At 35.2% G+C, this 106,990-nt stretch overlaps 7 protein-coding genes across 8 annotated transcripts; 5 read left to right on the top strand and 2 right to left on the bottom strand.

The window, feature by feature from the left end:
- Positions 1-20,342: 20,342 nt before the first annotated feature.
- LOC138321636 (protein CIP2A-like) lies at positions 20,343-28,551 on the top strand. The gene is made up of 5 exons (XM_069265439.1): positions 20,343-21,660; positions 22,544-22,561; positions 23,726-25,589; positions 26,080-26,247; positions 27,539-28,551. The coding sequence occupies exons 1-3, from the start codon at positions 20,703-20,705 to the stop codon at positions 23,995-23,997; spliced, it is 1,248 nt and encodes a 415-aa protein (XP_069121540.1). The 5' UTR covers positions 20,343-20,702; the 3' UTR covers positions 23,998-25,589; positions 26,080-26,247; positions 27,539-28,551.
- LOC138322294 (heme transporter hrg1-A-like) lies at positions 25,451-26,330 on the top strand. Its single transcript, XM_069266331.1, has 2 exons — positions 25,451-25,589; positions 26,080-26,330. Exons 1-2 carry the CDS (start codon positions 25,451-25,453, stop codon positions 26,328-26,330), a joined length of 390 nt encoding a protein of 129 aa, XP_069122432.1.
- A 9,095-nt stretch (positions 28,552-37,646) lies between the features above and the next one.
- LOC138322292 (uncharacterized) lies at positions 37,647-39,885 on the bottom strand. Its single transcript, XM_069266330.1, has 4 exons — positions 39,860-39,885; positions 39,037-39,090; positions 38,319-38,394; positions 37,647-38,197 (listed from the first exon to the last, which is right to left on the bottom strand). The coding sequence occupies exons 1-4, from the start codon at positions 39,883-39,885 to the stop codon at positions 37,829-37,831; spliced, it is 525 nt and encodes a 174-aa protein (XP_069122431.1). The 3' UTR covers positions 37,647-37,828.
- An 8,243-nt stretch (positions 39,886-48,128) lies between these two features.
- Positions 48,129-51,462, bottom strand: LOC138321635 (heme transporter hrg1-A-like). Its single transcript, XM_069265438.1, has 3 exons — positions 51,260-51,462; positions 49,858-50,034; positions 48,129-49,266 (listed from the first exon to the last, which is right to left on the bottom strand). Exons 1-3 carry the CDS (start codon positions 51,411-51,413, stop codon positions 49,115-49,117), a joined length of 483 nt encoding a protein of 160 aa, XP_069121539.1. The 5' UTR covers positions 51,414-51,462; the 3' UTR covers positions 48,129-49,114.
- A 2,158-nt stretch (positions 51,463-53,620) lies between these two features.
- LOC138321634 (kelch-like protein 18) lies at positions 53,621-65,226 on the top strand. The gene is made up of 11 exons (XM_069265437.1): positions 53,621-53,751; positions 56,172-56,302; positions 57,784-57,924; positions 59,644-59,842; positions 60,248-60,414; positions 60,835-60,971; positions 61,581-61,688; positions 62,106-62,220; positions 62,686-62,790; positions 63,074-63,185; positions 63,776-65,226. Exons 1-11 carry the CDS (start codon positions 53,644-53,646, stop codon positions 64,169-64,171), a joined length of 1,719 nt encoding a protein of 572 aa, XP_069121538.1. The 5' UTR covers positions 53,621-53,643; the 3' UTR covers positions 64,172-65,226.
- An 8,513-nt stretch (positions 65,227-73,739) lies between these two features.
- LOC138321633 (outer dynein arm-docking complex subunit 4-like) lies at positions 73,740-94,248 on the top strand. Of its 2 annotated transcripts, XM_069265436.1 has the most exons (13): positions 73,740-73,832; positions 73,968-74,104; positions 77,375-78,171; positions 84,304-84,435; positions 87,944-88,094; positions 88,230-88,285; positions 88,636-88,924; positions 89,342-90,028; positions 90,459-90,666; positions 91,086-91,172; positions 91,620-91,816; positions 92,138-92,206; positions 92,665-94,248. In XM_069265436.1, the coding sequence occupies exons 3-13, from the start codon at positions 77,719-77,721 to the stop codon at positions 93,075-93,077; spliced, it is 2,742 nt and encodes a 913-aa protein (XP_069121537.1). In that variant the 5' UTR covers positions 73,740-73,832; positions 73,968-74,104; positions 77,375-77,718; the 3' UTR covers positions 93,078-94,248. The 2 variants fall into 2 exon arrangements, with proteins under 2 accessions (XP_069121537.1, XP_069121536.1); XM_069265435.1 differs by lacking the exon at positions 73,740-73,832 and having other exon boundaries at positions 73,883-74,104.
- Positions 94,249-96,506: 2,258 nt separating this feature from the next.
- LOC138322512 (uncharacterized) lies at positions 96,507-105,259 on the top strand. The gene is made up of 3 exons (XM_069266534.1): positions 96,507-96,662; positions 103,158-103,282; positions 103,683-105,259. The coding sequence occupies exons 2-3, from the start codon at positions 103,162-103,164 to the stop codon at positions 104,513-104,515; spliced, it is 954 nt and encodes a 317-aa protein (XP_069122635.1). The 5' UTR covers positions 96,507-96,662; positions 103,158-103,161; the 3' UTR covers positions 104,516-105,259.
- Positions 105,260-106,990: the final 1,731 nt, after the last annotated feature.

The raw sequence follows: 106,990 nt of genomic DNA, 5'->3' as shown, positions 1-106,990 counted from the left end.
AAGTGCGTGTTTATTCCATTGAGAATAAATTGTTATTTTGGTCACAATTTTGGGCATGGCACCAGTTACCTGACTGGTATTGATATATATATTATCAGTTTGCTATCACGAACGGCCAAACCGTTTTAACTTCAAACTTAATAATCCAATCCTCAAAAGATTTTAAAGCAAATGAAATCCAATTCTCTACAGTAAAATGAAAGTCCATCATGGGCACGATGTAAAGTGTTTTTGATATAAATGTCATTGCGGAATTCATCACCCGGATCCGGTTTATCTGTGCTGTTATTATCATACCGTTATTCGTTTCCGCCCTTCTGTAACAGGACCGAGACCACAATTCCATTTGCTATATGTTTCAAAGTAACATTAAAATTTATGATAAATAAGTTTCGTTGACAAGTTTTCATCTAACCTAGTCAAGGTCAACATCTAAGGAGCAAACTCTGAAAGGTTCAACCCAGTATAATCGGCATTTTCTCAAGATATCTGTCACCAAGTGTCACCATGTGCCAACAATATACATAGGGGTCAGAGGTTGGGATTAAAACAGGACTTTTTACACAGGATCATGGAATAATAAACTCAGAAGAAAATTCAATGTTTAAGAATAAAACAGTTAAATTGACATCTACACTACACATCAATATAATTTTTTTTGTAAGCACCAAGTTCACAGTGTTGCATGTTTTCATAAAATACATACATTTCTAGAGGGAACCTCATTCGTGGTTACTGAAACCTGAAGTACATGCACATGAAGGTAATTGTGGTCATAGTCCCCAGTAGAGGGCTACATTATGGTTTTGATTATAGCTGATTATATTGGAGGCTGGAGGAGAGTGTTTTATTTGAAACCCACATGAACCCGATATGACCGCCATTTTATTTACTTGTAAGTATCTAGGCCTTGATGTTATTGAAGATTGGGGCTTTTCTTATACTTTGACATAATAAAACTATGTGTTCCTTTGCACTTTGGTCGGACACAAAGGGCTGCGTCCTTATTATATTAAAAATCACTTGTCCTTTTTTCAAAGCTACATGTACTGTAAAACTTAAGAATATTATAAACGAAACATATAAAACTAACGTTATTTTATTATGATGCTATAAGAACCTCGAGATCTGCCTTACTAATCGTAGCTCTAATTTTTGTACAGAAGATGGGTGTATTTTTATCTTTTGTTGATTATAACCGTTCCCACACAGCGGTTGTCTTTTTCATAATCATCTGTATCATAAAATGAAAATGACTAATTACTAGTTTTATGTATTTTTCATGAAGATGAAATTCTCTTGTAGTGAAATGTCATTATAACATCCGACATAAATGAAATCATCTTATTAGTATCAACCGTCGAGGGAAGCTGAAAATAATTACCAAAAACAACAATTGATTTACCGAAAACAACAATTGATTCCTATTTCAATGTTTACCCTAAGATGACTCGAAAATAACCTCATTAACAGAAACATTTAGAGGAACGTCAAATGGTAGATTTTGTCAATAAATTTCTAACATTGATATAAACACGCATCTTCTGTAAGACATTTTATCACATAATCCACCTGATATCCAGTGATTTCGCAATATTTTAGCATATATCACTAATGCAATATGACCCGGTTAGAGCGAGTTTCAATTGGTAATGTCGAGCAAGAAGTCTATTGTGGAGTTGAATTGGTAGAAACAGTGAAGTGACGCCAGAAAATAATGACGTGACTTCAGGATTTGAAGACGGTAGGATAAAATGGCTGTCTGAGTTTTTGTAGCACATTTTGACCGCAAAAATCTCCAAAATGTATCTTTTTGTAGTTACATAAAAATATATATATATAATTTCGCATGACATTGCATATGAAGCTCGTCCCAAAGGTTTAACTTTTATTCGCCAAAGGTTGTAAAATATAAAAAAAATAAAATGAAAAAAAAAAAAAATAAAAAATAGAATAAAACAAAACCTACAAGTTGTTTCACAAAATCTCATATCAATGGACACCCATTTACGATTCTACATTTTTATGGACTTCCGACAAGGATGAAATTTGAATATTTGCCAAAAGTAAGTATGAATCCTTGGATAATAATTTCAGACATATACCCAGGGAGCCATGATATCGGTACCAACATATGTCGTTATTATGGAACAGTGGTAGAGAGCCCTCCTCGTAATAAAAGGGGCGTTACGTTTTAATCGTCAATGCCTTTATAGTCGTATTCCACAGGTAGTCACGTACGTTATTGTACAATGCCATTCTGGATATTTCTTGGCTTGAAAAGTGCTAACACCTCCCAAGGTAATTGCAAGTATTAGAAGTTGTACTCGTGCTAACATTATAACCTGATAATTATCATAATGGTACTATCAAAAGACACTTATATTGTGTCTCGATATATATATAAAATGATAAGTAACGCTGAACCAAAACAAAAATAGATTCTTGGACTTTTTGGATATTACAAATAGGGGTTTGGGGACTGCTAGTTTGAGTTTACAACAGTGTCAAAACATTAAAGAGTATGGTATAAAAAAACCAAAAAAACTAAAAACAAAAAGTAGACAAAAAATAATGATTTCTTTCAAGTCTATTCACGGAGTAGGTGTTGTAATGTTTTTACAATTTAATTATGTGGAATTACATATGGGATGGCTGCTACCATGTAAAGAAATTTAATATAGAAAATATTTAGCCTTACAGTAGTAAATTTTAACCTTCCAGTCGTATGGGTTCCTTATGTCACGAGAGCGTTTCAACAGCTACAGGTCCAAATATTCGCATCCACCGGCTTTATCGATGTTTTTGTGGGCAAGAACAGTCCATCTGTCCCTTGGGGACGGGTAATATTGCCGTCTTTACTTGTCTTGTGTGGGTCATGATATTTGTCTTGTCATCCACCAGCCTCCAAAAATAGCTTTATAGTTAACATTTAACTTGACAGTATTCGTTGCTAAAAAGTAATATTTCACCGCATCCTAGATACCCCAGGAGTTACTATCACTGACGTTATATCCACCCCTGCCCTGGTTTTATCTCATGGTAAACCTGAAGGCAGTTCAGGAGGATAAAACTGTCCAATCATAGACCTGCAATGACTTACGTTGACGATTACAGAAAGAGAGCGACGCCAAACTTCAAAGCTACACAGTCAACCACAGTGTTATTATATTCCATTGATGTACACCAAAAGACAAAAATACTTGAGTTATCCGTTGCCTTCAATTTTGCTATGGCATATTTCAGGGGTGGATATTAGTGATAGTAACTCCTGGAGTATCGAGGATGGTTTCTCCATAATGTCGATGTCTCTCAAACATTGTCATCAAAAAGTTTCAGCATTTCTCATCACCTCTATTAAACACATTGCAACTACAAATAAGACTTCCATTTCTGTTGATTTAGCGACATCCATAATTATCGATGTGGATTATCTGTATCAAATTGCCGAGATAAACTGTTATTCTTCTCTGATTAGTGCTGGTATAATCTATAGTCATCTTAATACAGGTCATTTTGATGTTGATCACATTTTCGTGTAACACCATGCGATATTTATAGATATATATCGAACAAAGTTGTATTTAATATGCCCTTCTCTTTCCGAAGTACTAGGATTAAGCACTAGGAGGTGACACATAGGCGTGGTCTACGGATTATAGAGTTGGACATATGATTATATAAGACATGAAATTTGGCCAACACCCAATCGATTTGTAACCTCTATTTTTACCCATTGTCTTTTGCAGCAAATGACATGCAACAGTAACGAGGAGAATAGCTCGAGATGAGATTTATCTAGACGATAGCATTAAGAGGGATTGTGACGTCATAGGTGCAACATACAGGGGCGTAGGAAACGGGGGGGTGGGGGGGGGCATGGGGGAAATTGCCCCCCCCCCTCCCTGTTCCCTAGGACGGGTGGGGGGAACATGTCTTTTTGCTCCATTTTGCTTATTTGAAAGAAAAAAGGTCCTCCTGAACATTTTTTTTATTTCATGATAAGAAAAATTTTCATTTGCGCGGCGCGTTTCCTTAAACGTTCAATCGAGTAATGTTCAAACCTTCATTAACGAAAATTCAATACACACGAACTAGACTGAAAATGTGCATCAAGGGATTATACTTTTTCAAAAAATGCTTCTTGGAAGATTATTTTGTTTATATGTCTTAGCAAGATAATCAATTCATTATTATTTTGAGTTACACAACAATGTGCCGATGGTGTGGATCCGGTATGTTCAGATCGAGCTAGGTTGCATAATGGTATGTCGACACTCACAATTATTATTTCTAAATGCAGGTAACTTTCAATCGAAAATTACCGTGTTAAGGACGCGTTAAAATCATCCAATTACGTTGTAAAACTCATCATTCAAAATCGTAATACTTCTTCTCGGGGGAGACCTCAGGACCCCCAAAACAACAAAATTTCGCGGCTTTGGTGCTCGCAAATTCAACAAAATGCATCGTAAAACTCATCTAAGCCATTCTAAAGCGTAATTTTTTTCACGTGGGAGACCTCAGGACCCCCAAAACAACAAAATTTCGCGGCTTTGGTGCTCGCAAATTCAACAAAATGCATCGTAAAACTCATCTAAACCATTCTAAAGCGTAATTTTTTTCACGTGGGAGACCCCCCGGACCCAACAAACACCAAAATCTCGCGCCTTCGGCGCTCGCAAATTCAACAAAATGCATCGTAAAATTCATCTAAGCCATTATAAATCGCGCCTTCGGCGCTCGCAAATTCAACAAAATGCATCGTAAAATTCATCTAAGCCATTATAAATCGTATTTTTTTGCCGTGGGAGACCCTCGGACCCCACAAACACCAAAATCTCGCGCCTTCGGTGCTCGCAAATTCAACAAAATACATCGTAAAACTCATCTCAGTTATTCTAAATCGTAATGTTTTTCTAGGTGATACCCCGGACCCCCCAAACTCGCACGCTAATTTACGTATTCATTAATTTCCTGTTGGAGACGCCACTGTCTATAGATGTGTGTAAGGATTAAACGTAATGATATATGAAAAAAAGTATATAAAGTATCTCCTGTGGGTGCGGAGCGCGCGAGGGGGGCGTTACGATATATTGAGGACCTTTGATGTTTTGGTACATAGTAAAACCACGTGATATTGCCACCTTTAGTTTTCTGATATTTTGGCGATATATCGATATTTTCGGTATTCCGTCTTCGTAAATTACAAAGTTAGCTCCCCTTGGGGATATGTATCTATTGTAAAGTCATTATTTTGTGAGCGAAAATAACTTTTTAGTGAAAACACATTTTAGGCATGTATACAAATGACACCACAATTAATACCATCCCACAAGGGCAGACAACTCTGTAATATCCATATACAGGATATCGGTTTACAGTTGAAATCCAAAATGTTTTCCTATTTTCGTAAAGCTGATCTACGCTTGACAACTAAAAAAAATTGAACATGTACTCTTTTATTCATTGATAATTCATTAATTGCACTCTATTTTCAGTTCGTGTATATTGAAAATTGTTGGTTTTTTTTTTTTTTTTTTTTTAAATCTTGCTGTACCCGTCATAATGTTACTGCTGATTGAATTAGCTGCTGAATTTCGAAACATTTTTGTTGTGTTCAACTCTGTCGTGAATTTATCATGCTCGTATAGACCCAGTAGAATCAAATCAAAATGAAGTGTCTTTTTTTTCTTCCAAGTCGATGTAAAACAATAGTTATCGAATAAAAAATATAAATCTTAGATAAAAAAAAAAATATACTTATTTCAAAACGATATGCTGCATTATTTGATATGCTGCTATTATACGTAAAATGGTACAATGACACCTCCCTGAGGAAAGGGCTATTTGCATCAACACTATACTTAAAAAGAGATTGAACAGTGTTTTGATTGCGTTAAACGCAATGGGATACAGACATATTCAATGCAGCGCGTCATGTAGAATATGTCTGTATCCCATTGCGTTAAAACCACCTTTAACGCAATCAAAAGACTGTTCAATATTCATATTTCCATTAAATAAGTCTACTTTAATGTCAAATTTAAAACGGTGATGGTGGCTAAGTTGGGTAACTACTGTAGTCAGGATGACCGAAGATATAGTTCCGATTGTTGAATGTTATAGCTGCAGTTTGATCTAAAATATAGCAATGACACCTTTAAATTATTTTTGAATTATGGTTTTTTTTTCTTTCAATTTGATAATATATCGATAATGTTCATTTCGTATAAAAGTTGAGATAACCGAGGCGGAACGACTACCGGTATGTATTGTTGTCAGGGTTGTGATGCGGCCCGAAGTGGAGCGAGCCGATGTATTTGATTTTCAATCGAGGAAAGTAACTGTAATATAGCCTATTGATGGTATGGCCGTTGAGCTGCTGAATGTTTGTCATGTATGTGTCGGTCTTCGAACGCGATATAGACTAAATTCTTTAGAATCATGACTTTGATTTTATTATACGGAGGATAGACAAGTAATTACGTGGTGTGTGTAGGCCTATCTTGAATGCAAAGACGGGGTAAAGCTGATGACACTGTTGCGGATAGGGTACTACCTGTAATGTTTTTCTTCTTCTGGAAACCTGTACATGACCTGTTAACCTATTGTTCCCTTAGACGATCCCAGAATTGTTCTGTGACAATCAGACGTTCTCTTTATTTAGGTGATGTAAGTGACCGTACACACATACTGACGTAACTACTGTATGGAATTTCCCTCGAATATTCCCGAGGAAAGCCCCTCGGTTGTAGCCCCGATCACCGATTCATTTTCTTAATTATTACCGTTGCAATGCTTGAACACATCTTTTGTTTTGATGCCACATACTTAATTGGATCTAATATAAACTATTCATTGTTATTTTGAAATCCGTCGAGACTCAACTTATGACGCAAAATCTTATCGAAGCGTGACCAGAAGCAGTCCGAACCTGCACTGCGTTTGTATTAATACGCCATTGCGATTACGCTAATCTGAACGCAACTCCCCTCCCATTGACTATATAGAGGCATATGTAAATATATAGAGGGGAAATAGTTTTGTTTTATCGTTTATCATGTTTGGGACAGGAATTTGATACATGGCCGGCAATCTGTATCCATAATAAATACTACTAAACGTTATAGTAGACTCGATAAGCAAACAAACAAACAAAAAGGCAATAAATATATAAATAAAAAAGAATTGGAAAAAAAAGAATAAAAAAAAATAATAATAATAAACCTTAAAACACCCACAGTACCAAAAAACTGTAGAATGTTGTTCCCCTAACATCATTTATCACGGGAGAAATACTGATGTAATGGTCGATATTTAGACAGATGATTGATGTCACAACCTCATTGCCATTTCTATGCAATAGAAGTATTAAGAAATATTTTACATCATTATATTTAATGTATGGCTATGCATACGTTTGCAATAGGTTTGAAATCATCTCATATCAAAACGCGTAGTAAGCTGATAAATGTTATAGGAGCCATAATATATCCGTAAGTGAAGATGTAATGTTTGTCATTTGAAACCATACCCTTGATATTAAACAATGATACGATTATTGCATTTCATAATTGGCATTTATTGACATCATCATTGGCATTAAATTTTGATAAATACTTATTCATATTGCCTACACATATATTTGAGTTTTTGTTAGCATAGACGAAGCAGAGTTATGAAAATCCTTTTTATTATATAACATAATGCTGTTCAGCTGATCGTTGACGACCTGGTAGTCGCGTCCCACTTTGTAACAAAATAAAAAATGGTATTGAATATTTCTGTGGAATGTTAAATTGAAATAAAATGAAATCAAAGTTTTAGTTTGATAATTACCAAGTCTTACAAAAAAGTCATTTTTATGACATAAAGTAAAGTTGCTATAAATTATAACTTTGTTACTAATTTTAACAGCGCTTATGTAACAGGTATACTTTATAAAAAAGCAACAATAACAACAAAATAATGGTTTTAACATATACATACCTTTGCTGCGAGTGTTTATAGTTCTAAATGAATGAAAACATGGACTATTGTTTTAAAATCGCAATGGATGAACATTTTGGCATAATATTTTATTCACTAATCTATCAAAATACTTAGGGTTAATGAATTAAACTCTAAACGTCATTAAAATATACAGACAAAGACATATTATGCCTGATATACGTTAGTTACAACATTAAAACTATGCACAGTAGAATTCTTGTTTAATTATGTCATATGTATGTTCAGATGGAAGCATACGTGCAGAAATCACTTTACAATTATATATACATACAGTGTACATATAGCACTGTAAAGATGTAAAATGAAATTGTAGATAATCATTTTGCTTCATAGTCTGACCGTATACACTCATTTCACTGCACTATGGATATAGATATAACGATATTTGGCAGTACTGCATACAAAACTTTTCAGTTCTTATTTGTATTTGTAAAATTGTAATTATCAAAATGATGGTAACTTTTTGAGGCTAATAAAACATTAAAAGCTCTTTTTGGTTCGTGAGTATGAAAAAACGGCACATATAACTATTACCATGTTATACTGCACTTATTATACTCTACACTTACACACCTCTAATGAGTGTCAAGGGTATTACCTGTGGTGTAACAACGCATTTGAATTAACAGTGCCATTTCCATCATCCGCTGGTATTGTATTTCAAGCATTAAAATTGCCGTCAAATAATTACCTGTTTATTATGAAATAGGATTACTCATCAATATCAATCCATATTGTTTTCTGATCACGATTTATATAGACTTATATTCACGCACGTCATCCAATGATAACCGGATGGACTAATACATTTAAAGCCATAAGATAAATGATTAAATCAATTGCCGTTTAATCATAAATGTCCCACTACCACACAACTGAGTTCTGATAGATCCAGTTTAACATTTGTTCCTCTAATTGATGGATATCTTTTATCTTAACCCGGACAGATATTTCCGTGTTCTCCCGTACTTGACAGGGTTATCCCACTGTTGCTAAGGAAAAGATTAATAGAATCTTACATGGGTCTGTGAAGTGGACAGGGATATCTCAACCCTCGTGAAAGATTTTTGCCGGTCAACCCGAGGCTTGCCAAGGGTTGACGGCCAAAGTCTTTCACGAAGGTTGAGATATCCCTGTCCACTTCACAGACTCATGTTTGATTCTTTTTCTCCCATACAGAGCAGAAAAATGATGAAATTCCACTTGGTTTCCAGCTTTTTCATCGCGCCATTATCGCAGAAACGTCGTTATGCGTCAAAATTGATGACGTCATCTACAATGTGCGCCGTATGTATTGATGACATCACGTCATTGTCTAGCGCGTGTGAGCTGTCTTACACCCCCCTGTGTAAGATAGAGATATCTTTTCCATAGCAACCACGGGATATCCCTGTGAAGTATGGGAGAAAACTTTTACCGGGGTAGGGAAAAGACAGCTCACACGCGCTAGGCAATGACTTGAGTCATCATTACATGCCGTGTCTATTGTCTATTGTCGACGACGTCATTTATTTTGACGCATTGCGACGTTCCTATGATGGCGGTGCTTTGGAAATGTCTCTATATAACTGTATTTTCATCATGTTTCGTTTAAGTTAGGGAGAAAAAGAATCAAACTTGGGTCTATCAAGTGGACAGTGATATCTCAAACCTCGTGAAAGTTTTTAGTCGTCAACCTACGGCAAGCCTGGGTTGACTGGCCAAAATCTTTCACTCGGGTTGAGATATCCATGTCTTCCTGATGTACTCATGTAAGATTCTTTTTTTAATTCAGCTAGGGAAAAGACAACTCACACACGCTAGACAATGACGTGACGTCATCATTACATGCGGTGCATATCGTCGGCGACGTCATTAATTTTGACGCACTGCAACCTTCCTTTGATTGCAGCGCATTGGAAATGTTTCTAAAATGTATTTTCATAATATTTCGTGAAAGTATGGAAGAAAAATATTCAAACATGAGTCTATCAAGTGAACAGAGATTTCTCAACCCTCATGAAAGATATTGGCCGCTAACCCTCGGCAAGCCTCGGGTTGACAAGCCAAAATCTTTCACTCGGGTTGAGATATCCCTGTCTACTTGACAGACCCATGTAAGGTTCTCTTAATCAACTACTGACTTGTCATCGATTTATTCTCTGTCAACCCTTAGGGCGTACATGTAATAGATTGCACGTACTAACTTGTTGAACCTGCAGTTCCGGTATTACGTATAGTCATTGTTTAGTAAGGCATAACCGTGGTGCATTGACGATGGCGCATCAATATTGGCGTGCAGTGGACGGAACGTTTCTCATGTCGCAGTGAAAATGTTTCTTTTATGGCTGTCTGATCCTTTTTCTTTGTATATAGGAGAGAGAAAAAAATCCTTACTTATGAGGATGTAACAACGGAATTACAACCCTCATGAGAATTCATGAGTGTCCTACACTCGGCAAGTCTCGGGTAGAACGTTCATGAATTACCCCTTGGGTTGCGATTTTCTTTGTCGCATTCTTTAGGTAGGGAAATATTTTACTAACTACTAGTGCGTGTAATGTATCTTTACCCAAGGCAACACAGCCTGCACGCACAGAACTATCGTCACGATAACAAGATATTGACGCAACGACAATATTAAAAAAGACGCTATACAAATAGCATTATGATGCGCCACGTCAATGTTGCCCCGTATTGGTATTCATGCTATGTCAACTATATATACGTCAGCAAGTGATCAGGTTTATAGAAATATAACCATTCATTACCATTCTGTCACTTGATAGCGAGACAAACCTCAATGGGATGAAATACTGTATTTTCCATAGAGAAGATTAATTATATGTATTTCACCCGCAAACGAACTTTTTTCAGCAAAACTCAATCGCTTTGAGTATTGCAAAAAATATGATCACTTTGTGTACTGAGAACAAATCTGGTCTGATGATGTATTCGAACTAAAATCTCATTAGTGTTCTAAATATACCTCGATGACGTGATTAATAAAACTCTATATTTACCTGATTCAGCTCTCAGATTATCAGAGTTTGACAACCCCGATTTAACAATATCATTTACGAATGTCTATCTAAACTAGAGAAATCTGTTTTCTTCTTACTAACAATTAAAAAAAGACAAAATGAATATATATGTTGTGCAGTACATGAGGATAGAAATAAAGTGATCAAGATTAACTTCATTCATTTTGTATGAGGTGATAAATTAATTGTTATTACTAACCACGCAGTTTCATGATAGTTTATACACTTTAGTATTTTATTTTATGAAAAGAAGTTATGAAAAAAAAATTGATACATCCAAAATGTTTATATAACGTCTGCCAAAATAATGTATGGGCAAACCCACGGAGTAATATTTCCATTCTACTTTCAGTTTCCCGTTAAATCTATGTTAAACCAGATGGGCAATATCTGCCTATGAACTCCAATCTGGTCAAACGTATGAATATCTAACGTTTCCGCCGCGTCACTGACAATGTATTCAATGTATACTTATGCCTATACATAACGGTCAAATTATTTCAAAAGTGGTTTTAAAGTTGTGTAGTCTATGAAATCTAATAGTATTATCGTGTTGACAAGATCACTTGTATTAAAAAAACGTCATCGCATAATTTTCATTTATTCGCTTGTTTCAAACCGTTTTGTGTTGAACTATATTCAGAAGTTGATGCTATTGCTGTTCCGTCTATTGAACTTGGTGACGTCAACACTAGCGCTAGCGGGAAATTTAAAGGATATACGTGTGTGGTTTTGAATTCGAATGATCGTAATGGAAATATAAGTAATAAACTGTTACCAGATTGGACATACAGTTGATATGAAGCCTATCCGTCCGAAAGATAAATATTCATGGCGCCCTAACGCGCGCCATTCTATTTATCTTCCTTCCGGATGGGCTTCATATCAACTGTATGTCCAATCTGGTAACAGTTTATTGCTTAAATGTAGGCGGGTTTTGCTATAAGATTATCTAATGATATAATGGTATCAATATATATCTACCAGTGTATATGTATTGTTACCTGACCCTCTAAATAGTTTTCACATTAAATAACATGAAAATCATAACACATGCACAGATCCTAAGAATATGTTGACCAGTCATTGACTGCTGGCTAGCAAAGCATATTTCACACGCTTAATCGTTGTTGTCATAAGCACTAGCCGGACAGAAATAGGTTTTTTTTTATTTGTCTTTCTCAACAGAAGATGCGACGAGTTTAAGACTACGTCAGAATTATTTGATTAATTCAAAGAGCGCTGAATTAAGTAATGAAGTATCCACAAGTATTGAAAGAATATTGTTAAGGCTACAGCTTTATTTCCAATCTGTTTTCCTCAAAGTCGGTAAACAGCTCCTTGAGTTGGTTCCAACAACCCGAGAAATAGTATACAGTTGTTTATTGCCTTTTCAGTCAACAGTCAAAACTCTTTCCCGAGGTGCTGGAACCAACCCGAAAAACAGTTTATAGGGTTGGTCCAAATACCGAGGGAAAGAGGTTTGACTGTTTACTGAATTGAATCGCAATTTTAAACTTATCACAACTTCTGGCGAGAAAGACTTTCGGTGAACGAATCCGGCGCGCCGGTGTTTATGACGTCAACAGTTCATTATGACGTCAACAATATAAAGCGCATGCAAACGCTCCGCGCCGGTCAACAGTCAAACTATTGACCAGTCAATCGCTGAAATTACTTTATTTACTTTTATATAGAGAGCCAGGTAACAATTAAAACTGTTGACTGATTAAACATGGAATAACTGTATACTGTCCTGTAACACATTGTGATTATAGTGCTTTAACCGTACTTTTAACCTAACACCTAGTTCTATGTGGCTTTGCATTTCTAAGGGTTTGTTATAAAATGCGATTAACCTTTAATTTAATTTTTTTTTAAATTTCTGCTTTTGTGGGAGTTAATACACACCAACGTAATGCAGTGGTATCCGGTAACACTGATAAATCTACAAGCTGCATAATTAAAGCGATGATCATCAAAATATTCGATGTTCAATAGAACGATATTCAATAGAACATCGAAATCGAAACTTTTAGAGATATCATCCTGATAACGCAAGGATGACATTGATTTAATTAAATGCTGGCTAATTATTGACAGTGTTGAGTTAAATTTTATTTACCACCCGAAAACGTGTTTAACGAAAAATTCCATTGATAATAAAATTATGTCAGACAATGATTGCATGACGAAACTTGATGACTCCTGGAGAAATATGTTGTCATCTTGTTACTTAACTTATTTTGAGAAAGCACAAATACAAGTTGTGCGGCAAATTCGAAAAGAATCGTAAACACACACACTTATTTCTGTATGGAAGATGATGTTAGCGTTTGCGACAAAGCGAATCGTTCACAGTGTCATTTGCATCAGCTATTTATATTGAATCTATAGCGCTAAAACTATCGCCAGTTATTATACGTTTATTATGAAATGCGATTAACCTTGAATATAAATGTATTTTACTGTGGCAGCGGAAAGATAACTCAAAAGCGTTGGACAATGACATGACGCCATCGATACATGCGGAGAGTATTGTCGACGTCATTATTGTTGGCGCATTGCGACGGCAATGTGATGTCAACGCTATGGAACACGTTGCTAGTGGATTCTAGCATGCCCGTTACCACATTGTTTACACATAAAATACAGAGAGATATGATTTTATCAATAATACACAAATTACAAAGTAACCAGGTGTTATCCAAAACACACCATATAATCGGGGTTTTATCAGTGTTCAAAAAAGACACACCCTATATCGTGTGTTGAAGCGTAAACGTTAGTGAGTATCGTAGTTTTGCCGAGCGGATAGTCAAATTAAAACGGTAAGGACGACGGCGGGAAACATAATACGTCCCGCGTTATGATTTTCAATTTGAGATTGTTTTGAAGTGATAAACAGTTTAGCAAGGATTTCAAATCTATTTTAGACTTGTAATTCCGCTCCCACTACGATACTATACGTTACGCTTATTGACAAGAGAATAAACTACATTATTTTCGTTTATACAATAGTTCTCGTCTTCATTATTTCCAATACATTAGCGATAAAGGTGTTTTGCTGACAATCGTGCATTCATGTTCTGTTAACCATCCGAATATGTTCGCGTCCGATTAAATGTTGCACATTTTGCGGGAAAGTAGAAATTATGTGAAAATAAACCGCCGTGAAAGCATAACGCATAGACACAGTATAATGTAATAAGGTTGGGTTGGGGGTTGGGGGGGGGGTGTTGAGATTCCAAAACGACGTGGTTAAAGTACAATTTACCGTCGATTACTTCCATCATCCGGTAATTATGACGTCTTCATTTGACTTGAGTATGGTGACGTCCTAATTACTGGAAGGTGGGACTAATCATCGGTAAATTGTTCTTTACTCACGTCGTTTGGGATCTCAAAACTCCCGTGTAAGGCATGAAAACGCGAGATCGCCGTGATAATACGTTGGTTACATCGCATTAAACTTTTTATACAATTATTCGCAAAACATTTGAATTAGCGTTGCGCTTTCTGGCAAAAGTACGTGAAATTTGTATTTCATGGAAACAAAGAGGTTAACAGTAATTTTTTCTTGCCGTATTAACCTCTACTATTGTTGGAATACATGTCCATGTGGCCTTGATTCTTTCACCTGTACGTATTGCTTAATTAATGTAACAAAGACAAAATATCGTAATGTCAGTTATACAAGTAGATTTATTTTACACATGGATGTACTGATATGGAGATTTCGGGAAACATGATTACTAGATGAAATTCCATTACCTTACAGTAGCCGAATAAACGTTTTGTCCACGTTGATGTGTTTCACGTCTTTTCACTCATCTTACTGAAATTTTATTTCTATACCGACTGTTATAAACGCGACAAAATCATGAACAATGTGGCCATATCATGTATGTTTGTCCATGTAAGCAATGAGGATGGCACCCGTGTTCCTGGCATAGCATCTACCATCATCATTATCACACTGCATCGTCCAGCTGTAACTCATGTATTTACCTGTAATAAAAAATGGTAATTTATACAATTAATCGATTCAGGTATCAAAACGTATTATATTTCAACGATATCAATGTAATAGTGGATTGTTATGATAACTGTGTTATGTGATTTTTGTATCATAGATATTTGCAATAAAGCCTCGTGACGTCACGGCGTCAACAAAATTTCTATTTCCTCGGTAAAATTTTAACATTTTTTTCACAGACTTGACTAGTTTTTCTATAAAAGATGCAAACAACGGTTTTTTGGTTGAAAATATCACGTAATTTTATGAAAAATTGACTTTCAGCCGTGGATTTCTTCCAATTTATTTCAAAATGGCGGAGATATAATTGTTGTAAAATTGCGATAAAACGTCGAGGTATGAAAGAAAAATACTCTTTCATGAATGGATATGAAGTATAGGGATAATCTACCCTCAGGATCACAAAATGTTGCAAAACCCTCGGCAAGCCTCGGGTTTTACTACATTTTGTGACCCTCGGGTAGAATATCCCTATCCTTCATATCCACATATGAAAGAGTCTTATAATCTACCTACATTTGTACATGTATATATGATGGGTGTACTTCATTATCCTATCTTACCTTAATGTGAACAACAAACTTTTTAAGTACAATAACTTTTTGGATGTATGGCGGTCTACACCCTGATTCGATCGTGGCAGATCATGACCCGTCTTATATTTTATACCTACGTATGTATGACGGTCTACACCCTGATCTGATCGTTACAGATCATGGCCTATCTTATATTCTATACATACATATGTATGTCGGGTGTACATCCTGGTCATAATGTGACCGATTATGACCCGTATTTGATCTACATACGTATGGCGAGTGAATCATGCTATCTTTGATAACTGATAGCAGCATGTTTCTATGATACAACACTGTGTTCCTATATAGATAAATTATTTTTAATTTTAATACATGATGCAATACTGAGTGGATATTTCGTTCTGTCAGCTTCTACTCTGTTCACTGTGAATATAGTAAAATGTTTAATCTTTTACATTTCAAGATTTTCGCTTGATAAGTTTGCGCGATGAGATATGTACGGAGTTTTTATGCGATCGAAACAGGCAAAACTATACAAACTGCGCGTAATTCCGATTTTCACAGTACTCTAGTATTTTATCGATAATACTTTTTTCTGTCATTTTTAGCTTGAATAATATCGTGTTACTTTGCAGGTGCTTCTTGTTTGAATTTGCTCCTGGATCAGTATATTTTAGTATTAGTATTTTTTATAGTTCATAGTTTAGATAACTGAATTAATTCTATAACGATGTCGTTTTATTATTTGAATACTGCTATGTTACTACCGACGGTACAGAAAACAGCTTTATTTCATGGCTTGCTACTAAATTTCGCGATTTCCGCATCGAAATAAGTCCCGCATTTTTTTTGATGTGGAAATCGCAATATTCACTTTCGTGAAATAATGATTGGATTGATTTTTATTTTCGTCAGAAAAAAGGTAGATACCAATTTGCATTACCATACTTTATCTACAGTATTTATATAGTTTTCACTACTTGCCTGAACTAATACATCTATCAATATTTAAAAAAAAAATCATTGTAACATGTAACAGAATGACTTTTACATTTATCTTTTGTATAATACGGGCCACGCTCGTATGTTTCATCAAATGAGCCAGAACTATATTATTTACTACCGGCAAATTACGTATTATTTTCATAAAAAAAAGAGAAAGACTTCCTCAATGGTTGTGGTATCGTTGCATGCCATTACCTGTCTCTCAGATAATTAACATTAAAAGTGTTCATTTTTAATTCAAATCACCAATGAGTATGCTAAATTTTCCCCTACTATGCCAATATTCTATTTACAAAGACCTCGATGCTGCGTCAGTTTCTAACCTAGAATATGTATTTTTGTTTGTCATTTTAAGTTCCCTTGAATGCGTTATATCCGTAAATCGATGCTAATTTGGATGGAAATAACTTCAAACCAAAATTGATAAAGTCCTTAATTTAATTGTTCAAATTTTAATCAAAGGAATTCTGCATTTGCTTCTTCCATCTTTTATTGCCGCCTAACCTTATGGAATAAAGTTAAATTGTTAGTGTATAACTTCAAAATCATGACAAATACAACTTTCCATGCATTTTTCAAAATTATGGTTAATCGCAGTTTCGATATCATGTAATGTGTGTAACTTTCCTAACATATTTGATAATTTCATTTTATTTTTTATTTTCTTTCTTATTTGTGCCATTCTGTACAATGTTTCTTGAAAATGTACATCAAATAACTTGTATTATGTAATGAACTAACCTTTAAATCAAGTCAAAACAGACATTATATCAACAATATTGTTTCACAACATTAAATTGAAATTAAATTTTAGCGGTTTCTATATTGATGATCCAATAATATCACTCACTTGTTTTATTTCGCGAACCAAATTTTCGGGATTATTGCAATTTATCGCGAAAATAATCTGCTATCTGATATTACACGTTACAGTTATCTTATAATTTTTAAATTACTATAAAATAACGAATGATATAATTACATATTTTTAGTTTAAAGTTTTACCGTTCTTTAAGCTTTATTTAAAGAACCCTGCTCGACTTTTTATTGTTATGTTTATTTCATATTTGTTATAACATGCCGTATAATTTACGGATATGAAACATATATATGCTATTTTAAAACAAACTTAGCACATACCGGCCTCCCCACGCGCTGAAGTCCCTCTTCTCGCCCAGTTTACTATCAGCCATTTCGTTTGAGAACTGGTCTTCCTTACTAGGTAGATTTTTATCGTCAGAGATTTCAACTGTTTCAGAATTTGTGGAATCATTTTCCCTATGGAAATTCATAAAGTTATTCTCTTCATCTTGTGGAATGGAATGTCGTTTTACACCCAAAGCATGAAAAGCTCGTCGAAGTGCATCTGGAATATTTGTCGGTTGGTCACTTTCAGAACGCTTTCCTCCCCACGCGTGAAAAGCCCGCCTAAGCATTTCTGGGATATCTGTCTGGGGAATAGTTTTTGATCGTTTTCCACCCCAAGCATGAAAAGCAGCTCTCCGCAAAACTTCAGAAGCGTCTTCTTGTGAAGTTTTAGCGTTGCGTTTTCCCGCCCATGGATGAAAATTTGGTCGTTTCAATTCGATCTGCGGAGTCAATGTTTGTTGTCGTTGTCTTCTTATCCAGAATCGGATAATCTTATCGGACGGGTTATCACTATTCACTTTAGAACATATCATTCGACTCTCCACAGTTCTTTGAAATACCAGTACACATGTCGTGAAAATAACAACCGGAAACATTCGGGCTACTCTTAAACCCATTTCTAGCGTGGACTTCTGTCGTTGAAGGTTTTTCTTTATTAGTAAGATCCCTTATATAGTGTGACGAAAACAGTTGCTATGGGAACTTGCAGTATCAAAATAACCAACCACACGCGCTTATACCGAAAGTTAGTATTCGCATTAGTTGATCGGTCCCGTAAGGAAACAGGCGTTGTACAAAGACATTATAATTTCATGTATGTTTCTCTCAAAATTGTTTTGAAATTTGATTATCGCATTTCTTAGTGAATGCGAAATGTCTTTATTATTACTAGACGGAATAGGAAAACCTTATTTAAGCAATAGGGAATTCAGTACGAGGTGCCATCCCTAACACTGATAGGATTCATTGCTAACAGCGGGCACGATGATAAACATTTTAAACAACAATTTCTTCATTTAGACGCGGCACCTAATGGCCTAACTTAATAGATCAACACTCTTGGCGGGACAGCGGTAAAAGGTTGTGTGGAGGACGGCTGCTTGTCGTCTGCTCAAGTCCCGAGCCCAAGTCCACAGGAGGACGGTAATCAAAAGACAAATCATCCGTATATTCTACTTTACATATCTAAATACCATAAAAAATGGTTAGGTTTGGTATGACATTAAATTTAAGCTAATGTCCATTGAATAATTTAGTGAGAAACTCTACTATCTACGCAATGCTCCAATCGATTAAACTTTAAAATCCATCATTGTTATAAAAATTCTCTTTAACATTTTAATATATTTGTTTCAAAATCACATCATGCACAGATGTAGATGATGGATAATACACAAAGATAGATTGATTCTCAACAAAACAAAAATTGTTGAAGCTTTAGATTATCAAATATTGCTGAATTTTATTTGAAGATATCCAGTTGGGAGTTGTTCCGGATTTTTTTTAAAAATCAATAAGAGTTTCAAATACTACATTACAGGTAAATCTGTATATTAATTGCAAAATATGTCTTAGCCTTCATGTTAAGGTTTTTATGTTTGGGTAATAAAAATGATAAAACATTTTAATGTTATATATATATATATGCAAGAAATGTATTTAAACACTAATTATTAAAGTTTTAAAAACAATTTGATTTATAAATCACAATATTTGACCATTTAATCGATATTGATAATTTATATGAATCTGAGTCGATAAAAGAGGTGGAACGACTGGATCGACCGTTGGCAGCATAATGTAACCGAGTGAATGTGTTATTCGGTGTCTTTGGCAGTTTAATTCAAGTACTACAAAGAGTCACGACAAGAACATACTACAGCCTCCCAAAACATCCACGAAACACGCATTACATTACATATATGATAGACCGTCCTTTTATATGTTTGTTTGTTTGTTTGTTTTATTAATTAACGTCATATCAACAGGGTCATGTAAGGACGGCCTCCCATGTATGCGATGTGTTGCATATATGTGTGCGAGGTGCGTGTTTTGGAGACTGCGGTATATTCGTGTCGTGTCTTCTTGTATAGTGAAACTGATGCCATAACCACCTTGGCAGTTAAAAGAACGTTAAGTTCAATCAACCATTTAACCAACCGATCAACGATCAAGCTGTCTATAGTCAACAGTTAATAGCTACAAAATCAAAGGCTAAGGAAGCTTTGTCGTAGCTTTCCAATGCTGCGATATAGGCATCACAAGAGTGATATGAAAAAAGAAGCATTTCTACATGATATATTTTATTTCATCACATAATCCATATGCTACTCAGTCAATCGCCAAGGTAGCAGTTAATTTACTTTATACTACTATTGTAGCTTTACTACTAATGTAACAAAACGTAGAACACTTTTCATTCACTGTACTGGACAGGGAAACCATTCTGACGTCATAGTCTAAACAGTGACGTGATGTCGTGAGAATATAGCTTCTTGTAGTTTTGTCATAATCATATTATTTTAAGTTATGTTCAGTCCATACAGGATGTCATTAAACTTTCATGTTCTCGTACGTAGGTTCGCATATGAAACAAAATATAAAACGGAAAGATTTTTTCGAATCGTTTTATGAATATGTTAATTGCTAAATGCTCATCTGAGGTCCTATATACATAAGGAATTACCTAATTCTCTTACTTTGATTTATTCTAAAATATTCCAAAACAATCTCGGCATTTCATGTCTGAACTAACACAACATGTACATGTAGCGAGAATACATATGGCTAGGTGCCATACGGAAATCCTGTTTTGAAATGTTATCAATAAATAACCATCACCATATCTTATCTTCGTCGCTGTTCATTCCACACAAACGTTGTCACATGTAGATAAGATTGTACTATAAGGTCTGAAATAGTATAACAACGATGTTGATTTACGTTCTTGTTTTTGTTTCTTTATCGGGATGTAGAGCGTCCTCAAACAAGCGATTTCTTGTCGACAACCAGCAACCGAGTCCCCTTCCTGCTGCTGTCTATGACGACATCCACCGGCAGCTTGATGACCTTCGATCCCAAGATGCAACACAGGAACGGGAAATGGCGAAAATTAGCGGCCGTATCACTGATCTAAACACGCACCTCTCAAGGTCAGATGCACTTATTAACGATCTGATTACAAATCAAACGACTTGCCAACGTCTCCATGCATCAAATAATAATGGACAGACTTCATATGAACTACGAAATATCTCCCATCGAATTGATGTGATATCCCATCAAATAAACCATACTGATTTAGAAACGAAAAATCTTTCCTCTATAACCGGAATTACCTCTGCACAGGTATCCGGTATATATCATATGTTGGAAGAATTAGTATCATTGCCTGCTGCGCATGAACTTAAAGACGTTTTGCAGAATTCGAACTTGGAAACCATTTTCGGTAACATAACAGCTGCGCATGCTCAATCAAACACTTGTGAATGTAATATGTCAGCTGTAAACACATTGGATCAGAAATATCAATCTGCATTGCTTGACTTAAATAACATAAAATCCCAAGCCGTTGTTAGTAATAATAAATTATTACAACAGGAAGTAACGATTCAGTCCCTCCAACAAAAACTTGCCCAACAGGACCAGACATTAAACGCTAAAGATGTCACGATAAACGACATGAAACTACAAATCAACAAGTTATCCCAGGATCTTAGTAGACAGGAGGGTGTGATTCAAAATTTTACTTCTGCGAAAACCAGCATGTCAGTGGACGCGGCATCCTTAGACGACAAGATTAAGACCCAGTCAGCGACCATCCAGGATATGTCTAATACCATGATGCAACAGCAACACTTCATCACCAATCTTATTGGCTGGCTCAAAGGTAATCAAATCTGAAAAATATGGTTTATAACATTTACATTGAAATTCTTGTTGAGGGGTTTCTTTTCCTATTTCCATGCTAGTTGCAAAACTCAATATGTCCAATACCTGTACTTATATAACTGACATTTTGTCGGCTGAGCTTGATTTTCGCGTGTTCCGAAAATTAGTGGACACGATAAGTTTCAATCAGTAAAGGAAAAGTAGAACTGTTATGACTAGTAAATTGCAAAGTCAAATCGCCGAGAGAAATTATCGTAAAAATTCGAGGTGAGTTTACCGTATTTTAGAAATCCTTCTTCGACCTTGGGACGTTCGCATGAATATTGACAAAATGTGAAAAGTCAAATTACTCTGGGATGATGTTTAAAACTTTAATTTAATTATATCACCAAAGCTTGAATAATCTGTAAGTGTAAATCTACATCTTTGATTTGTTTTAAAGATATATGTCATTCAATTTTCATCACGATAAACAAAACAGTATAGAACATCAACATATATATACAGAATATGGATCATATCTTGTCATTAATAGTTGATGTATTTTTATAATAATATTCTAAAAAAATCATTGACCTTGCCTGTATAAAATTTTTGTATATGTCATTAGTGTGATATAACCTGGAGCGCTTTTCATTGGATGGACATTCATTATGGCTTCATGGATTGACGTAATGTTGGAATTTTGTAACAAATATAGGTTTGTTATGTGATAAGAAGTATTTTTTTATGAAATTCGTCCTGAAATGTTAATGTTTGCTTGCCATGACTTGTAAAATCTCAAATGTAAAGATATGGAATAAAATCTCATTTTAGATTCTATATTCTTTCACATGTATCTCTCAAGAATGAAAAGTGAGATTGATTTTATTTGTTTCCAGACACGGTAAAACTTCCTTGTAAGTATTTAATGTCTTGTTTTTATTCATGTTTGACTAATATGCGAAATTTTAGTTATTGGAATTAACGTAATCACTAACAGTTTCCCCTCGAGTATAAGTATGCCAATTTGCTAAACAATAATGTAAGGTGAACTCTTTAGTGTTTGAAAGTGAAAAAAGCACCAGGATTGCTTTTATTTCTTCCAGACTGTCTTATCTAACTATGTTTTAGCTACAAACGTTTTGCTCTCTCCTTGGCACTTTTGTTGTGCATGTATACATCTGATCTATTTTTATATGAAGTCAATATCGTTTGACTGGTTGAGATCATCATAAACTTTCATACTTGTTTCTTTGTACAATTAAACGTACTGATTAAATCGTTCGTGATCGATTTACTTCAATCTAAAGATAGTACTCAGATTGTCGCTTTGATGGTTTCTCATGTTAAAGGCAGAATGGTGACGGTATCGGAATTAGGTGGTTCTTATTTCAGATAAACAGTTACTAATATTCACAATCGTTATGTGGGCTGCATCTCCAGCAGGAAGTATCCAAATGACGAACAAATGTTTTGGTTACAATGACTTAATGACGCTTTAACAGGAAGTAGATGAAATCACACAAACATGCACGTATACAGTTCGACGATGTAAAATATAAGCATTACAGATGCTCCACCACTGACAAATGACACTTAAAAAAAAAAAAACAGGAGCAAACAAATTAGTATTTTGCACCAATTAAACACCAATAATTATTGTTCAATTGATTACCGTTTATGCTCTGTCGGCGGTGGAGCATCTTCAAATATTAGAAATTCATAAAAAGAAAATTAAAGATTTCATTATGTAATGAAACTACCAAAGTAAATTAATGACATTTGACTTTTTAGAGCATTTGTTTTATCTTTATCTTATATAGGTCTTTATGTACTGTATGTTAATATCACTACACCTATTTTGCACAGTGAATTGCTGTAGAAATAGGTCACATGACTCAATTAATATTATTATTTTTTGGCATTAAAATTTTAAGTTATTAACAGCATTTGCTACCTTAGATCGTGATTGAGAAAATAAATAACGCGAGGTAAATTTTTAAATCGTGATTGAAAAAATAAATAACTTGAGTTAAATTAAATGCATAATTTAAAGTAGCTTCTCATTTTCACTATTACAGGTACAACTGGCTCTGTGCACAACTTGTGTCCAATGGGATCACATGACATCTTCTTCCACAACCAGTTTCATGAAGCGCCATCTTTATCCGCTTCTGCCTCGATTTACCACATTCCAACCAGGGCTGTCGTGGGTCACGTAACACCGACATTAACGAACGTAACCCCTCGAGGATTCCGAATGACTGTGACATGCGAATCGGACAGTTCATATGCAATTGAAGCCACATGGAAGGCGTGTGTGATTCCTCTAGTCGAAGACAATGCAAATTAAATGAACCAATGGACGCCTCTTTTTCAGAAAATTTAATGATTTTGCTTGTAATTATTATAAAAAATCAAGCGTAGTCAGTCAATGAAAACAAAATGTCATCATGCGTTTGGCTTTGAATTATTTTACCCTATCTTTACAAGTCCGATCGATACGACAAACAAGTCTGATATATATTGATATCAACACATCAAATCAGATAGCCATATTCTCTTTGTAGGCCTTTTTTTGATATATAAGAAACATGATCGATTTTTTGGCCATAGTTATCTCTCGGCATTCGTTCTTTTATGATGTGAATGTGTGATATACGCTGTTATATGTTAATTTCTAGCATCTGGCTAGTGTTTGGAGGTCCACGGTCCAGACAATGGTGCCATTAACAACAGAAATCGTACATTGAATGTGAAATGGAGCCAAATATCAGTATAAGTTTTTCCTGTGATATCACTGTTTACAATATTCAATCATATTCTTGAAAAGTGTCACAAAATTAATTTGTTAGATGAAAAAATCCTTTCAGGTTATCAAACGATATTAGAAAAAAATATTTTAGACGAATCGAAAGAGGAATCCAGAAAAATAAAGTGATTGTCTTTTTAACAAAAAAGCTCTCCCTTAGAATTCTGGATATATATACAAATATCTCGAAAATTGCAATTGTTCTGGGTAATTCTTAGTGTTGTTATATCATCTAATATGTCATTTGGCACCATTCATTAGGGTTGATCTTAATAGTATGAGAATTTACTTTATTGAAGATTGTAATTTATCCACAGCTGAATACGATTTTATTATATGTCGTGACTTCACCCATAATTTTTTTGCATAATTATGTCTCTTGTAAAATAAAACCTGGAACGTTTTCATTGGCCGGAAACTCACTATGACACCATGACTTTACGCCAGTAAATAATGACCTGACGTTAGGAATTGATGACGTCGTAGCAAAATCGTGGCCTCCATTGGATTTTTACAACACCTTTTTATGTTTGGATTCTTCGGAATGTGATCAAAAGTATCTTTTTGTATTTATTTTCATGAGAATTTTTCTGAAACTAGTCTCAATGTTTTAATTTGTGCTCGCAAAGGGTAGCAAAAGTAAAACCAAAAAATTTATTAGACGCGTTTCATAAAATCTCATATCATATGAAAACTTTAAGATTCTAAATACATTCGATCTTATTTAAACTATTATACTTTATCCAGAATCAATAGATGACCTCACATCTGTGTTTTAATCATTATGAAATGGTATCACTAAGTACATGTACATGTATACCTTCTATGCATTCTTACGTAGTTTTATAACTCAAGTGACGGTCATGTGTAAACATTAGCGACCGGTCCTCCATTATCAGACAAAATAAACTCAGATATCTGTATACAGAAACACGCGTATACCACTTACTGGGGTACACACCAGTGACCTGTATCATAGCTTTAAACTGTCAGTATGGAGGACGTTCCAGCTGTATGGATGCGCCTTCGGATAGGGGTAGCTGCCGTGGGTGTAATCGTGGGTCTGTCTGTATTTACCGTGTTCGGTGTACACTATAATAATTGGAATGCAGCAGGCTGGGGTCTTATGTCAGGTACGGTATATTCATACTCACAATACGTTATGATTCCACTAAAACAATCCTTGTACATCAGTGACCTCGTCTCGAATGTTTCAAATATCAAAATATCAAACAAACAAACAAAAGCCACATGCTAGTCAGGTCTATACTGGCAGGTAGCGACAAAATGATTCCAATCACTTACTGATACTGTCAAAAAGTCCTTAAGCCCGCACGTGTGTGGTATCTCCTGTAGTAGCGGTTTCTAGTATGAAATGACAGTATGATATAAACATGTAAGTGATGCAAACCAAGTGCATTCGTTCTTAATCTTCCATTGTATTTACATCTGTTTTGTGCTAAGCCGATGAGCCTTCTGCATCTGGAACATACAAGAATAAAAGCGGACGCGTAAATACGTATATATTGTATGGGACATACACTTCCCATAAGATACAAGATTATAATAATGATATTAATGGTCGTAACACTTTATGTTTCATGTTCTATATGTTTTATGAAGGTGTCATCGCCCTCATAACTCTGACTGTGCACATCTACAGCACAAGGGGACTATCACAGAAAGATGAGAGAAAACTTAAAACATTGATGCTGATGGGCTGTTTTTTCCAACTGATGGGTGTTTGCGGGTTCACAGTTTACCTAACACTGGCTATCGTTTCAAATCAAGGTAATACTCCAACCATTCTAGCTAACGTCAGCGGTCTAGCCGAGGCAAGTTTAACCCGATTAGTGTATGATTATGATACGTGATGCTATGATAACAAATATCAGTTCCTGTTAGATTAACAATTATTATGTGGTGGATTATAGTATCATTACATGTCAAAAGTGTTTGCACCTAAACGACGCGATTTACTGTTTAGTATCCGGTAACGGGGTTATATAAGGGGGGAGGTTACACTACAGGTTCCGACATTCAAATGTTTGCCTGAATTGGTGAATTGAAGTAACAATGTTTTATTTAGATGTTAATAGCACCTAAAACTGCTAACTTAGAAAGTTTCTTTGGTACTGATTCAACAGCCGTCAGATTTACATAGAACATACTAGTTTACTTACTGGGCCTTCGCGAAACGTTATTTAAAACCAACCATTGGATTGAATAATTGCCACTTATATCAAAGAGTTTTCAATAAAGAATCGTATTTACCTTTAATGATTGACGACTGCGTGTTGTATGTTCCATTCATTATCAAATACAAAGCACTAAATCAAGAGCAATCTAATATCATTCTAAATTTTGCCGGAACATCTTTGTTTCTTATCAATTTACTACGAAATGACAATATATTTTTAATATAAGAAAAAAAGAATTTTCTTTATTTTGTAAATCATTGAAAAACTAGAAAAGAATAAACTATTGCACAACATAATAAGAAAAAAATTGAATTACATGGAATTATTGAAAACAACATTGTTTATTGAATGTGTCTTCTTAAAGTCTAAACAATGAATGTTTATGGGTCGAACATCGAGAAGTAACCATAACTTTTTTTAACTCCTACATTTACCAGTCACATAGAATATGTATGCGTTGACTGTAATCCAACATACTTTGGCGGCGACTTTATTTTGCGTTCCCGTATCTAACTACTTTTTTATTTTCGCCGCCATTTTTTTTTTTTTTTTTTTTTTTTTGTAAGGGAAATTCGTACAGTGCCCCGTTAGACCACCTATAATTAATTAGAATATTTTAAGCAAAAAAATGCTTTATGTTGTATTTCTTATTCCAATTTTAGTTAGAATTTGTGATTTATATTACCTTGGATATGAAATACTAATTTAAAATAATTTGTGGTCAATACCGATTAAAGAAAGAGACGGTGGGTTTTTTTCAAGTTTAAAATCAATCCTTTGTTTTCTCTGATACAGAGCTAGAAATAACTTTCTGGATTCAATTTAAATTATCGGTTTAATTTTTAATGTTACCTTAAATCTGTCCATTTCCTTCTTGCTAGGCCTGCAGATTTATGATGACGGGTATTATCTGACACTGGTGTGGTGCTTCATGACATGGAAGTGGGGTTTCTCACTCTTCTACTATTCTCGGACCTACAGACGCAGTCTAGGAATAACCACACTTATAAATCAGTAACTACTTTCTAACGATTATTCAGCCTTTGTATAACCTCCGGAGATAACGTTCATGCGGAAAGGTATCCATTGTAACGTCATTGTTTTGTGAGCGAAACTCATACAAGTCGTATGCATGACGATATATTTGAACATACATGACGTCATACTAAATACATTCACTCATATACAGATAACTATGTTATATGCATATACAGAATTTACCACAGATTCCAACACGATACGGATTTACAACAGGAGAAGTTAAAGACTGTATTGTATTTTATACTAGTAAATTGCATAAAAGATACTGAATTTTTAAGAAAAAAAAATTCTCAAGCTCTCGGAAACTATTCTTAATCTTTTCATATATCATGTATCATTTTTATGGGGTTGGCTGGGATTGGAGCATTTTATCATAAATTGACAAAAATATATCATAGTCAATTCAGGTAATTCGATTCAAAGATATTTTCCTTTGAACATTGATTGTATTTTGTTACTTCATTACACTTTAAAGTGAATAGTCGGGCAAAGAAAATCAGTCTAAATGTGTTCATTGGCCTTCCAAAAGTTCTCACGTGTTAATACGACGGTCAAGTTCTGCTTACGTTTCCCAGTTCTGACCATTGAAATAAAGAAAAGTTGAAAGCATTGAAAGCGAGGCTGCGTGGAAATGTAACCACGGACATAGTCAGCCGGGAGGACGTTTTAGGATTGCTATACTTTAAATTAATTTCTTCGTACGCAGACAGATTTTGACGAGAGATTTTATTTTTCTATTTCATAAGAAATTATACTGGATACATTCACACCATTTTTACCGTCTTTAGGCATCCTTGCCCGACTGTTCACTTTAAAATCTGTTTTCAAAGTGCAATAAAATATTTTTGTTTAAGTTTATGTTGATAATTTATTACTGTTATTGTTATTGAAAACACATAAGTTGCTATGAATTATCATGATGTTATATATATGGAATTAAAAAAAAAATATACGTGTAAACATTAAAAAGGAAGGAATAAAAAGCTGCCTGCTGCACCATGGGAAACTGGTTAATTTAAATTTGAAAACTGCAAAAATGAAACAAATAAAAGATCAGTTTGATTATCAGAGCTTTTCCGTTAATTGCCACCAGAATTTGACTAATGAAGTTTATCATCGTTTCTGAAACTATTTGGACCTACAATACTAAACATAAGATAATGGTGTATAATAGTACTAAAGAGAGTTGAATGGTCAAAATCAGGGTCAATTTTTTGACATGTCTTATCGCATAGAAGATAAAAGCTGAGTTATATTTTCTTGCATCTAGTCAAAGGTCATAATGCAGGTCGCAGTGACCTAATTATGCAATGCTACACATCATTTACAATAGTGAAGGTGGACCACTACATAAAGTACGGGTTTCCAGTGTCCTAAACTATTACAGTAGATAAAATACACACAAGACTTTCTAGGTTTTGGGTCTAAGGTCAAAATATCGGTCATATTAGCATACCTTTGGTTTATATGCAACTCATCGTCAACGGGAGATGGAATTTATGATATTATGTGCTTTATGATATAGGACATTGGCCTCTGACAAGGAGCGAATGGACGAACGCATTCTTCGCCTCCACCTCCCCTACCCTTAACCACTGATATTCATTTGGGGACCAGTAAACGTATAAGTTGTTCACAAGATATTCTTTCTTTAAGTACATATAGGTTTTTCTTTTTAAAAGACAAAGATGTAGTTAAATATACGTTGGGGGTGTTACTGCGACAATTTAAATTGAAACAATACTCTTAGGAGACATCATTTGACAAATCTACTAGAGATGTGTTCGCTCGCATATATTTCTGAGAAAATTAGCTTCAGAACACATTTTTAACTTCACAGAAATGTATTCTTGTTATTTATTTATAACAACTTTCACAACTCTTATCAAGCTTGTCGATGCTCTCTACTTAATAGCTCCCAATGCACTTTAAGGAATACCCCACCTTCGCATGATTCAGTATTTCTATGGTAATATGTTTCCTTTAAAGGACAAAATCATTATATTATTAGAGTTGTCGAAATTTTAATCGATTAAGTTTCGATAATGCAGAGTCGTTAGTTATGTGCCATACTCATTTTGCAATTCTTGCATGAAATCACTTTTTTTTTTTCATTTTTTTTTATTTACAAACGTGACAATTGATAACGGCAAATGATATTTTATAAGGACAGAGGAATGTTTTTAGATTAATTGTAATAACCCATCCTGTATCATTTTAAAACTTCATATTCCCACAACACGCGTTTCATTCGCAATGTATAACGGATTAGACATAGCGAAGGAAATTGGTGTCATGGGAATTAAAGTGTAATTGCTATAGCTGTGAAACTTTCCCATAAACTCCTGACGCGTCAACGGCATTGGCAAGTCAAGTCTTAAGGTCATTATCAATAAACAAGGAAAATTCTTACGACGACAAATGATTATCAAGGATTGGCAACTTTTTGATAATATCTATACCTTTCTTTACATCCTTTTGGAATATTCAATTATGAAATATTATTTTCTGTAAAGTGATTAAATATGTTCATGCATAGTCTTATCACATGTATCAACTTCGTCATTCCAAAGATTACATCACATTTTTGTGCTCTGATATTGGTTCTTTAAACAGTATACATTTACTTGTATATAATCTCCAATAGTGCCCTTAAGCATTTGACACACCCAATACAAAAAGTACCTGTGATTTTAAGGAATCATTTTTCAAATTTAATTCTTATAAATATATAAATACTACGCTCTCATCCTGCTCTACGTTCAATAACATTTGTAACTTTGTTTAAGGAAAACTGTTAATCAAGGTCAATTCCAAAGATGAGGGATGGTACAACTATTAGAGGAGGGATAAAATGGGGAGAGACAGAGAAAAATGAATATATATATATGTAGAACTAACAAGAGATCCCAAAGATTTTGACCCCATCATAAAATGATATTCTACAAATAAAGACGTAAAGTTAGCTCACGAATTACTTTAGTAGTGAAGTCTCAATCGATAACCTACTTGAATGGGTAGATATAATTGTAACAATGCGATGCAGACGGAGGAGATTTATCTCGAATCCTTGAATCAGTGTTGCTTGCACCATCTCAGTCATATTGTTTCGAGTATTATGTGCTATTGGACTTTAATAGCCAACTTGTCACCCCATAATATTAATACGATTGACTTTTAAGTATCACTGTTGGGCCCCTGGTGGACGAACCAGCTGTAAGATAAGTGTTTAATGTGTTGTGTGACTTTTCTAAAAAAAAACCTTTGTGATTTATGTAACCGTTAGTATCCTCACGTAAGCATGCAATAGTCGGGATTTGAAATAATGAAAAAGGATCATTCCCCAAACTATTCCCAAAATAGGTACAAATAATTTACCAATATGTGATATATTGTCAGCATCGACTAACATAAAAACATTATTTATTGATATCGATAATGTCAGCATCTCATAGAAACTTAGCTCAGGTGAGAATTTCTAGTTTTCATTGCTCATGAAGGACTTTTATAAGCGTTATTTGTACTCTTTAACTTAAAGTGTTAGAGAACACAATTTAGTGTCTATGTATGAGAGGGAATAGAGATTAGAGACTGTCACAGAACGGTCAATAGAAACTCTTCACAATATCACACTCTTTATTGCGTTAGGTGGCAGTACTGACCGCCACTTTAGGTGCTAAATTCCTCGCGCAGCTGGAGAACGCTGGTACAGTTAGAAAACCTTTCAACATTACTGAGTTAATGCCACCAAAAGGAAAAAAATCGTCAAAGAACCAATTCCGCTATGTATATTAAAAGACGGGAAAATGCAGTTGGATTACTCGACATCTTTTAATGTACTCACTCTCATTGATAGTTATTGCTAATCTATAATGTATGCATATATTTACAATAGACACATTATTACAACAGAATGTTATCGTTTTTCATCTCCATAAAACTGTGTTTACAATGACAGAAGGCCAGTGGCAATTAGACATTCCCACCAATCGGAAACAAACTTAACGCGAAGTATCTTAGGGATAATGGGAGAATCTGCCAACTCTTGACCCTACATCACTAAGCATGTTGTGGATAAGCGACGTGATAAGGTATCGTACACGGCAAATTTTAGACCCGCTTCAGGTAAAAAGCACATGTGCTTTAGGTAACGTTATTGTTAACCGATTTTTTGTGGTTTGGAATACTGTGGTTTGGTATACTGTACTGAATTATAAAGCACATAAAGTCCTGATATCGTAGTACTGTGTGTCATGGACGTATATTTAAGCCTTCTAAGTGTGGATTGTCAGTTTTGACGTGTAAGTTACTCTAGTGATATATACACACTATTAATTTTAATTAGCTGAAAAACTACACTACATTATTGATGTATTTCAAACTTCATTGTGTAAATAGTTTTTCGTGAATATGAAAAATGTTATTGTGGATATGGTTACCAAATCACCAAATATTTGAGGCAATCAAATGTTAATTAAAGCATTTTTCTTACTTGAAGTGAAACAGAAATTAGCCGTGTACGATACCATTTGATCATGTAGCTTCCTTAAATAGTTTTCAAAGAGACTGAGAAAAAAGGTCACATGTTAGTAAATCCAGCGTAGCTATCAAATGGAGATCATTCTCGCTGAAATTGGCGATTCATCATTTTTAAGATTACGTCACAGAAAATAATTTAGTTGTTCTGACAAACGCCAACATAAGTTAGTTTGTTGTTTGGTCAGAATAGCGTCCTATTTCAGCTAGGGTCTACTCAGTATGCACTCTGTAGTGATATCTCAGGAAAACGTATCACCAGAGACATGGAGCAGGCACATTCCACACGGCCACAATATACAGATAACGGGCTACCTAGTAGCCCCACTCCTTTTATGCTTAGCGTTAAGTAAGATCACAAACTACTACTTTTACAGACTATAGTGTCTCGGCAATGGGACAGAAAACAAAGATTTCATCACAGGGGCGAGCACGCAACTCATGGCCAAAGGTGAGCCGTTGGCGAGAGAGACAGGTGTGAAAATTGAATCACAAAATAATGACGTCACAATCGATACCCTCCCGCAAGAGAGATAACTCTGTAATATACAGAGCTGTATTAACGTGATATTGTTTACATATAACGATGAATAACTTTGGCATTATCTGTGGAGTCTCTTATTGATTGATAGTAATAACCTATCTAGGAAGATCTGTAAAAAGCAATTAAAATTCGGACATGGCGTGAACAGGACATAGATCTGTATCGCGAATGTTACTGTGACCAATATTTGTGCTGTGGACGACATTGTGTCCGGAATTAATTTGTTTTAATATTACTGCGACATATATTTCTTTGGCGGGCGTCACCGTGACATAGATTTGTATGGAGGATGTCGCTCTGACCTAAATTTGTGTTCTATAATTATGTCATTGTAACCTTGATTCGCATGGCGGGTGTTATTGTGACCTAGATTTGTAAGGCTGAGGAAATCAATGAGGCATAAAACAATTACTTTCACACTCCCACGTATTGAAATTAGTATCATTTTAAGTTCCAGGCAAATTTGTATTGTTAAACTTTGCTCTTGATTACCCAATTCTGAGTTCGTATTAATGTTATATTTACAGCGGTAATCGTTATGACCAATCGATGACTTAATTGGCTAAAAAGTCCGGTTAAATTGTCAAAAGAGAACGGAAAGGTTTCCTTATACATTAACACCACTTAAAGTGATATTTCATGCTAATTTCACTGTAATGATATGTCATTTAAACATTTGATATTTGAACATTGACATGTAACTTGATGATTTAGCTCCCAGAAAGCAATGTATGCCTATAAGAGAGTCGAAATCTAGGGATCAGATATTCCTTGTTTTGAATAAAGCGCCTTAAATCACCGCCATATTCATTGGGTTTTGTTGGATTCCAAATCGCATTACGTGACTGACGTTCGACACGATCTGCACGCGGTAAGCCAGGTAATAGGCGTTTATAACACGGTGGGGAATCACGTGGTCTGTAGTTGGTGTGTTACACGAATCAAAATGGCGGCTGCCAGAAGTTTTGCCAAAAAAGGAGGTAAAACATTGAAAATACCCTTTATATCGGCATTTTATAGTAACGAGCATATGCTATACATAATTCTAGACAAACCGATACCTTAGTTGTGTTGCAACGCTCTGTACTTTTCTGTAACATTCTGACCAAAGTTTTGAATCGGAACGATTTTGCTTGTAGTAGAATTGGTAGTATACACGAACATACATGCTTTTTGTACGTTTTCAGTGTTTAGACGGGGCCATTCGCTGTAAATGTGATATTATCTAAATGTTATAGTCTTCACTCAATTGCACATGTAACCTTTCTGGCAGAAAACGTCATGTTCATTGTTAATTCTTTGGTTTTGTAAAAGGATGAGTCAACACGTTCCGTTTTGGACTGATGAGTTTACACGAACTGCTACATATTTATGTCAGTTTGGCTAATCTGGCAAACATTGATAGTGTGTGTTCAAGTATGTAAGATTAACTTATACCATTTAAAAGTAAGAATAGTATACTTATTTAATTGATTCAACTTTAACACATAACATTGGAAGGTGAGAGGATATACCCGTTTGAAGTTCCGCAATTGACCGGAAGTGGACGTCGTTTGCAGCTTCAGTCAAAATGGCAAACATGTACGTTGCTTTTTTACGACAATTATGCCATACAAAACAACAAGACTGCTTAGATCATGTTGATCTCCAGTGACTGCAGTCCAAAAGAATTTAAACACTGACGTTGGTAAATATATTGATCAATTACTTTTACGAGTGTTGAATATAACAAATTAGTGATTAATTTCTTGATTGTCTTTGAAATACAAGGGATCCCTAGTGTAATTCCACATACATGTATATGTGTTTGACTATACAACTTCCGATTTTTTAGTGAGAGATTTTTAAGTCTTATTTCTGAAGGAAACAGTCATGACATTGGGTCTTTCCTTAATTCACAATCTTTATTTCTTTATGCAAAATGACGAGACTAGTTCCCTTTGTTATAACCGTTATTCTAATTAAAAAAAAAACTACACACGGTGCTCACAAGCGTTCCCATGCTCCAAATAAAGACGTTCCCTACAAGTTTCGCGAATGTGAAATACACTGTGTGCGGTGTAGCCCATATTCCCTTTTAAAAACCATTTTACAAATTCTGTATATTATCTGGCCTTTTAATACAGCATATCAACATATAATGATATGATACAAAGAATCACTACGGAACCAAATTGCTAATTAATGTTTGGAAGATCTTGTGATTGATAACTAGTATAATTTACGTATATTGTACTTGTTTATTTATACATTTGTATTTTTAATGTTAAGACTACTGTATTTAAAATACTCAATTAATACATATTGAAGCATGGGTTTCGTTCATTAGTTTTATCAATACTCTTCTGTACAGTCCTATTTTAATCCGGTAGTATTCTTGACTGACACACAGGAATCTTTTTGTATGGCAACACGTTAAACGTTCCTTCTTTCCGTCGTTCTGACAGGCGTTTTCTTCCAGTCTTGTTAAGTGATCTCTGAAAAATACCAAATGTGTATTATTGCTGTTGTACAAATTACTTGTTTGTTGTTTATAAACTTGTTTGATTTTTCCTTTGGATGAATAAAGTTATGGTAAGTATTATGTCAGCCTAAATTGGTTACGAGAAACCATCAATGTCTTTCTGTGAAAAAGTTGTAGGTTCATTCTATAACATATTCATCTATAAAACTGATTAACAAACAAATCTCAACATTACCAACACTTCAAAACATTAAACATGTGTGTTAGATACCATATATATCTATAGTGATCTTCTAGAAATGGACGGGCACAGTTTACAAAAAGTGTTATGACATTCCCCAATCTTCCCGTTTGTTTCCGTAACCAGATGATATGCATTCATGGCTTTGATGCAGTAGGTAGTGAATGTCCTGGATATTATAACAGTTGTCATAGATATTGAACGATATTCCATTGAACGATAGTATACCAGGAATAATCTACTGATTCTAACTTAAGTAGTTTAGCTAGATTATCAAACGGGGTGGTGAATCTATGCTCTGGCGAGATTCGGTCAGTGACAAAGCTGAACAAGTTTGGGCCCAGCTGAGTAAGGTGGGGTTCCACTGTTGATATGACTTCGTGATTAACGTTACGGGGTACTGCAGTACAGGGCGACGTACTGACGAGTACAAGGTAACGTGGTCATTTGGATACCAGGGGTTAAGCAAACAGGGCGACGTGTTGCTTGATCATTGTGTGAGACAAGGTTTGGCAAGGCACTCGGTGCCGCGGTGAAAGGGTGACTCTGTCATAGGTGTAGTAGTCACAGGTGTCTCAGTAAGGGTATCGTAGTACTGTGTACCTTGTACGCAGGAAACAGACTCGCAGTTACAGTTAGGTGGTATTACAGATAGTTAAGGAACATAGGTTGTTCATAGTGATTTAGTGTCCTATTTACCAGGTGTAAAGCAATCAGAATATAGTTGTTAACATATGATTATGAGTCAAGTAGACTAGACATTTATTTGTATATATTGTCGGCAGTATTTAGTTTGTTGTGTTTAACAGTGCCTGGGTCAAAGATAGAACTTGGTAACGGACCGTACTACAGTTGTAGTTGCAGTACAAAGTAGCAACAGGCATAGGTGGTCACGCGACCGTTACAATAGCTTGTTAACATGCATAATCCGTTAAATTTTAACCGCCCACATACTACATCATGCGGTTGATAAGTTAACCATGTAAACATCCTTTCGTAAAACCAAAGAATTAACAATAAACATGATGTTTTCTGCCAGAAAGTTTAGATGTGCAATTGAATGAAGACAATAATATATAGACAATATCACATTTACAGCGAATGACCCCGTCTAAACTCAGAAAACGTACGAAAAGTGTATGTTCGTGTATACTACCAATTCTACAACGAGCAAAATCGCTCCGATTCAAAACTTTGGTCAGAATGTTACAGAAAAGTACAGAGCGTTGCAACACAACTAAGGTATCGGTTTGTCTAGAATTATGTATAGCATATGCTCGTCACTATAAAATGCCGATACATAGAGTATTTTCAGTGACTTACCTGAATTTTCTGGCAAAACTGCTGGCGGCCGCCATTTTGATTCGTGTAACACACCAACTACAGACCATGTGATTCCCCACCGTGTATAAGCGCACATGTGTTTGTTAACGTTGTCCTTCTGGCCAATATGAGCAAATCATGCTGGTATATGTGCACAGAATGAGTATATGAAACATCCAATTCACACATTACCGTTAAATATTGTGTATATCAAATATTGTAATGTGCGAGCATTATTTTCTTTGCAGATCCAGTCTGCTGAGGTTAACCAGATGTTTTGTTTTTAATATGAAAAATTGTTGACACTCTCTTGGTTTCACAACTCTCGTGTTACTTCAAGATTATCACGATGATGTTCGAAAGAGTTCGGAATGATTCGGCATCATTCGAGCCTATTTTTCACGTGTAAACGTTAAAAAAGATTTTTTTTTTACTTTTATAGTTAAAAATACTTCTGGTGTTGCAACTTTATAAAAAGTGGTAAAATTAGAAAGTTTAAAACTCAGACAGACGGAGAAAAATTGTATAACAATTAAACAGCTTTCACTATGACAAAAAGAACGAAAGTTATAGACCATACAACTTTAAGTTTAACGCACAAAAACAGAATATTTTTGTTTCAGTTTGGCTTGGGGGTGGGTGCACATAAAGGCAATTCGTAAGGGACCCAGAAGTCGAGGTCCAAGAAGTCAATGAAAATTGGTAAAGAATCATGGTCATAATACTACTAAACTACAAGCCCCTGATTGGTTGAAATTTTACAGCGATGGGTCATTTGAGGACATCTGTAATAGATCCCATTTCAATCAATATTTGTTTTCTATTAAAGTAATACTCAAGATGAAGTTATCTCTCTTTATTTAAACTTAAGATGGCTTTATTTGTTTCGTGTGGACCTTGCACCACTATCTTTTGTAGAGAAAAATCATATATAGTCAATGCCTTATGTCTAATCCCATTCACATTGTCAATAAAATTGTTTGAAATTGAAAATCCAAGATATTTAATTTTTTTGTCATTGTTTAATGCATCCTTGATGTTTTCCTCGGACTAACATATTCGACGTCATAGTAATCAAAGGCAATCTTCCTCTTTATACCCCTATATATACTATAGGTTATAAAGATATAGCCACGACTTCTGTTGATGATCCGGTCATACTCCTCCTCTTCCAGCACTGGAAGCGTGTCAAGTAGATCGCTCAGATCAATGTCGCTAACAAACTGTTTGTTCAGAGGGTCCTTGTTAGGGGACATGTTGGCTTGACCGGACTGGTCAGTCTGTGTAGTGTCTTTAGTGGACAGTAAAGCTAACGCGTTGTTGCTGCCAGCCTTTAACAATAATGGTGTTGGTTTCTTGGAGGTGTCTCTTATTTTTAGAATACTGTCGTCCTGGAATGGAAATAAAGTCTTTGATTGATAAGTTCATATACAATATAAAAAAAAGCATTCAACACAGCAAAAGAACTATACAAACTGATAGCGTTCGTAGTTGGTAAAATCCAAAACTTACCATGAGGTCCAGACTGTAGTCAAAGTCATCCTCGTCCTGCTTTATTAGGGTGGATGGCTTCTTCTCATGATTCACACTTAACATATAGAATGAGAAACGTACAAAATGATAAACATGGATTTCAATTCGCTTATGTGAATATAAGTTAATAGTCTGTAGTCAATACATTGCAGTCACTATCTTGTAACGTAAACGACAACAATAAGAAAACCGAGTGAAGAATCAGAAGAAGCAGATGCTAATATATTGTATGTCAAACTGAATTCAAATGCCAAATTTGATGTTTTAGATGATTTTTCTTGCATTATTATATAATTGTATGTTATCAAAATAACCAAAAATGTAATTTTAATATATGTCTGCTACTAACTTCAGATCAGTTCTAATCTCGACTCCTCCCGAGAGCCCGAGAGCCCGAGATCTTACCCAAGAGGTTTGATACCTGGACCAGGGTCGGTTGTGTGGTTTGTACGAGTGCTATTTTGGATGACAAAACTTGCCTTTGAGGAAAAAAGGAATAGAGAAAAAAATAGGAAAATAAGACAGAGAGAAAATAGAAGAAAATTGAAAGGAAAAAAAGAGGGAAATAGGGTAAATGCATGATATATATAAAAGATAGAAAGAAAAGGAAGCAACGGCAAATGAAGTTAAAAATACAAATAGGAAGGAAATAGACGAAGAAATTTTAATGTGCGCAAAACAAATCATTTATAGATACCTGGGCACTTGTTTCGTTAGGAGGCGCAAGGATCTTTGAAAAAGATGGCTGTTTCTATAAAAATATATATATATATAATGTTATGAGCATAACTTTTATCTCAATCAGTAGAGTCCATAATCGCTTAAGGTCTTATTGGTATAGCTTACAATCAAAACTTGGGTTTTTTTTTTTTGCGAAGATAAACACTTTTTATGATTAAAAACATGTTAACAAATAGAATAAGAAGAACAAAAATAATTTTAAAATTACCGCTAAAGAAAACCCAACTTGTTGTGATTTATCGGTTTTGAATTCCTATGGACTTGAAAAATTTTAATAATAGAACTTGTCAACAGAGATACTAGTAATAAAAGGACTGTCAAGTTATTGATTAAATAATTACTTTCCGCTCCGAGGTCCTCGCAACTAACAGATCTACGGAACCCAATCGCCTGGCCAAACACACCGGCGCCTTGTTCCACAGCGCCCACACCCACGTCCAAAAAAAGGACATGTTCAAATGTCGAAATGATAGACAGTTCGTTATGCTGACATGATCAGTGTTGGAAGGAATGTGTCAATTTGATTATTTGACTTTTCCTCGGATCGCATTGTATAAAACCATAATTGAATATGAATTGTACACAAATTTTATTTATATAATCATCAACGAAGAACAATATAAACAGGAAATTCAAATTAAACCTTTAGATCAGAAAATACGTTGTTATAAGTAATAAGACATATCAAAGAAACACAATTTAACAAAGGATGACAGTTTGTTTATTATTACTCGTGTCTATCCGGTCCTCGAACTCACTATTTACGGCACCCAACATACCTGCGCCTTTTACCACTGCGCCACATCCACGTCCCCAAAAAAGGGCGTTTCATTGACGAAGTGATAGTCGGTTCGATATGTCTTCATGTTAGTGGATATAACGTAAGATAACATTTTCTAATAAAAAAATAAACAAAGAAACGGTCAAAGTGTACAATACAAGTAATACATAATATGACGATACACTTTGTCTGCTTTGCAAATGCCTTTGTGATGTTTCATGTCATTAAAATCGTTTAAACTGACATTGAACTTACCAATTTGCTTGTAGTTTTTCTCGCGTCTGTGTTTGGCCGCGACCAGTGGAAATTGGTCTCCAATCGGAAAGTCTCGGCATTTCCTGTTTCTGACACTTTCCATCTCATCTTTAAGTATAACCTTTCGCTGGTTACCTCTCTAGAAATAGATAATGTATAGACTTAGAACTTAAAAATAACGTGATATAGTGTTATTGAGGGATTTCTTAGAAGAATGGAAAGAGTACTTTGCTCACATCGAGACAACCCACGAGGTCGCACAAGAGTGGAGAAGCCTACAAAGGATAAGCGACCTATCGAACAGACTTCGGAAACGCCAACCGGAACAGGAATATGGATGCGAGTCAAACAAAACAGAAGAAGAGGGAGCAAATGTAGTTGCGGAACGACTTGCAAAAACGAGAGAGGGATTGAAGATCCGCCTTGAAAATATGGGCAGCGCTCCAAAGAGGACGAGCAATGGGAGGTGAAGTGTTGTTTGGAAAGGCAGCATGGAAACAGTTCGATGAGGACGCTGATTATGTTCTGGAATCAATGCTTGCCGAGAACATGGACAAGAAAGTGAGAGGAATGTCGGTTCGGGAAGTTATCAGAAAAGAGAGATCAGAGTCAGCACCCGGGCCCAATGTAGTACATTATTAGGTGCACCAGAACTGCCCCAGACAGTTGAGGAAAATTGTGCCTACTTTTTTAAGAAGGTTTTGAGGAAATGGCACGTTAGCAGAGAGCTGGAGAAGAGCATAGGGATGCTTCATGCCAAAAGAAAATAACTTCAGAGCTTTCATCCAGTTCAGAAATATATCTTTGCTGAATGTGGAAAGAAATGTTATGCTGGCCTCTTACCCCAATGCGAATGACAAAGTACATATAAGACAACCAAGGACATAGACATTTCAGTCCAGAGGAGAAGCATTCCTACACTAAGTATCTGGCTGTCTAGAGCCATAACAGTGTATTTATACCATCAGGGGTGCAAGGGAGAACAATGGCGATGTTGCAGTTCTCTGACTAGACCTAAGCCAGCGCCTACGGATCCATTACCACACCATTAAGTAGAACTAATCAAGGAGAGGTGTAATGGGATGTCAGAGGGTCAGAGTGCATCTCAAATTCTAGTTCGACAGTTTCCATATACGCTTCACTGTAGGAATAACACAGCATGAGAATGGAGACTGGTTGTTAAGGTTTAATGAAGATTAGCTTATCACGGACAAGAAGGAAGTGGGACGCCCAAAGGACCTACGGCGCGGGATACTGTTGGGACAGTGGCATCGAAGCGTCTTGGACTAGCAACCATCACAAGGCCAAGATGGAAAGTGGGAACGAGCGGACACACAGGAAAATGGCTCAGGCAGAGATTCAGATCGATAGATGAGGATGCATTATCAAGGTGCTAAGATTTGTCATTTTCATTAAGTCTGGAACTCATGCTTTAACGAGTGTGTAGAGGTAGGTGGGTTACTCGCAACAGCAGGAGAGTGGGACATGAAGGCAGAGAGATTCAGCAGAGGATGAATTTCTATTCAGAAGTGACATATCAGCAGCTGGTAGAGGAATGTCACCTACGGGGATGGAAGACATGGTGCCTACCTAAAGAGGTTGGATGTATGGGTTTTACCCGGTCAGTCAGTTCGGCGAGCCTTACGACTATTAGGAGTCATAGGAGCATATCGGAGAAATCTGATAAGGGCTATAATTAGGTAGAGGTTACTTCCAAACAGGTCAGGAGAAAGAGGGACAGAAAAGTGGATTGGTCACCTAGACATAGTGCTAACCAACAGGCGACGATAGAAAATAAAACATCTCACCGCCTGAGGTGAGAAAACAAGATGCCAGTAATTATGGCAACTACCCACAGCCACATCAAGCGGTCTTTGGTTGGGCCTGGTAAACCCAGCCAGCTAACCGATGACGTCATGGAATGCGCCGAAACGCTGGAGGAAGGAGAATCCACCTGGTGAGGGGACCGGCAAAAGTATCCGGAGACATCCAGCGTATTAAGGTATGTGGTATTTATAAGCAGATATTGTTGGGGAAAAAAGTCTTACCTCTACATACACAGCAAGGCGGTCACGTGGTGTATCCATGTTCATCGTGTTTAGTTTCGGCGGTTTGGACAGACTCTTCATAATTGAGAGTGACTTTTCGACTCGTGGCTATCATCTTCCTGCCAATTAAATAAAAAACCATCGTGTATATGCACGACTGTCTTTTTGTATGGATGTAGTCTAACGTGAAATTATTTTCAAACTAGATCAAACTAGAGTTTTCAAATTCACGACAAAAAATTACTTGCCATACAAATGTACTTCTCTATACACAATTACACATACAAACAGTCGGAACTGTTATTTGCTTTTTGCGCCATTTCACTTTGAAAAGTTCATTTCTCTTTATATACACAGTCACTTGTAAATAATTATCCTTTATAATATACGGTTATTTTAACAAGTTACATGGTAAACAATTTACCGTTATATACACTGCTACGATGTAAGTGATCTAGAAATATGGTTGTTATTTACACACACTGGAGCTACATGTAAACCCCATCCTACATACTTATAATTTAACGACCATACAGATAATCAAATTATTCTGTAGACCAGATTCTAATTCAAGCTCTTTGACATTATCGCACTACTTGCACATACAACTTATTGACCATACACCGTATAACAATTAAGAAGAAAGACCTTAATATCATAAATTAATTCAAACTAACCATTTCATTTGCTTCTGTTTTCACTAGTTTGGGTATGGACCAGTGAACTTCTGTGGAAGGGGTGTTGAAAGCTTTGATTTCTGGACATTGGGCCTCTTCTTTAACGGTGGTCTCTTGCCAGAAGCTATCGCCTGCCTAAATGGAGAAAAAAAATACGATAATTCAGCTTTGGTCCATTTAACTGTTGGTTAGAAATTCCATGTAAGTTTCAATTTCCCTAGAAAGTTGAAATTCTTATTGAGCGTTGTACTTACTGCCCTATCGTCTCGCATGGTCAAACGAATTGTTTCAGGTTGATTGTTATCTGGGCAGTTTGGTCCCAAATGTTTTTTCTTTATTCTGTGCTGAATCATCGTGAACCTATCAAAGAAAAAAAGTCAGTGAATAGACATGTCCCTAATATGAGGCAAACAAACAAACAAAATCAGTAGACACATACATGTATACGGTGGCGTATTAGGGCCAATACGTACATATGTTTGGTTTTTTTTATCCTGTACGTACAAGTACATAAATTAACCTACACAAACATTTCTTAAAAACTAACTTGACGAAACTATTCAGATTGTTACTGTCAATGCAACATGTACATTATATATCATGTATGTATTTATTGTATGATTATGAGTCCAGTGTAGAGGACCTCAATCATGTACTGGAAAATAAACTTAACTTAGATATATCTTGCTGTCCTAATTTATTATATTAAAACTGTATCACATGCGAATTTTCGCGAAAAATCTCGTCTTCTGGTACGCTACTGATACATTTCTATAAAAAAAGATATCTAAACTTTTAATGTTATTATACAAACATACAAGCGATGTCGAGAAAATGGTAAGTATAGACTGTTCTCTTTAAATTTCAGGATACATAATTCATCAGGGGAGGCCACCGCGCTCTCATTTTTTTTATTTCATTGAATTTTATTTAGTTATTGAATTTTTTAAATATCCAATATTATTGTAAGTTTATATCAGTATCATTTACAGTTTGATGAAGCTACATGTAAAAGAAACTAATAACAAATCCTAAATACCATGTTTGAAGTTCGAAAATTCTCCCCTGATTAAAAGCGCAAACATCGCCTGACACTGCTACTATTTTATTCGAGTATAAAAGAGGTTTCCTTTCGGGTTTATTAAAACATACAATTATTTTATCATGCTACTTACCTATAAATGTATCTAAGACTCAGTCCTAGGTTCAGCTTAGAAAAAAAATCGTGGCCATTGTCGATTTGTGCGTCTAGTTGACAATGGATGACATGTGATATCAGCAAACAACGTCACAATTGATATGACGTCACAATTATATACACGTGACATATACAATAGACGACGATGTCGACATCATGCGGATAAGAATTCTGCTTATATTTCGTAGAGATCATTTTGACCATTTGGAGACGGGTTTTTTCACAAACAACGGGTACGGAATGTATTTATCAACAAGAGGGCTCCAAAGGCATTAATGGTCATCTGACTACCTTTTGCAATACTCGTAGTCATATAGGAAATTAATTTGATATGGTGTTCTTGGTATATTTGGGATAAGCCTTGAGAATGTAACAACACTTTGTCATGATCATTCCAGACAAGTTTTCAACCAATCCCCACCGATAGAGCTTGAGAAGAAGTTCAAAATACATTTTCAAGATGGCGGCTGTGGCGGTCATTTTGGATTTTGAATCAACTCGAAAAAATAACACTTTGTCGGGAAAAATGTCATTATCAATTCATGCAACTTTCAGCTTAATCTCACTGGCAGAAAATTGAAAAGAAATTCAAAATGTGAAAAGATTACGCACGGCAGACGGTGCACGGTGGACGACTACCGGACGAAAAATGGTTCAGATAAACCTAAAAATAGCAAAATTTCTTTTTATTACGGAAAAATTAGATGTATTTGATAAATTATGAATCATATTGACTCAAAGAAATTAGGGCATATGCTCTATACATGACAACTATAGGAAGAAGTTAACCTTACATGGTTTTCATACGGCAGATAAATAATTTTTTAAAAAAAAACGGGAATATTCATACGAAGACGTGACGATTTTAACTACGGCGGATAAATAATCTTTTTTCTACATACGAAGATTTCGTTCGTGTATATACTAGAGAAAAGAAATAATTTAAGATGTCCACTTGTCCTTGTGAAAATGTACCATGGGTTTTTGTCTCGCTACCTAGGGCCAATATACTACTTGGAAAGATGTTTGGAACCATTTTGCAAACGTGGCCCCAATTTGTTTCGAGTGTGTGATTTGGATTTGGTTTGTTTGATTTTTAACGCCGTATGAATAGCCAGGGTTGACTTTCCTTGTATGCAACGAGTATATTTTGGGAGGCTGCGACACGTTCGTGTTGAGTCTATTTGCAATAGTCGAAACTTTTGTCAATTTTATAGTGTTATAACACTAACGAATACAGACAGACATAGACACCGGATAACACAACCCACTCTTTGTTGGCAAACCAATCGTCCCGCTTCCTTTATGCTAAGCGTTGTTAAGCATGAGTTGAAACTACCACTTCTGTTAACTATGACGTTTTTCGGTCAGTGAAAGAACCCAGAAAAGTGCGGCGGTGCCAAGGAAGACGTTAGGACGAAAAAAGTCAGATAGGGAGAAAAACATTATATATCTTAAATTACGATCCCACAATAGAGGCAACAGGTACACATTCTAACGCATTATTTGTACATGGCCACTGGAAGACTGGTGTGCATGTGTGTTCGTATTGCACCTCCTGGTAATAGTAGGGAAAATGTATACTATTTAATTATAGTTGTCGAAGACAATGTTGTACACATTTGATCTGGTCACAGTATACTGCATGGTCGTTTAACCTTTCGAACACTATACAGAAATGAATGTAAGTTGCAGAACGTCATCAGATTCACACTTTTGTTTTCGAATGACTACGTCATTAAAAAAAAATCAAAGACAAATACAATCTTACGAATTCTTTCTATAATCAAATACATCAGCAGAGTCTATGTGAATCGGGGCCCTGGTGTAATAATTCCGGAATAGTTATCAAAGGCAGACTCTAGTGTACGATGATCAAAATCGTTCTCTAGATACAAATGTATTTTCGACAGGTCTAAAAGCGAACTTTACTGAAAGGTGCGACCAGCAGTTCTAAGGAACATTTACAACACTTGGTGTGGCTTTTCTGTAGCTCTGATGTAATACCAGAAGACAATTTTCAATAATCAAAAAAGAAAGTGATTATTTTTATAAGCAGTTCGTATGAATCATATGAATTTTTACAACAGTGTCCAACGGTAGATGTTCTTGATGTTCTTACTGTACTTGTCTATTCATTTAAAAATTGATATAAAATACAAAACACAAACAGAAATGATACATGGCGTTGTTTGTACTGCTTAATCTGCAACCACTGCCTGCGTTAGAACCCATATTTGGTTAATAATTTAGAATCCATATTTGGTTAATAATTAAGAACCTATATTTGGTTAATATTTTAGAATCCATATTTGGTTAATAATTTAGAATCCATATTTGGTTAATAATTAAGAACCCATGTTTGGTTAATATTTTAGAATCCATATTTGGTTAATAATTTAGAATCCATATTTGGTTAATAATTAAGAACCCATATTTGGTTAATAATTTAGAATCCATATTTGGTAAATAATTAAAAACCTATATTTGGTTATGATAATTTAGAATCCATATTTGGTTAATAATTAAGAACCCATATATTTGGTTAATATTTTAGAATCCATATTTGGTTAATAATAAAGAACCACATATTTGGTTAATAAAATAGAACTCATATTTGGTTAATAATTCATATCTTATATTTCGAATAATATAGAAATCCATATTTGGTTAATAATTTTAAAGAACTCATATTTGGTTGATAATTTAGAACTCATATCTGGTTAATAATTATGAACCCATATTTGGTTAATAATTTAGAAGTCATATTTGGTTAATAATTTAGAATCTATATTTTGTTTATAAAACTACGACTAATCTGAAATTTGTTTTAATTATAAGTCAAAAACTGTATTAAATAGCATCTTTCGACGTTTCTTATTCATGACACATAATATTTCAAATGATATTCACGTCCGATTAATCGACGTCACACCCACAGGCGTTTGACTCTATAGATATGTTTCTCTCTGTGTAATATTGTGTGACACAGTATTTCATATATAGAGAAAACATATATTTATATAACCAAACACCTGTGGTCATACATGTACATATGCATATGAAGAGGAATAACTCTAATATAATTTTAAGTGTTTTATTGACTGAAACAATGGTATATGTCATTATGTGGACTAGGAAAAAGTATGATATCCAGATAACAGAGCAAAGGAAATCTAACAAGTCACATACAATGTATATAAAATCTACAAAACATCTTAATTATTTAACATATTTTTGATGAAACAACCATATAATTTGATATACAAAGCTATACCAATAATATAAAAAATATATACATGTAACATCCAAAATATTTGCTTAAATGTGTCGTGGTTATAGTATAAATACACACAAAAATAATTTAAATCTCTTAGGCACATTATCGATATGATGAAAATGAGTTCAATAACATCACCAACCCGTTTACTTCAATAATATTCCATCTTTTAACTCACACATCCCTAAAGACGCATTTGAAACTCGTCTCATTCAAAGACTGGAAGAGTTCAATATGAAATTTCAGGGGGGAATGAGTTAATCATATAATAAATAACAATGTTGTGTAGACTCATAAATTCATTTAACGTGTATAAAATGTAGATAAGTTTCAAGATAATGTCTTTTACATTAATGTACATGGTTTATTTAAAATAAACAGATTCACAAAATTAAATTCATCAAAAAATAGACAATGGGAACGCTAGAGCTTAATTTACAGAATGTTATACTATATACATGTACATGTAACTATAAATCTCGGACATTCAAAGTAAAACTGTCACATTTTGACGTTTACACATGATACACTGCCATCACTACAACTTGTTCAGTAATATATAATAATGTTCAGCGATGCATGAACAATAAATTAGCTGGGTGAATAATTATTGACATTGTAGCGTGATTAATGCACAAGCACGCTGCCGAAATGAAAAGCGATGATAACTTACATACGATCTGATCAGAGCACAGTATGTCCGCAGGATTATTTTCTTGTCAACTTTAACATGTAGAGAACACTCTATAGTTAACTGTGCAAAAATAACTTTCTGACAAATTGCTCAACAAGAAAATATAAAACTTAAAAAAAAATATTCTGAAAATGTTCAGTTTTGATCGATTTAATGATCCGTACAAAGCAGCTGAGATTCTAATCTACAATAGATATGACTTAATCATTTAGATTTGTATGTCAGGTGTCGCCATGATCTTTTCTAAAGTGGGTTTCGCTGTGACCTAGATTAGTATGATGTTATCACTGTGACCTATATTTGAATGGTGGGTGTCGCTGTGACCTAGATTTGTATGGTGGGTGTCGCTGTGAGCTAGATTTGTATGGTGGGTGTCGCTGTGACCTAGATTTGTATGGTGGGTGTCGCTGTGACCTAGATTTGTATGATGGTATCGCTGTAACATAGATTTGTATGGTGGATGTCACTTTGATCTAGATTTGTATGGTGGTAACGCTGTGACCTAGATTTGTATGATGGTATCGCTATAACATAGATTTGTATGGTGGATGTCAATTTGATCTAGATTTGTATGGTGGTATCGCTGTGACCTAGATTTGTATGGTGGGTGTCGCTGTGACCTAGTTTTATATCGTGGGTGTTGTTGTAAATTAGATTTGCATAGTGAGTGTTTTTGTGACCTAGATTTGTATGGTTGGTGACTCTATTGCCTACATGTATATTTGGAGGGTGACGTCGATGATGCAAAGAACGTTTAATCCCCCTAGCACATGATTAGTTTTATTTTCCATGATTGCATTGCGGGTCTAAATTTTCTTGATGCTCTGCTCTTGATTATTCGATTTGGAGTTTGAACTTGTGCTGTTTTCTTTATGATAACATCAGAAACAATCAAATGATTTGTTATTATTATTATACATGTCTATCCTTTAAATAAGGAATATATCAGTATATAACCTAAAGCTTTCCTCTGAAAAAATGATAAGTAACTTCTAAAGTAATATGACAGACATGAAAAAGGAAAATCTGCTCTATGTATCCATAGGAACATGATTGTATATGTATACATGAAGAAGAATATTGAAAATCATGTCTGATATGCTAGCATTTTTCGGACTTCGGCAAAATTGTGTAGACCTCGTAAAACTGGTTGCGATACCTTCTAGCAGACAAAAATAAGATGAAGCCCCACTTCCATGTCATGAAACACCATACCAGAGTAAGGTAATATCCTCTCCCGTAGATCTGTAAATCTATAAATACAAAATACATATTCACCTAAAATAATCGAAGTAAACTGTAAAATGATATCACATGTATATTATGCATACAATATAATTGGACCATATACGGATACATGTATATATACTGTTTAGCTACTATAAATCAGAATGGTCAATTGCTTTTCGATAGCGATCGATAGCTTACATTAATTACATGAACCTTTTTGGACCAGGTGGGTCGAATGCCGCTTGATAGTAAGAAATGTAGCAATGTTTAGCTAAAGTGAGCTAAAATCTGGTGAGCTATTCATTGTCATACACTTTGCAGTTTTGAGTTTAAACGTATTTTATTACAAAAAGAACATTACAGCAGGATTGTGCACAAGTTATCAAAACTTATAAAAGCCCTCTCCCAACAACAATGACATATAAATAAATACTTTTTGCATATTTATGATTTTATGAACTTGTATAAACCGTTATTAATGAAATTTCTAAATAACTTATTTTAGCTGATTTGTTATATTTTTTTATCCAATTTCAGACAAAATACTCTTGTCTCCTTACTACTTTGAGAAATCTCATGCCTAACGAAGAATGATTTTCTGAAAAGTTTCTCACCTTGTCCCTCTGTTATTGCTAAGGTAAGATAAACGACGAAGCTACAGACACCCGCTAACTGGACACAGCAGCCCAACAGCATCAGTCTACTGAGGGAACTACGGTCGATCTGACCTCCCGCGTTGACCTTTCTGCAGTACCAAATGTGTAATATCAGAGTCAGTCCCGCTACTAAACCTGTCAACAGGGGAAAAAAGACATCACGTTACTTCAATGTCCATATAATTTGTCACCTGAGAAAAAATGAAGAGAATATTTTGGCACTGAAGGTTGGTTTACAGTACCATAGTAATGCTATCTTTTCATCCATAACAAAACCCATTTATTTTCATCTAATTGTTGCCGAGTTGTTTGGGACATCAAAGGGATCTGTATTTACCGTTATTTTATCATGTGGTATAATAAAATAGCAATGAATAGCTATAGGGTCACTTATTGTGGACGGCCTCTCGTACATGAACTACATGCGTATAATAGGATGGGCCGTATGTTTCAAATCTCCAAACAGCATGAGAAGTATGTTACGCTCGAATTGCATCCTCGTTAGTCTAGGGGTTACTAGCTATCATTGTCATTAAAACGACAGTGATAGTAACCCTTGGAATATCCCTGCCCTAATTGTGGGAATGAACACAGGCAGTACATTTACATATAGAATATTTCATAGAGTTTTATTTTTAATTTTGTAATGTTTATCGATTGCTATAATACCCTAACTGTAACTGGCGCATTTTTCTTGTTCTAATGAATGAATGGATACCAATTACCAAGTGTATACGTATGCAATTACGACCCAGTTTCTGACCCCTAGGTCGTATGCAGGCCCGGTCTGTACTTATTTCGATTGCTAAATGTATGTAATAACTATAAACTGTCCAATTTTCTCACACGTATTAAACTAATAGATTCTGTATCAATTATGTTTAAAAAAGTAAAGTAATAAATCAAATGCAATATGAAAATCCCTGCTCGGAAGCATCAATTAACTTATATGACCCAGTTATTGACCCCTCATATCGTTTGATGCTACATTTGTGTAAACGTTGTTGCATGTAATGTATGGTCATTGTACTATAATTATGCATGTAACTGACGTCAGAACTACTTATGTACACACAGATTAAGGAGTTTACTAGTAAAAGACTGGTCAATGTGTATCCTCAAAAATCGTTTGAACTATGACCTAAGTGTCACTCAATTAGTAGCCTAAAATGCCTACTACAGTTGTACTTGCATTGTAAGTACATGTACACGTACATGTAAAACAAGACAGACATAGAACTTATTAGTTTTTAGATGTGACGGTCTATAAATTGAACTGTTGTCGACTTGTTCTAGCCATAGTATACATTGTACGTATACGTACATGTATATACTTTGTACGTGTATGTATGTCACTTACCGGAGGTAAGCCCCCATATGGCCGCGTCCCAGTTAGAATACTTAAAACCAAATACACACAGTATTGATACTCCAATGAATAAACCTACAGAAGCATAGACTACCCGGACCTTCGAGTGAAAGTCCGGAAAGAAACCACCTTCGGGGTTTGACATGGTATCTTCTAGTAAACAAAACCATAAGGTTTAATGCTTATATATGTACACTCCAGAGACTGTTTCATTTCATAAGATCGCGAGAGTATCCGAAGGTAAAAATGTGTATGACATATATATAGCGTCCACTTTCGCTTTGTCCAATCTCTGAAACGTTCGCAATTTTAATGGTAATGCTGTATTTAGATTTTGATTCAATTAAATTTGAATAACAATACACTCAGGTTTTTGTATTATATATTCATAACATAAAATAATTTATTCAAGTTAATCCATATCAGGGGCGTAGGAAGCGGGGGGCAAGGGGGCATACATGTCTTTTTGCCCCTCCCCCCATTTTCGCCGAGTGAGATGTTCTAAAAATGCATATTTGAAAGAAAAAAGGGTCCTCCTGCACATTTTTCGTACTTCATTGTTAAAAAAAATAACCGCTGCGCGGCGCGTTTCCTAAAACGTTCAAGCATATAATGATAAAACCTTTAGTAATGAAAATTCAATACACACGAACTAGCTAGACTGAACATGTCTATCAATGGATCATGCTATTTCAAAAAATGAAAAGATTAATTTGTTTATATGTCTTAGCAAGGCAGTTAATTCATTATTATTTTGAGTTACACAGCAGTGTGCCGATTGTGTGAATCCGGTATATTCAGATCGAGTAGGGAAGCATATAATAGTATGACTACATTCACAATTATCATTTCTAAATGCAAGTTACTTTAAATAAAAAATACCGTATTAAGAACGCTTTAAATTCATCAAAATGCATCAACCTTTTCAATTATGGTACTATGATAATGTAAGTAACTTTTGTTACTTAAAGAAATCCACGCGGTGATGTAAATTCATGTAATATGTACCATTTAAAGATGCTCCACCGCCGACAGAGCAAAAATGATACTCATCATTTGAACAATAATTGGTGTTTAATCGTGTATATTTATGTCGAATTAACACAAAATATATTATATAAAATAATTTCTTTTGCTTTTGGTGCATGCGCAATCAGTAATTCATTCCATATAGGATATAGTGCCAGGGAATTTTTTCGGGATGCAATTAATTATTTTTTATATTTTAAACTTTAAGTAAAATTAGAAGCTCAAACTTTTCAATGGTGGTAATGGTGTGAAGTAAGTAACTTTTGTAACTGAAGAAAAATACCAGATCGCCTGCTTCTGTTTTTGATAGTGAAAAAATACCATTTGTCAGCGGTGGAGCATCTTTAAAAATTAAAATACACAGAGAAAACTTTAATTTGTTACTTATCAAAGTTCGTGTAGAGAGAATAATTCATGGTTTGAAGCTTTTGAAACAATAGCATTTATTTCAAAAAAATTAGAATATGACGAATTTATATTTGGAAAAAAAATCTAAATTACTCATTGTCATTCATCGACCGTATTGTGGGCGCTTTGGGTACACAATTCCGTCTTTGCACGTATATATTACAGAGTTAGCTCCCGTGCGGGTAGGTATCGATTGTTACGTCATTATTTTGTGAGCGCAATTCCCGTTGTTTTCTCAGAAAAGTATGACTTTACGCTCTCAAAAACACGACGTCACAATCAATACCTACCCTCAAGTGCATAAAACTCTGTAATATGCAAATTTGGATGAGTGAGGCGTGCTAATGAGCATGAGTTGAGCTCAAATTACAAACAATACCCTTACACCTAAAGTCAACACTTCCGGTTTAGGGAGCAATCGTTAATCAAAATGGTGAATTTAAGTTACCTTTTAATTTACTAAATTACTTTTCTATTGAACTGTTTCAGCCCCAAGTATTGTTATCTAAATTTTATGAACCAGCCATAATTTTTTTTTCGGGGGGGGGGGGGGGGGGGGGGGGCTATAAATTTTACTGTATCATGCGAATAATAATTTCCCTCGTCTAGTAAAATGGCTACTACTTCCGATGAGTGAGGCGTGCTAATGAGCATGAGTTGAGCTCGAATTACAAACAATACCCTTACACCTAAAGTCAACACTTCCGGTTTAGGGAGCAATCGTTAATCAAAATGGTGAATTTAAGTTACCTTTTAATTTACTAAATTACTTTTCTATTGAACTGTTTCAGCCCCAAGTATTGTTATCTAAATTTTATGAACCAGCCATAATTTTTTTTTCGGGGGGGGGGGGGGGGGGGGGGGGTATAAATTTTACTGTATCATGCGAATAATAATTTCCCTCGTCTAGTAAAATGGCTACTACTTCCGGTATAAATATGTCGGAGGATGTTGTTGTTTTTCACAAAGACGACCTTCCCGGTTGTGCTTTTCCGGTATTTGAAGACATCAGACGACAGGGAAAGTTATGTGATGTTACGCTCAAGGTAATGTTTTATCCATCGATCAAGTCAAACATATGTTTCCTTTTACAACAGGTAAAATATTTGCTATGGAAGTGAGCAATGAGTACAGCTCAGAAAAAAATCGGTTGAACGTTACCAGGTTGGGCACATGTAAATTTATTGCTATTATAGCGATATATAGTTATAATAGCTATTTATAGCTATACAAAACTAGCGAAAAACAACATTTTTGGAGATAAAAAATGTTTGCGCTCAAAACCGACACCTGAAACTTGCAGGGAATGTGTATAAGTAGCTACTGTTGTAGCTGTTTTCCAGTCAGAAGGTGATATCTTTTCCGCTACAACAGTAGCTAGTGTATAAGGATAATTTGAACACTACATGTATGCTAATCCCTATTGAGATTCCTCCTCTAGACTCTTTTATATTCGGACGTCTGATAGATGTCTCTCGTCGGAATCCCTACTCGAGCCTTCTAAACTTTATTCTGGAAAATCAAGTCAGGTTGACCGACCTCTTGTAAGGGTCTATTACAGAAATAATCCAACTGCAGTGGTTCCCACACTGGCAAACATCGATAGTGGAGATATTTTTCTCTCCATACGCACATCTATTATTAAGTGACACATATTAAAAACAAAGAACCATCCCATATTGTAAACAATGTTATGTTCCATCGCTACTTTGAGCAGCCATTTTTAAAGTCCCTCTCTGTCATGTGAACGCTATAGTCTGTTTCAATTGAATTCATTACTAGGGCCGTTTTCGTTTATTCGGAACAACTAGTTCGACCGTTGTTTAAAGTCATTATTTCAAGTATAAAACCTGACGGACCTGCAGTTTTTTATACAGGCCTGCGAGGGCTTTGTCAAGGGTTGTTTGAAAACAATATAAAATCACCAGGTCCGTCTTTAATTAATAAACGAACAACTAGGTCCAACCAGTCAAACCGTATAATCGAAAACGGCCCTGTATAACCTTATTTCATTCAGTGTGATAGGCATTATCTGGAACGTACTATATAATGGTCATGTGACAGCGAGGGAGTTTCAAAATGGCTGCTCAAATTAGCGATAGAACAAGACATCGTTTGCAAAATGAGATGGTTCTTTGTTTTCAATACATGTCACTGCATAATAGATGTGCGTATGGAGAGAAAAATATCTCCACTATCGATGTGTGCCAGTGTGGGAACCACTGCAGTTGGATTATTTCTGTAATAGACCCTTACATGAGGTAGGTCAACCTGACTTGATTTTCCATAATAAAGTTTAGAAGGCTCGAGTAGGGATTCCGACGAGAGACATCTAGACGTCCGAATATAAAAGAGTCTAGAGCAGGAATCTCAATAGGGATTACATGTATGCAACAACTTTTCGTTCGAAACAATAGAGCAATAATTAACTTGATTAGCTTAATTATACCTCATCAAAACTGCTTTCATTATGTTTGAATGATCGTTATAAACAACCACTGCAAGTTTCAGGAGTCAGTTTTGAGCGAAAACATTTTTATCTTCAAAAATGTTGTTTTTCGCTAGTTTTGTATAGCTATAAATAGCTATTATAGCTATAGCTATATATCGCTATAATAGCAATAAATTTACATGTGCCCAACCTGGTTACTGTTAGCTGGTTAGGTACTTGCCTTATAGTTAGATTTTTGTGGCGTGAAATTTCTAATTAAATTAATTGAATGCTAGTGACTAATCTTATTTAATCTGACAGTCGTGTACAGATCTAACGTTAGACGTGTCATGCACATTATCTTTTACAATAATCAGCTGTTAATCAGGTTGATGCATATGTGTGACATTTACCCATTTTATTAAGTTACAGTACCGTATGAGTAATCAATAAGTTACCCTAATGAGGGATTATGTGAAAAGAAAACACATTATATATTTTAAAAATATTATCAAAAAAGAGCGTCATAATTTTTAGAATGCATTATACTGAAATAAGACTCTATATATATTTCTGTGCATGAACTATCAAATTCTGTTATCTCCGTTTGTTGTAAGATGACAATTTAGGTGTTCTTCATTGACTACAGTGTATAGCCATCAGGGAAATTCAGTGCAAATGTCAAAGTTGAATGAGTTACCTACATGTGTTCTATTTTTTAGCACACTAGTAAGCAATGGAGGTGATTTAGTTTGTGACTTTTTAATTACCAATAGAGACAATGAAGTTTGGCCATATTGATTACAGAGTGATACTGCTACAGCACCCTATAAGCTAGTAAGCAATGGAGGTGATTTAGTTTGTGACTTTTTAATTACCATTATTGAGACAATGAAGTTTCCCATATTGATTACAGAGTGATACCGCTACATTAAAGATATTATCAAAGGCTGAGCCTTTATGAATTTCATAATTATTGAATTTTAGTTTATTGCATTTATGAAATTAATATTGATGTGGTTTTTTTACAATTAGGTGGAGGACAGAAAATTTACAGCACACCGCATTGTTTTAGCAGCTACAATTCCATATTTCCATGCAATGTTTACACATGACATGGTGGAATCGAAACAGGATGAAATCTCTATGCAGGGAATTGATCCCAAGTAAGTGTTAAATTCATTCATTTGGTGGTTAGAGTAAGAAATTAGTTCCATAGTGTCTAGATTATTATTTTATAACCCGAGTCAAATATTCATTAAAGGGCGTTAAATTGGTCAGTTCTGTCAAGTTTTGGTCTGGGGGAAACCTAGACACTAATGGTACTATATAGCTATAGTGTATAGGGAGGCTGTGTACAGGAGCCTGAACTCTAGGCAACCTACATGTATATGTGTGTGTGTATTTTTATTAATTAGGGCCCAGTTGACCTACTTCTCAGAGGGATGGCATTGTAAATATTTAGTTTAGGGGAATTCATAGAATTACTTTCGGGGTCACTTGGAGTCTTTATTTAGCTTTGCTTAGAAAGTATATTTAGCTTCATTTTGGATGCTTTGAGTGTATAATTATATTTAATTATTATAGGGGAAATTCCTGAAGTCTTTACTTAGATTTCCTAATTTAGATGCTTGGCTGGGCGTATATTTAGTCTGAGAGTATTTCCTTAAATTTTTACATAGATTCCTTAATTTAGATGCTGGCAGATTCTATAATTGTATTTTGTAGATAAAAGTTATGTTTATGCATGCATGAGCTTATTAATGAATGGGTATAAAAAGGGCTGCAGCCCTGGGACCAGGGCTTTTCTTGACCAGATTTTACAGTAGTACTTACCCTGGGAGTGGGGCTAATTGAGTACTTTGGGAAAGTAGTGTTTCACTTGGAGCGGGACTTAGGCCTTTTCTTGACTGGATTTTACAGAAGTGTTTTGCTGGGAGCGAGCTCGAGACCACTTTTAATTTGTGTATACGTAGTAAGCTTAGATGCTGAGACTTAATTGGATAGTTGGATTTCGATTTGGGATCATGAAAGTAGTAATACTAAGGATTTTAGGTTTTATTTCGTATCAACTGTGTTTCGTCATACTGTACATATTATGAAGTGTTGTAAATAAATTACTTTAAGTGAATTTGTGGTTATTGGAAGTAAGAAAACAACAGTAGTGTGGCGGGATTGGATTGGGTGTTGTAAATAAATTACTTTAAGTGAATTTGTGGTTATTGGAAGTAAGAAAACAACAGTAGTGTGGCGGGATTGGATTGGGTCGATCATCGGTGACCAGGTAGCTCAGTCAGTAGAGCACTCGGCTAGTGTTCGGAGAGTCTCAGATTCGAATCATGGTCTGGCTGCTACATTTTCTACTCTCCTGTTACAGTAGTTAAGAACATTATATATGTATCCTGTGTATATTGCATAATATTATGCAGCCAGAATCAAAGCAGTTATATATAGTTACACATAGTCACATAATGTCTGTTATTCATGGTTATGCCATAAAAATGTTTTAACATCAATGATAAAACCACACATAAATGTACCTAATTGTATATGTTGGTCACCATTTGGTAAAATAGGATCTTCATGGTATATAATCTCAAGGTTATTGACATTGTCACATAAATGCATGGTATAATTTGTGTTGCAGTGCATTAGAATCACTGGTAAATTATGCATACAATGGAAAAGTAGAGATAGACTCCCACAACGTCCAGTCTCTTTTAGTCGCTGCAAGTTTTCTACACCTACAGGCTGTAAAGGAGGGCTGCTGTAGCTTCCTACAGAGAAGGTTAGTATCAGCTACAGGCTGTAAGGAGGGCTGCTGTAGCTTCCTACAGAGAAGGTTAGTATCAGCTACAGGCTGTAAGGAGGGCTGCTGTAGCTTCCTACAGAGAAGGTTAGTATCAGCTACAGGCTATAAACTGCAGGCTGTAAAGGAGGGCTGCTGTAGCTTCCTACAGAGAAGGTTAGTATCAGCTACAGGCTGTAAGGAGGACTGCTGTAGCTTCCTACAGAGAAGGTTAGTATCAACTACAGGCTGTAAGGAGGGCAGCTGTAGCTTCTTACAGAGAAGGTTAGTATCAGCTATAAGTATACATATATACATGTATACGACTGTAAAGGAGGACTGCTTTAGCTTCCTACTGAGAAGGTTAGTATCAGCTACAGGCTGTAAAGGAGGGCTGCTGTAGCTTCCTACAGAGAAGGTTAGTATCAGCTATATGTACAGCTGTATATACAGAGCTGCTGTATTCGACTGTAAAGGTTAGGACTGCTTTAGCTTCCTACTGAGAAGGTTAGTATCAGCTACAGGCTGTAAAGGAGGGCTGCTGTAACTTCCTACAGAGAAGGTTAGTATCAGCTACAGGCTGTAAGGAGGGCTGCTGTAACTTCCTAGAGAGAAGGTTAGTATCAGCTACAGGCTGTAAAGGAGGACTGCTTTAGCTTCCTACTGAGAAGGTTAGTATCAGCTACAGGCTGTAAAGGAGGGCTGCTGTAACTTCCTACAGAGAAGATTAGTATCAGCTACAGACTGTAAGGAGGGCTGCTGTAACTTCCTAGAGAGAAGGTTAGTATCATCTACAGGCTGTAAAGGAGGGCTGCTGTAGCTTCCTACTGAGAAGGTTAGTATCAGCTACAGGCTGTAAAGGAGGGCTGCTGTAGCTTCTGACAGAGAAGGTTAGTATCAGCTACAGGCTGTAAGGAGGGCTGCTGTAGCTTCCTACAGAGAAGGTTAGTATCAGCTACAGGCTGTAAAGGAGGGCTGCTGTAACTTCCCACAGAGAAGTTTAATATCAGCTACGTATGTACAGGCTGTAAAGGAGAGCTGCTGTAGCTTCTTACAGAGAAGGTTAGTATCAGCTACAGGCTGTAAGGAGGGCTGCTGTAGCTTCCTACAGGGAAGGTAAGTATCATCTACAGGCTGTAAAGGAGGGCTCCTGTAGCTTCCTACAGAGAAGGTTAGTATCAGCTACAGACTGTAAAGGAGGGCTGCTGTAACTTCCTACAGAGAAGTTTAGTGTATATTGTCTACCCCTACATGATTTAAAAGAGGGCTATAGATTCCTACAGAGAAGGTTGGTATCAGCTACACCTACAGGCTGTAAGGAGGGCTGCTGTAGCTTCCTATTGAGAAGGTTAGTATCAGCTACAGGCTGTAAGGAGGGCTGCTGTAACTTCCTACAGAGAAGGTTAGTATCAGCTACATGCATACATATATACATGTATACGACTGTAATGGAGGGCTGCTGAATCTTTCTTCAAAGAAGGTTAGTGTATATTTTCTACACCTACATGCTTTAAAAGAGGGCTTCTATAGATTCCTATAGAGAAGGTTGGTATCAGCTACACCTACAGGCTGTAAAGAACTATATTTGCACTTAAATATTGAGTCAAAATTAGTGTTCAGTATTATTGTTAAGTAATTCAATTTTAAGATTATATAATTGTAAGTTGTATTATAACAAACAAGCTGTGCCAAAATGATTTGTTTGTGTTGTGGTTGAAGATTACACCCTGAGAATGTGCTGGGTATCCGTTCGTTTGCTGACCAGTACATGTGTCCAGGTCTCGTGGCTGAGGCAGACAAACACATTCAAAAGAATTTTAAGGAAGTGGCCAACACTGAAGAGTTTCTAAGCCTTAACAAGAAGGAAATCATTGACATCATCAGCAGAGATGAACTCCATGTACAGTCGGAGGAAGAGGTTGGTTATATCTATTAATGGACTAAATTCAATTCCAAAATATTTACATTGTGAATACAATTTTTGAGTAAGAGTCTGCATCATTGATACTCCAGGGGTTTCTATTACAGCTGTTTTAAAGGTAGGTTTGTGGTTGAATGTATGTCTTTGAAGTCGCTCTCTCTGTAATCTTCAAAGGAAGTCTTTAGTGGCCTGTGATTGGTCAGATATTTTTCTCTTGAACTACGTCAGTTTTGCTTTGAGATAGTCCAGGAGTGGATATAACGTCAGTTATAGTAACCCCTGGAGTATCAAGGATGATGTGTGATATTGTGAGTGTAATTTTCAGGTGTTTGAGATTGATATATATCATGAGTGTAATGTTCAGGTTCTTGAGTTTATGACATTATGAGTGTGAATTTTCAGGTGTTTGAGGCTGTTATATCATGGGTGAAGAAGGAAGATAACAACATCGACCGTAAACTGATCTTACCCGAATTGATGATAAAGGTGCGACTGCCACTACTCACCCCTCAGTATCTGTCAGATCGAGTCGCCTCTGAGGATCTAATCAAAAACTGTCTTCTCTGCAGGTCAGTTTGATATTTTTCGTGTGATGTGTATAGAATCTTTTTTAATTATAAACATCTCAATGATACATTGTATAGTTCATTTGTATTGCAAGTGTTTGTTGAGGACATTAAATCTATCAACATGTGAGTGTGTGAATTCCTAGAATTAATTTGGCTTCTAGAAGAAAAAAAATTTAAAGCACTGTAGATATCATCAATAAGAAAAGAAAACTATCCATAGTTAACCTATTCCATGTACCTGGTAAGTATGGTACCATATTCAAAGTAATGTACGTGGAAATATTTGAAGCATTACATTTAAATATTATAATGTTCCAAGCATGCTTTGATTTTACAGTTGTTGATATTATCTTTAAGTGGTGGCCTTGATTGGAACCATACACTGTCCCTCACAACTTACTTTGATTCTGTGTTCACCAGGGACCTTGTGGATGAAGCTAAGGACTACCACTTGATGCCTGAACGTCGTTACCTTCTACAGACATTTAAAACTCGTCCTCGCTGCTGTTCAGATATTCCAGGAATTATATATGCTGTTGGGGGCCTCACATCTTCAGGTAAAAATGCTCAGAAGATCACTTGTGATATATACATAAATATGATTCATCAAAGAATTGGATTTCTGCCTTTTGCAGAGTGGTACACCAAAGCATCGTTTATCCTAGATTTCTATTACAATACCTGAAAAGTAGAAGATATCTCCATTGAGCAATGTTAACTATACATTAAGAAGTAATCAAAATGGTGGACCAAGAGGTCAAATATAAATGATTTGCTGATGTAGAGGCTTGAAAAGCTGCCTGTTGGAGTAATTTTGAATACAAATCATCTCAATGCAAGAACTGTATGTGGCAATGAGATAACACACAGCTGTAATTGAATACAATGCACTGTATACCGGTATGTAACTTCACAATAAAACCAGGGAAACAATGGTTTAGTATTGCTCGTCCATAACCATATTTCTTTTAACTGTTGCATTTTAGGTAAAGCAACCAACATTTTTGAAACAATTATCATATATAATATAATACGTAATGTATTATGAACCTTTTATTCGACTGGTCAATATGGTGTTTGCTATCAAGTCAGTATAACACCATATTGACCTCAAATAGATATCTACAAATGACCATTGTTTTAAGCCTCTATTATTTGTTATTTAGGTGATTCACTGAGTACAGTGGAAAACTATGACCCAATAGTGAACAGATGGGCTGTCGCCGAGGCCATGAGTACAATACGCAGTCGAGTGGGCGTGGCTATTCTCAATGGTAAGGTTTGGAACAACAGTTGATAAAAATGTAAAATAGTGACATAAATATATTAGTAAGCTGTATACTGATTTCCTTTTAATGCTATAATATCATATATCTTAAGGCTAATGTCTTATATTTTGCCTGTATTATCATGTAATACTGTCACCCCAGTTATTTCCTCAAAATGGTATTGATATGAAGGAAGACTACTGCGCATGCATTCCCTTACATTGGGAATTATTCCTAATGTGGGCAGGCTCTTTGTGACTTATTTAACCATTTTGAGAAGCAAAATATGATGACTCAGTTTTTTTCATTTGTATATTGATAATTGTAGATGAAGTTATGTGACACCATCTTTGATACTTCAGCTTGTTTGCACTATTAATAATCATGCATTTATTTGTAAGCTACATGTACCTTGGTCGACAGGTTGTCTCTATGCCATTGGAGGATACGATGGATCAGAAAGACTGAGCACTGTGGAGGTCTTCCACAAGGACAGTAAAACCTGGAAATGTGTGGCCAGCATGAACTGCAAGAGGAGGTACATATTTACTGAACTGCTTACATAATATTATATAATTCTTACCTAACACCAAAGTTGTAAAAATAATCCATCAAGATATTATATTGTATATTATTCTAATGATTTTGGTATTGTTATAGCTTTATACGTGAAAAGGTTAAGTCACCTATGTATTAATATTGCTGCAGGGTATGACAACTATTTAACTAGTTAATCATCGTTACAATGTAACACATACATCTTCGCTCTGCTTTTACAAAATATGTGGAATCCGAAAGTGATATTAGTTTACGTTTGATACTGGCCAGATTGTTTTTTTAATTGTAAACAATATGCAATACCATTTTGTTAGAATTCTACTTTATAACAGTTAGTTCCCTGTTAGTGAAATTTAACAGAGCAATAGTGTTACTTTGTCTCCATATTATTCCCAAAGCTTCAAGAAAATGCAGTTTTAAATGTTATATTATTTTCTGACTTCAGTGCCTTGGGTGCAGTGTCGTTGAATGGACATTTGTATGTATGTGGAGGGTACGATGGACTGTCCTCTTTACGATCTGTGGAGAAGTATGAACCAGAACGAGACCAGTGAGTATATTGTCATCAGGCATTAAGTTAAGTTGACCTAAGATGTAAAATCCTGTGAAATTCCAAAAATTTTGATGGACCTTTCTTTTCTGCCTTGAAATCATTGCGCCATAGTCTCAACCGATTAGAGGCTGTGGTACAAACGATGATGTCATATCTTATATTATAAAATGATGATATAATTCTTCAAGTTTAAGAAAATCCACGATACAATCAAAATTGCCTTATTAAATTCTGTATAATTACTATATATATTATCTGTAAAACTATGGTCTGTTTACAGATGGAACCCCTTGTGTAACATGTTAAAGCCGCGGAGTGCCTCAGGTGTGGCATGCCTGGACGGCCTTATCTATGCATGTGGAGGGCACGACGGCCTCTCAATCTTTGATTCTGTAAGTAATGCCTTATTCACCCCTGAAGATACATTTGAACTCTTCCGATTCAAAGGCCGGGACAGCCTATTACAAATATTTAGGGGTGAATGATATAATAGGTATTATTGTTACCACACATCCAGTGGATACCCTCCAATTGTTAGATTCCCTATTTATACTCCTGTCCGAATACCTTTGGAATTCTTCAATGAAAGATAAATTCCTGGACTTTTTATTTTTCATTTAAAATAATACATGATATCAGCAAGCCTCGCGCCAACCTATAATCATATTTATCCTGATTTGTAAACAAACTGAAATGTGGTAAATCCATTAGAAGCAATGCTAAAGTGACTTCTACTGTGAATTAAACTGATTCAGCAATTGGTATCATCTTTACCTATTAAAATTGGGTTATTTTCTTTCTTTCATTTCATGTCATGCAATATACAATTTAAGTCTACTGAGATTGAGAAATGCACATAATTCATGGCAGTGTTTTTGACATAGAGGTACAAGTCCAACTTATATTTTGCCTATAGTTGATTTGAATACTGGTAAATTAGTTTTGTTTTGTTTGTCTAAGTTATCTTTCCTGGCATCAACAGGTGGAATGCTACAATGTATCGACCAATCACTGGGCGTACGTCACTCCCATGCTTACGAAGAGGTGTCGTCTCGGCGTGGCAGTATTAAATGGCAAACTGTACGCAGCAGGAGGATACGATGGGTCTGTGTTTCTAAATACTGTCGAGTGCTATGACCCACTCACAGATAAGTGGTCTGAGATCAAATCCATGCAAGTGAGGCGTAGCCGTGTTGCCTTGGTAACCGTTTACGGCAAGTTGTATGCCATTGGTGGCTATGACGGTATCAGTAACCTGACTTCAGTGGAAATGTACAATCCAGAGTTTGACTCCTGGGCATTTGTGGCCCCAATGATGGCCCATGAAGGAGGGGTCGGTGTTGGGGTTATACCCATTGAGAGGGGATGTGGAGTGTGAAAGATGGATAACCTGGTGTTTTACTTCTGACGACGTTATTTTACAACAAAGGCATAGGTATTAGAGCTTGTCAGACATTGACGAAAACTAGTCTGTTTGTAGTGTATTTCTTTCAGAGGCTGAACAAACAGCTTAATGGTGGCATGGACTTTGACAGTTGCGTTAACTTGTATAGTTTTATTATCAGTAAGCTGGTCTCCCCTAAGATATAGATATGCTTGTATTAGATTTTGATGGCCACTCATACAGGTTGTGATGAGAAATGGCAACAAAGATGGGATACTGTATAATTACACTTTTGGAGTGTTGTCTAGGGAATCTCAGTATGAGTCAGTTTAACTTTAGGGTCAAAAAATGGTATTTTTACATGTTTACATCAATTAGTGAGATATACACATAAAACTTATTTCAATTCTTTAGAGAGATTTAAATCAATTGCTGAGATGTCTACATCAATTGTCGAGAGATTTACATCAATTTCATTTGTTGAAATATCTACATCAATTGTTGAGAAATCTACAACAATTTCAATTGTTGAGAGATCTACATCAATTGTTGAGAGATTTACATCAAATTTCAACGGTTGAGAGATCAATTTAAATTATTGTGAGGTCTACATCAATTTCTTTTGTCAAGATGCTCACACCAATAAGTAAAAGAACTCTAACTATTCGTGAGGTTTACACATCTTTGAGCAAATTATCTTATCTGTTAGTGAGAGATCTGCATCAGTTTCTATACATTGATCAGTAAATTATACAGATTAACAGTGTTGTAATAACGTCGATAAAGTCGTATTTAAAGTTTATCCCATATCAAACAAACTATTTATTTTGATGATTTAACTTGTATATTAATATTTTACGAATCATTCTTTTGATGTAGAACAACCAATCCATTAACTAGCATTTACATAAAATGTGAAGATACTTTAATATGGACTGTGATGATATGTTGTATTTACATGAAATGTGATAATACATTGTAACTATGTGCAATATACTTTATATTGGATTTACTCTGAAAATAAAGATAATGTGGATGTAACAAAAATGTGCGAGAGTGCAGAGAGGTTTTAATTGGTTCGTTGATTCATTTATTGATGCAGGGATTCTAAGCCGGGAACAAACACCGTAAACATGTAGTTTGTATGAAAATAATGTAACTAAGAACGGTATACTTTGTATGAAAATAATATAACAAAAAACAGTGTACTTTGAATGAAAATAATGTAACTAAAAACAGTCTACTTTGAATGAAAATAATGTAACTTAAACAGAGTACTTTGAATGAAAATAATGTAACTAAAAACTGTACTTTGAATGAAAATAATGATTTCAAAACAGTGTACTTTGAATAAAAATAACGTAGCTAAAAACTGTACTTTTAATGAAAATAGTGTAACTAAAACAGTATACTTTATATGAAAATAATGTAACTAAAAACAGTGTACGTTGAACGAAAATAATGTAACTAAAAACAGTGTACTTTTAATGAAAATACATGTAATGTAACTAAAACAGTATACTTTACATGAAAATAATGTAACTAAAACAGTGTACTTTGAATGAAAATAATGTAACTAAAAACAGTGTACTTTGAATGAAAATAATGTAACTGAAAACAGTGTACTTTGAATGAAAATAATGTAACTGAAAACAGTGTACTTTGAATGAAAATAATGTAACTAAAACAGTATACTTTATATGAAAATAATGTAACTATGGTGAATGAAAATAATGTAACTAAAACAGTATACTGTATATGAAAATAATGTAACTATGGTGAATGAAAATAATGTAACTAAAACAGTATACTTTATATGAAAATAATGTAACTATGGTGAATGAAAATAATGTAACTAAAACGGTATACTTTGTATGAAAATAATGTAACTCATTAGTGCTGCAGCTAGTTGTTTTGTTTAATAAAAAAGTCATTTTTAGGATTTGCAATATCCATTACGTATATTTAAAAAGACTGATTCAGTGAATTCACCTGTGTAATGTCTGTGTGTGTCACTAACGTAACTATACAATTATGACATTATCATGTGAGCAATGAATTGTTAGTTAAGTCAAGATGGCTAAGTATAGTCAAGCTGTCTGAGGAGAGTCAAACTGGCTGAAGAGAGTCATGATGACTGAGTAAAATAACGATTCACTGGAACCTTAATCAGTTTTCATTACAAATGATGTTATTTTTTAATTATCAATCTTTTTCCCGAAGTTAAACATTTTCCTTTCGTTGCATACATTGTAAACCCATTTTAAAAAAATTTAGTGTACAATTTGAAAAACTTCCAATTTATATGTATATACACATTTTAGAGTCACCAGACCATAGGTCATGGTGACTTATTGCGATAGTCTTTTGTCCGTCGTCGTGCGTCGTGCGTTAACATTTCCTTGTGAACGTGTTGACTTGAGTAAATATAAACGGAGCTCAATGAAACTTTGTATGTAGACAAATATTGGAAATATCTAGGACGACTTCGAAAATTAGCTTGATTCGACATTAATTTACGGAGTTATTGCCCATCGACTAATAATTATTATTGGACCTTGTGAATGCGATTTCTTGAGTAAATATAAACCGATCATAATGAACAAACTTTTTATGCAGAGTAACATTGGAAAGATTTCGGACGAGTTTGAAAATCAGCGTGATTTGACAATAATATACGGAGTTATTGCCCTTTGCACTAATAATTATAATTGGACTTTGTGAACGCGAAAATATAAACCGCGCTTAATGAAACTGTGTATGTAGAACTATTAGATCTATGTTCCTGATTCGTGAACAAAAGACAACCGTTGGCTAGTAAATGACATAACTTATTTGTATCAAATATCAGGTGACCGTTATGGGCCTCTTGTTATCACATATCTCCCCCATTGTACGCCTGTTATCATGTGAATTCACCCGTTTATATGTTTGTGTGATCTTGTCTTAATAGCTTTATTGTAAAAGGGAACAAAATGCTTCATTTGAATTTTACGTCTTACCTATGAACTCTTACAATTGGTAGAATATCAACAAAAGGAAATACGTTCTTACAAGTTTCAGAAGCTTTTTTTATGGGAATGACACTCTTTTAAAAATAGGTTTCTATAATGCAGTAAATGAAATGGACATGTGTAAAAGTGATTTTATAAAACAACCAGGACTTAATACAATAACATTTCTTATTTTGTTCTAGGTCAAAAGAAAGTGATTAGAAGGATAAACAAAAATGTCAGATGGATATTCGATTTTTTTTCTTTAAACAATTTGGTGACATCAAATTGTGGTTTTGATCTACTGGAATGACTGTCTCATGATAACTGTATCGATTAATATTTTCGGTATTATGAACAATTTGCGATCTTTGTACCTGGGTAATATGAAGGTGTATTTATTCTCAGATTTGATATTTTCCTTCGGGCAAGCCCTCGGAAATAAAAACTTTGGAAGGATTGACCTTCAGATCACTCTGTTACAAATGATTGATATGATTTTAATGCTGTTTAATGTGATTAACAGAAAGGATATTATGGGAAGCTACAGATTCAAGATACAAGGTACCGTATAGATGGTAATTTTCGCAAGACTATTTTCCTATTTCACGAGACGTTGCAACCGCAAAAGCTAAATCAATATAATATTATACACAATTGCCATAAAATCGTGAACATTTGATCCACGGAAATAACCGGCTATATGGTATTTTGTATGGGCGAAATGTAGTATACTTCTATCCTGTTGGTATGTTGTTGTATATAAATGTTGATAAATTAAGTTGTTTTTAACAATCATATATTCTTTGTTTCTTTTGTTTGCTTCATTACGTTAAATGACTCTCGTGGGATAAATTCATTGCCTCGATACACTCATCTCATAGAATGTCAGCACTTCTTACTATCGAGCGAGCGATCATAAAACGGATTGCTCTTGAAATAAAGCAGGGATGCTAGATATTGATAAATGATTATCCCATACTTCACAGGGTTATCCCGCGGTTGCTAGGGGAAAAACTGTCTTTTCCGGGTTAGGGAAAAGACAACTCACGCGCTAGAAAAAGACGCGACGTCATCATTACATGTGGGAACTATTGTCGGCGACGTCAACAATTTTGACGCATTGCGACGTTCCTATGATGGCGGCGCTTTTGAAATGTTTCTTTGTGACTGCATTTTCATCACGTTTCATCAAAGTATGAGAGAAAAAGAATCAAACATCGGTATGTCAGGAGGACAGGGATATCCCAACACTTGTGAAGAATTTTGGCTTTTCAACCTTCGGCAAGCCTCGGGGTGACAAGCAAAAATTTGTCACTCGGGATGAAATATTCCTGTCTACCTGACAGGCCCATGTAAGATTCTATTAGTCCATCAAATATTGTAAGGAATAACGTTAATAATGACTCACCAATCAGCACTCGTTTCATTGTGACATCTGACAAGGTAATTGTTTGTTGTAAACAAAGCCTTATCAATGCATAACTTACTTTACCGTATACATGTACATATTTCAATATCAATCTTGAAGGTACGAGGAACCAACCAGTTTTGAAATATTTTGTTATCAATTTTGTCAGAATGAACTCTTGTTTTACACACTGTTCACGTATCTTTCTACGTTTTAAAATAATAGATTAATCTTGCAGTGTTTAAATGGAACAAAATAATTGACTGTCGTGTGCTTATCTCTTGAAGCTTAATTATTGACATTTGCTCAGTATTAGTATGTACAATTAACACCCACAACTTTTGCTGTTGGTGCATAGTGCAACAAGTACCTCATTAAAGTGAATAGCCATGCAATGAAAACCATTTTGAATGCGTTTATTGGCCTTCCAAAAGTCCTTAAATATCAAAACGATGGTCAAGTGCTGCTTACGTTGTCCAGTTTTGACCATTGAAATTATGGAAAAGCCCCGTGTAGCACAGTTCTAAAATTCTATTCTTTAAATATGAGTGCAGAACTCGTAGAAAGAGAAATTCAAACATTTAGAAGGACAGTGAACATGTTCAGTATATTACTTTTGCTATTGAAGAACATTTTTTTTATTAATATAAATTATTTTTGTCGGCGGATACGACACATTACTTACTTCATTTCACTCCCTGCAAACTTGTAGCACCTGTACCCATTACAAATGGTTGTGTATCCAGCACACTCGCATATAGTAGCACACTGTTTAAACTGATGAATCCCCAAAGATTGGTCAGCTTACCAGCAGTCTCTTATATAGTAGTTCTTCTGTCGGGAGGATGTTACACTCGCTTAATAAGGATTGAAATAGATTAGATACCTTTATCCATTGTACAGTACGGCTACATGTCTATTATTATGTTTATGCCAAACAAGTACAAAACACAGTATAGATAGTTGCCTTAATTATAGATAAGTGTCTATGAATATATTACAACAAAAAATGACCCAAGCTTTTCATGTTTTTTTTTGTAAACTATGTTTTAAGTGAATCCTCAAAAATTATATCCTTTAATTTTGTAATTTGAAATGCATGTATTTTTCTCTGTTTTTTTTAAGAATCCATGATTCCACGTAAACCAGCAAATGCAGCATCGTCCAAAACGCCCTAATGTACATGTATAATGTGTGATGGATTGGAAAGGTTGTTTTAATACTTACCATAAGATATATATCACCTACTTATGAATTCCTGACTACCATCAAAAATATGGTCGATGCTTCATTAAACCTAGTAACTGTCAACTTGATAAATCTGTTCAGCGGCCTGTTGTACCCTCATGTAGTGTACTTATATTTTCACATCTAAAGTGATTTTCGTCAATTCGATCAAAATAATATCCTACTTGCTACATTGCACAGGCCTATTATGAATGTAGTATATTGCAATACACTTTTCAATCAGAAAAAGCTATACGTACACTCTTTCTTATTTTTTTTCTAATGTAATGTTTTGAACATTACTGGTTTTGATATGTCGCACAATTTAGCATCATTATCCGCGTTTTATTTGAGAAATAAGCCTTTATTAAAATAAGATTACTTCAGCCAAGGAGATTCGTTATGCTAGGTTGTTACTATTAATGGCGATTTTAATATTTTTCTAATTTATTTATTAGCTCACCTGGTCCGAAGGACCGAGGTGAGCTTATGGGATACCGCAGCGTCCGGCGTCCGTCGTCTGTCGTCCGTCGTCCGGCGTCCGTCGTCCGTCGTCCGTCAACAATCAACTTCTTCTCCATAACCGCTGGTCGGATTTCAACAAAATTTGACTGGTAGCATCCTTATGGGCTACTAACTAAAAATTGTACAAATGATGGGGCTGACCCCCCAGGGGGCTGAGGGGCGGGGCCAAAAGGGGTCAATTTGGCTATTTCCATATAAACGACTTCTTCTCTGAAACCAAGCGTGGGATAGCACCCATAATGCAATGGTAGCATCCTTATAGGGTGGGGATTCAAAATTGTACAAATGATGGGGCTGACCCCCCGGGGGCCTGAGGGGCGGGGTCAAAAGGGGTCAATTTGGCTATTTCCATATAAACGACTTCTTATCTGAAACCAAGCATGGGATAGCACCCATAATGCAATGGTAGCATCCTTATAGGGTGGGGATTCAAAATTGTACAAATGATGGGGCTGACCCCCGGGGGGCCTGAGGGGAGGGGTCAAAAGGGGTCAATTTGGCTATTTCCATATAAACGACTTCTTCTCTGAAACCAAGCATGGGATAGCACCCATAATGCAATGGTAGCATCCTTATAGGGTGGGGATTCAAAATTGTACAAATGATGGGGCTGACCCCCCGGGGGCCTGAGGGGCGGGGTCAAAAGGGGTCAATTTGGCTATTTCCATATAAACGACTTCTTCTCTGAAACCAAGCATGAGACAGCACTCATAATGCAATGGTAGCATCGTTATAGGGTGGGGATTCAAAATTGTACAAATGATGGGGCTGACCCCCCGGGGGCCTGAAGGGTGGGGTCAAAAGGGGTCGATTTGGCTATTTCCATATAAATGACTTCTTGTCTGCAACTAAGCATGGGATAGCACCCATAATGCAATGGTAGCATCCTTATAGGGTGGGTATTCCAAATTGTGCATATGATAGGACTGACCCCCCGGGGGGGGCCTGAGAGGCGTGGTCAAAAGTGGTCAATTTCCATATAAATGACTTCTTCTCTGCAACTTAACATGGGATTATGCTCATAATGCAATGGTTACATCCTTAAAGGGTTTAGATTCAAAATTTTGCAAATGATGGGGCTGACCCCCCGGGGGCCTGAAGGGTGGGGTCAAAAGGGGTCAATTTAGCTATTTCCATATAAACGACTTCTTCTCTGCACCTAAGCATGGAAGAGCACTCATAATGCAATGGTAGCATCCTTACAGGGTTGGAATATGAAATTGTACAAATGATAGGGCTGACCCCCGGGGCCTTAGACGGCAATAGATGCGGGGTCAAAAGGTCAATTAGGCTACTATTTTCATATAAATTACTTTGTCTCTGAACCTATGTATTGGATAGCATATTTGTATGGTATCAATAGCATCATTTTATGGTTGTGATTCAAAATTAAACTTTGGGAGTCAATTTTGCTAATTTTTCTAATTGTCAGAGTCTTTGTGATAATTACTAAAAAAAAAACCAGGTGAGCGATACAGGCCCTCTGGGCCTCTTGTTTATTGTTGTTTTTTATATCTGGGTCGCTAATTCGAATGCCATGTGCGGTCAGTGTTTTTAAACGACACCAGCTACTCCAGTTTTTCTCTACCTTCTAACCTGGCGCTTAAATTAAGTAAAATTTATTTATTCCATAGTTAAATTGCACGCACTTCTATGTTGTACTACACACCAATTTTTCGCTGCGAATTATTTTTGCAATTTAATTTTTTTTTGTTGGTTATAATATATGTTTGTCTGGAATATTTCTTATTACGCACGAAATACGCTGAATTTGGATTACTTTGATCATTTCCAGTCATTATGTTATAATGATCGCCTGAATGAATAATTTCCCATAGAATTAAGTCTTCATTTCATAATTACATGTATGTGTATCCCGTTAACCTGTGAATGCATAACGTTTTTTATTACCTGTAGACCCCCAGTCTAATGGTTTTTATATCGGTAGTAATGGGCATTGTTTTAACCAATAATCCGGCTACACGAATATCTATTACACATTTATCACAATATACACCGTGTAGATCTAAACTACCTTACCAATCAATATACTGACGTACGTACTGGAATCTGGGATCTGTACCTAACGACTCGGCCGAATAAATGTCTAAATTGTATGGAAGATCGACCGGGTTAAATGCATAACGCTCGTTTCTTACTCTACGGTGCAATAACACTAACTGCGTCTTTGCATCACAATTTTACTTACATATCTGTATAATTTATGATGTTACATGCTTTTCACTTTGCCTACTTATTACTGCTGTAGTTACACTAGATATTTCATTTTATTATACTATAAACGTGGATTTTTTCAGTAATTACGCGAACGCCATTTTACCGTAAAATTTCCGCCACGCGAAAATGTTACGAATTTATAAACTATATTATCAACCGAAGTTATATTAGTCGCAAAAATAAGCCCTTTTTCTTGTCCAATTTGCTCTTATTGTCCAATCTAAAAATGAAACGGAGTATCCACATTTAATGTATGATAAATACCCTAATTGGTTGACAGTATTCCCTCCAAGAACTTCTATTTTTTAAAATAAATTATTAAATAAGTAGTGGTGGTTGACGAAACTGGATAGGAAGCGTGCCGAACGAGGAACGATTTTCAGGCTACGAAAGAAATATAATTGCAAAAAGTAAAACTATGAATTCTGAATAATATTACTTGACTGTTAAATGACTTTTAATTTTGCTTTATATTTTCATGCGACGTTGCAAATTTTCAAGGTATGCCTGGGTAGGGAAGAGGAACGAATTGCACGCATACGATTTGTCAAAATAATTGCAAAAAAGTGAAAGTTTGAGTTCTGAATGGAAAAGCTTGGATATTAAATGAGCTATGGTTTTGCAATGTATTTGCATGCGGCGTTCAAAAATCCAAATCGGCTCCAATAGGTTACATTCATTTTCACCATAAAGATATAGAATATCATTGCGGACATAATGTAGGATTTTTTATCACTGACAAACGTTATGAAATAGAAAAGGGGAGGGGGTGGGAGAGGGGGGAGATTCGCGGTAAAAATATCAACAAGTAAAACTGCATGTCCATTCTGTGTGTCAGCGTCAGAAAAACAATGGAAATATCCAGCATTACATAAAGAAACTCAACTTTCGTATCTTACGACTGGTGACCATTGACATTAACTTCAGTGTGATGGACATATACAGATGTGACAATAGATATTGGCCACACAAGTGGAGTAATTAAATCAGGTTATCGCCCAATAATTTTAAACTGATCGCGGAAACAATAAGTCTATTGATGTAGTTTAGAAGTACTTAGGATGTTAAGTTAATCATCGACTGCCAGTCTAAGTTGTTCCCGGGCAGGTTCCATACAGAACTATTTTTACCACACTGTCACAGTATAATGTTTCCTCATAAAGCTAGTTCCATTGTAGATCCTCGGAGCGCATCGCTGCGTGGCCAGAATATCAGCACATGAACTCTTTTGATCGCAGAGCCGACCCGTAACCCATTGTAGGTAGGTCTCTTTAATAACTGATTAACTGTACTTCGATTGGTCCCACTAGCTTGTTACTGATATCTGTTCTCGTAAAGCGCTATTAATGAGTGCTCCTCTTTTGTTTTAAAGTTGGTTAATGTGTTTTTTCTACAGATTTTAATTTATCCCCAGGTTGGTATGGCTTAGACATAGTAACGGAATACGACCGAAGCGCTGGACGCTGCGGAAAATGGAATCCGCTGAAAATCGACCCTAGGAGCCACAATTTACCACAATGTTCTCTGCTTCGGGTGAGTATAAGTATGAAAAATACAATATGCCATTATGATATTTTTAGATGTAAATGTATCTTGTAAATTACTATAATTGTAAAATGAAATAAAACCTTGTTTCAATCCACAGGGAAAACGGATGTGATATACCATAATTGGTCAATCGTTCGTTTTGACTTCTTCGAGATTCTATTACTGAGCATATTTTAATTAAGTTTGATATATGAAGATAAAACACATAACATAGGATAGCTATATATGTACCATTGCACAGGCATGTATTGCATATCAATGTACAACTCAAAGACACTTATTTATACTAATTAATAACTGTTCATTATTCCTATGATTTTTTATATAAAATGAAAATGTACCATCGGATCTTTTGTTCACGACGTTATGAAATATATTTTTTCCTTATGGAGCGTATATATTAATGACTGTTTTTGTATAAAATACTGCTTTTATGGGAGCTTACTTTGTATTTTCCAATATAGCAAATGTCACTTGTATCATTATTGTGAAATCCCTATTTGCGTCAATTTCTTTTTAAAGACCAGGCTGATAAACCAAGCTTTCTTTATAGTTTTGTTAACATACTCTATTTTACGAGCGAAGTATCTCCGATCCCAATAAATGTCTTTCATTTGCTGAAGTATAAGAGAGAACGCCTTTCTGTGACAAATTATTTTCCCATTTACTTGAAGGTCAGTTTCCTTATAAAACGCTAAAAGCAATAGAACTTTTTTTTTTATAAAAAAATGATTTCTAGGGCAGCCATTTCATCATCATTATTAAGATATGAATGTCCGCCTATTTAGATTATGTTCCCAAGGTAAGTTATATACAAACTGATCGAATCGCCTAACCCTTTTTTCTACACAAATGTTACAAACTAATTAACCGAGAGATATCATTTTACAGCTGATAGAATCGTTAAATTGAAAATATTGACAAAATATAATTTAGCACCCATGTATCACTACACTCTATTAGAAGTGATAGCGGTCTGTTTAGCCGACCTTCGGGGATATGGATTTGTACAATTGTATTTGAAATTGGTATTGGACTATGGACAATCAGTATTGACACATTAAATGTGTGTTTACACCTGGATTAGATTTCTTTAAACATTCTGTCGGAAAATGTTAGTTTGGGATTTAAATTTTGTTAGCCTATGTTGTTGATATTTATATTGCTGGTCAATATAATGTTAAGTCCGGTGACTTTATGACGGATGAGCGACCATCCCATTTCATTTTATGTATGACTTTTAATGTCAGATACATACTAACAAACTGAAATACTGTATAGTAGGTTATTTTCATGGGTCAAGCTTTTCGCGATTTGACATTAAAGCAAGGAAATAGAATTTCATCTGGGGTTTTTTTTTTAATTTGCGCTTTCGGGCTTTAAAGGCCCGCTACCTTTACAAAACGGCTCTGTAATTTTTAATTTTTCAAAATGGGATTATAGAACGAGATAGATAATTTTGTAGAGTTGTAAATTTTATCCTGTCATATGACAATCGATTAAAATAAATAAATGCATTTTGTTAAAACAAAAAGAGAAAATTCCTTATACAAAATATACTTGCAGAGCATCTACTCTGTTGAAATAATACAATATGAAAATGTCTCCTTGGTTATCTGTTCGGCGAGAAAAGTGTCAATACTTTTTCAAGTATTGCAATAAAAAGAGAAAAATCATCCGGATTTTAAATAGATTGTGAAATAAAAGCAAAATTATTTTTAAAATATGCTAAAGCCTTAGGTATTATAAAAAAAAACTAGCCGGTAAAACCATCAGAATTGTAAAATAAGACGCTGTTGAAATCATCATATTAATAAAACATAAAATGAGAAAAGCATCAGATTTAAAGAAAAATAATGAAACCATCAGGATTGAAAAAAAAGTTGATAAAAACCAACTTGATTGGAAAAACGTTGGTAAAACTATCAGATTTGCAAAAAAAAAGATGAGAAAACGATAAAACGAGTAAAAAGGAAATGATAAAACTATCAAAATTGTAAAGCAAAGTTAATGAAACCATCAGAATTATAAATTATAAATCAATAATGAAACTATCACGATTGTGGAAAAAAAATCCCCAGAATCGTAAAAAAAACTGTGAAAACCGTCAGAATTGTAAAAAGACACGACAAAAACTTCAGAACTGTAAAAAAAAATAAAAAGTTAAAACCATCGGGTATAGGAAATTTTCCTCTGGTCTACTTCCGAAATCTGGCACGTCCTTAAATGACCCTGATTGTTGATAGGACGTAGTAACCATAAATATATAAAACCAAATCCCTGATCCTTGTAACACCAATCTACAGTAACATTACACAGGCCGTATGTGTTAACTGACCGGGTGACGACCGCAGCCTGCTCTACACAGGCAGATTAAAGGATTACTGCCTCAATGGTTTAATTAAATGCCAATTCCACACACAATCAAAATGTTAATTAGCAAAATGTATGCTTTATTTTCATTTGAAATAAAAATATGTTTTTTCATTCTAAAATTTGGCAAGAGTTTTATTGACCAGAAAACATTTTCTATTGGGCAAGCAAGAGGCAAGCACGTATATATTCAGTTCAACATTACTTAGCCGTATGTTCTGATGAACACAGGTAAATATTGTTCTATTATCAATTATTAGTTAAGTGTGCTGTAAATCATACAGTTTATGTATGGTAACTGTACCACTTTAAATGTGAACCGAGACTAAAATGCATCTGATTGATCAAACCTCTTCTACCCTTACCAAAGGCGTTGTTAAGGTAAATGCTGCGTATTATTAACTTATTTAGGATATTTAAACGAACAAATAGAGACAAAAAAATCTTTAAATACCTGATTGGTATCTTTGTTATTTTTATTTTTCATTTTTTTTACTTCTCCGCCTATTTCATTAAATTGATATCATCTTATACAATTACAAGGTGTCCAGGTACGAATTGAAGCATATCTGATTCTACCGGTATCAAATAAACAAACTTGAATCATGCCATGGTCTAAATTTTAGATTAAAATTTGTTTATGTCCTATACTGTTATCGTCTGTTTGAGCCTGGCTTTGGTGTGGATACAATGTCTCATTATTCGCCATTATACCATAACATCGTGCCTACCGGTTGACATTGATAATCTTGGGAACAAATATTAACTCAGCCATTTAAACTTGTAGATCGAATTTGTACACAAAGCTATTTCCATCCTGCAGCATAACAGTATTCCAAGCCCAGTGATAAGGACACTATAACTGATAACTTTCATTTACAGACTGACCATTCACTGTTTCCGGCCTGCTTTACTCCAGCATTGCCATTTACAAGGAAGAATTCTACATTATTTTGAGGTTTGGCCTCGCACTATGATCTACAGACATGGAATTCGCCAGCTTTCTATGGAGGATGGAATTCTGTTGTGAATCATCTTTGTTTGGAATTAAAATTTAATGGATAGTGATTTCAGGAAATCAATCAAAATGTGACGTTGAGTTGTCGCTTTTTTCCTAGCACCAAACACAATAATTAGTAATATGTGACACTTGTAATAGATACATATTTGGTGGCGGTAGACTTTTTTTATTTTGTGTTTTAATCATTAGAGTATTGAACTTCACTATGACAGTGACTCTTCTCGGAAACAGGGCCACCTCGCCCAAACACATTAATATTCCAAGGACCTTACGCAAGTTACAGCCAAATTACAGTGATGCGCACGCACCTCGGTCGGGAAGGATGCTTCCTGTCCCACCAAGTAAACCACCGGAAGCCAACACTGGTGCTCGTCACACACGTGCCTTGCCTAGAGTTCCCCGGCCCATGGGAACATCAGTAACAGCAATATCGGTCAACATCCTTACGAGTACAGATTCAATGCCTCCCCAGAACCGCGACATTAACCCTGCCGCTGTACCCACAATTCCACGGCATTCCCGCCAACTTCCAAAACTACCAGCCACAGGAAGCAAGACCCAAGGGAGGAAGACGTATATGGTGGAGATGTACCATGCTGAAGGTGACAAGTTCATGGCAGATGCAGAATACGAAAAGGCTATGGACTCCTACAGCTCAGTAAGTATCTAAGATATTTTTGTTTTAATTCAAATCTAGAAATATATGGATAACTTTGAAATCATATCTTTAAACAAGGTCATGACAGATGCATAGTACGAAAAAGCCACGAATTCCAACAGTTCAGTCGGTATCTTTGGTTTTCTTTTTTAAAATGAAATATAGATAAATCATTTGAAAATATATTTTTAAAAAATCTAAGTATGCATTCAATAAATATTTTGTCCCATTTTCATTTTTTATTGTAATGTACCGCGAAATTTATTTGGCTGACTAAAATAAAACGTTTATTTGAAACAGGAAGCACATACACTTAAGTAGCCCAAATGTTTATCTCAATAAGCACTATGTATTTTGTCAGTTGTTTTTGGCGAATAGTGGTGGAAACGCTGATGTGAAAATCATGTTTCTCATAACTTAATAAATCTCCCTAAGATGCGCATTGGATACATGTATACAAAATGTATGCTTTATGTAAGATCGTATATTGCTAAGCCAGTTGATTGAACTTCGGGATACAAAAATGCAATGTTTTAGTTAGGTATATTTTGGACTATATTATTAGCACGTTCAAAGTAAATAAAACATATGTTTATTGACAAGACTATTTTTGTCAGTTGTTTTTGGCGAATAGTGGTGGAAACGCTGATGTAAAAATCATGTTTCTCATAACTTAATAAATCTCCCTAAGATGCGCATTGGATACATGTATACAAAATGTATGCTTTATGTAAGATCGTATATTGCTAAGCCAGTTGATTGAACTTCGGGATACAAAAATGCAATGTTTTAGTTAGGTATATTTTGGACTATATTATTAGCACGTTGAAAGTAAATAAAACATATGTTTATTGACAAGACTATTTTTGTCAGTTGTTTTTGGCGAATAGTGGTGGAAACGCTGATGTAAAAATCATGTTTCTCATAACTTAATAAATCTCCCTAAGATGCGCATTGGATACATGTATACAAAATGTATGCTTTATGTAAGATCGTATATTGCTAAGCCAGTTGATTGAACTTCGGGATACAAAAATGCAATGTTTTAGTTAGGTATATTTTGGACTATATTATTAGCACGTTCAAAGTAAATAAAACATATGTTTATTGACAAGACTATTCCAAAGTAGTTAGATTACTGCTGAATCTATGTTGTTTGTAATGTAGATGACTTCAACTGATAATTACTTTGATATCATAATAATTTGTATAACTGTTTTTTTCGCGATTTCGTGGGGCTTAGGCGTCGCAAAAATGATCAGGAAAATAATTAAAAATGCATGAATCATATAATGATTATTAGCATGGTTGCAGAATTTTCATGCGTTGAAATTAATATGCTCGTTTTAAGTCGAGATCGCATTTTAACCCATAAAAACGTATATACGTAATGGTATAATTAGTACATTTACTTTGCCATATGTGACCTGAAAATACACGATTAATTGACACATAAAATTTATATTGATTCTAAAATTAGGTGCTGAAATTCGGGTTTTAACTTCCTCTTAGATACAAGGTATAATTTTAACTTGAATTAATTTTGCCCAAATCTTTAGATTTTCCCAAAATAAAAAAAAATCATATCAAGCCATTTTAACCGAAACTACTATTTTATGTTACTGAAAATTAGGGCATGAAACAATAATAATGTTTTTCATGTCTACTCCTTAATTAATAAGTATGATAAAATGTGCTGATCCGAAATAGAATTTCTCCAGGTCAACCGATCAAAAGAAAGATTCTTTTATAAGAAATTCTTTTATCAACATTCGGTTAGAGTTACTATTGACTTGCATGTTATCTGAAATAATGTACGGGAAGGATTAAGATTAACTTGTTTCTATACGTTGAGTGAAAAACTAGGATTGACTATTTGACTTGCCACCGTTGCTGAGTGCTTCAAGATGACTCTTACACACACTTATCAGGAAAGGGCTGGAAAGGACTTGTAACGTATTGTCAGCCTGTTTAAATATTGACCTCTTGATACATTGACGCCTTGCCTACAACAAGCATTTGAATCTGGTGATTTGGTTCGGTCGTAACTACAAGTCTACATGAGATACTATAAACCGACTTCTTTTCGCGGCGTCTTAATTTTGCGGCAATTGATATTCACGATTTATAGTCTAAACATCATGGTACTCATCTTGTAGTTAAACTTGTTTGAAATATTTTATTCTGTATTTGCATGTTACAGAGTTAGCTCCTTTATGGGTAGGTATCGATTGTTACGTCATTATTTTGTGAGCACAATTCACGTCGTTTTCTCCGAAAACTATGACGTTACGCTCACAAATACATTACGTCACAATCAATACCTACCCGATAACTCTGTAATATGCAAATACAGAATTTCCCCAAATTTCATTCGCATGCGAACAACGCGAAATTTTAAACCCACGCAAAAAAGGTTGATTTACAGTACCAGTTATTTGTAAAGAAAGCTGTTACCTGTAAGAGATTGGGTGAATATGGTTTTTTTCTCGCGCCTCAAAGATATATTAAAACCATCGATAAACGTGTACAGTGTAAAATAATCCCGTCTTGGAAATCCTGGTTCAGAACCGATTAATTATTCCATCTGCGCCGCGAATTTAGTCATTCTGCGTAAAAGTATAGTCCGGTTATAACAAAGAAAAACAATGATGAATCGGATCGGTACACACTGTTTTAATAATTAAAAACCAAACAATGCATGATAAATGACTGAATGTACATATTTCTAATAATATTGATTTTCTGAAGCGTTGGACGTCACCGATTCGATAATGTGACGTCACATGCACGGACTATTACATGAATGGCGTAAAATTCCGCCAAAAAACGCGTTAAGGTACCAGACAGATCGGACGAGGTAGAAAAATCTAGCATTGGGTATCATGTGAGATTCCTCTATCCGAATTTCGAGATTATCTTTTCCCTATAGCAACCACAGGATATCGATGTGAAGTATGGAAAAAAAGTTTATTATTTCAGTAATCGCGAAAAAAGACCCAATTGCGAATATATACTTTTGATAAAAAAATTTAAAAAAAAAGTAGTGACATCAGTTTAAATGATAAAGGAAGCGATACACAATTCTGTAGTTACAAAAACCAAGGGATAGGTATAGCGGATTTTTTAAAATTATACTGAAGATAAAAGATGGGGTCCCACACAATTGTGCTTAAATTTCTTTCTCCGAAAACATATTTCATTTTTATTTTCATGTTTGTTTCCTTGGTTGCGAGTTTTAAGCTTTGCAATATCATAAAAAATAATGGTGTTTTAGTGAAATAGCATGCAGTAACAGTGAACGGGTTTGAAATAATATTGATATCATAATTGTTTGATTTTTAAATTTGTTACTTGTTAAATTTTCAGATTTAAATTGTAATGATATGCAATATAACTTATACAACCTATGGGAATTACAAAAAATAAATTATGTTCATAGAAAACGATAATCTATCACAAATACGCTTGAACATGTGTTCTGCAGTAATGAAATGAAACCTTAAATGTGCATGTTATTTACTACATAAATAAATAAAAAGTCTCGTATGCAAATATACTTGTCAGGAATCCCCTCATATTATATTCTTCTTAAAGTGAACAGTCGGGCAAGGATGGCTAAAGTCGGTAAAAATGGTGTGAATGTATCCAGAATAATTTCTTATGGAATAGAAAAATAATTTTCTCGTCAAAATCTGTCTGCGCACGTAGAAATTAATTTAAAGTATAGGAATCCTAAAACGTCCTCCCGGCTGACTATGCCCGTGGTTACATTTCCACGCAGCCTCGCTTTCAATGCTTTCACCTTTTCTTTATTTCAATGGTCAGAACTGGAAAACGTAAGCAGATCTTGACCGTCGTATTATATTTAATATGTGAGAACTTTTGGAAGGCCAATGAACGCATTTTCACTTTAAACATCATGGAGACAATTACATACATTACAATAAAACAAAACTTCAGCAGGTCTATAATTATCAATAAGCTGGCAATACCTCTCAGATATCATAAGTTGTTATACCTATATTGATAGTGTTTGATTAATGTTAAATATAACGAATCTGATATGTACATGTATATTGGTAAATATTTATCAGCTACTAATCTTTATGGTTTTATTCGTTCTCTTATTGTTTTAAAGTAAGCAGTGATTCTAGATTATTTTACTGACACTCGATTCTACCCTACATAATACAAATTTCTATAATTATAACGCTTAATCGATACCACCTAAACCATTCATACGATCCAACATTCATTAAAAGGCCGCGTAGACATTTTAGTATGTGTGCTATCACTGTTTATTTTCTATAATAAGGACAAAAGCCTGTCGTGTTGATAATTTTGTACACGATATTTAGTTTCACAATAAGTAAACACCGAAATTAATAAAGGGACGGGACCACCGGGTCCTTTGTGTGAAAAATGGAAATCGATTCATGTTGATAAAAGGGCCATATGACACAGATTATGTTGACGAAATTGTGATATGGACACTCGAGCTTACAGGCATTTTCTTAGTAATAGGGAATACCCAACAAAATGAAAAATAGACCTTCGAAATGTGTGCATATAGAAAATTGATCGGTAAGGTAGGATGTTCACCAGGCCACTGGTTGGCTTCCTAATTATGAATTTCAAAATTAGAAATGTTTTCTGACAGGTAATTATCCCTAACTAACCTTGATATGAATTTGAAAGTCCAGACTGAACATTAGGTTAAAATCATTTTTGATAACGAAGAGTGTAGGTAAACGATCAGAATTTAAAGATGCTCCACCGCCGACAGAGCATATATGATATTAATCATTTGAACAATAATTAGTGTTAAATCGTGTATATATATGTCTAATTAACACAAAAAATAATACAAAATAATTTATTTTCCTTTGGTGCATGAACAATCAGTACTTCATTCCATATAGGATATAGTGCGACGGAAATTTTTCGGGATGCAATTAATTATTTTTTATATTTTTAACTTGAAGTAAAATTAGAAGGTCAAACTTTTCAATAGTGGTAATGGTGCAAACTAAGTAACTTTTGCAGCTGAAGAAAAATACTAAATCGTCTGTTCCTGTTTTTGATAGTGAAAACATACCATTTGTCAGCGGTGGAGCATCTTTAAGGATTTTCTGTGCAAAATGCACCTATTTTCAAAATGACTGCCCTAGTTGGAGTTGAAGGACAAGATCTAGTGTTACAACACAATAACTTAATAATATTGAGCTGTTTTGATAATCCATTACAAAGCATTGCTTGGTTTAGTTGGTTGGTCTCTGACAGGCTATGGGAGGTGTATCGTCCAACGATAGGCTCTATAATCAATTCTCTTGATACGATAACATAAACTGTACATATACTAATTAGTAGAATACACTTAATATGACATTATAACAAAAGGGAAAAAAACATAAAATGTTTATGTTATAATATTTACAAAATGTCAAAATATGTACTGAAGCGAAGAGAGAAATGTCTATGTTATTTTTCATGAAAAACATATTTACCAAAATCTATTTCCACGATAATCTCATCGCTGCTTGATATATATTTCTCAACGTAAAGAGAGACACGATTTCTAATATGGCTATCAAGTATTAAACCGTCCTATTAATTAATCATATGGATTATCCCACTAACAATAAATAGTCGTCTTAGGTCGTATAGAGCTTAGTGCCTGGCCTAGGTTAATCTCTTTCACCTGATCACATAACATAAACTGTTATTTAAGTAACGTAGCGTAACACAATCACTATATTTAGATATCATATTGAAGAAACTTACTTCGAAAGGATATAGAACTTGTAAAAGGATAGCAATGCAAGTTGTTCTGTTTTACGGGATGTAGGATACTCGATTTATAATATGAAACTTATCTTGATGGAGGGCCGGTTCCCTGCCACAGGGGCGGCCAAACGAAAGGTAATCATATGTTGTATTTTGTCTTACATTTTATGATAAACGAATGTGTAAATTGTCATACTCAGCACTTACTTACCATCTTACCATTCCATCATTCACAGCCAACAAATCCAATACATTATCGACACCTAAAATGGCATATATTTTAAAACTTTAAATATGAAACATTCCACAATAGTTACCGAGTTTTTTTGTGTGTTTTCGCAGGCACTGAAACTTGTACCTGAAAATAAGGAAACATTTGTTGCCCGATCACGCTGTAATCAACTTCTTGGCCGGAACAGGAAGGCGATGCTTGATGTGGACTCGGCATTGGCATTGGATCCGGTCTGTCATGAGGTAATGGATTTTAGCTAGCCTAACAATTCGAAGATAAACTAGTGTAAAACACTTTTATAACGAACTCGCTTACAACGAATTCATTATTATAACGTAAACAAGTTATTTCTTTCAATGTTCTCATTAGATGTTGGTAATATTTGTATATCGAACTATGCTTATTTCGAAGGTTTCTAGAAGTTTGGTATAGCCGTGTTTTACTGTACATATTTTTCCATTTCACATTTAACGTCTCCGTTAATAGCTGATCAAATCAAATTTAGTAAATATATAGAGACGAACAAATATACGCTGTCATCTGGAAGATCACTTAAAACAATTAATATTGGTTATCGACACTATTCCTCATACCATCACTTTCAAGTAATTGATGAATGTGTAAATTTTGTTTCAAAATCATCTGATGAATGATGAACGTTCGGTCGTAGACTTACCTAAAAATGATATCAGTTTATATTAATAATGATAGACATTAGTAATCTTCATTCCTCATAGTACCACTTTAACTACCAATGTTAAATTGTAGAAAATGCCCCAAAGTTAAATGCTGGGTGATATTTTATTACCAAACCAAGTTAACAAATAAATTCCGGAAAACAAGCCCCCGCCAATACGTTTTTTAAAAAGAAATCACGAAATTTCACATCCGCAAAACTTAACAACTTTGCAGTAAACTATTGTTGATCGATATATTCTAACGACATGCCACGTGCAATAGGATTAAGATCATCGGATTACTTAATACAGCAAAGGTTAGATCTCGCATCAAAATACCATTTTTCCATAGTTTAACGTATCTATATATAAGCATGTGGTTTATGTGTAAATTGATAACATTTAAATGTGCCCCTCAGTATAAAACAAGTCATTGTTTATGGGTGGTTTGAACCGTTATCGTTGAGTTTACAAAACAAAACGAGGCCAATGAATTAGTAAATAACTGGTACGAAGCAGTTGGATGGATGATAAGAACTCTGTCGTGGCCCTGATTGCCAATGCGATAACGAGGAGGCGCTCCAGAATCGGTTGAGGGAACATACTCCTATCGCTGACAATCAATATAAGATTATTGGACGACAGAGTCAAAAACAAATAATAAGCCACTACAAACAAGGTTGCGACATAATGCGTACGATTCGGGTTGTTTGATGTGAATATGTTCATTACGAATATAGATATTACGATGTGATTCAAATCGACTTTATATCTATGAGTAATTCTCCGATGTTGTTTAAGGAAACGGAAGCTGGAGATTCCGAAGTTTATATAACGACAATCTGTTCACCGATTTAAGATATGATTGTAGAACCGTTTATTTTCGTGTTACTGATATTATCGCAACAGATCGACATTGTAGCGATGTGTGACCCGTTAAAAAATTAGGAAATGGATGCATAATGCTTTTATAACCAGATCATAATTTTCAATTTGAACAAATTGGGTTTTTTCTCTCTCATTTTAAAAGGAAATCCTAGCCCGCTAAGATAACTGTCATACAGCCTCTCGTCTCTATAGGTGGCGAGGGGGAGGGGATAAACGTGATCTCAAAAAATTCATAGCAACAACACGTATAAATGTTTACTTTTGTTGAGCTGTTGGTACAGCTTATTGCACCACAAAGTGACCTAATCACAGTTACCTCCGATACTGGGCGGTCATCCAGCTGCACAGTTTAATTTTAATCTAATTAAGTGTCGATTTCGTTTAAGTATTGATTTGACACCAGTAAATATTGGCTAACTGTATGCATTCCGTTTAAATCAGATTAAATTTTCAACCGTATCAAACATCGGGAAAATGGCCAGATATGTAATATGCTTAATGCACTGTTTTGACAACAATAATATTTGCGTCATTGTTTAAGAAGTGTCCTGATAGAAATAAAAAAAATAAAATCCAAAATATTTTGAAATGGAACAAAATCTGAAAACAACACGGTCATAAAAAATATAAAGTAAAAATTATTTAAATTTTTATTTTAATAAATTCTGGAGTCACAAAATTTTATTATGAAATTTTATGACACATTGTTAACATCATAAATCACAAATACATATGTGTCTCTTAATATTTTAAATGTAAATACAAGATGAGGTTGGTAATCTTATAATGTACAAAATCTTGTCAGCTTATAATTTCCTAGTCTTTCTTTAATAAACTAGTATTAAATATTTAAGAGCGGATCATATTATCTTTCCCGGTTTCGTCACTATTACCGTGCAGTTGTTGATAATCACTACGCCAAGAACCTACCAAATCCTTTAGATTGTTTACATTGTAATACAATGTTAAATTAATTTTATAGTGTAAATAAACCAAGGTATAATTACATGTATATCCGTATTAGTAATTAAATCCAAGATTAGTTTATCTACATATTGGTAGATAAATCCAATGTCAGATTATGTCTGAAGGCAGATGTCAAATGAGATATCAAGCTCAATATTACTGCTCTTAGACCCCTCCCCAATCTATTTGATCTGCGTTAGGTGTTCCCAGCTTGTTGACATACAGGTAATTTTGCATTTGTATGGTCTTTAATTCCTGATACATTTGTACATGTATTGTACTTAAAGATGCTCCACCGCCGACAAAGCATAAATGAATACATCATTTGAACAATAATTGGTGTTTAATCGTGTATATATATGCCTAATTAAAACAAAAAATAATATGAAATAATTTTTTTCGCTTTTGGTACATGCGCAATCATTACTTCATTCCATATAGGATATAGTGATACGGAATTTTTTCGGGATGCAATTAATTCTTTTTCATATTTTTAACTTAAAGTAAAATTAGAAGCTCAAATTTTTCAATGGTGGTAATGCTGTAAAGAAAGTAACTTTTGCAACTGAAGAAAAATACTAAATCGTCTGCTCCTGTTTTTGATAGTGAAAAATACTATTTGTCAGCGGTGGAGCATCTTTAATATTATCTAGAAGCCTTTTTTCTATTTTACTTTGGAAATGAAGTATTAATGGTATTAAAGGCAGCATTTGGTGAATTCAGGCAGAAATAGTCTTCTAAGACATGTGATTATTAGCCAAACTAAATCCCCATACATTGCATGCGAACGATAGAACCTATATCCCGACATCTATCTTACATGTATACCACTCGACCCTATAGTTATTCATAAAAATATAGTGTATGTTAGTAATTATTAATTTTTGTTTTATTGGTGATTGTGAACATAGTAACAAAAAGTTAGAAAATAAACAAATCTGTTGGTTTTATATGTCGATCTAATAAGAACGTCAGTCTATGTAAAGTTTCTGACTATTTTGGTTGATATATGATAGTTGTTTATTGTTAACAATCAAACAAACCATGGCATTTTCTTTGCATCAATACAACTTTTCAAACGTGTTAATTTAGATTAATTAAAAAAATAAACGTCATGTTTTATCTATTATTTCTATATGAGTTCTTATCTTTTATAAATGACTTAAAATGAATATACTGACTAGATTAATAACAAAGATGAATGCTTTGTATCTTTCAGGCACTTTTCCAGAAAGCTGAATTGCTCTTTTTAGAACGTAACTATGAGTCGGCACAAAAGTACTACAGTAAAGTATGTGCACAGAGACCGGATGTACGTAAGTTCCAGGAGGGACTAGACAAGGCAACAGAAGCTCTCGGCAACATTTCTGGTAAGTTTATTTTTTTGTGTGATTATTAAGTAGTCCTGAACATGAAGAAGAAAGATCTCTTTTGCTAAGCATGTGCTTTTGTATTTCTTTCAATGTTAACATGCAATATATAACATTTTTCTTGCAATGAAACAGGTCGAGGAAGAAAGTTGTCACAGGCAGACGCATCTATGTTGGTAAATAAATCCAAGGTAAGACATTTATTTGGATAAATACATGTAAATGTAATGTAAAAGTATGTCTTTATTGGTAAATATCATTATATATCTATAAGGATGGTAAATAAATCCAAGATAAGATTTCAAGGGTTTTTCCACATTCCATACTAAATGTAACTTAACTTGACTCCTGCTAATGCTATCTGATTACTGTTATTCAACCATTCCAGCCTGTTGACCTTTAACCGGTAATAGACAGTGCTACCATTTTGTCATAAAAATACTCTTCACTTTTTACAATGTATAAGACATCGACCTTAGTATGCCAGTATAAACATGTATATATATATAACCAATTCTCATATTTGCTATCTTAATTCCAGAATCGCAAGGATCCAATCAGAAGAAGGGAGAGAAACAACGTTGCAAAGCTGTCCCCTATCGCAAATTCTGTAGAAAGAGATGGGCCAACCCCAACATTTCCACAGAGACACCAAAATCCCTTGGCCAACATGGAAAAGGGGCGTGGCCATGATGACAATCGAAGCCACTCCCCTGCCACACCGACTAATGTCCCGGATGAAAAGGATGTAACAGAGAGGCGGATAAAAGAAGTCTTAGGGAAGATGTACAGCGATAAAAAGTACCTAGAGAAACTTATTGAACAAACAGGTGCGTAAAATTCATTGAAAATATTGGAACGTTTGTGATTAGCCTTACCTTTACGCTTTTTGTACGTGTCAGCACTCACAATTAGGGCTCTACCATGACGTCATCTTTTACATCGGCTATCCTACATTATCTTACTTGTATCTTTTTTATATGACATTGATATTAGCATTATTCAGGTGGAGTAAAGAACAGTCAAACCTACCGTATTGCCCACCTTTAGTTCAAAATCCAAAATGGTCAAACTTCAACACAATTTGACCTGCATATAAAGTTTTTGTTGTTATAAAGTCCATTTCTGGATCCCATTGATTTGCAGCAAACTCTTAACGGAAAATATGATTTGATGCATGCAATAGGGACTTGTCTTGTTTAAAACATTAAAATGGTTTTCATATACACTGTTTTCTTCTATTGCAGATGTTCCACGTGGCAGTGTGGATCTAACCAATATGGCAGAGACGGGTTTGAACTTTTTGTACGATCGCGTGCTGTACTGGGTGAGACAGGGACGGATTATTCCCCCCGAGGCTCCCAACACTCGACCATCTACCATCAAATCTCAGAGTAGTACAGTAAAAATGAAAACTACAAAACAACACAAGGACAGCAAAGATACCAGAGAAAAAGATCCAAAACCACCGGGTTCTTGGTTCAGGTATCTTGATAAGAAAAAGGCCGCTGAGGCTAACACTCGAAAAGCAAATCCTCATCAGTTTCTTCATGTCCTTGAAGGACAAAAGGTTCAGCTAAAGGACTCGGTAGATACACTGCGACCTCAGCGACCAGTGATTCGGCGACCAAAACAAGAAAACACCCTTAAAGCGAAGAGAAAGCGAAACAATACGACCAAGGAACTTCATCCATCATCAGATTCAGACTCAGGGCTCAACATCAGTTTCAGCACTTATAAGGGTACTAGCGACCTTGACCTTAAGTCTAATGGAAGTGCGCGGTATCAGGATTTTACGGCAGAACCTCAGACTCCCTCAAATACTCTGAAACTTCCCAATACAGACATGTCCAAATACAGTCGCGGCCGACGGAGGATCAGAAGAGAGCCGATTGTTTCTTATATCAATAAGGTGATGGAGGATATAGAATTCGGTAAGTATTATAGGAAGTGAAAATCCAAGAGAACATTTAAGGTAAATCACCTGAAATGCATGACAAAAACGGAAATTTCCTGAAAGCTATAGGTATACATTTAATTATCGCAGCTTTTGTATTTGAAACTTACAAATTCATCCATAGGACTTAAAGATTAGCAATACGCTAGAACAAATGAAATACAGCTTATCACTGAATTTCTGACACCTAAAGGGACAGTCTCGTCTTAGGGGGCAGTCTTATCTTTAGAAACATCTTTATACTATTATTTGTCCACTAAAACTTCCACCATTTGAATTGTTATTTTAAGCTAATTATTACATATTCGTTGTATGACATGTTGAAATATTCTGAAGTTTGTGGTACTGTTTAATAACATAAAATCATCAAGTTACTCGCTTATATTTGATGATGTTTATCCTTATAGCCTACGTGGAAGGCAAATACTCCGAATGTGCCAGAAAAGCTGAATCTTGTTTGAACACAATGAATACCTACAATATGGAGGATATTCCGAACGTGATGTCGCTCACAGCCAAGATATACTCGTACATTGGAAACGCTGCCATAGAGATGAGAGATTACGTCACTGGTCTCGAATACCACCAACGAGATCTTGACATCGGCGAGAAATGGTATATGACCTGAAATGTTGATAAATTTCTGTTTTATTTCGGCAATTTATTATTGATGTACTTAAACTGTAAACATGTAATATAACATATATATTGTATACATATCATGATACATTCAGAATAGACATGAAATTTACGCGCTTGCTCTTCAAGCTAAATTTTCTTTTACCTGGTTAAAGACATCGATATAGGTATGAACTTTGAAATCCTGTTGATATTACTTCTATGACCCTAATGAATAGAGAGAAAGGGAGAGTTGTAAGCTTCATTCATCTGTGTACATAAATGTTGTTGACACTATTGTATATAAAACTTGATAGAGGTGACGAATTTCGACGTTTCTGCATGCAACATAAATTGGTAGACATACAAATGTAGTTAAGTAATTGAATAATTATTTCTGGTCTTTTGTTATCAAGCAATGACTCGGAAGCGATATCACGTGCCTTAGGAAATCTTGGCAGAATCTACGTTTTCCAAAGCAAGCATCAAAAAGCCTTGGATGTGTAAGTCAAAATAATCGATATCATAACATCAACGATTTGGTCGATTGATTGATAGGCATCAAATATCAAAGTTCTTTGCCAAATAATGTCAAAATAAAAATCTATTTTTCTGACACTTGTGTTAAAACGGTTAAAGACATGGTACCTGTCTAGGATTGTTCTTTGCCAAGTAATCTTGCCAATCTTGCTTGTTTATTTTTCTTATCTGCCCTATGATCTTACTATTATCGATAACATTGTATATTTGTCTGTCTAATATGTACTTATCTGCCCTGTAATATAACTATTTCCGATGATATTTGGCTACCATAAATCTTACTTTCATCGACAACATTGTGTATTTTTTCGTTTTGTAATTTTCCTATCCTTGATAAATTATAAATGTGTCCTTTCTGTTATCCTATTTTCACCATTGACACTAAATATTTGTCTATTTTGTGTCCCCAGGTTCTCCCGTAAGATACAGTTGTGTACTACCCGAGTGGAGTCTGCCTGGTTGTACCACGAGATTGGGAACTGTTTCCTGGTATTAGGCCAGTACGAGTACGCACGTGAGGCAGCGAGACGGTCTGTAGAAGCGGCCGAGGAAGCACTCGACTGGAACTACCAACTGCAGAGCTCAGTTCTACTTGGGGTAGTGGAAGGTATATTTTCACAATTATTACCGTAATAATTGTAAGTTAGGGTGACTGAAATTAAAATGCTTTTGGTAAAAATGATGGTTCCATATGTTAATGCTTTTGCGTGTAAATGATGAATCCTAGATAAAACATCTACTGTTGAAGAAGAAGAATTTTAGCATGATTTTTTTGTTTTTGTTTCCTTTGATGTTCTGTCAAGTAAAATAACACTGAATCTTAGCTAACAGAGTCGTGGTAAATCATTAAATAACCATTTTGGGCAAAGATTGCGCTGAAAAATTGAAACAATTTTACTTAATTTTTAAGATTGTTTTCCCCTTGCAGTTAAGCTGCGCCAGTATCACGCCGCATTCAACACTTTCGAAAGAGCAATGGATCAGGCAAGGATGCAAGGTAAATTTCGTCCCTTATCCGTCTTTAAGTGTATCTCAAGAGGGGAATGAAATGATTATCAAACAGTTTCAACCATTTCTCCTCCTCTTGCAAGGTACTTTACATCACCATGAGATAATGACTTCAACATACAATCTTTATACCAAGAGAGTAATATTCTACCAACATCATATCACAACCTCAAAATTGTTTAAGAAATATCAGACACATAACATAAAAGAAAACGTTTAATTGACATCCAATATAAACAAATATAAAAAGGTAATGTAATCTTCGTTCAACTGTGCGTGCTCATTCTATTTGCATGCATTCTAAAAGTTTCTATATCAAATAAAAATGTAGTGAATCAGTTATTCATCAAAATAGCTAAACAGGTCCTGTGAATATCAAAAAGTAATTTTGCGTAATATAAACATTGATAAAAACGATTTAACACAAATATGTATTTTCAATACCAGGTGACACCAAAGCAGAGACTGCCATTCGTGACGCTCTGAACGATGTTAACGACAAAATCGTCGAAGAACTTAAAACGAGGTCACGGTCACAGGCCGACTTCACAAGGTCAAGGGCAGACTATGCTAAGTCTCGGGCGGAATGGTCAGATTATTCTAGTATCTATATTCCGGAAGATGATGGTGACGTTTCACTGACAGAAACTGGATATGACACCGAGAATTTACAGTTAGAACTCGACCGTCTGCGAAGCGACCTGGACACGGCCATGTTTGGATCACAATTCCAAAATGGAGGAAGGCGATCAGGTGGCCATATTTCGTCAGAACTCAGGAAATCTTTGCAAAATCTGCAAATGTCAGGACGCAACTCTGTCACAAACTCTGTAATGAGATGCAGCACAGCCCTCGCATAGTTGTGTGTACTACGTCATCAATTTAAGTACAAAGTAGTTGGAAAAAAACTTTTTATGTTTACTTAATTGGGTTTTTTTACTTTAGACTGGATTGATGACATCAGTGGTGCATTTGCATAAAACGATTTACAACGACGAACATTTCGTAGAAATGTGAGAAATGACAACAAAAATGGCTGCCTGACTAATACTTTCTTTTACATTAACAATGTAGCTTACCAGATCGTACCTGTATATTTGTGATTGACGTCAAGATGTGCGCGTAAGTTTCCAACACTGTTTTCTTGATGATTATTAAAATAATATACATCTGGTAACATAATATAATTACAATGATAGCAGTCATGTAATATAAAGTACAATTACTTTCATATTCAGTTACATCAGAAACTGGTTGATTTAGTTAGTCTTAGTATTTCGTTTCAAGATTAAGACTTCCAAAATGATAAGTTGATATGCTATCAACCGAGATTTAATTCTGTAGTAGTTTTAACAGCTAACCATCTCTTCGAATGTGTGACAGTTTTCGTTATCAATATTTCGATTTATTTTCGAGCACGTGGATACGTATCTATATAGACCTTAACAAACTTAAGCTACGAATACAGCCCATAATTGTTGGATTCTTACTTTGTTGTTGGTTACAATCTCCACCTTGTGAATATCTCAATTTCGCAACGAAAACTCATATAAAAGCGATAACACACATTTTAAAACTACTACTAAGTCTAAACCAAAATTACATCAAATAAGAAGGTATAGCATTCATATGGCATTTTTATGTCGACTTGGTGGTGCCAAAATTGTTTCTCTTTAAATCAAGTTTGTTTTCGTAAAAGAGAAGCGAGTTGGCACCCTTACTATCTACGCAAGCGGGCCTTCACAATCAATGAAGGCTCGCAATTTTTTATCAAACATTAAACGCATCTCGTGTAAAGGACAAAGAAACTATTTGTGTCCACAAGCACGATTGTTAAGCTTTATTAGATATATTTTCATTTCGTTTTCGTATTTCGAGTCATAATAAAGCATAACATAACCTAGTTTATTGATATTTTCATATTTTGTATTGTTTTATTGTTTCACTTTGCTAGCAGCAGTCAAAAGTCCATGTTGATTGAGAATGATTATGTAATATTTGTACAATAAATTTACGTTGTTTTCATACTAATTAAGTCTTCATTTTTTTTATCAATTAGCCTTGACATATTTCCTAGCAAAACAGACAGTTATAAAAGATATAGTTATTCAACGCAACTAACACACATAAACCCAGGCCCGAAATAAATGAAGGTCAAATGTGAAATAGGACGTATTTGCAGACAATCTGTATATTACTGTAATATTTGTCTATTTGGCCGCCATCTTGGATTTGTGTGTGTCTTTGCTGTAACAGTCGTATGGCATACGGGTATGAGTAAGATATTCTAACATTGATAATAGTAATAAAGACTCACGAATACAAAATCAAATTTTATGTCAAAAACATAAACAATAACGGTTGTAGGCCTGATAACAGAAAGGGAAACGGACTGTACTTAAAACACATGTTTGCAATGAGTCTCACAACTTAATTTTACTTTACTGAATTATTTAACTTTACTAAATGAGGAAACACGAAACGAACAACAGACAATATTTTCTTAATTCAAAATTTTAAAACGTGCCTTCTTTTTATGAACACTACATATGTAGTGTTCAAAAATTATCTTGGTAAACCAAACAAACGAAATGTAAAAAGTCACACCAGTTAAAATTTACATTAAAACCAGTCGTAAAAGGTTAAAATGATTCAAAACAACCTACGTTTACATTTTGTTATAAATATAAATTTTAGAGACGTTGTTTGTGTGACTCGACCACTTGGAAATTCCGTCTAGCAAAGGAGAATGACTTTGAGATATATGTTTACTTACTGAGTTTCATAGTTTTGCTTATTGAATAGTGAAAATATCATCAACACCAGGAATCTACAAAGCTATTATAAAACATGTTTTGGTTTAAATACATGCAATAACCAATACAGAAAAAAACCATACCCGGTATTCATTGACTGTTACGACAAAGGGCATGATTCATGTTTCCTGAGTTATTATTTCAGCGAAAGTCTTAAATGCACAATCTTTTCAATCTTATTATTATATAAATATAGTGTACGTGTTTGCTGTTTTCTTGAAATAGCCAATTGTGGCGTATGATATGGGTCAGGGGAGGTAACTCCTTTAATATGTGCTGTGACAGCGGGCGAGTACTTTTTATCTCATGCAATATCTGGACAAAAAACTCTAATTAAAAGCTGTCGTCTAACTTTGGCAGCAATAGCCACGTCTTAATAATCAGTCATTTTGATGTGGATTTTTCAAATGCACCTGAGTTCCACTTTAACAAGAAGACACAACACGAATATACCACAACCTCCAAAAATACTGACATCACAATAGATACATGTTTTTTTTTTTTTTTTTTTTTTTTTTTTTTTGGGGGGGGGGGGGGGCTCACATGAAATCTTTCCCGTGGAGTTTTTTAAATTAGGTCCGTAGATACATAGTATCCTTAACGGCCGTCAGTTTCCAAAGAGTGGTTATAGAACAGGTATTGGGCCTCGCATTAAGTTATGTTTAATGACTGATATACAATGTACTTTTTCGCCTTGTTTGCATGACACAGAAGATACCTAATCCAACTCAATGCTGTGAAGATCTGTTTGCGAGTGAAATAATAAAACCAAACACTTATATGGCGAAAATTGGCACATTTAAAGTGGCCTTTATGATTTATTTTTCATTAAGATATGTTTTTTATTTTAAATTCCAGAACACTTATTAGAGCGGCCAAATTAAGCCAAAATGACAAAGTCATCCGCCACCCGAACATTATTTAAGTGCACGAAAATACATTGTACCAAAAGAAACATTTATAAGGAAGATTCGAAACAAAACTATTCGGTGTCATTTTAGCTAGTATGTCTTGTTAATTCCATTGATAATTGATACAATCAATAAAAATTATGGAACTGAACATGCGAAACATTTGGAAGAAAGAAAAAAAACATCATTATTTTGCAATTACATTATTTTGTATCAGTGATATACATACATGTATACATTAAAATGTACCGTGAATTCAAGATTAGATAATTAGAAGTTGACTAGTAGACTAATCAAGCTAAACTGTAAATATATATATCTTCTCTAGAACTTAAATTTTCCTCGTATTAACCATGGGGATGTAATGTTAACTGAATGTTGAAAAGCATGCCATGCATCAGTTATTGCATAATTTCTCGTCACTCGGGGCTTATTATACGAAAGTCACGCAATGACCTTTACATGTAATACATTGTACATCTAGATCTAGATCTGGGGCGTCCCTTTGCTCACTTGGCTGACCATCACCTGGTGTACGTTTTGGTATTTTGTATTGACTATTGGCGGTCAAACTGTGTAATTAAGAGATTCGACACGGTTCCCTGACCTCGCACTATGTGAACATACAGACGTGCGTGGGTACATATACCTATGGGCTTGACCACCAGGTATTGAGCGACCACTGGTCAGTATACACACAGCCTTTGTCCGTGAACAGGTAAGCCTTTTACTATCACGTTCACATACATTTTATTTTCATGACTAATATCACTTTCTCGGCATTTTTTTGCACTAAAATGTTTTGAGTAAGACACATTTCATCATATCTATACCCCACAAATGACGATTGAAGTTCAATATTTATTATCGGTGGTATTATTAATTATCTTATATAACCAAGTACGTCTCACTTAAAATCCTTGATGTAACTTAAATTTGTAATGCTTATAATAGCCGCATTTCACTAAAATCATATTCCACGTGTGTACTGTAAAGACCACGTACAATGTATAATTGTTATGTAAAGAAGCGATAGAAATAAGACATTTCATTGTAGATATTTAATTGATTTCATATGTACATATATAGAACGTCCGATTTGTTAATTGTTATCCTCGAAAAATACAATTAATAATATTTCCAGATATTGAATTAAATGTAATTACACAATTTTACACATATTTGACATACATGTATATAAACGAAGACACGTAAGCCAAACTTATCGTGACAAGAAAGCATCAAATGTCTTATTGGTATATACATTGTACCTAAACCGTTTGTAGAGATGCCATTAGAATGTCTTATGACATATAACTATATATATGATATATCCTATTAGATTCACTAGAAATCAAATCTGCTTTTCATTCTTTCTAACAAATATTTTTGATTTCATTTACTTGTATATATTATATGGTTTGTAGTAATAATGGCGATTTTGCTTGAACCTTCTTCAAGTGCAATAATTGACAGCTCTAAATTTATGACGAAACTGGTCAAACCTGTTCATCAAAGTATGGACCGCCATGTGGTCATTATAAACTAGCCCCGGCTCCATCTTTACAGCTTATTGTCGAACGTTTAAAGTGTAGTGTCAATAATTGCGCGTCCACTCATCAGACATAAAAAATGTAGGGTCAAAATGAAGAAGGACCGAGCACGTTTAAAGGAACGTGTTTACAAATATAGAGCCGGAGGACAAAAATAGTACACATAGTTTACATACATGTGTGTGTATGTGTTGACATAAATATACATGTATAGTACCTAATTATATATACCCAATATGTACCCGATTACGGTCTAAAGCAAAATACTTCTTGTCCTCCTAAATGTATAATCTGTAGCATGTTATTGCGCAATACCTATTTAAAAACAAAAAAAAACCTTGAAATAATAAAATAAGTAGCGATTTCAGCTCGTACACCTAATATACACTATGTCGTTTGTTCTCTAGCCTGTGTATAGTACTTATAAATAAGATCAATGGTTGATACTAATTGTAATATCAAACAAGCTGATATACACTGTATGAATAAGTCAGCTATAATTTGATTGAAACAGCGTCAAGTTTCTGTTAACATCAGACAAAACAGACGGACAAAAAAATCCCGAAGCCTGATGCTCTTAAACATTTGTCACACGATTTACTTACGGCAATCTATCTATACAAAAATGTACGAGGGAAACATTTTACAGTTGTTTCATGCCTTTTAAGTCAACAGTCAGAATTCTTATGCCGGGGTGCTGGGACCAACATGCAGCACCGAACAGTTCCTAGGTTTGGTCCAAACACCGAACAGTTCCTAGGTTTGGTCCAAACACCGAATTGTTCCTAGGTAACCCAGTACCGAACAGTTCTCAGGTTTGGTCTCAGCACCAAAACAGTTCCTAGGTCTGGTATCAGCACCGAACAGTTCCTAAGTTTGATCCATACTCCGAGAAAAAAGCATTTTGATTGTTGACGGCTAAGACATGAAGCACTTTTACCTGAATAGTCCAGAAACTCATTTATAATAAATTAGCTATAAAGTAGTGTTAATATTTTTCAATTCGTTTTGATCATAATTCACCGTTTAATGGTAACGGTACATAAGTGTGACAATAAGTATTAATATTTTGTAACAATGCACGGAAATATGTTATGAACTTGAATGATTCCGGAAATGATAGCTTTCCATATTGGCCTAGCAAACCTCAATGCTACGATGCCTTTCCGGTCTTTGAAAATTCGCTAGGTTTACATCATACAACGCAATGCGAATTTGTACTTCCACGGAATTAGTTTCAATCAAACATGTATGTATGAGTGAATCGTTTAATACAACATAGGTTTATAGTCGGTACGAAAGGTTATAAACTACGTATGGTTCCTGGATACGTAGGATCTTAAATGATTTGTTTTTATCTTTTATGGGATTTAGTGAAAAGAGACATATAATTGTTTTCTTAATTTTGTTATTCTTAGCCTTCGGTTAAAGTTATATGAGCCGTGTTTGTCATACTCACGAATCAGGATGAGTTATGTTATTCATAACCAAAAGTTACCAACATTTAGAGAATTACTGTTCTTGCAATGTATAGGTTTTAATTTTATTGGTACCAAATAAGAGCTGAAAATTATTTTTTGTCAGTACTACCAAAATCATTGTATTAACATCTTTAGCGAAGTGATATGGGTACATACTGTCAGACAACGAAGTCTACAATTCATTTAACGTTATAACAGTGTTATTAGTTATGGTAAAGTGATTCTTGCCGATAGATTTCCAACTAAACATACATAAGGCATAAAATCCAACAATTTGACAGTTCACATTTCTGTGCTGTAACTAACGTTTATAATCAGTTCCTAGATTTGGTCCAAACACCGAACAGTTCCTAGATTTGGGTCCATATACGAACAGTTCCTAGTTTGGTCCAAACACTAAACAGTTCCTAAAGTTGGTCCAAAACACCGAAAGTTCCCTAGGTTTGGTCCAAACACCGAACAGTTCCTAGATTCTTTTCCAAATACCGAACAGTTCCATAGATTTTGTCCAAACACCAAACAAGTTCCTAGGTATGGTCCAATACACCGAATTGTTCCTAGGCTAACCCAGCACCGAACAGTTCCTAGGTTTGGTCCAAACACCGAATTGTTCCTAGGTAACCCAGCACCTAACAGTTCCTAGGTTTGGTCCAAAATACCGAACAGTACCTAGGTTTGGTCCAAACACCAAACAGTTCTTAGGTGTGGTGCCCAAACACCAAACACACCGTTCCTAGGTTTGGTCCAAACACCAAACAGTTCCTAGGTATGGTCCAAACTCCGAATTGTTCCTAGGTAAACCAAGCTCAAACACCGAACAGTTCCTAGGTAATGGTCCAAAGACCGAACAGTTCCTAGGTTCTTTTTTGGTCCAAAAAACCCGAATTGTTCCTTGGTAACCCAGCACCGAAACAGTTCCTAGGTCTTGGTCAAACACCTGAACAGTTCATAGGTTTGGTCCAAACACCCGAATTGTTCCTAGGTAACCCAGCACCGAGCAGTTCTTTTGGTTTAGTCCAAACACCGTATAAGATCCTTAAGTTTGGTCCACTTTCACCGAACTAGTTCCTAGGTTTGGTCAAACACCGAACAGTTCTAGATTTTGTACCAAACACCGAACAGTTCCGTAGATTTGGTCCGAACAGTTCCTAGAATTTGGTCCAAAACACCGAATTGAACCACAGCCACCGAACAGTTCTTAGGTTTAGTCCAAAAACATTGAACAGTTCCTAGGTTTGGTCCAAAACACTGATACAAGTTCCTAGATTTGGTCCTAAACACCGAACAGTTCCTAGATTTGGTTTGTCAAATACCGAACAGTTCTTAGTTTGGTCCAAACACTAAACAGTTTACCCTAAAGTTGGTCCCCAAACACCGAACAGTTCCTAGGTTTGGTCCAAACACCGAACAGTTCCTAGATTTTTTTCAAACACCGAACAACAGTTCCTAGATTTTGTCCAAACACCAAACAGTTCCTAGGTATGGTCCAAACACCGAATTGTTCCTAGGTAAACCCAGCACCCGAAAACAGTTCCTAGGTTTGGTCCAAACACCGAATTGTTCCTAGGGATAACCCAGCACCTACACGCCAACAGTTTACTAGGTTTGGTCCAAATACCGAACAGTTCCTAGGTTTGGCCCAAACACCAAACAGTTCTTTTGTGTTGGTCCAAACACCAAACAGTTCCTAGGTTTGGTCCAAACACCAAACAGTTCTTAGGTTTGGTCCAAACACCGAACAAGTTCCTAGGTTTGGTCCAAACACCGAATACAGTTCCTAGATTTTGTCCAAGACACCAAACAGTTCCTAGGTATGGTTCCAAACACCGAATTGTTCCTAGGTAACCCAGCACCGAACAGTTCCTAGGTATGGTCCAAAGACCGAACAGTTCCTAGGTTTGGTCCAAAACACCGAATTGTTTCCTAGGTAACCCAGCACCTAACAGTTCCTAGGTTTGTCCAAATACCGAACAGTTCCTAGGTTTGGTCCAAACACCAAACAGTTCTTAGGTTTGGTCCAAACACCAAACAGTTCCTAGGTTTGGTCCACAAACACGAAACAGTACTTAGGTTTGGTCCAAACACCGAACAGTTCCTAGGTTTGGTCCAAACACCGAACAGTTCCTAGATTTTGTCCAAACACCAGAACAGTTCCTAGATTTTGTCCAAACACCGCACAGTTCCCAAGTTTGGCCCAAACACGAACAGTTCCTAGGTTTGGTCCAAACACCAAACAGTTTTTTAGGTTTGGTCCAAACACCGAACAGATCCTAGGTTTGGTCCAAACACCGAACAGTTCCTACCACCGAACAGTTCCTAGATTTTTGTCCAAACACCGAACAGTTCCTAGATTTGGTCCAAACACCGAATTGTTCCTTGGTAACCCCAGCACCGAACAGTTCTTAGGTTTTTAGTCCAAACATTGAACAGTTCCTAGGTTTGGTCCAAATACCGAACAGTTCCTAGATTTTGTCCACAGTTCCTAGGTTTGGTCCAAAGATTTGGTCACAGCACCGAACAGTTCCTAGGTTTGGTCCAAACACCGAATTGTTCCTAGGTAACCCAGTACCGAACAGTTCTCAGGTTTGGTCTCAGCACCAAACAGTTCCTAGGTCTAGTATCAGCACCGAACAGTTCCTAAGTTTGATCCATACTCCGAGAAAAAAGCATTTTGATTGTTGACGGCTAAGACATGAAGCACTTTTACCTGAATAGTCCAGAAACTCATTTATAATAAATTAGCTATAAAGTAGTGTTAATATTTTTCAATTCGTTTTGATCATAATTCACCGTTTAATGGTAACGGTATTTTAGTGTGACAATAAGTATTAAGATTTTGTAACAATGCAAGGAAATATGTTATGAACTTGAATGATTCCGGAAATGATAGATTTCCATATTGGCCTAGCAAACCTCAATGCTACGATGCCTTTCCGGTCTTGAAAATTCGCTAGGTTTACATCATACAACGCAATGCGAATTTGTACTTCCACGGAATTAGTTTCAATCAAACATGTATGTATGAGTGAATCGTTTAATACAACACAGGTTTATAGTCGATACGAAAGGTTATACACTACGTATGATTCCCGGATACGTAGGTCTTAAATGATTTGTTTTTATCTTTTATGGGATTTAGTGAAAAGAGACATATAATTGTTTTCTTAATTTTGTTATTCTTAGCCTTCGGTTAAAGTTATATGAGCCGTGTTTGTCATACTCACGAATCAGGATGAGTTATGTTATTCATAACCTAAAGTTACCAACATTTAGAGAATTACTGTTCTTGCAATGTATAGGTTTTAATTTTATTGGTACAAATAAGAGCTGAAAATTATTTTTTGTCAGTACTACCAAAATCACTGTATTAACATCTTTAGCGAAGTGATATGGGTACATACTGTCAGACAACGAAGTCTACAATTTCATTTAACGTTATAACAGTGTTATTAGTTATGGTAAAGTGATTCTTGCCGATAGATTTCCAACTAAACATACATAAGGCATAAAATCCAACAATTTGACGGTTCACATTTCTGTGCTGTAACTAACGTTTATAATGCATCTAAAGCTATTTTAATTATTTTCACAGCTTAATTCATAAGTTTTCGATATATTTACGAAGAAAAAATAACATGTCAATTTTTTGCCCAAATACGGCACATATAACTTTACATTTGTAGCCACTAAAGGTAGGCAGGTAAGAAATTTAGCCACAACGTTCAGTTGACGTTTGATCCTCAGCAAATGAGACTTCAACCATTTTTAACTCCGCCTACTTCTAGTTCAGCCAATTATCGCCACCTTAGGGTGAGTGGGACGCGACTCTCTTGTTGCGTTAATTCATTCAATTCAATGTACACTCGCTTCAGTAGTATAGTACATGTACTTTCGTCGTTCACAGATAAGGTTCAACGCCAGTAACATTTGATTATACCAAGTTGTTACTTTATTATATTGACCCCAACAATTCTCGTTACGCCGTCTACCATTTCAGTTTCATCTACCGGTATTCAACAAAATTGGTTTGTTTATTGTTAGTGATAGGAAAATATATTGCTCATCAAACTATATTATGACGTGAGACTCTTCGAGGGATCTAATGCCTTGTTCTTGAATATCCCATGGAACATATGAGTATATCACTATGTCTAAACATTACTATTCTTTATTTTACAGAGAAATGGCCACCAGTAAAGGACACAGCGCTTACCGCATCCTTTTGATCCTGTTGGCTGTGCTAGCGTTCGGCGTGACGCTGTTCTTTAATTATCTGGGATCAGGGGACGCCGGCAATGACTTGGGTAAGTCTGCAAAGTTAAATGATAATTCAATCTGTGCTGTCTTGATACGTTTATTAAATTGCACGGGTGCCAATGCAATCAAACATATCCAAAAAGACCACATATTGAACAAAGAATAGTGCCCATGGTAACAAATCGGTCTTTATATCCTGGTCAAAATGTATTAGATTGTCCAGTTGATACCCCAAGAATGTGGACTTATTTCGAGGTTGGTCTTTACTTCTGCAGAGGTGTTCGCAAAGTTTGACTGTACATGGTTAGCGACGAATCGTCATACTCATAAGCAAGTAGTTGATTTTTTCACACACTTATAAGAACATAGGACGTTAAAGTTATGAACGCAACGTAATTTTAAGCATATGTATTCATATTCTTATACAAAATCTTAATTATGTTACAGGTATTTATGAGAGTAATACCGGCGATGTCTCCGATTACTTTTACCTCGAAGTAACACCCGCTGGTTGGGTCTTCACGATATGGGCTTTTATCTACGTTTGGCAGTTCCTCTGGCTGATATACGGACTCTCCACCATATGCCGGAAGTCCGACAGTGGTATATACATTTATCAACTTCCGGTTATGCCTCCTTCAATCTACATTATTTACATCCTAAATCTTGGATTTAACATTGGTTGGATGGTATTATTTGACAGGAAGTACATCAACATTGCTTTGCCTGACATCGCTCTTATGGCATTGACTCTTTACTTAGTCCTTTGGATCTCTTGTCGGTCTGTGCACAATAACCTGAATAGATTAGTCAAAGATGGCGTCGGTAAAGAAGCTTGGTTTATTCGTTTTTTCCTCCAGAACGGCGTAGCATTTTATGCCACCTGGGTAACAATAGCAACCCATCTTAACCTGGCAATTGTCATGGTATATAGCGGAGGAGTAGCCAACGACATAGCCTGCACTGTAGCTCTTGGAGTTTTGTTGTTTTTCGTAATTTTGTGGTTCATGACAGAGACAATCCTCCTAGACAATTACACTAGATACTTGTTCAGTCCCTATATCGTCCTTGTTGTAGGCCTCATAGGGTCTATAACTAAGAACTTTGACCTTGACCTTCGCTACAGGAACACGATTCTCTCATTCATTATTTTAGGACTGTCTGGATTTTTCTTGGTTTTGAAGATCATTCTTATCCTTGTACGCCATAACAGCAAACCACTGTCCTCAATTGTTTATTTACCAACAACTTCAGAGAAGTCACAAAAACCGGAGGCGTAAATGACTTTCCCACAAGTGTCATTGCTACAACAGGACAATATGATAAGACTGTGACACATTCTTAAAATGTGGTACAATTTGTATCAAAATTGTAAATTTGTGTAAACTAATGCTTCTACACATGTACATAATCAATCAAAGCATAATTTCTCCACAGGGATATCCCGTGGTTGCTAGGGAAAAGATAACCCTATCTTACACAGGGTACGACGTTACTGCGATCACGGTGCGATGAAAAAGCTGGGAACCAAGTAGAATCTCATCATTTTTACTTATAAGTATGAGAGAGAGAAAGAATCAAACATAGGTCTGTGAAGTGGACAGGGATATCTTAACCCTTGTGAAAGATTTTGGCCGTCAACTCTCGGCTGATGGTCAAAATCTTTCACGAGGGTTGAGATATCCCTGTCCACTTCACAGACCCATGTAAGATTCTAAGCTCTTATTAATCTTAGTAGATTCGGAGACAGTAGTATATATTGTATCTAGTTATAGGACAGTGGTTTTTTTTTCAATTTTTATGTTATTTAAGGAAGTTTCAGTGCACTCTAAGAGTTCAATTTAGTGTAAGAAGATGCATTTTAGTATTTCTGAGAGAAGAAGTCTCATCTGGGAAGCGAATATGATAATGACATTAAATAAAATGCCTGTTTTCGTTTTGTATATCATGTATTATTGTAAATATTAATATGTATATTGCATTCCTGTGGGACAATAACAGCATAATAAAATCTCAATAAATGATTTACTACCATTGCTTCGTGGTGTGTTCCGGTTGAAACAAAGGTGGCAGGATTCGCAATGAAGATGATAATAATGTTTCTTCTAAGAACGAGTCAATGTTTCATAGCAACAACGAATGTTTAAATAGCAATAACTAAGGTGGCTGATTTCGGTCATGTCGCACTGTTACATTGGCGACTCTGTAATGCAAAGAGCGAGAGTTCGTCATGCTTGGGTTTCATTAATTTAACGTCATACTACTAGCCAGGGTCATGTAAGAACTGCCAGGTTTGTTGGTGGAGGAAAGCCGAACTACATTTACCCGGAGAAAAAACATCGACCAGCGGTCAGTACCTAGCAACTGCTCAACATGGGATTCGAACTCGTGACCCAGAGGTGGAGGACTTGTGGAAAAGTCATGCGAAACGCGACAATGCTCTATGCTTAGAACGATAGTGTGTTTGTTGTATGGCGCAATGTCACACTTTGCTTGGTCCACTGTTGCTCTTCGCATTTTGTTCTCGTTTTTTTTCACTTATGACCATTAATAACATAATCTTAGTTATAGTGACTTTGATCAGACAAGGTGATATGTACTGTAAGCCTATAGTATATTATAAGACATGGTAGAAAATTATCATATTTGCAAATATATGATAGTGTCAAAACCTTACCTATAGATTGAACTAATCTAGCTATCAAAATCTTGGTACTCTTGGTTGCTTAGTAGCATTTAACTTTCTTTCTTCTGAAATCGTAACCCAGGCGAGATACTGATTTCTCGAAACAAACTTATTCATAAACGGACTTACATTGTTTTTTCCCATATAGATCTTACATAAGAGGATTCATTAAATTTTGGCTGGGTCTTTTGTTTCTAGAAATCGGGGCTAGATATGTCTTATGCGACATTACATAAGCAAACGAGTTAAAACATGGTCATATTTTAAGTGTGTTCTGATATAGACAAAAAAAAATAATATCATTCATATACCGTTATACATGGTAGTATGTAGTCGTTAGGAACGAAGATCGGGGACAGAGACGACATTCTATTTCATTTTTTGACATTGCGTTCAGGACAAGTGGTGCGCGTGTGTTCTTTCCAGATTTCTTGCGATCTGCCAGAAGATCCCGTCTCCTCATAACATCTTCTTTTCGTAATTGATTTTCCACTTCGCGACCACTGTACCCTCTCTTCCTAAGTTGTTTTTCAGTCAATCAAAGTCAATCAATTAATCAATCAATAATATTTTATTTAAGTGTCGCATGTTGATATGTAGATAAAACGATCAAGCATATAATATACAAATGCATTACAAATCTAATATCACCATCCAGCCTTATAAGACTTACGATACACTATTTAGCATAAAACTGATTCTATCAAAAGTATAAATATTTACATATTATCACGATAAAAATTACTTAACATAAAATATATTAGATTTGCGGGAAAAGTATAAATGTGGCTGGGACGATCCCTATACCGATGATTCACAACTTCATAAAAATCATTTCATAAAATACAAAAGCATTACGTAGTGTTAAGACAATATCAGTAAAATTAGCTCATATGTAATCTTCGTCTGCGCAACATTAAAACCACTGTCTTGGCTAATGAATACTGAATATCAGGATTTTCCATTAATAGATTTTTGGCATCATTATCACAGTTTTTAGAATTATCACAGTTACTCATTGGAAGAAACAGATTCGTGTGCAAGTCACTGTATGTTGGACAGACACAAA

The sequence above is a fragment of the Argopecten irradians genome, chromosome 4, assembly GCF_041381155.1.
Source record: "Argopecten irradians isolate NY chromosome 4, Ai_NY, whole genome shotgun sequence".
NCBI classification, from domain to species: Eukaryota; Metazoa; Mollusca; class Bivalvia; order Pectinida; family Pectinidae; genus Argopecten; species Argopecten irradians.
Note: the sequence above shows the minus strand (reverse complement) of the source record. Positions and strands in the feature narration are given on the sequence as shown.

Excerpts from the sequence above, each read along its gene's own strand:
- LOC138322512 (XM_069266534.1), top strand. The coding sequence starts at position 103,162 with ATGGCCACCAGTAAAGGACACAGCGCTTACCGCATCCTTTTGATCCTG. Across the intron at positions 103,283-103,682 it reads GGACGCCGGCAATGACTTGG|GTATTTATGAGAGTAATACC; the intron begins GTAAGTCTGCAA and ends ATTATGTTACAG.
- LOC138321636 (XM_069265439.1), top strand. The coding sequence starts at position 20,703 with ATGTTGATTTACGTTCTTGTTTTTGTTTCTTTATCGGGATGTAGAGCG.
- LOC138321633 (XM_069265436.1), top strand. The coding sequence starts at position 77,719 with ATGACAGTGACTCTTCTCGGAAACAGGGCCACCTCGCCCAAACACATT. Across the intron at positions 91,817-92,137 it reads TCTACTTGGGGTAGTGGAAG|TTAAGCTGCGCCAGTATCAC; the intron begins GTATATTTTCAC and ends TTCCCCTTGCAG. Across the intron at positions 92,207-92,664 it reads GGATCAGGCAAGGATGCAAG|GTGACACCAAAGCAGAGACT; the intron begins GTAAATTTCGTC and ends TTTCAATACCAG.
- LOC138322294 (XM_069266331.1), top strand. The coding sequence starts at position 25,451 with ATGGAGGACGTTCCAGCTGTATGGATGCGCCTTCGGATAGGGGTAGCT. Across the intron at positions 25,590-26,079 it reads AGGCTGGGGTCTTATGTCAG|GTGTCATCGCCCTCATAACT; the intron begins GTACGGTATATT and ends TGTTTTATGAAG.
- LOC138321635 (XM_069265438.1), bottom strand. The coding sequence starts at position 51,413 with ATGTCAAACCCCGAAGGTGGTTTCTTTCCGGACTTTCACTCGAAGGTC. Across the intron at positions 50,035-51,259 it reads CATATGGGGGCTTACCTCCG|GTTTAGTAGCGGGACTGACT; the intron begins GTAAGTGACATA and ends CCCTGTTGACAG. Across the intron at positions 49,267-49,857 it reads AGCAATAACAGAGGGACAAG|ATTTACAGATCTACGGGAGA; the intron begins GTGAGAAACTTT and ends TTGTATTTATAG.
- LOC138321634 (XM_069265437.1), top strand. The coding sequence starts at position 53,644 with ATGTCGGAGGATGTTGTTGTTTTTCACAAAGACGACCTTCCCGGTTGT. Across the intron at positions 57,925-59,643 it reads TGTAGCTTCCTACAGAGAAG|ATTACACCCTGAGAATGTGC; the intron begins GTTAGTATCAGC and ends TTGTGGTTGAAG. Across the intron at positions 59,843-60,247 it reads ATGTACAGTCGGAGGAAGAG|GTGTTTGAGGCTGTTATATC; the intron begins GTTGGTTATATC and ends GTGAATTTTCAG.
- LOC138322292 (XM_069266330.1), bottom strand. The coding sequence starts at position 39,885 with ATGTGGCGCAGTGGTAAAAGGCGCAG. Across the intron at positions 39,091-39,859 it reads CGCAGTGGTAAAAGGCGCAG|AAACAGCCATCTTTTTCAAA; the intron begins GTATGTTGGGTG and ends ATATTTTTATAG. Across the intron at positions 38,395-39,036 it reads CTAACGAAACAAGTGCCCAG|TGTGAATCATGAGAAGAAGC; the intron begins GTATCTATAAAT and ends CTATATGTTAAG.